This window comes from Brassica napus, chromosome C3 (genome assembly GCF_020379485.1).
Source record: "Brassica napus cultivar Da-Ae chromosome C3, Da-Ae, whole genome shotgun sequence".
Lineage (NCBI taxonomy): Eukaryota > Viridiplantae > Streptophyta > Magnoliopsida > Brassicales > Brassicaceae > Brassica > Brassica napus.
Window position 1 is genome coordinate 19,002,047 of NC_063446.1, and position 102,979 is coordinate 19,105,025.

Below are 102,979 nucleotides of genomic sequence, written 5' to 3' on the forward strand. Positions count from 1 at the left end.
TACATATTCATTTGTTTTAAATTTGTGTTTTTATCATATGCATGTTTACAATAATATTTTATTGTGAATAATTTAGTCACTTAAGAGAAAGTGTAGTTTTCAAAAGAAATAGAATACAATGCATCTTTCAAAACAAATATCTTTGCAAAGTATTTTTACAAATTGCCCTTTTTGTAATATAACAATGCAAAAAAATATATAATTAAATTAAACTTCAGTTCCCAAATCGAAATCCACAAAAGAGTTTGGTTTAGTTAGTTGTAAGACTTATTTACCAAAACTAAAATAATCTATGCTTTTAAATGAATGTTATTTGAAAATACTCAACCATCAAGAAAAGTGATTCCCTTCAAATAATATTCAAGAAAAGTTGTGGCTTCGCCTTTGTGAAACCCTGAAAATTTACACTGAAGAAACATCAAGCCACCAATTTCCTAAAAGCTTTGGAGAACAAACAAACATCAAAGCCACCAACTGACATATTTAATGGGCCAACCAAGATACTGTTGGGCTATGGATCTCGAATTGACTATTATGGGCCACAAGTAGAACGTTGCCGTTTGAGCTTTTTAACATAAACCCCTGAGAAGAGACTCTCTGCTCCATGCATCTTCTCTCTTACAAGCTACTAGTCTTCGTCTCGTTTGTGCGAAACACAAATCTCCTTACTGAAATTCTCGATTCTTGCAGGTTTTTTCCGCAAAATCTCACATCTTCGTCTCTGCATCTCCGTTCTTCTTTACCATCTCCTTCGATTGGTTACTTTATGCTTGTTGAAAATTCAGTATAATTTTTTGGGGGTTGCTTTCGAAATCTGCATGATAAATGATCGGAAGCTCGTCTTACTTACTTGTTGGGTGACATATTGACCTCTACTTTGATAAAAATTGAAACTTTGCTTAGTAAAACTTTTCTGTCTGGTCTCGGAACCAAATTGAAATTTTTGATGTTGAAGCGCTTCGGTTACTCATTTCGTCTTCTAGGACTAACAAAGCTTTCGTCTTTTCCTTTTCTTCAGGACACTCATTCAACCACATGTCTGAAAACATGGAGCAATCGCCGGAGATGCTGCTGTCTCCTCCGATTCCGTCGCTTCCAGACGACGTCACCATCGATATCGTAGCTCGTGTGCCCAGAAGCCATGTCCAAATGGACAAAATAGTTTATTGGACATTTTTTTTTTAAGCCCAAATTGTCCAAACCAAATTCTCCAAACCAAATTGGACCATTCCAAATGGGCCTTCCGCGGGGCCCAAATAAAATTGGACCATTCATACTAAATTCTTTAAAAAAACATAACTTGTGCTTAAAAAAAAATTCAGAGCATAAGCAATTCAAATGTTTTACACATTCCAAAGCATAGACAATTTCATATATTAAAGTTCATACACAGAAAAAAAATCTAAAGCATTAAGTAAACGATGGTCTCTTCTTCTTTATCTTCAGCCTCTCCTGAAACACATAAGTTGAAACTATGAATTTAATCATGTCACGTAGCCATCAATGTAATATGAATGAATGATACCACAAGCTCAGACAGAACACAACAGCAAGCAATATAACAGGTACATTGCAGAAACATGAATGATACCACAAGCTCAGACAGAACACAACTGACCAGTTCATTGTAATAAGTACACAACAGCAAGCAAAACATGTACATTGCAGAAACATGAATGATACCACAAGCTCAGATAGAACACAACTGACCAGTTCATTGTAATAACACTAATGCTAGCATCTTAAAAAAAATGAATTAGATCAGACAACCGCAAGCTTAGACAGAACATAATTAACAAGTTAGCTATCAGTTCACAATGATAACTAAGAACATCAAGTTTTAAGCGTGATATTCATCAGCAACGAACGAAAGCAATACCTTTAGTTGAGTCGAGTCCTTTTCTTTCCACTTTCTTCTGCTTCCTCATCTAAGTCTTCCTTATCTTCCTCATCCAAATCGCATCCACCTACAAAACAAGAGAAGTTACTCAATAGTTTCACATATCAAATACTCAATTATAAATTCAACACTCACCAATTACTTCATAACCACGAAGCCAGTTTCTAGCACAGATCAGAGCTTCAACATTTGATGGGAGAAGTCGGCTCCTGTACTTGCTGAGAACCCTATTTCCAACACTAAAGGATGACTCAGATGACACTGTTGTTATTGGGATGCATAGAACATCACATGCCATTTGAGACAGCTCCTTAAACCGGCTTGAGTTTTCCTTCCAGTACTTGATGACATCTAATTTTGTATTTGCTAACATATCAAGCACAGGTTCACTTAAATACACATCCAAAGCAGATTTCCCTGTTCCTGCTTGTTGAGTGAAGAACGCATAAAAGCCACCGTAACCAACTGGTAAAGCATCTGTTTCTGCTTCTTGTGAACTCTGAGCACTAGTACTCTTCTTCTTCTTGTAAACTCCATACAGCTTCACAATCTTTTTGCGTATGTAATCCATTTTTGACTTACAACTTGCTGGATCAAGACTGTGGTAGCAGTACTCCAAAACCTTAAACTTCATCCTAGGATCTAATACTGCTGCAATGGCTAGAATGTCGCTGTACTCATCCCAGTACTTATTGAATTTGACCTTCATTGAAGCCACCATTTCACAAACCACTTCATCTTCACAGAACTCATTTGATCCCAACCAGCTCTGAATTTTCCATACTTCCATAAAGTACAGATTCGCTGTAGGGTAAGAAGAGCCAGAAATAAGCTTTGTCATCTGATAAAACGGCTCTAACAAACCACAAATCAGCCCAGCTCTTAACCACTCTAACTCTGTAGGTAGGCTCTGGTAACTTGTCTCAATTTCAGCAAGATTCTTAAATGCTTCTTTGTAGTAAAGAGCCCTAGACAACATCAGATAGGTTGAGTTCCACCGCGTAGTAACATCCAAGACTAAACCCCCTTTCTTAATAATCCCAACAGTCTCCACACAGCCTTGAAACAACAGCTCTCTAGACTCAGTAACTTTGACATACTTAACGCTGTCTCTGATCTTCTCCAAGGCCTCACTTATCACCGATAATCCGTCTTGGACAATGAGGTTCAGAATGTGGGCAGCACACCTGATGTGAAAGAACTCTCCACTGCATACTAAATCCTTTCTAAGTTGCCTCTTGAGAAATCCTTGCATGTTGTCATTAGAGGAAGCATTGTCTACGGTTACTGTGAAGACCTTCTTCTGCAACCCCCATTCTTTAATCAGCTCCATTAGTTTCATGGCAATGGCCAGACCAGAATGGGGTGGAGGGAAAGCACAAAAGGAGAGGATCTTAGCTCTAAGGTTCCACTCAGGGTCGACGTAGTGGGCAGTAAGACAGAGATAGCCTTCGATTGTGATAGCTCTCCATAAATCCGTCGTTAGACAGATCCTACCCGGAACTTCACTCAACACCTGCCTGAGCTTCATTTTCTCCCTCTCAAAGATCTTAAAAACATCTGAAACTGCAGTGTTTCTACACCAGAACTTAACGGTTGGGTTGACATACAAAAACGCTTCCCTAACCCTTCTAAACTCAACGAAAGCGTAAGGGAGATCATGCTCGACAATTGCCACAGCAATCATTTCTCGAAATACCATCTGATCAATCTTCTTAGCCCCAGCTAGGGCACTACCAGGGGTCTTAGAGCAGAGTCTCGAATGGCGAAGCAAAGTATTAGTTCCACTTTTATGCAAGTTTAGGAAGTAATAGTGCTTACAGTAGTTGCAGACACATTTAAATTTACCATCAGCCATCTTATCTCCTTCTATTGTGAAGTAGTTCCAACACTTAGAATGTCTACGCTTGTGTTTACCTTTCACCATCTCGGCTGTACTCATGAGAGACTCGTCCACCACAGGATTGTTTTCGTCCATTTCCTGTTCTGAATCCTCATGCTCACTCATGTAGTCATCATCGTTGTTTAAACTCATGATATCCATCTGAAAGCAAACAAGACTCATTAGAAACAAGTCTAAGCGTGAGAATCAACAGCATGAGTACAATAAAAAAATCACGACATGATAAAACTGGATTCAAAGATCACGACATGATAAAACTAATCATAAATACAATCACTACAATCATAAATATAAAATTAAGGCATACGTACGTTCATGAACGTTTACTAATTACTACAAAAACGAACCACATTTTTACTCCAAACCCTAAACTAAGCATGACAGCTTGGTCGACAAGTTTCTCCAAATCCTTGGAATCACACTCAAGTTTCATCACATCACAAAAGGCATGCACAAACTTCACAATCAGACCCATTAACTAGACAATCAAACAAACCAAACCCAGTTGTTTTGATTTACCTGAAAGAAAGAGTCGAATGTTCTTCGATCCAGGAGAGTGAGACTCAAGCTGTACACAATCAGAGAAACCCATCAACACAAACCCATCAAGCTACATCAAGCTGAAGAAGAAGAGTGTTTCAATTTACCTGAGAGACGAGAGCTTGAGCCGGAGCCGGAGACGGTTCTTCGGATGGAGACGATTCAGACGCGAGAGTGAGAGGCGGGACGAGAGAGCTTCTTCGATCTAGGAGAGTGAGAGAGCCGAGACTCTGTGGAATCACAAACCCATCAAAATAAAAGAAATCAAATCGCAAAAGTGAGTGAGGACTGAGGAGAATGAGAACATACCTGAAGGCTGAAGCGAATCGAAGACAAGATAGAGTGAGAGACGGAGAGTCCAAGCAGAGAGAGGAGGGTCGAGACGGAGAGACACGGCTCCAGAGACGGGGAAACGAGGCGGAGAACGGAGAGGGACTCGCGACTCGCGAGAGAGAGATCGGAGAAAGTGAGAATCGATTTCAATTTTTTCCCCAAATGTTGCAACCCTAATTTTTTAAGATTATTGGAAGTCCATGTCCAAATGGATAAGCCCAATAAATTTGGGTTTAAATGGTTTTTATCCAATTGGACAACTTAAAAATTTGGGTCTAATTTGGTCAGTCCAATTGGAATTGGTCATGGATAAACCATGGTTATGAAGCCCATTTGACATCCCTATGGGTGGGTGCGTGTGTGGTTGACGATGTCTTGTACTATCACGATTGTTTCGAGATGGCGTTGAAGGCGTATGATCCAAAGCAGAGGTGTTGGAGTGTTGTCAATGGTTTGAAAGATTTTTTGGCCGTGGAGACTGCTGATTCAGTTAGGTCCCATGCGGTGAGCTATGGCGAGAAGAAGCTGGCTCTCTTCTTTCATAAAAACCATGACGGCAAAGAGGTCATTTGCTGTGCAGAGATTGCTTTGGAAAGGCGCCAAGGAGGAGAGATTTGGGGTCAGAAGGAGTCGTGTGATGTTGTGATTGAGGATGGGATGGTTGACATGGTCAAATTTGTTTCTGTTACCGTCTGATGCAGCATAATAATAATATCTCTATTTAGATCCCTTCGTATTTTAAATTATCCTAATTCCCAACGTGAGTTGGAAGTGTGCTTAGCTTACATCGTTAACGTAGTAACGTGTTTCATGTAGTCGTTTAAAACTTGTGCTATGTTTTTATCTTAGATCGATTCCTTGAGACTTGAAGTTTGCTATGTTCTATAATCGTTTCCTTGAGACTTGTTTGAAGTTTGCTTCCTCACAACCTCATCTGTAGTTTAATGTCTTAGGCTGAGAATTAAAGTCGTATGTATTTCCAGTAGTTCAGCAGCAGCAAGTTTGGAAGTGCTTCTGAAGCAAACAACAAACTGTTATCCTCGTGAGAAACTCTGATTCAAAAATTCTTGTAGCTCCTTTATAAATGTCAAGTGCTAGCTCAAGTGAGGACTCACCATGATAATAATTATCTTTTAGTATCACTAATCCAGTTGTGGCCATAACTTGCCTGAATTCACTAAGGATCATGAAACAAGAATTTCGCAGAAGACAGTCCTCAACTTAGCTGCTGTCACACAGCGAAATGGCTCCAATAGGCAACCAGAAGTAAGACATTCGCATGAAGGCTCAGGGACTAGACCCTTAGAGAAGGGTATCAAAATTTTCAATTTGATGCTTCTGATCCAGCGAATTTACTCACAGCTGATAGGCTTCCAGAGCTCTGTAAATTCTTACTATATGATGAAATAAAAATCAAAAAGCCGGTCAGAACATAGAGACAAGTCAAAATAAATGATGTTTTATATTTTAATGTAACTTTTAACTCTTTAAATTATGTAATCAATGATATTTTGTAGTCTATTTTGTAATTGACTAAATAGTTTTTAATTTAATTTATTTATTAATCTTACATATTCATTTGTTTTAAATTTGTGTTTTTATCATATGCATGTTTACAATAATATTTTATTGTGAATAATTTAGTCACTTAAGAGAAAGTGTAGTTTTCAAAAGAAATAGAATACAATGCATCTTTCAAAACAAATATCTTTGCAAAGTATTTTTACAAATTGCCCTTTTTGTAATATAACAATGCAAAAAAATATATAATTAAATTAAACTTCAGTTCCCAAATCGAAATCCACAAAAGAGTTTGGTTTAGTTAGTTGTAAGACTTATTTACCAAAACTAAAATAATCTATGCTTTTAAATGAATGTTATTTGAAAATACTCAACCATCAAGAAAAGTGATTCCCTTCAAATAATATTCAAGAAAAGTTGTGGCTTCGCCTTTGTGAAACCCTGAAAATTTACACTGAAGAAACATCAAGCCACCAATTTCCTAAAAGCTTTGGAGAACAAACAAACATCAAAGCCACCAACTGACATATTTAATGGGCCAACCAAGATACTGTTGGGCTATGGATCTCGAATTGACTATTATGGGCCACAAGTAGAACGTTGCCGTTTGAGCTTTTTAACATAAACCCCTGAGAAGAGACTCTCTGCTCCATGCATCTTCTCTCTTACAAGCTACTAGTCTTCGTCTCGTTTGTGCGAAACACAAATCTCCTTACTGAAATTCTCGATTCTTGCAGGTTTTTTCCGCAAAATCTCACATCTTCGTCTCTGCATCTCCGTTCTTCTTTACCATCTCCTTCGATTGGTTACTTTATGCTTGTTGAAAATTCAGTATAATTTTTTGGGGGTTGCTTTCGAAATCTGCATGATAAATGATCGGAAGCTCGTCTTACTTACTTGTTGGGTGACATATTGACCTCTACTTTGATAAAAATTGAAACTTTGCTTAGTAAAACTTTTCTGTCTGGTCTCGGAACCAAATTGAAATTTTTGATGTTGAAGCGCTTCGGTTACTCATTTCGTCTTCTAGGACTAACAAAGCTTTCGTCTTTTCCTTTTCTTCAGGACACTCATTCAACCACATGTCTGAAAACATGGAGCAATCGCCGGAGATGCTGCTGTCTCCTCCGATTCCGTCGCTTCCAGACGACGTCACCATCGATATCGTAGCTCGTGTGCCCAGAAGCCACTACCCGACACTCTCCCTCGTTTCCAAGAGTTTCAGGAAACTCATCGCCTCGTCTAAGCTATACAAGAGACGATCTCAGCTAGGCATCACCCAACGCCGTCTCTACGCCGTCCTCCGCAACCGCAAAACCGGTGAATTCAGTTTCTACGTCCTCCACCGTAAACTCAACGGCTACAACCGCTTGGTCGTCGTCCGGTCACTTCCTTTCATGTCTTCCCGTGGAAGCTGTGTCTCGGTTGGTTCGAAGGTGTACGTGTTCAACGACCTCTCAGTGCTCAGCTTTGACTGCACCTCTCACACGGTTCAGCGCGGCCCCAACTTTCCTCAGCGGATTTCTTATAAAGAGGCTAACGTCATCGGGAAGAAGGTTTATGTGATTGGTGATGCGTTTTGTCACTACGTACAGGGGACCGGGTGGATGAAAGTGTGGCAGAAGGCAGTGACAGTGTTTGATACAGAAACGGAGTCGTTGGAGCCTAAGTTGGTAAAGGAAGACATGGCTGTTGGTGTAGGTCCCTTTTGGTCTGATTCTGTTGTGTTGGAGGATAAGATTTACCTGAAAGGTTACATGAATGGTAATTCTTTTGTTTATGGACCAGAGGAAAGGAAATGGGAATTGATGGACGAGGTATTGAACTCTAAGGACTGGGAGGGTGCGTGTGTGGTTGACGGCGTCTTGTACTATCACGATCGTTCCGGGAAGGCGTTGATGGCGTATGATCCAAAGCAGAGCTGTTGGAGTGTTGTTAATGGTTTGGAGGAGTTTTTGGCTGTGGAGACTGCTCGTTCAAGGTGGTCCATAACGGTGAACTACGGTGCGGAGAAGCTGGCTCTCTTCTTTCCTAAGAAACAGTACGGCGAGAAGATGATTTGCTGTGCGGAGATTGGTTTGGAAAGGCGCCAAGGAGGAGAGATTTGGGGTAAGGTGCAGTGGTGTCACGTTGTCATTGGCGATGGGTCTTTCGACATGGTGAAATGTGTCTCTGTCACGGTTTGATGCCAGCATAATCGCTTCTCTATTTAGATCGCTTCGTATTTAGATTATCCTAATTCCCAACGTGTTGTTGGAAGTGTGCTTACATCGTTAACGTAGACAAAACCGTAAGTGTGTGTCGTTGTGTTTATGTTGTTGTTTAAAACTTGTGGTATGTTTTATTATTAGATCGCTTTCTTGAGACTTGAAGTAGGCTATGTTTACTTTAAGACTTGTTTGGAAGTGCTTCCGAGGCAAACAACAAATTATGATCCTTGTGAGAAACTCTGCTTTAAATGTTAGTAGTTCCTTCCTTGATACTTATGAAGTAAATTTCAAGTGCTAGCTCTCGTGAGGACTTACCATGGTAATTGTAGTGGCCATAACTTAACTGAATCCATTTGAAAGAGAAACGATTAAGAATCATAAAACACACGAATTTCGCAGATGACAGTCCGCTAATTTAAACTACTCTTGTCTTAACTAGAAATGGTTACGTCCATGTTACATGGTGAAATGGCTCCTAAGTATGATGACGGGGTGAGTGAGAATGGGTGGTGTATGAGACAATGTTGTTAGCATGATGTGCTTTTTAGCATGGTTTGATGCACACACACTCTCCTTACAAGTTGTTCAATATTTATTTTGTTCAAGCTTCACTTAATTCCTTGATCAATTTTCTTCCCATTGCCCTAAACTTCATAATAATTATTCGAATTTGAGTGCTTTGTTAAAAATCATTTTTCGAGTGTAGCTCTACACCATTTACAACTCAAGGTGTGTAGTAACAGCTTTGACTAAAATGAATCTGCGTTTGTAGCAAAACAAGTGGTGAAGATGACACTAATAAATCTCGGCACATTTGATTCCAATAACAAGAAGATGAGAGTTATATCTCTATGTTCATATCATAATTTTCTAATTCTGAAATGGTAGAGAGAGTAAAGATTAACCCAAAAGTTGTCATAAGTTGCTTAAGGTCCTTGAAGAAAATAAAGGATCATAAGAATACGAATTTCGCAACAAACGCACAAAGCTTATGAAGACTCGAAACATATTTCTTCCGACATGTTCACTTGGAAGCTTCAGTTGTTTTGTTGACCTCTATAGGGCACTGAGACACGTATGGTTTCAGCTGTAGAATACAAAAAAATGTTCAATCAGAAAACGTAAAACACACAACCTTAAAGCATAATAGGATGAAATTTGCATTGAACAAGATCATTAAGATCAGGATCACAAACCTAAGACTTGTAAAATGGATTCGCTAATGTTTGATTCTCATGTTCAAATAAGATTTAAGGTTGCTTTCTGAGCTATTTAATATAGAGGAATCAAAGAGAAAAGAAACCTTAAAGCCGGTGAGATCAGGGATTACGTAGTTTGGCAATTTATCAGGCTGCACGACGTATCCTCCTGCAAAACTTGGAGCAAAGAGTATGAAAACTAATCCTAAATACTTTATACTATGCATAAGTCATTGATGAATTTGCCCAACTATTGAGTAGATCAAATCTGGGAAGAAGTGGAAAAACCTTTTTTGGTGTGGAAACCAGTAGGTTTGCAGTTTTTGCCCTTGTAGAAGTCTCTTGGAGCTCGTTTGGGAGAGAGAATATCAAGTGAAGACGCTCTCTTTCTCCGGAATGATCTTCCAATCGCTGATAACAATCCTAGCGTCATCCCACTCGAAAATTCGAATCCAGATATCAATGTTGAGCAAACGATGCGGAAGGAGAGGAGATGAGAATAACGGCGTGGAGAGAGAGAGAGCACCGAGATTTATGGAAAAGGCCCAAACTTCAAATAATCAGCCCACTAACTGATATGCAAGCCCTTTTTTTTTAAGCAAGTTGTTGTCGAACTTTATTTCTATAAGTAGCCGGAAGAGCTTGCTCCAACAGAAAAGAGGCGTGTCTAAAACCATATTTTTGTCCACCGTCCGTTATTGTCGAGAATAGCTAGTAATGTCAAATGGGTGGGCTATAAATGGGTGGCCCGTGTCCAAATAGATATGAACCGAAATGGACAAGCCCATATTGAACCATAAATAATTTTTGTCCAAATGGGTGAACCCAACTACATCTATGGCCAAATTTGGGCTTAACCAGTTGGACAATGGGCGGCCCAATAGGATTAAATGTCTAGGGTTTGAGAATTGGGGAAAACACAATTTTTTTTTCTCACGAGTCGTGAGAGATAGAGAGAGCGCTTCTGCGATTCTTCTTCGATTCTTCTTTCTCATTTTCGATTCCTCTTCCTTGTGTTCGATTCGTCTTCCTCTTCTTCGTTCTTCTTTGGTTCTCCTTCGATTCCTTTGATTCTCCTTCGATTTCTGAGGCCAAAAACAATCATAATCCCTTCGATGACCAGAAACAAGCTTTTGTGGTTGTGGATCGAGTCAGCACTGGCATAGAAGCAAAACTAAAGGTTGAATTGATTAGTTCCCTAATTTTGGTTTGTTCTCGCACAAATCATGAAATGGTTAATTGTTCTCGATGAACTTTTCAGGTGCTGTGTGAACTTGTGTTCTTGAATTAGTTCCCTCTTTGTTATAAAACAATGTTATGAACTTGTGAACTGATGTATTTTCACTTTTCAATGCTGTGTGAACTTGTGTTTTTTTTATCACTTTTAACTTATCTTTTGAATTTATCTTGTGGTTTTTTATAACTTTGAAACATGAAGTTGAAAACACAGGTATATCATATTTATAAATCTTTTTAACTGTATGTGACAATTTTAAAATTGAAAAACTTAAAATTTTTTGCATCTTTAGAACTGAAATATATTGTTTACATTAAGTGGGCACATGGGCCGTCCATGGATAACCCAACAAATCATGGTCCTATTTGGTTATGGTCTCATTTGGACATGGTCCTGGCTTCGACCAAAAATGTCCAGCAAAAAACTGAAGCCCATTCGGACACACCCAAACCCGCCCAACCCGCCCATTTGACATCTCTAAGAATAGCCAACCTGGAGTTGTCCTGCGGCCACAACGCTGGTGTCAGAACGAGAATCGACTCTGAAACCCTAACCTCCATCTATTGCTCGAGATTCATCTGTCGCATGCTACCCTCCCTCAAACCGGCGAGGAGAAGAAGTCGGACCGGCAAAACACACCACTGTGAACCGCCATCGCAATAGTGGATCCACCGACACCAGCTCTCTCTTCGTCAATCGAGACAAGGCTACACCCCAATGTCTAACTACCAGTCTCTGTAGGCCTATGTGTCATCCTCCAACCGGAAGAGCACACCTTTAGCAAAGTCGACCAAGGGAATTCTTGTAATATGTGAAATTTATGGGCTTGAGTCGGTCTTGAATTAAGTCAGGCCGTCTACTCGTGTGGGTGTTGAGCGATACCAAGGAAGATGTCTAAATCTTGTTCTGACTTCTGATTTTTTTAACAGCAATGAATTTTCTCAACCATAAGCTCCAAAATGCTCCATAATGCCCCACATTGTTCTAAAATAAGTATGGACCTAAAAATATTCTAAAATATACTCCAACCATATGAAATAGACTTAAAATAGACTTATATTATGGTAAAAACTGATAAAATTCATAGTATATCAATTTTCCCAAACTTATCATTTGCTTGCACTCAAGAAAAACATAGAATAATCATGTGAAAGAGATTTGGAAACGGATTGACTCACACAATTTTTTTAACTACTACCTTTACCTCTAAGATTTTGGCAAAATGCAAAACTGATTTCTTTTGGACTTCACTAGAAGACTGTTAAATGCATATCTCAAATAAATTCTATTCTATATACTCAAAGATCAGGTCAAATGTGAAAATAAACTCGTATAAGTAGATTTCTTTGTAGGTCAACCATTTTATTGTTTTCAAAGGTAAATACACAGACTTCACAAGAAGTAAACAGTGCAAAAATATATATTTGGCCAATTGCAAAACTAATATGTGCGTTGACTAGCAGACTGCAAATTAAGTTTACTCTTACATATAGAGAAGTCTGCTTTCACGGCAAAAATCTGAAAATGACGAAAACCAAGTGGTAGTTAATTTTTTCAGTGTAAGCTCGTTTCCATATTTTTCATTGTCTAAACTTTGAATATCAGCAAATAAAAATGTATTTTTGAGAATAAAATTTATGAGAGTTTTTAGATGAAAATGGAGAGGAAATCAAAGGAAATGAAGTTTTGTTGATGTAGAGTGAGAAGAGAAGAGATACAAATGCAATGGCTGAGCTTTAAAAGCTCAAAATTGGTTTCTACGGTGGTTGAAAAAATTGATTATAATAATTTTTTATAAATAATTTGAAAGGTTTAGGATATTTATAGTTTTTATGAAATTTTCAAAAACAAATGCAATTTTTATAAGTATTTTAAAAAATAAATATATATTGGAAGCAAATGGCAAAATATAGTAGACAAAAGGAGTTATTTTCTTATATCATTTCAAATTTTATGTCATTTTAAAATAAAATTAATTTCATATAATGTATTTAACACATGTTTTAAAATGTATGTATATATATATTATCACAATTAAAATGTACAACTTATATTTAATAAAAATAATATAATATTTACAAATAATAATATCTAATATAATTGTAATACTTGCTTGTACATAGTTATATTTTAGTAGATTTTAAGTTTCTGTAGTTATACTGTGTAAAAACGAGATTTTGCAGTTGTACCAATAATTTTATACAATTATAGTTACTTTAATAAATTTTCACAGAATTTTTTTATCAAAAATATTATTTTGTTTGATACACCTAAATATAGCATTAAAATTTACACATTAATCATGAAAGTATATGAAGTTTTTGTAGAAGTGATATGTTTTCTCTCATCTACAAAAAATAATTAATTTTTATTTATAATTTGATATATTTATTATCTTTATTATAATTAATGTATATATATGTATATATATATATTATCACAATTAAAATGTACAACTGATATTTAATAAAAATAATATAATATTTACAAATAATAATATCTAATATAATTGTAATACTTGCTTGTACATAGTTATATTTTAGTAGATTTCAAGTTTCTTTAGTTATACTGTGTAAAAACGAGATTTTGTAGTTGTACCAATAATTTTATACAATTATAGTTACTTTAATATATTTTCACAGATTTTTTTTATCAAAAATATTATTTTGTTTGATACACGTAAATATAGCATTAACATTTACACATTAATCATGAAAGTATATGGAAGTTTTTGTAGAAGTGATATGTTTGCTCTCATCTACAATAAATAATTAATTTTTATTTATAATTTGATATATTTATTATCTTTATTATTTAAAAAAAAAAAACAGGTTTCAAATAATATTAGAACTAAGACAAAAGTCTTCGAAATCTGTAACAAAATAAATGATAACACCCTTGTTACTAATCTAAAAAAAACAATTTTATCCTTGATAGGTCCAATTAAAACCCCTTTGACTGATACAACAATCCAAAGGATCTGTTCACTTTTCACAACCGGAGTGGTTTCCACCACTAGGGTGACTGGTACTCACGGTGATTGTGGTTTTGATCTTCTGACTTACGAACCTCTTGCAGTAAAAAGATTACCCTCCACACAAAAAAAAATTCATTGGTTCCCATCATAAAGTCTGGTATCAATTGTTTCTTAAACATGATGTTCCTAAACAAGGACAACCCACCTCATGTCCTAGGCTTATGCACATTCAGTAGTTCAACACATGGTGCATCAGTTAAAGTAATTAAGGATCTGCGTTCATGTGAGAGGGAAGCCACAAGAGAAGGTCAGAAAGAGTGCACGTTTGTACCTGATTAAACGGAAAGATATTTGATATATTTATTATTAATATGAATATATTAATTAGAAAGATTAGCCAAGTGATATTTATTATCTCAATTGATATATTTATTATAAATATGATCAAAAAATATACTACATGCCTTTTATTAATAATATATCTATATTTGTAATAAACGTACCAAATATCCTTTCGTTCCATCAGGTAGAACATATGTGCTTTTTCTGACCTTCTCGAACGGGTTCCCCCTCTCTGAAACTCGGATCCTTAATTATTTTAACTGGTTTACGCACCGTATGTGGAACTAGTCAGTTTGCACAACCTTAGGATAGGAAGTGGGCTGTCATTGTTCGTAAAAATCGTGTTTAAGCAACAGCTCCTACCAGATTTCTGATGAAAAACAATGGATTTTATTTTATTTTTTGGTGGAAGAGTAACCTTTTTACTGCAAAATGTTTGTTAGTCAGAAGACCAAAACCACAGTCACCACGATGGTGGAAACCACTGCTAAGTTGAAGAGTGATCTTAGCATTTATAGAATAAGATCCGTTGGGTTGTTGTATCAATCAAAAGGGTTTTTATTGAACCTAGGGAGAATAAATTTGTTGTTTTCAGTTTAGTTAACAAGGGTGTTATCATTTGATTTTGTAACGGATGTCGGAGACGTTCTCTTAGTTCAGATATTATTTGAAAGATGTTTTTATTTTGAAAAATAATCATAATAAATATATCAGTTATAATTGAAATTTTTGTAGTTGAGAGAAAATATATCACTTCTAAAAATATTTTAATATACTTTCACAATTAATATGTGAATGTTAATGTTATAGTTTGGTGTATCAAACAAAATACAGATTTTTGAAAATTTGTTTCTATGAAAGTTTCTTATAGTAACTATATTCGTATAAAAATTGGTACAACTTTAAAATCTACTTTTTTACGCAGTATAACTAACAACACTTAAATCTGCCAAAATATAACTATGTAGAAGCAAGTATTACTATTAACTTAGATATTACTATGCGTAGATTATTTTTATTAAATGACAGATGCACGTCTTAAATCTCTATAATATTATTTGACAAGTAAGTTTCCTACGTGTCGTACTCACGTTAATTCTTACGGTGGTTTATTACGATGATACCCTTAATAAATCAAATATATATAATTATCATTATTAAATATTTATGTTATATTATTTTATTTTTACTTTATTTATTTAGGTTTCCTTTTTATTTATTTTTTCAAATAACCTATATAATAATTTTTTAATAAATTTTAAAACGAAAATATCTTTTATATATAGTGTAATTCATAATAAGGAAAGTTCACAAAATAATCATGATTTTAAAGTAAAGAGATAATCTTCCCTTTTAAAAGATAATCTTAAACAACATAATACATATTTTAAAATTATTAAGCATTTTATTTAAATCAATCTTTTTTCAATTATTAGAAAATCATTTAAATAACATAAAAAGATATATTTAATGAATAAAATTTAATTTAATCTTTCTTTTCTTATTTAAGTTCCTTTTATATTTTTCAAATAACTTATATGATAAAAATATATTTAAAAAACCTAAAATGAAAATATTTTATATATATAATGTGATGTCATAAAAAGGAAAGCTTAGAAAAATAAACTTGATATTAAAGTAAATAATTAATCTTCTCTTTTAAAATTTATCGGTTATGTTTTTATGCAACTTTGTACCTATCATCACTTTATGTTTGAAAATTAACATATACAAACTTACTAAGTAATCAAAAATATATTTATACATCTCATATGAAAAACCAAACTAATACAATGAATACAGTTAATAATTAGGTTGAATTAGATTAGAAATAGTTTTACTTGAATTTGATGGAATATATGTAACACAATACACCCACAAAATGAGTAATTAGACCAATCCAAAAACTTTATATAAACTCAAAAATTAAATAAAAAATTATATATTTTGTACATATAAATTATGGAATGACTCGGCATATTACTAAATCAATATGAAATTGTCAAATAATATTATAAATATATTAACCAACTATTAAAATTAAGTATTTTGTATATATATGCATAAGGTGTCAAAAGACCAACATTTTTATATTTATTTATATGACTTTGAATCGATCAACACTTTAGTGTACTTTTACTATTTATTTCTCAAAATAATGTATATTAAATGATACATAATCTTGCTAGAATATATTTACAAATCTAAGACAAGAATCAAACTACATGAAATAACAAAATTAATCCAAATTTTAATCTGTGTAACAAAAATATTTTAGTTGAATCGGAAAAATAAATGTTATCTAATATATCCAAATAATAACCAAACAGTCGAGATATTATATATCCCAAATTATACATCTAATTGACTTAATAAAATAACATACTTTTATTTTAAATAAGCCATGCATTTTGATTACAATATAAATAACATAATAATTAAAAATTAAAAACAAAATATTAATAAATTATTATAATATATTTATTTTATAAATATTTATACCCGTGCATAAGCATGAGAAAATCACCTTGTGTGATAATATATATACACACATATATGAAAAATCTATTTAAATAAATTATATGCAATCAATTTATTTTTTAAGTTATTTTGTCCCAATAATACCAAATAAACCCAGTAGTATAAAAAATATTTTTCACCAAACAATCATCTAGACATTATTTGAGAACTGATTTATTTATTGCCATCACCATATTCATTATCACCTAAAAAATGAATGGCTTTGAGAAATTATGACATGACATCACTTAATTGTTGGCATGTAAAATTTTCGTTATAGTTATTCATATCTTTGGTAAGATTTTTAACATGGAAATAACTAATAGCTCCTACATCAACCATTAAAAAAAATTCTTTAAAAAAAAAAAAATTTTGTCATGATTTTTGAAATATAATAAGGAGATTTTGCAAAAATGACTCAAAACAAAAAATCAAATGCAAAACTAACTCTTACTATTTTGAAACTTTCATTTGTCTCATTCATCCTATTAGTTCAGATTATTCACGAAAATGCCTTTAATTTTTTTTTTAAATGCTTGTTTTATTCAATCATCCTCAACTTCATATTTTATTTACAATATTGTCATTGTCATCAATACACCAACCACCACGAACAACCAAGTTCAAGCTCTAAATGCACCTAAAATAAACATCTACATCCTCATATTCTTATTTGTTACACACACAAATCATTTCCCTCTCACTTCCTCTTTTACTTCATCCCAAAATCCCAACTTTTTAATTTTAAAATTTATAAGCTTATTAGAGTTACTCAAGTTCATGATTCTTAGTCAAGAACGAGTGGATAACTTTCATTAAAAACTGATGTATACTTGAACACATGAACCTCATTAGATCTAAAATGATTTTTGAATTTTTTTTCTTCAGATTTGTTCGCTAGAAGATTTTTGTGCAAGTTTTCTCCAACAAGTAGACTTACACGGAAGTCTTTTGGTCAATGCAGATGTTTGTTTTACAATTGACTTTATGTGTGTCTTTTTTATAGAAAGTATTCCAATTTTTCTTTGTTAACAAAAAAAATCTTGAAAATACCATGATTTTTTTCAGATTGCCTAAAATGACTTGCAAGAACCTCACCTCAGCAATGGTGAACTTCTGGTGGAACTCAACGGAAGATAAGGGCAAAATTCATTGGCTTAGTTGGGACAAACTATGTATTCCTAAAGAGCTTGGAGGAATGGGTTTTAAGGACATTGAAACTTTCAATCAAGCTCTTCTGTCCAAACAAACATGGAGAATTCTTTCATCTCCATCTTCTCTTTTCAGTAGGTTCCTCAAAAAAGTAGATATTTCACTGAAAATTATTTTCTATCTACAACTCTAGGATCTCGACCTTTGTTTGCATGAAGAAGCATTCTACATGGTAGAGAACTGTTGATAAAAGGACTCAGACATATGGTTGGAGATGGTAGGTCACTCTAAGTTTGGCTAACCCCTTGGATAGTTGATGGAGACAGGATGCGCATACCACTCATGAAGAACATAGTAGCTGATCTAAATCTCAGAGTAAGTTATCTCTTGTTGGCTAATTCTCATCTGTGGAATCAAAGACTGCTTGATGATCTATTTTACTCACAAGACAAAGAAATCATTCTCAAGATCAATACATTTATTTCCTCACCAGACGTTTACATTTTGAACCACTCTCGTTTGGGTGACTTGATATACCATGTATTTTACCAGTTTTTAATCATGGTATATAAGTGTTTTAGAGTCTTTTTTTGTGACAAGTGTTTTAGAGTCTATTTACTATGCTTTGGAGTCTTTTTAGAGTATTTACAAGTTCAGGAGTGTTTTGGAGCAATGTGGTGATTTTGAAGAATTTTAGAAATAAAGTTAAACGAAACTCGTAGTTGCCAATCAAACCAGCCGAGAGTCGACATCAGAGTCAAACATCGATCGACAAACATCACATGTCGTCGATTGACAGCGAGGTGCGAGAAGCGGGTCGATCGACAATGAGGCGCGAGAAGCGGGCTGCATGTCATGGCCGACTTATAGCCCAAGTTCCACAACAATTACAGAACTAACCCTGGCCAACTTTAACCTAATATTTATGTGATCTGCCATTGTCTTAGGCAACACGTGTTTTTCCATACTTTCATAATTTTCACAGCAAACATTTTAGGTTTTTTAGTAGTTTGGAGAGAAGATCCAAGACTCCTTCGGAGCTTTGTATTGGAACTTCAATTTTTCTACTCTATTTTATTCTGTTTTTTATTCAGATTATTGTCATGTCTTACTTGATCATGTATGAGTATTTCACTTGTTAGATTTAGAATTTATTAGGGTTATGAAGGATTAGCCAAAATTATAGAATTGCTAAGGTGATAAATATCTTTCAAGGAATTGTTTGTAATGCTTGTGTTCTAGAGTAGCTAACTAGAACCATGATTTTTGGATTGTGGACAACTACGACGGTAGGTCCTTCACCAGAATAGATTCCCTTGAGCTAGGATTGTTAGAAACAAGTGATAGCTGATTTAGTTAAGACTAGTGAACCTATCGATCAACTCGCTAAAGATTACCTAAGGAAACATCGACAGACGCTAACTCAATAACATTGATCGACGTTCGATCCGTATCAACAAGCGACAACTGAAATACTGGACTTAGTCAATAGGATTGATTCACAGCGGAAGCTGGAAAACTTTCTCATAAGAATTTGAGTTCGAGGATTGATAACCTAAGTATTCTATATCACTATAATCCTGATTATCTGAAACCCTAGATTTAAACGCTTTCTCATAAATGTTTACAACCTCAAACCAACCAACTGAACAACTACCTTGTTCACCATGCTATTTACTGCTTTCACATATTTTCGTAGTTTAATCACGACTGATTAGGATCTATTTTGTGTCCTTGATCCTTGTGGATTCGATCTCTAAGTACTACGAGTGAACCTCTTATTTAAGAGAGTTGAAGTCACTTTTTGGAATAATTTGAGTGATAATGATATCATGAATACTCTGTGAAATCAGGATATTGGTTGGCATAAAGAGAAGCCAAGAAAGAAGCGTTTGTCAATAGAGGGATACTACCATCTTTGAATGGTATGAAAGATTGCATTTGGTCTCTGGATAAGGCTTCAAAAATTAAAATATCTCTCTGGAAGTTCGTCAGTGAAGCTATACCAGTTGTTGATAACCTCATTGACAGAAGTATGAAAACTGATATTCGTTGTCAGATTTGTGATCTGGAGGGTGAATCTTTGATGGAGCAGAAGCAACGATAAACCTCTCAACCAAGGGGTTATGGAATCACGCTAGGGACCTGTCAGCTCAGCCAAAGGATTCTAGGGAATCCTCGCTTGGGAATTGCTTCTGGATTGATGTATCTAATCAAATCAATACAAGGGATAGATAATACTATTCTCCCAAAAGCCAAAGCTCTTTATTAATCAAATCAAAACTTAATACAACTTTAGGCTTAGATGATTATTTATAACAAATCCTTAAATCTATGAAAACCTTAATCTTAATTAAAATAGGAAAACTACTAAAATATAGAAAATATAATAAGAAGTAATTATCTATGTAAACTAATGAATAATAAAGATATTTGGATAATTTCCAAATATCTTGCTGCATCAGGTCTCGCCGACCAAGAAAGATTCGTCCTCGAATCTTCAACCGATTTTTCCACGTAGGATGCTGCGCAAAATCTTCACAAGTCGAATCTGCACAAATCTTGCACGAGCCGAATTCTTCATAGAACCGTTTCTGCACGAATATTGCACGAGCCTGATTATGCTTGAAGTCTTCAGCATAAACAAGATTTCGCCCTATTTTTGCACGGACTAAATTATCAAAACCGTTTTCTTCATAAACATCATAGATTGGATCTCCTTTGTAGATCTCGTCATCTTCATAAACGTCGTAGATTGGACCACCATAGATCTCTCGATAGATCTCATGATATTCTCTCTCTCGAGAAAATGACTTTCGTCCACGAAAGGATAGAGATTGCAACTGGTAATCAACATGACATCCAGAATCGTTCTTCGATTAGGAAACCAAAGATACGCAGCTCTGATACCACCTGATGGAGCGGACAAATACGTTGAACGGTCGATCAAGGAACCTTTAGGGTTCTTAGAGACCTGTTCTTGGATCAATCAAGAGTTTCTTTCGATAGCTTCTTGAGACCAACTTACTGCTTGATGAATTTAATCAAATCGAACAAGGTATAAGAACTTCCTGCTTGATGAATTTAATCAAATCGAACAAGGTATAAATCAAAACAGCTAGTTTATTAATTATCAAAGTCTGAATACAACTTTAGGCTTAAATGCTTAATTATAACAAATGCTTAATTATAACAAATCCTTAAATCTATGAAAACCCTAATCTTAATTAAAATAGAAAAACTAATAAAATATATAAAATACAATAAAAAGTAATTATCTATGTAAAATAATGAATAATAAAGAAATTTCCAAATATCTTGCTGCATCAATCTTTAAATTCTTTTTGTTTGCACCATTGCAAAACAAACTTGGGCAGCTAGCAATTTCCCTCACCCTCCAAACGGTTTTGATCATGTTTATGTCTACTCCAACATTTTTTTATGTTTTAAATACAAGGAAGAATCAACTCACCCGGAAAAAGATCAGAAGAAATGGTTTTTGGATTCTATGGTCAATATGGAAAACAAAATTCATTTTTCTTTGAAGGAAAACTTGCTTTGGAACCATTTTTCATTAGGGCAATCTATGAAGAAGTTGACCACTGGTTTCTCATTAAGACAATGGAAAAGCAAAAAAGAAAAAAAGTCTTCGAAAGAAAAAAGAGGATTATCTTTGGTTGGAAAGCCACCACTAATCTCTTGGCTAAAGTGTGATACTGGCTTTGTTTGGGATAAAGCTAGACATCAAAGCGGAGCTTAATGGATTCTCCGTAACAGAGAAGGTAAAGTCTTATTACATGGCATGCGATCTTTCACTGGGATCTATTGCAAGCGTGATGCATCATTTTAAAAGCTGGATTTGGGCCATTGAAAATTTGAAAACTCTCCATTACAATTCTATCATTTTTGCTAGTGATGATCATCATATGATTGGTGCCATTTCTAAACCAGCTGTCCTGCACGACCTTTCGGATTGGAATGTTGCAGTTTGATTGTCATCATAATATCAAAGGAGCAAAGCGTATTGCTGAAAGTGTGATCAAGGAAGTATTAGCGTTTTAAAAAAAAAACAAACATCTATCTCACGTGACAGTCACCCCAATGACAAAAGATATTTTCCCGCAAAATGACAAACAAGAAAATCCCCAGAAGAAAAAATAAATAAAAACAAAGAAGGGAAATCTGTTTTTTAGAGCAAAAAAATGTTAACTATGTCCCTTTACACTAATTTATACTACTTTATGTCATATTAGACTAATTTTTTCTAAAATGGCAGTAATGCCCTTAAAATTGTAATTTTTTAAAAAAATATATATATTGAGTTCGACAAGGGGGATCGATCGATCCCACTTTACAAGTTATAGTGGATCGATCGATCCCGATCATTATTCAGAACAAAAAAAACGCGAAATATATACTGATCGACCTGGTCCATTTCACTCGATCGGCGAAGGTCGATTTACACAGATCGACTGATCTGTAAGAATAGATCGATCGATCCCGTGCCGAGGAAAGAATCCCAAATCGATTTTTTTGGTTTTGTATGATTATATTCGGATTGATTCCCACTTGATTTGAACCGACCAAGTATGATTTCAACTCTTTAAACTCGATTTCTCTGGGATGAAAGTGAATATTCTCAAATATTCTCAAATATTTGAATTTCTAAAAATAGGAATTTGAATTTCTAAAAATAGGACACGCCTCTTCAAGAATGTTCCATCGACAACAACCAGTAGCACTCCTTTGAATTTGAATTTCTAAAAATAGGATATTTTTCTCTGGGTTGAAAGTGAATATTCTCAAATCGATTTGTCGCTTTTTTTTGTTCCTTTTTCGTTTTAAAAAAAATAAAAAATCGATTTTAAAAAAAAATCGATTTTTAAAAAAAATATAAAAGTGAATATTCTCAAATATTTTGTTTCAATATTTTTAGGAACTGATTTCTTATCCGTAGAATACAACTAATATGTAGAAATCAGTTTCTACAGTTTTTTAGAATTATAGTAATGTTTAGAATTTGATTTCTACATGTTTTAGATTTATAGTAAATCTGTAGAAGTCGGTTTCTACATGTTTTAGAATTAGATTAATGTGTAGATTTTGATTTCTAAGAATTTTAAAATGGTAGGTTAAGCATAGAATGTGTATTCTACATATTTGTAGAATACTTCTATTTACGTAGATCACGTATTCTAAACATTGTAGATTCAATGAAAAAAGTAGATTTCGTTTTCTACTTCGTAGAATGTCATTTCTACTTTTTTTAGAACATAATCTGAAATTTATAATTTTAACTTTTTTATAACTGGAAAATATACCATTAAGTTCATATAGCTATTTTAACAAATATTACTATTTTTCTAAAAAAATTTTGTTTGTAAAACTATTTATTAATATTATTTTCATAAATATTAAAGGGTATTATAGAAAAATATGACACAAAATATAGATTAGTCTAAAAGACATAATTACTATTTTTTTTGCTCTAAAAAAACGGTTTTCGCAACAAAGAATAAAGGAATACACAAGACGCGCGCTCTTCCGTTCACGTGACAGTCACCCCAATGAACGGTTCTCCTCCATTCTCGAAACTCTTTTTTTGTTTCTCCCAAAGTCCCATCCATCACTAACATCTATCTCACTTCCAAGTATCAATCAAAAAAAACAATCTCACTCCGATCATCGAATCAAAGAGAACCGATGCTCGCCTCGCCTGCTTATTCCCGCGCTGCTTCCAGTTTCCCCCCGGCGCTCCACTCCTCTGGTAATGTCTTCACCGGCTTCATTCCCATGGGGTTAGTCAGTTACAGCTTCCCTCACTTCGAATCGAAATCGCGATCCGAAAATCACAATTCTGATTTGAATTTGAGCAGGAAAGTGACCGGAGCTCCGGTTTGTACCCGTCGCTCAACGCTTAAGGTCACTTGTCGACGCGCACGAGAACGCGTGATAGAGGAAGAATCATCTCAAATGGCGGAAACTAATAAACAATCCTTCAAAGTTTCCTCTGGCGAGAAGTCTCCTCTTGGTGTCTCCCAAGTTGACAAAGGAATCAACTTCGCTCTCTTCTCTCAGAACGCCACTTCTGTCACACTCTGCTTATCACTTCCTCAGAGGTTAAAAATCATATGTTTTGTTTCTTGCCAATGTGATGTCTCAGCTTCTTGATTTTAAAGTTTGATTGTCTTCTTTGGTTGATAGTGATGAGAAGGATGATGTGGATGTTGTGGAGTTGGTTTTGGATCCCAGCGTAAACAAGACTGGAGACACGTGGCACATTTTTGTTGAGGTAGTATTCCTTTAGACAATTCGTTTCTTGTTGTCAGTCTTCTCATGATTTTTTTGTACGTTGTGATAGGATTTGCCACTCAGAAATGTTCTTTATGGTTACCGTGTTGATGGTCCTGGAGAATGGAACCAAGGGCATCGCTTTGACAATAGCATTCTGCTTCTGGATCCTTATGCAAAGCTTGTTAAAGGCCGGAGCTTTTTTGGAGATAGTAACCAGAAGTTTGCTCAGTTCTATGGAACTTATGACTTTGAGACCTCTCCATTTGACTGGGGAGATGACTACAAGTTCCCTAACATCCCCGAGGTACGAATTTCATTTGCCCTTCTTCTGCTAGTTGTTGCACGATTCTGTTTCTGAGCTAATTTTGATGACTCTGGTCTACTGTTTTTTCAATTCTTTTACCATCGGTCACTGTATTGCAGAAGGATCTTGTTATTTATGAAATGAATGTTCGTGCTTTTACTGCGGATGAGTCCAGTGGGATTGATCCATCTACAGCAGGAAGTTACCTTGGTCTCGTTGAGAAGGTAATCAATCATATTCTACCTCCGAAGTATGATGATATGATTGCATTATCTGTTGAGCAGAAGAGCTAATAGCACGAAATACTCAATAATTTATCAATATATTGAGGATAGGTTTAATCTGGTTGTATGTTTATATGCAATGTTTATTTATATCTCACTTGTAACTTCTTTCTGTTGAAAGATACCACACCTTCTGGATCTGGGTATTAATGCAGTGGAGCTATTGCCAGTCTTTGAGTTTGATGAACTTGAGCTTCAGAGGCGTCCTAATCCTAGAGATCACATGGTAAGCACAAGTCTAATACTTGTATACAGGAGTGTGATTCTCCAATGCTTCCACAAGCTAAAAGAGTTTTTCGTTTGCTAGGTTAACACATGGGGTTACTCGACAGTTAACTTTTTTGCTCCAATGAGCCGTTATGCTAGTGGCGAGGGAGATCCTATTAAAGCTTCCAAAGAGTTTAAGGAAATGGTCAAAGCCTTACATTCTGCTGGTATAGAGGTAAGCAAGCAACGCTCTTTGTTTTGCCCCCTTTTTTCCTTGGAGCCTCTAATCTCTTTTTACTTAACTTATGTAACTGATGATTCTTCAGAAATATTCTTACCATTCTTTTTCTGCAGGTTATTTTGGACGTAGTTTATAATCATACCAATGAAGCTGATGATAAGTACCCTTATACCACTTCATTTCGTGGCATAGACAATAAGGTGAGTCATAAGAGTGGTGACTCTCATCTGAGTTTATTAATGAATATTATCTTGATATTTGGAGCTCTAAACTGTGTGAAATCTATCTGCAGATTTATTACATGCTTGATCCAAACAACCAACTGCTTAACTATTCCGGCTGTGGTAATTTTATTTTTGAAGCGTATACAGGCTTGACTTTTGAAAATTCGTGCTTCAAATTAATAATATAACCTTCAACATCTCTTTTGTTTTCTGTTTTCAGGAAATACACTGAACTGTAACCATCCTGTTGTTATGGAGCTAATACTAGATAGCTTAAAGCACTGGTACGGAAAAAATCATAATGGATCAAATAATGGACCAAATATCCTGAAAATAGATATTTCGTTGGTTACTTCACATAGTCAATCACTCTCTGTTCTGCTTTCTTCTCTTTTTCTAAACGTAGGGTCACGGAGTATCATGTGGATGGTTTCCGATTTGATCTTGCTAGTGTGTTGTGCCGGGACACAGATGGATCTCCACTCAGTGCTCCCCCACTCATAAGGGTAAGTTGATTGTGTATTATCAGATATAATGGTAGCCGTAAGCATATTCATTTTGAAATTTCTTATTGAATCAGGCAATCGCGAAAGATTGCCAAGATGTAAAATAATTGCAGAGCCTTGGGATTGTGGAGGATTATATCTTGTCGGGAAGTTTCCAAATTGGGATAGGTAACAGTTTTAGCTTAGATTTCCAAATTGTGATAGATTCAGGGATGGATTGTGGAGCCATGGTTTTTTTTTTTTCAAATTCAGGTGGGCTGAGTGGAATGGGATGTACAGGGATGATGTTAGAAGATTTATCAAGGTATACAACGATGGACTTTTGTTCATCTGGTATATAGACCAATGATGTTAGAAGAAGACTAACACTCTTATGTTACACAATTTTTAGGGTGACTGTGGTATGAAAGGAAGCTTTGCTACTCGGGTTTCAGGATCTTCTGATCTTTACCAGGTAAGATCCATTCAAGTAATTGATTTTTATTTGTAGGTTTCATGAGATCATCGCAATTACTCGCTTCTCTTATATATAGGTTAACCAGCGGAAGCCTTACCACGGTGTAAATTTCATAATTGCGCATGATGGATTCACATTGCGAGATCTTGTAACATACAATTCTAAGGTACTTTTGATATTCTCATGTAATGATGTTAATGAGTCTATGCCTTAACATATCTCTTCTGTAATTTATAGCACAATGAAGCCAATGGAGAAGGAGAAAATGATGGATGTAACGACAATTATAGCTGGAACTGTGGTTCGGAAGGTACAATTTATAACTTTATCACAATCGAAGTTTCTTGGTTTTGGTATTCAAGTTTATACTCTGTTTCGTGACAGGAGAAACTGGTGATGCTCACATCAAGTCCTTGCGTGTTCGACAAATGAAGAATTTTCATTTAGCTTTGATGATTTCTCAGGTAAAAACTATTGCCAACATACTCTGATATTGTTTTTTACAATCTTATATGAGACCGACCCTTGATCAATGATATCAGGGAACACCAATGATGCTAATGGGAGACGAATATGGACACACCCGATATGGTAATAACAATAGCTACGGACATGATACTGCTCTCAACAATTTCCAGTGGAAAGAGGCAAGTCTTAACATCTCGCGGTTGTTATGGATTCTCCCCTGTAACTGTTGTATCATGTCTTGCTTCTTTTGAAAAATCCAGCTCGACACAAAGAAGGAGAGCCATTTCAGGTTCTTTTCAGAGTTGATCAAGTTCCGACATTCACACCATGTACTCAAGCACGAAAATTTCCTCAGCAAAGTAGTTAATCGTTATCCTCTCGTTTACAATGTATTCCTTGAATCTTTGTGTCTCTACTCTTATGTGTAATGTGTCTTTTGACTGAAGGGCGAGATTACGTGGCATGAAGATAATTGGGACAATCCTGAGAGCAAGTTCCTAGCTTTCACGTAATTGACAAAGATGTCTCATTCTTTGTATTATCGCTTCTAACTATTTAATAAGTATATGATTGTTTTTTGTAGGCTCCATGATGGTGTAAGCGGCCAAGACGTCTATGCGGCTTTCAATGCCCATGACTACTTTGTCAAGGCTCTGATTCCACTGCCACCGTCGGGAAAGCAATGGTTCCGTGTGGTAAGTGTTTCTTTCTTTCTTTCATCTTCTTTGGTTCTCTGACTTTTCATGACCGACTCAGTTGTCATGTTTTGCACCAGGCTGACACAAACCTCGAGTCACCGGATGATTTTATAAAGGAAGGTGTGGCAGGCGTGGCTGAGGCATACAATGTGGCTCCATTCTCTTCCATCCTTCTCAAGTCCATGTAAAATAAAGCACATCCTTGTAAAAGATCCTCAAGTGTCTATTTGATTAATATGTAAAATTCTAAAATAGACGACATTTCCAATCAAAAGATACAATATATACATTTATATATCGAATCACTACTATATAAAATAAGCTATTTTTGGAGCTTCTAAGGGGTGCCACGTCGGATGAAAATTCATGACCAACTAAAGTGACAGGTCATCGCGGACTTGCCAATAATGAAATAACTTGGGATGAGCAGATCGCGTGCTTCAGCCCAATAATTAAGTTAATCTGCAGCCCACCTTTACCAAACACTCATGGCCCAAACAAAACACTACTGGCCCAATGAGGACACATGACATCAACATAAATAATACGGTACTTTTGTTTCTGGTGAGTTTATTATAGGGGCCCGTATTGAAATTTAAATTAACTCATTTCTAGATAAGACTTACCTTGGAAACTCCGACGTTTCATAAGCTATTTTCCCGTAAAAAAATTTCATCTGTTCATCTCTCAGGTCACACAAAATCTGGAGACGTTATGAAAACAGAATCATGTAGAATCGAAGCATCGTCTTACACGAAACCATTAACTCTCTCATTCAATTTCTCCCACTATGTTTGATTTTAATTATCCTTTCAGTCACCTTCATCGTAAATCCCTAATTTTCTTCAATTATAAATAGGGATGCAAAGTACTCAGAATCTTACTGCTTCACCAGATTCAACCATGCCTACTACTTCCTTACCTACACAACCTTCAACAATGGCTTGACGGTTGATTACTAGGGGAGCAGTTACGTCATCAACTCAGCCAAAGACTTCATCTGTGGATCATGGCGGCATAGCCTCTAACTTCTCCAGATCACCATTGTTTAACTCGCAGCCGCCAGCCGCTAGCTGCAGACACGGATGCAAGCATCCGAGATTGCAGTTTTAACGGGATCGATCGTGTACAACAGCAAAGGATACCTCTTGGTGGTGCAGCACAACATGAAAGATGTTTAAGGTGGACGAAGAGAGTGGGACGGCGAAGCTTGTGTTGCTGGATGGAGATTTTATTGCGGCGGACGGGATGGCAAGGAGAGGGAGAGAGGTACGTTGTGAGGCCAGATCGAAAGTGTAAATACGGACGTGTCAACAAAGCCAGAAAAAATGTTATTTGTGTATTAAAGTTAAGGTAAATCCGTAATTGTCATTACTTCATGGACAAAAGAAGCCTCTTTTAAAACCTTCATGAACTCAAAAAAATCAGTGTGAAAGCAAATTTGGAAATGTGCTGGCTAGAGTTAGTAGAATCATATCATGATCAAGTTATATATGGGTAAGAACACATTGCACAGAATCCATATCAGTTGACCTTTTATCATTCCAAGTTAAACTCCATCCCAAATTTTATATATATTAGAGAAAGTCACTGTATTATTAATTCTCCCCCTCTAGTATCACAAAATGAGTATAACAGTTTCATCGAAGGATTTTTCATGAAAGATTCCATGACGGCCCAGAGAAAGAAAAATGGTGATTAAGATGTTTATGAAAAGGTATAACTGCAAGGAAGACACAGAAAGTGAAAGATATTATAGCTAAAAATTGATTTTTTTTGTTCAGACCAAGATTGCACATCTGTAAATAATATAATTAGATCGATTTATCACTAAACCAAAAGAACCGATTTATATGTCAGTTTGTACTTAAGATTGGAGACGATAATTATTTCAAAGCTAACTAAAAAAAACAAAAATCGGTTGTAAATTAAATTAGTTTTTTCATAAAAACTTGAACAAACAAGATAAAAGACTATTTGATCATATCTGAAGTTTAATTAACTTTTATTCATGTAGCTTGCTTTCTTGAACATTATTTTCAAATATGAAAATTCAGAAACATGCATACAAATAATTAAAGTTCATTCATCATAGTAAAACAATAGCAAATTTTTATTTACCTATCATTGTATATTTGTGTAACCGGTTCATTGTATATTTAAGATATATTTATATATAATGAAATCAAAAAAATTAAAATTTAATTTCAAATTACAGAAAAGCCCGGGCGTACCATCCCTCTAGTAATGGTAGGTGTAGGTTTGTTTAAGGTTTTTATTTCATCTCAAACTCCATTTCTTTAACTCATCTCTATTAAATACTTGCATCATAGTTGAACATGGGAACCAAACATAAATGTCTAGTAAAATTTAACCTGTGAAGAGGAGGGAAACTTCGTTTCTAAGGTAATTAATTATTCAAGAATAAAACATAGCAAATTTAACAGACCATAGCCCAAAGTTTTAAACGACAACATAAAACAACACACACTCGAGGTTTTGTCTTAACATAAACGATGTTAGCAAACTTACGACCACACGAGATGACATTTAGGATAATTTAAAATACGAAGGGATCTAAATAGAGATATTATTATTATGCTGCATCAGACGGTAACAGAAACAAATTTGACCATGTCAAACATCCCATCCTCAATCACGACATCACACGACTCCTTCTGACCCCAAATCTCTCCTCCTTGGCGCCTTTCCAAAGCAATCTCTGCACAGAAAATGACCTCTTTGCCGTCATGGTTTTTATGAAAGAAGAGAGCCAGCTTCTTCTCGCCATAGCTCACCGCATGGGACCAAACTGAGTGGGCAGTCTCCACGGCCAAAAAATCTTTCAAACCGTTGACAACACTCCAACACCTCTGCTTTGGATCATACGCCTTCAACTCCATCCCGGAACAATCGTGATAGTACAAGACATCGTCAACCACACACGCACCCACCCATTCCTCAGAATTCAACACCTCGTCCATCAATTCCCATTTCCTTTCCTCTGGTTCATAAACAAAAAAGTTTCTGTTGCTGTAATCTTTCAGGTAAATTTTACCCTCCATCACCATAGAATCAGACCAAAAGGGACCAAGACCTACATGCATGTCTTCCTTTACCAACTTACACTCCCATGATTGTGTTTCTGTGTCAAACACCGCGACTGCATTCTTCCACGCTTCCCGCGACCCACTTTCATCCGGCAAAAAGGAACCACCAATCAGGTAAACCTTCCTGTCGATGACATTAGCAACTTTATTAGTCATGAGCTGAGGAATGTTAGAGATGGACTGAGACGTGTGAGAGGTGCAGTCAATGCTGAGCGCATCGCGATCGTTAAACCCGTACACCTTCGAACCAACCGAGACATAGCTTCCACGGGAAGACATGTGATGAAGTGTACGTGATCCGACGATGACCAAGCGGTTACTGCATTTGAGTTTCCTGTGGAGAATGTAGAAACTGAAATTATCACGAGTTTGGGGGTTGCGGAGGACGGCATAGATGCGGTGTTGGGTGATGCCTAGGAAGGATCGCCTCTTGTAGAGCGTAGGAGAGGCAATGAGTTTCCTGAAACTCTTGGAAACGAGGGAGAGAGTCGGGTAATGGCTTCTGGGCACACGAGCTACGATGTCAATGATGACGTCATCTGGAAGCGACGGAGTCAGAGACTGCTCCATGTTTTCAGACATGTGAAAGCTGTGGTTGAGTGAATCAGGAAATCAACCTGAACAAAAAAAAAAAGGAAATATGTTATTGGCTAGCCTAAACACACAAAAGAGAGCTAGCTGATTCTAAGTTCAGACATCATTTCAAGTTCAGATATTTCAAACTCAGACAATTCAAGCAAGTTCAGACATTCCACCTTCAGACATATCATATCAAGCAAGAATCACAAAGAGAAGAGGAAAGAGTAAATAGCTAAGAAGCTGACTTGAAGACCACAAACCATGCAAGTAATGGGTGAATAGGGTTTACAGCATACAGACAAAAGTTTCAATTTTTATGTAATTATTGGTCATGAAATGTATGCAGGAGGAAAAACCATAACCACCCAAAAAGTTACACTCAGATTTCAACAACAAGATAAAAGAAACCAATCGAACTAAACAGAAAAGGAGGATGGAGAGTGAGAGAAAGAAAAATTTCAGATTTTGAGTACAAGCCTGCAAGTAACTTAGGGTTTACGTAAGACACTCTCAAGACCCAAAGAGACGACGAGTTGCATGAGAGAGGAAGCAGAGAATGGAAAACTCTTTATAGGGATTGAAAAGTCGCTTTATTTGTGAATTATAATAAAATAAATTTTATTATGGGATTAGGGTCCATAATAACCCAAAAAGGAAAAAATAATGGACAGGTAACTAAAATTCCTTTAATGGGAAACATTTTAATCTCACTACTCCTTAATAATCTTACTATTTATACCATTTGTTTCTTCTCATGACCTATTCTTTTCTTTGTAATATAATTGACATCTCACCTATTATCTATATTAAACTAAAAAATTAAACTTCAAATTAAATATTCATACAACAATTCAACAAGGATTCCACTATCTTAACATTCTCCCCCCTTCGCCATAATTCTCCTCACCCACCATTCTACATTTGGCAATTTTGAATCTCCATTTAAAGGTAATTTTTTGTCATTTTCATGAAATTTTCTTATTAATAGATTATATATTTGATATGGGTAATGTAAAAAATCAAAATTCTGTTATGAAACCGGAGTTTTTGAAAGCAAATATAAAATAATATTTAAGGATGATTTGGTTTATTTTATACAATTTTGAAACATACAAAAAACATTACACTGGTGTTAGAAAATATGTTAGTTGTTTAACACGTTCATTGTCGTGTAAAAAGATTAAATCGAAGCTATATTTAAAAATTTTAGGTACTGTTAAAACAATTATAGTACGACTAAAGCAAAAATATGTATTATTAAAATTACTGGTACAACAACAATAAGTTTTTTTTTTGTAACTTACAACAACAATAAGTTCTATAGTAGGGCAACTAAAGAATACTAAGACGATTTGTATTATTGTGGTTGAAATACACAAATAGCAGAACCCAATTGACCTTTATATGGCTAAGGAATCCCTTGGAATCGTTAAGTAGTGTTCATGCTGAATCAATAACCCTCCACGAATTGAACGAGAGGAGTAGGGAGGGAGATAATTCCTTAAACACGTTCAAATGGAAAAATGAAAATCAACAACGGATGTTCTCTATATTTTTTTGAGATTATTTTTGTACAACTTACTTTTTTTCTTTAATATAACAAGCGATCAATTGATTGGTAATTTAAGATATACTAGGTAGTTGGCCTTCACAACTACACGAGTATGAAATTTTAATAAAGAGATTTGTTATTTTAAAAGAGATTAAGAGACTTTGTTATTTTAAAATATGAATAATATTTTATGAAGAAAAATATTCAACTAAGAGGGGTGATGTAATACCATATTTTGTATTCTAATTTTAATTTTAATTTTCTTTTGAATCTTGTAATAATTTCTATAAGTTAATTCTTTGACTTAATAGACTGGCTAATTTTAAATCTAGAAGTTGTTCATAAAAATGTCTACTAAAAAAACTTATTTTATTATGATATATATTTCAAATGCATTTAGATAATTTGTAATCATTTAAGTGGCTCCATTCTCTTCGATCCTTCTCAAGTCCATGTAAAGCAAAGCACATCCTTGATTTTCTTTGGTAAAAGATCCGTAAGTGTCTCGTCATATTTGATTAGTATGTGAAATTCTAAAAAAGACGAACATTTTCAATCAACAGAAACAATATATAAACATATATGTTTCGAGCAATGGTGTGTCTCAAGCCAATGTTGAAAAAAAAAAAGGTGTTTGTGTGTGTGTGTTTTTAAGGTTTTCATTTCATCCGAAACTCCTATGTTCCCTTTTCTTTGATTCATCTCCCTTAAAGGCTTGCATCATAGTTTTAACATGGGTACCAACCAAACATTAGCGAATCTTACATTTAGTTTGCATCATAAGTTAGAGCATGAACCAAACATATATGTCTCGTCAAATCTGATAACATGTAAAATTCTAAAACTGACTACATTTCGAAATATACATTAAACCAGTGATGAGGCCGTGACGATGCAAACTTCGTGTCTAAGGAAACGATTCAAGATTAAAACATAGCAAATTTAACTGAACACAGCACAAGTCTTACAACCACACGAGATGGCATTTAGGATAAGTAAAATACGAAGGGACCTAAACAGAGTTTTATGCTGCATCAAACGGTAACAGCTACACATTTCACCACGTCAAACAGCCCACCATCCTCGATGACAACATCACACGACTCCATCTTACCCCAAACCTCTCCACCTTGGCGCCTTTCCAAAGCAATCTCCGCGCAACAAATGACCTGCTTGCCGTCATGTTTTTCAGGAAAGAAGAGAGCCAGCTTCTTCTCGCCGCACTTCACCGCATTGGACCACTTTGACTGGGCACACTCGGACGCCAAAAACTCTTCCAAACCGCTGACAACACTCCAGCGGCTCTGCTTCGGATCATACGCCCTTAACGCCTTCTCTGAACAATCGTGATAGTAGAGGAGATCATCAACCACACACGCACTCACCCAGTCCTTAGAGTTCAACACCTCGTCCATCAGTTCCCATTTCTTCTCCTTTGGTTCGTAAACAAAAGAATTGGCATTCCTGTGACCTTTCATGCAAATCTTATCCTCCATCACCACCGCATCAGACCAAAGAGCACCAACCCACATGTCTTCTTTTATCATCGCCGGCTCCCACACTTGCGTTTCTGCATCAAGCACCATCACTGTTTTACTCCACGACATCCCACCATCAAAAGTGAAACGGGAATCACCGATCAGGTAAACCTTCCCGTCGATGACATTAGCAACTTTACTAGGCATGGGAGTCGCCGAGAAGCGCTGAGGCATGTCAGGGATGGGCTGCACCGTGTGGGAGGCACAGTGAATGCAGAGGGCATCAACATCGTTGAACACGTACACCTTCGAACCCACCGAGACAAAGCTTCCACGGGAAGACACGGGAGGGAGCGATCGGACGATGACCAAGCGGTTTCTAGAGTTGAGTTTCCGGTGTAGGATGTAGAAACGGCAGTCACCCGTGTTGCGGTTGCGGAGAAGAGCGTAGAGACGGTGTTGGGTGATGCCTAGCTGAGATCGCCTCTTGTAGAGCTTAGGCGAGTCAATGAGTTTCCTGAACTTCTTGGAGATGAGGGAGAGTGTCGGGTAGTGGCTTCTGGGCACACGAGCTACGATGTCAAGGGTGACGTCGTCTGGAAGTGACGGAATCAGAGGAGACACTGACAGCTCCAAGAATTGCTCCATGTTTTCAGACATCTGAAACAGCTGTGGTTGAGTGAATCAGAGGAAAACGACCTAAACAAAAAGGAAACATGTTAGAGAAAAGAGAAAAGAGTGCTCACTTGTTCCAAGTTCAGATAATTCCACTTTCAGACATTCTAAGTTCAGACATATCATCTCAAGCAAGAATCGCAAAAGAGTAAAATTGCTGAGAATACGGCAGGGGGAATCGCTAGGACGCTGATTCCAAGTCAAGACAGAACTATTATTAAGCAGACCGAAACAGTAAATAGCTAAGAAGCTGATTCCAAGACCACAAACCCCCCGCAAGTAATGGGTAAAAATTAGGGTTTATAGCATACAGTACAAAAGTTTCAATTTTTATGTAAGTATTGGTCATGAAATGTATTCAGGACTTACTTCGGACCATTTTTCATTCAAATTTCAACCATAACCACTCAAAAAGTTACACTCAGATTTCAACAACGAAGAGGAGAAACCAAATCGAACAAGATAGAAAAGGAAGATGGAGAAAGAGAAAGTTGATTTGATATTTTGAAACAAACCTGCGAGTTGCTAGAAGCAACTTAGGGAGGGTTTCGCACAGACACTCTCGAGAGCGAAAAGGACGAAGAGTTGTAAGAGAAGCATGGAGGAGGATAGACTTGTCTTTAGAGGTTTATGTGGAAAAGCTAAAACGTCGACGTTTATTTGTGGCCCATAATAAACTATGTATTAATACAAGCTCCATAGCCCAATACCATCATAGTTAGCCCGTTAAATATATGGGTTTCACAAATACCAAGTCACAATTTTTCTTGAATGTTTGAAGGGAATCATTCACCAAGTCAAGAAACCAGCATAAAAGCTAATCTTCTTCATTTATCGGGGGAACATATTATTAGTGTACAGTTACTTTTAATATACGCGAAGAATGATGCCTAATGGATGCAAATATTGTTGCAAGTTTGGTTAGATGAGGTTAAATACACGAAGAGCATAATCCCAATCGACCTATGTGACTAAGGAATCACTTGGACTCGTTGAGTAATGTTGCAACATTATTTTCTCAGTACATCAAGCGATCAATCGGTTGGATATATAAGATAGAGCATGAAATATTTTTAAAACAATTTTAGTATATTATTAATTGGATAAAATTAAAATATTAAAATCATGAGTTAGATGCTTCTTGCTCTCTTTTTTAACTAATCTCTTGGTACGCTTTATTTTTTTTTGTAGCGGCCCATGTTTCGTTTTTAAGGTACTACTAGATCAAGATCTGCGCGATAAACATTATATATAAAAATTCGCGATAAACATTATATATAAAAATTATTTTATGTATTATATGTTCTTACATATTATGAAATAATAAATATATATTGAATAATTAAAAGTCAGTAACTATTACATATATAATTAAATTGGTGCGAACGTATAAATCAATTTTATTAATCCAAACAATTTTTTTTTAAAAAATTTGATAGGATATGTAATTAAATTTAAATGATATTAACATACATAGTATATTTTTAATATTAATGTCTATTAAATGATGCTTTCTACTCATATGTTTTTTTGATCATGTGTATTTTTAATAGCAAAAACTTTAAATTACTAATAACATTGTGGGATTAATAATTTTAGTAATTGATAATTTAAAAAAATAATAAATGACATTAATAATGAATTTATGGTTAGTTTAATAAAAAACTTATTATATAATTAGATGGACCAGTCTCTAATAATTCTAAGAATCATCCTAATGATGACACGTGGCTACAAAAATAAGTTGTAATGTTTCATAAATAATATATAGGAGATCTTCTATTTTAGGGCTTTTTATTTTTAGAACTAAGTAAAGAATATGTTTGATATCGCACGCAAAATTGTTTTATAAAAATAAATATATCATATTTTGTAAAATAATCTTTTATAAACTGTTTAGAATTTCTTTTGAGCTGATATATATGTTACAAATTATTTTGCATGCAACTATATTCTATTATTGATAATACTAAAAACTATATTTCTTTATTGATAATACTAAAAAATATATTATGTCAATGCCAAATAAGACAAATTTCTTATTATCCATTAGCTAAGTTAATAATAAATATGCTACAATTTATAGTTCTATATAAGAATGTCTATTTTTTGTTTTGAGAAATTTCTCACGTCACAAACTTAAATTGTATGCCTTAATATTTCCTCATATAATACTTAAAACAATAAGAATGTATGTTTGTTTAACACTTTTTAATTATAATTAAAATAGAAATATGTTACTATCAATTAGGATAGTTTAACTAAGTTATTCTGAAATGTCTAATATAATTTAATATAGTTTAAAATAATTAAAACATGCAAACACATTTAAATTTGGGCAATTCTCCTAAATACACAATACCAAAATGTTTTATTTAATAGGTAAAATGACACTAATACTCTAGATATATATATAAAAAATAAATAATTTTTTTTATAGTTTTAGATTATATGTTTTCAAATTGAAATTTTTTTATAAATTTTTCTTTTTTCGAATTTTTTTTGAATTTTTTTTTGAAATTTTTTATTTATTTTTTTTCTTCAAATTTTCTTTTTGTAATTCGAAATTTTTTTGAAACTATTTTTATAATTTTTATTTTCAAATTTTTAATATTTATTTTTTATTTTATAAAATTTTAAACTTCAATCACAAATCTCCAACCCTTAACTCTAAACCTTAGGAGTTGGATTAGTTAACCCTAAAGGTATAAATGTATATTTACCTCTTTAATGAAACATTTTGGTAATTTTGATCATTATAGTATATATTTGTGACAAAACTTTTTTAGTGTTATCCTAGGGTATTTCTTTTTAAATTTTATCATTTACTAAATTTATAAATAATTCATAAAGTTAAGAGATCGTATTTGATAACATATTCATGATTTGTTTGAAACCATGTAAAAAACGTAGTTATAGTTAGGAGTGAATCTTACAAATAAAAATGATAAGTTATATTCTGAAACGTAGATTTGTGTTAGTTTGGTAGTATAAATCATATTTTTATGAAAATTAATTTGGGAAAAGTCGGTTGGTTTAAAGCATTTTCAACTCCACTGCAAAAAAAACTACAAAATGGAGTAAAAAATGCAGTCATGAGAGTAATGTCTTTTTTATTTGTTTATGACTGCATTTTGTATTTTATTTTGCAGTTTTTTTTTGCACCGGGGTTGGAGATGCTCTAAATTGTGGAAGTTATTTTAGATTTCTTAAAAATGTTGTACGTAGAAATAAACAAATAAAAAAAATACATTCACATATCATTTTCAGAAAAAGAGGAAAGGATACAAAAATACGTGGCTCCATTCTCTTCGATCCTTCTCAAGTCCATGTAAAGCAAAACACATCCTTGGTTTTCTTTAGTAAAAGATCATAAGTGTCTCCTTATATTTGTTTAATATGTAAAATTCTAAAAGAGAGACATCTTCCATCAAAAACAGCATCGGCCCTGAGAATTTAGGGGCCCTAAACCATTTAGTAAAAATTTAAAAAATTTGGGGGTCTAAATTATTTTTTTTTAAATTTGGGGACCTATTTACATATAAAATTTTTCGAAAAGTTTGGAGATCTAAAGCGAATGTTTCGTTAGGCTTTGCCCAGGACCGGCGCTGATCAAAAGATACGATATATTTGTATATTTCGTCATAATTGTTTAAGGTTTTCATGTTCATCGCAAACTCCTAGCTATGTTTCCTTTTATTTGATTCATCTCTATCGAAGGCTTGCATCACAGTCAGAACATGACTACATTTCGCATTATACGTTTAAACCGGTGATGAGGCAGTGATTATGCAAACTTCAAGTCTAAGGAAACAATTCAAGAATAAAACATAGCAAATTTAACAGAACATGCATAACAGAAGTTTTTAGTCGACACTAACGATGTTAACAAACTTACAACCACACGAAATGGCATTTAGGATAAATGAAAATACGAAAGACCTAAATAGAGTTCATGCTGCATCAAACCGTAACAGCTACGCATTTCACGGGAAGACACGGGAGGGAGCGATGGGACGATGACCAAGCGGTTTCTAGAGTTGAGTTTCCGGTGGAGGATGTAGAAACGGCAGTCACCCGTGTCGCGGTTGCGGAGAAGAGCGTAGACACGGTGTTGGGTGATGCCTAGCTGAGATCGCCTCTTGTAGAGCTTAGGCGAGGCGATGAGTTTCCTGAACTTCTTGGAGACGAGGGAGAGTGTCGGGTAGTGGCTTCTAGGCACACGAGCCACGATATCAACGGTGACGTCGTCTGGAAGTGACGGAATCAGGGGAGACACTGACAGCTCCAAGAACTGCTCCATGTTTTCAGACATCTAGAACAGCTGTGATTGAGTGAATCAGGAAATCAACCTGAACAAAAAAAGAAACATGTTATTGGTTAGCCTAAAAGAGAAAAGAGTGTTCGCTGCTACCAAATTCGGACATTCCAAGTTCAGAGACATTCAAGCTCAGAGATTTCAAGTTCAGACATTTTTCATGTTAAGTTCTTTTAAGTTCAGACATTTCAAGTTCATTCATCTTCAAGCTCAGAATTTCAAACGTAGACATCTTCAAACTCAGACATTCCAAGTTCACACATTGCAAGTTCTTTCAAGCTCAGACATTTCAAGTTCAGACATCCTAAGTTCAGATATATCATCTCAAGCAAGAAGACGAAAGAGTAAATCACCAAGAAGACGAAAGAGTAAATCGCTAGGAAGCTGATACCAAGACCACACACGACAAAACAAGTAATGGGCAAGATTAGGGTTTTACTCATAAACTAAGCAGACAGACAAAAGTTTCAATTTTTATCTAATTATTTGTCATGAAATGTACGCATGACTTACTTCGGACCAATTTATCTCACAAATTTCAACAATAACCACCCAAAAAAATTACACTCAGATTTCAACAACAAGAAGGAGAAACCAATCGAACAAGATATAATAAGAGAAGAACAGAGAAAGGTATAAGAGGGTTTGAGATTTTGCGGAAAACCTGCAAGCAACGAGAACGAACTTCGGGAGGGTGTCCTTCTCGCACAGAGAGCAAAAGGGACGAAGGGTTGAAGGAGAAGATGCATGGACGAGAGACTCGAGTGGGAGTGGTTTATGTTAAAAAGCGTTTACTTGTGGCCCATAATAAATTGCATATTAATACGAGGCCCATAGCCCAATAGCATCTTAGTCGCAGCTTTTCTTGAATATTAATTGAAGGGAGTCTCGTCACCAAGAACTAAGAATCAATTTCTAATGTAATAAAAAAAAAAAAAAAGACCAAATGGGCGTCGAATTATAATAAGATACTTCCTCCGTTTCATATTATAAGTAGTTTTAGAAAAATGTTTTTGTTTCAAAATGTAAATAGTTTTCGTATTTCTAGGTAATTTTTACATTTATTGAATACAATGTGACCAATCAAATTAAATATATTTTTTTTTATTAGTTAAATTATATCTAATCTATTTATTATAAAATATTTTTTAAAAACATAATAATTTTTTTAATTTTCGTGTTTTTAACCAAAACTAATTATATTATTAAACGGATGGAGTAACACTTTTGGACTTAGGTTTACAAATTACACGCGTTTTCGTGTAATTTCGAGGAAACAACACATGTCTCTCTATCTCTCTCACGTAACTCTCCAGTTTCCACTATATAAAGCCTCTTCGTCTCCTCCCTTCTGGAAACAGCCTTTTTCTCTCTCCTTCTTGTCTTAAATCTCAAAGTACGAAACTATGGCCTCAAAGTCCATCGTCGTTTTCCTCCTCCTCGCTCTCATAGTTTCCTCCGCCATAGCTCAGGCTCCGGGACCATCTCCGACAAGGTCTCCTCTTCCAGCCACTCCTCCAATTTCTCAGCCTCCGAGAACCGCCGCACCAACTCCCTCACGCGCCACCACTCCTCCGCCTTCCGTCACTCCCACGGCAGCTCCTACTTCTCCTCCGGCTGGCTCACCGACACCGACCTCAACCGTCGCTTCACCGCCGGCTCCTCCGACCTCGCTTACACCCGATGGAGCTCCTGACGCAAATTCCCCTACTGGCCCGAGTGGATCTACTCCTAACGACGCCGCTGCACTCTCCGCCGGATCTTTCTTAGGATTCCTATTCGTGGCCGCTTTGTTGGTTTAATTTGGTGTTTAGATTATGTATTAATAATTCGAGAGTTTAGCGATGGACGGTAGATATTCGATCTGTGGTGGTTTTTAATAGTTTGTTTAGAGATTTATTTGTGGTTTTATGATGATCTCTAATACCTTTAAACACCTTATGTTATATCGTTTGTTATTATTACTCATGGTTTAGTTAACACATTTATCTGCTTTTGATTATTGCATCCTGATTTGAATGTGTGATATACTGAATTCCAAAGTGGTGGGTTTTTTTTTGAACTTAATCAAAAAGTGATTAGTGGTTTACTCATTGTTGAAAAAGGTGATTAGTAGTGATGACTATGAGGTCAGCAACGTGTGCGTGTTTAGACACGTGTCGTACTGTCTGAAAACGGTGAATTCGTCGTTTATCGGTAGTGGCAATAACAGCTGGTCTGTTTTTGTTCGGTTCTCTCTTATTTCTAACACTTTATATTTTAAAATCAAACTAGAAACTGAAAGTCGGTTATAGCTAACGATGTTTAATTGCGTATTGAAAGTTGGAAACTGTAAAAGTGGATTAGAAAAGTCTTGGGTTTGGTCAGAAAGATAAGAGTAGGTGTCACATGGAGACAGCTGTAAGAATACTTGTAACCTTTTACTTTTACTAGGATTCTATTGGCTCATACATGTGGGCTTCTACGTATTATATATTTATATTGAACCAATTTAGGTAAAGCGTGTCATAACAAAACGATTTTTTGTAAGTTAAAACGAAAATGTGTTACTATAGAATGTAGACGAAGATACCATCATTTAGTAACAGAAATCAAAAAAAGAAAAAAAATAATCCATTCTCTTTTGTTTCGTCCTACGTTGCACAAAAGCTTCATCGAACGTCCGCTTCGAAACCGGAATCGGAATCGGAACCTTGTGGAAGCTTACGGAATCTCGCTTCCAAAACACTTCTAAAATATTCTCTTTAAAAACATGTTGGAAGCTTACGATTCCGTTTTGGAATCATGTTTTCATTCTTAAAAAAAACACAATGTCTTATATCAATAAAAATATAAAATTATAGTTTTTAATTTATATAAAATCCAAACGTTAATAGTATTAAATATAGAGAATAGAAATATACAAATATTAAAATTAATACAATAAATTATCTTTATGCATTGAAGTTTTTATTAAATATAAATCATATATTCAAATTTATTATGTCAATTAATTATAAAGTATTAAAAATAATTAATATAATAATTTATTTTAAATTTAATTTATGTGTATTTCACAGTTTTAATATGAAATCATTTCAAAATTATTATAAATATAAATGCTTTAATTTAAATTTAAATCATATAATTTTTATTTCAAATTTTTTAAAATTTTTTTTATGTATGTATATATATATATGGATTCGCTTCCAACACATATCCGCTTCCTTTTTTTTTTTTTAATCTCGCTTTTGCGCTTCCGTACGCTTATGCTTCCACGTATCCGTTTTCGTTTTCATGTAACATAAGTTTCGTCACATTCTATTTTTTTTTGGCCCGAAATGAACAAAAAAAAGATTAAGAGAAAAAGACAAAAAGAGAGTAGCCAAAACTGTTCCTTTTAAAAGAAAAATGCTGGATCCAGTAGATGTGAAACAAATATAGCGTTGTTGCGTCCAATAGATGTGAATCCGATTCGCATTTGATGATTCCCTTCCCAGTTTTACAACTCAGCCAAAAATGAAGACTAATACTCAAATGAGTATAAATAATATAGCAGAGTTTAACCTAACAATTATATCTGAAACAACACATACAAGGAAATTAATTTCAAAAAGAAAAGAAAAAACACTTGCACGGAAATATGTTAACTAACAATTTACCGTTTCTTTGTACAACGTTTCTAAACAAAAATTGTTACAAGAACTGATGTGATGTAAGTTCGATATTATTTTATTTTGTATTCTTTTCACGAAACAACATATGTTATATATATTTGTTAATCTAAATACGGTGGATGTGTACACGAATTCGATGTATGTTATTTGAAAGACACTTGTCGATGATTAAAAATACGGCTATAAGAAGTTTTAATTATAGTGTTTTCGCCAAGATTAAGGTAAACAGAAGAAATCCTACGTGGAAAGTGAGTGTTTGTGAATGCTTCATCTCGGTCATCGTCATCTCCTTTTCTATATACAAACCCTCTTTCTCTTTTCCTTCGAGTCCGCCCAGACTTAGACCGTTTCCAACAATAGATATGGTTTTAAAATTCTAAAACAATTTTTAATTAAAAATAATTAAATTAAAAATTTTAGATACTTGTTTAGTTTTAACTCTTCCAATGATAGAAACAATTAAATGTTCTTAGCTTCAAAATACTAATCAATCAGTAACGAGAGAGAAAAAAAAGTTGAGTGTAATCTTTTTTCTTTCTTAAAAATAGTAATCATTTAGAAAGTGACATTTATTAACTTAGAGTTGGTTCCAAAAGTTCCATTTTTAGAACTATATCTATCTATTTTCTTCTTTTTAATTTAATTTTGAGCATATAATTAGATAAAACCATGAGATAGAATCTTCCTAGATACTCTATTGGAGAAGGTCTTAATTAAGCCGAACTGAGCCGAGTTTGTTATTGAAGTAAACAAAAATTTTACACTTAGCAATCGGAATATTTTGAAGAGTTTTAACTAAAAACTTATGAAAAGATGGTGTTTACGGCAAGAACAAGATAAACACAATCAGAATATTTGACATTTTTATTAGATAAACTTGTTAATTTCGTTTCAGCTATTTCGTTCATGATATATTTCTTAACTACCACATAAATTTCACAACATGTATTGTTGTTCCTCCACAGTTTGAATTATGCTACAAAACTTATTTTATAACACATGAACCATTTCATATTAGGAAAACTAGTTATATTTGACACCAAATCTAACATGATATCTCACATTTAATGCAACAAATCTGGTTATATAACTCATTTTTAACTACTCCCTCCGTTTTTAATATGTCATTTTAGAATTGTCTACATAGATTAAGAAAATCATTAATTTTTTATATTTTCTAAACAAAAACATCATTAATTACTTACATAACCACAAATCAACCAATAATAAAATAGAAGGTATATTATCATTAGTCATATAACACTAAGTGTTAATAAATTTTGCATAGAAAACCAAAAACGTTATATAATTTGGAACACAAAAATTTCTCTAAAACGACTTATATTAAAAAACGGAGGGAGTATAATTTATACTTAAACATAAACATCAACAAATCTGGTTATATTTAAATAAAACCAATTATATTAGACATATATAGAAATACATAACATTATCCAGTTGTTAAATTATATCTAACCATCAGAAACTAAAAAACAACATGCCGGATACATACTGATTTTAATGCACATTACACCATACTAACAATATTTATGTCAAGGAATATTTTAAATACCCACAAACATTTCCAACTACTTCATAAGACGATTCATCCACCTAGATGGTTTTGCATCTTTCATGATCACCTTCGTTAGATCAAGTGAAGGACATTCATATTGGAAATTTGAGTGTTCGGTAGTCACCGATAGCAATAAATACTTGTTTGTCACTGATCGAATTTGGCTGCATCTACCTGGAAAGAAACATTATTCATTAACAATTTTTATCGGACTAATAATAAAATAATTGGAATAATCAGTTAGTAACAAAAAAAAACAATGGTAAACCATTCTCCGAAGAGAATGTGAAAGCTTCGGTGACTACACGCGTGGAAATCTGGAATGGTACGGATTTAAATTCGGGTCTTTTTAGAAATCTACGGAACGCCTTGACCACCCGACCACAGACGCGTGGTTGAATAACCAGTTAGTATTTTTAGAATTTGATGTTTTAGTTATAATTTGGTAATTTAAACGTATATCATTTATTTATGGTCATGTTAACCACTTATTTTATAAACGTTCTATTATTATGTATAATATCCGGTTACATTTTCATTACCATGAACTACCGGTTACATTTTCATTACCATGAACTACCCAATGTGAAGTTAAACCCAAATGAATGGCATTTTTAGACGGACTTTATATCATACAATACTTGCTTCTGTTTTTGTTGTAACAATAATTAAATTTCCTGAAGCTTTTACATGTTGATCCACCTCCTCATCATTAAAACTAGTTGATCTTAAATCAAAAATCAAATCTTTTTCTTGATCAAAATCCAAAAAAAAAAAAACCAACTCCCAAATAATTATAAATCTAAATTAATTATTGATTATTCATATTCATCTCATAAAAACCATCTTAAAAAAAGAACATGAGATATTAATATTATTAGACTAACTCATCTCAAATCCAAAATCAAAACCCTTACTTTATCAAAATCAAAGAGAAATCAATCTCTAAAAAATTATAATCTTAAGATTAATCAGTAAGATCCAATAAAAAAAATTTGAAAGAGAAAATATAATCACCAACTATAGTCGGAAAAGAAGAGCTTTGTTGTTCTTCTATCTTCAGTCACATAGTAAAAATATTTTCTTTCTATCTTTTGCTTCATCTCTGTATATATTATTGTTTACACTCCAAAGTGAAAGAAATAAGAATAAAAATAAATACAAGAAAAGAAATTAGAGTTTGAAGCTCTGTTTTTAATTTCTTGGCGAGAACTTGTGTTTTGGTTGACAATTTTTATAAGTAATGCATTTTCAGTGAAAAAAAAAAGAAATTAGAGAAAATATCTCTAATTTACATATTAAATGCAACACTGATAACTCTATAATAGGTGTCATTATTTGATTTTGTTGACAACAATATCTTTAATATCCATTTTCTATTTTATTATTACGTTAGTTTTATTGCAGTTTGTATGTCGATGAAGGAGGACACTTTCGTTTTCTTCTTGAAGCCGGTTACTCCATCCATCTAGTTTCCAATAACGGCGTCCAAGTAGTAAATTATAAGACCCTTAGCAGTAAACACATGTGTAAAGTGGCACACAATACAATTAGAATTAGAGCATGTGCAATGCAGACTCTTAATACAAGCTCTTAGTGTAATAAATTAAATGGAAAATGGGGGTTTAGTTAAGAGGCGAGTCTTAAATAAGGTTTGGAAAATCCGACTCTTGTGGGACGCGTGTCGAAAGGAGAGAAGAGAGATGAACGGTGGTTCGAGAAAATAGGAAAGTCGATTGTGTTTCTCGTTCTTTCTCTCTTCGACGAAGGAAGGAAAGAGGAGATCGCATGGTGGATGAATCTCGGAGGTGGTTCTCGTCGTCGATTCATCTCATCGGTGGCTCTCGTCGTCGATTATTCTCACCGGTGGCTCCCCTTCGTTGATTATTCTCATCGCTGGCTCCCCTCGACGAATCTCGGTGGCTCTCCTCGAAGAACGACGGTTGCTATCGTTGACGGATAAATCAGTGGCTCTCTCCGACGACGAAAAGCGGCGGTTGCTGCTGATTGCAATCGAAAGGTGAAATTAAATTTTTTTCTTAGTTTCTCATATTTGCATGTCTTTGATTTTGGTCCTTCGTTTTGATACATTTGAGACTTTTGTTTGCGATTTCTAATTTGTTAAGCTCGATTGTAAAGGTGAACTCAATGTTTTTTTTTAAATTTCTCAATGATGAAAAATCCCAAACTTCTTGAAACTTTTTCATCATTCGGTTGAGACTTTTGAAACTTTTGTTTGCGATTCCTAATTTCTTAAGTTGGAGACTGATGTTTAGACTTTTGTTTCAGATAGTGAGAAACACGTTCGTTGTTAGCGAAGGGATGAAGAAAGAACCGAAGGACCTCAGAGAGATTCTTTCTTTTTTCACAAGGAAGAACTTCAATGGTACCGATCGTGGAGAAACAATCACGTAAGGCATTTAGTTACTGACATTGTTGCTGGATTTTTGTTGTTGCTTAAAACTTCAATGTTTTCAATTTTTCAAATGGGTTTTGCGTTTAGTTACTGACAATGTTTTCAATTTTTCAAATGGGTTTTGAAGGAACAATGGTTCTGAGGAGAGGAGAAGGTGCTTTGCTCACGATCTGTTCATGTACAAGCTCGTCTGCTCACGTTCTGAGGTAAATCCAAATTCCTCTTTGATCTGTTAGATTAATTTAAGTTGAGGAAGTCTAATTTGAATTGAAGTCGATGGTGTAATAAATGTTTAGGTTTGTGATGGTTGTGTTAGTAATAAATAGAACTTACGGTTGGAGTTTAGATGGTTGTTAGATATATGTCAAGTCTTTCTTCTCTTACTGTGATGAATTGTCTCAGCTGTGATGAATGTGTTTAGATATATGTCAAATCCTCTTCCCTCTATTAAACGCATTGCATCTTCTCTCCGATAAGCACCTTCTCTTTGATCTTCTCTTCCATCTAAACACCCTCATTCCTCTTGTTCTTCTCTTTCTCTCTTCTTTCACACATTCTGATATGGATTATCCATATACGAGTGGGTCAAACTTTGTTGATCTTCTTCAAAGTCAACAAAATGTTTTTGGTTCTAGCAACCTCGGTGTAAAGAGTCCTGTATTTGGAACTCAACAGAGCCTGGATAGAAACCTCGGTGTAGAGAGTCTTGTGGAGCGCCGAGAACGCAGGAAATGGACGCCCTCAGATGACATTTTGCTCATCAGCTCATGGCTCAACACGAGTAAAGATCCAGTAGTGGGTAATGAGCAAAGATCAGGGGCTTTCTGGTCACGCGTTGCCGCCTACTTTGCCGCAAGCCAGAAGGGTGGAGGCTGCGAAAGGAGAGACCCGATGCACTGTAAGCAGCGGTGGCAGAAGATCAACGACAGCGTGTGTAAGTTTTGTGGCTCGTACGAGGCTGCAACCAGGGAGAAAACCAGCGGACAAAATGAGACAGATGTTGGCTGATTAGGTTTCTGTTTCTGTGGTCTGTTTAAGTTTATGTTTGTGTCCTCTGCTTGTTTGTTGGTTGTTGTCTACGAGTTTATGTTTCTGATGCTAGTTCTTGTTATGGTTAAATTATCTAACCAGATCTTGTTGGCTTACAATGTTCTTGGTCTTGTTCTTCTAATGCTAACCAGATCTGAAGACGAAGCTGATTAATGACTTGTTGGCTTACAATGTTCTTGTTCTTGTTCTTCTAATGCTAACCAGATCTTGTTCTTGTTAATGCAGGTGAGAGAGTCGCCTACTTAAAGCTGTTGAGAGCAAATATCAGAACATGAGTGGATAGGTGATGACTTGTTTCTTGTCACAAGAGTGGATAGGTGATGACTTGTTTCTTGTCTTCTAGTGGGCACGGGGTTGTCTTTGATTTTGGTAATATTTGCCTCTTGTAATCTAGTGTGATCACGGACACAAAAGAATCTTTGGGTCTTGTATATGATGACTTGTTTCTTGTCTTTTACTTGTCACGGGTTTCATTTGATTCTTGTATCACGAGTGCTTATTATACTCTTTTGCATCACACCCTTTTGCATCACAACTCTTCTTTCTATCTTTAACAACTCGTTCATCTTCTCACAATTCACCAACTCATTCTCTTCATCTCTTTCATACAAAACAATTCATTCTCTTTATCTCTTTGATTCAAAACAACGATGACATCTTCTTCTCCTTTCAATATTGATCAACAATTTGATGAAGCTTTCGATCAATTTTTTGAACAACAATTTGATGAAGCTTACGATACTCTGATCAATGATCAAGGTAATCAAGAAGATGAAAGGAATACAAGAAAAAAACGAGTTTTTATCGAGAGAAATCGTGAAGAAGGCAATCTCCGGTTATGGAATGATTATTTCAGTGACACTCCAACTTATCCTGAAAATCTATTCCGAAGACGATTTAGAATGAACAAGTCATTGTTCATGTGTATTGTTGATCGGCTCTCCAATGAAGTTCAATTCTTTCGTCAAAAGAAAGACGGTCTCGGAAGGCTTGGTCTCTCTACACTTCAAAAATGTACAGCAGCTATTCGTGTGTTGGCATATGGTTTTGCGCTTGATACGGTCGATGAATACCTCCGGCTCGGTGCAAGTACTACTCGGTTATGTGTCGAAAATTTTGTGGAAGCAATAATAAATCTGTTCGGCGATGAGTACCTAAGAAGACCAATACCGGATGATCTTCAACGTCTACTTTATATTGGAGAGCTTCGTGGATTTCCCGGGATGATAGGGAGCATCGATTGTATGCATTGGGAGTGAGAATTGTCCCACCGCTTGGAAAGGGCAATATTCTCGTGGTTCTGGAAAACCCACTATTGTCTTAGAGGCGGTTGCTTCATATGATCTCTGGATATGACATGCATTTTTTGGACCTCCAGGTACTTTAAATGATATCAATGTTCTTGATCGCTCACCTGTTTTTGATGACATAATAAATGGTCAAGCTCCGAAAGTGAATTTCTCGGTCAACGGAAGAGAGTATGATTTGGCTTACTATCTCACTGATGGTATTTATCCGAAATGTGCTACTTTTATCCAATCTATTTCGATTCCACAAGGGCCGAAAGCAGCTTTATTTGCTCAACGTCAAGAAGCTGTCCGAAAAGATGTCGAGCGTGCTTTCGGAGTCTTGCAAGCTCGATTTGGCATTATTAAAAATCCGGCACGTATTTGGGATAAAGTCAAGATCGGAAAGATTATGAGAGCATGTATCATACTCCATAATATGATAGTAGAAGACGAACGAGATCAAAACACTCAGTTTGATGTTTCAGAATTCCAACAAGGAGAAGGTAACGGAAGTTCACATGTCAATCTCACCTATTCTACAGACATCCCTTCAAATATGGGCAATATGATGAATGTTCGAACTACAATTCGTGATACACGAATTCATGAACGACTGAAAGCTGATTTGGTTGAACATATGTGATCTAAATATGGACGTGATCAAGACAACAACTGAGCTTCAATGCCTCTTTTGAATTATTATCGCTTATTTTAGTAATCTTTGTTTTTATGTTTTTATTTTAAATTATATGTTTAAAATGTAATGTTTTATTTTGTTTTATTTAATAAATAAATTTTAGTTTCAAAAACTTTTTTTTTAATAATTTTTTATTTAAGAACCCTTAACTTAAAAAATCTCTATTAGAGGACTAAAAATTAAGAGTTTCTTAACATTAACTCTTAACCTAAATTAATTACTAAGAGTCCATTAAGTGGTTATAGCAATGCACATGCTCTTAGGCGTTAACACGCACGTAGTGTTTACAGAAAAGGAAAATCAATTTGTAATTTCCTGTTTTCGTTACTCTACTCCAAAGCTCCAATCTCTCCCTCTGCTATCTATACAAACGAGATCAAACTCATTATTAACGATTAATTTACTCGTTGTTGACTCCGATGAAATTAGGTTTATTGTTGATCCTATTTCAAAGGCTTTCTGTTGATTCAGACACTTAGGTTAGTGTCGCCGTCGCTCTTTTCCTCTTCTCCTCCTCGATCAGGCGAGAGACAACAATTAAGCCACAGACGCTATGTCGTTTATAAAGCAATGCTTTAGTTTATTCGACAAAACCAAACGAAGAAACAAACCCTCCCGTCTGAACGAAGAGAAAAAGAAGAAGAAGAAGAAGAAGAAACTCCACCTAGTGCTTGACTTGGATCACACTCTTCTCCATTCTATCCATGTGTCAAAGCTTTCTCAGAAAGAAAAATATCTAATCGAAGAAGTTGGTTCAAGGGTTGATCTATGGAAGTTCGACAAAGGCAATCCCAACGAGCATCTCATAAAGTTACGACCTTTCCTTGACGAGTTTCTGCGAGAAGCCAACAAGCTTTTCTACATGTACGTTTACACGATGGGCACTTACAGGTACGCGCAGAATGTACTGAGTTTGATTGATCCGGACAAATTATATTTCGGAGATAGAGTGATAACCAGAGAAAAAAGCCCTCATAAGAAGACACTTGATCTTCTCTCTGCTGATAAACGAAGAGTGGTCATTGTTGATGACACGAGTAGTGTTTGGCCGCAACACAAGAGAAACTTGTTGGAGATCGCAAAGTACATTTATTTCAGAGACGGGATGAAGTGGGAATCTTATGCAGAGAAGAAGAGAGACGAAAGTCGAAGCAAAGGAGCATTGTCTAATGTTCTGAAACTCCTTCAACAAGCTCATAGAAGATTCCAAGATTTTGATTCTAACGACTTGAGGCTCTTGATACGTGATCCTTGTACACTCTGTTGCTTTTGACTCCACTTTTCACTGTCGATAAGTCTATGTGTAATGTTTCTTTTTTCTTTTTCTTTTGTTTGCAATTTCTCACATAATAACAAATACAAAACTTTCAATCTAAGACCAAATGACAAACAAAAAGAGCATTGTGTTAGAAACAAGCCATTAATTCTTTTTTTTTCTACAATGTTAGGGGAATCTCTGCCCACATAGAGAAAGAAACCACATTCTCTACATTTTGTCACAGTGATGGTAAGTAGCTTCAGAGAAGCGACAATGTAATCCGAATCAGTTTTGTTTTTTCCCTCTTCCAACAAGACACACACATTGATAATACAGAGACGTGTTTATCATCACTTCTTGTTCATCCTAGAATCTGCTGAGTTATCCCACACAGGTGATAGAGGCTTCCTGCCAATTTCTGGACTGCCGCTAAACTCAAGCATCTTCTCGATTGGGCTGCTCATCATCTTTGGACACTTTCTCTTGTTTGACTGTAACGTAAAACCATCTCCAAATTAGAAAATTCCATAGCTGCTTTTCATTTTTTGTGGGTTTTTTTTTTACCTTAGCAGATGCGCTTTTGTGGCTTGTCTCAGAAGAACCAAGAGGGCTTAACTGCTGCCTTAACAACTTGCGATTTTCTTTATCCAGCTTTCGGTTTTGTATGCTCACAAGTTCTGCCTGTTTATAAGTTAAATGGAACGATTTCAGAACAAAGAAGAATAAAGAGTGTTATGGTTTTATTATATTACCTCTTGTTCGGCTTTAGCGAGATTCTGGATGATGCATTCCCTTTCTTTTTCAAATTTCTTTGCCACCGAAACTAAAGACAGAACCTTTTGCGTTGAAGGCTTTAACCGATCCCATTTGCTCAACAAGGCTTGGCAGGATTGGTCTTGAACGTTTGCCTCTAAGAAGAGACGCCCGATGGTATTTTCATCTTTGCTTATGAGTGATCCCAAAACTGAATCAAGTAAATCTTCTTCTTGTGGTGAGCAGTTGTTATCAACCTTTTGAGGGGAAAAAAATGAAAACACATTAAGGTAAGTTGATGAAGAGCACAAAGACGTTATATTTTGAGCTGAAAAGATATGAAGTAAAAGCTATGAACACTAATCAAGAATTGAACAAACAATCACTGAAGAATCAAAGACAAAGCCAACACCTTACAAGTTCTATCATCTACGTCCAGCTTAGAAAAACTGCTAGGAATAGTGCATAAGTACAATCCAATATCAAAATCAGATAATATTCAAAGATCTATTTACCTTTCAGCAACTAAATCAGTATGGGTTGACAAAGAATATTAAGCTAGAAACTTAATCTCTTTCTAGTGCATCAATCACATCATACCTACAAGTTTAAGTCTTTATGCGAACCAACACAATAAGGATGGACTTATGAATCAACGAAGAAGACAAGTTATGAGAAATAGCAATGTCAACTTAACACAGAAAACATAACCACTTGAGAAACTATTTGATCAAGAATAGTCTGACCAAATGACGGATTGTTTGTAAGAACAGTCTTTCCAAGTCCTAAAATCATTCAGTACAAAAAAAAAAGGTCTCAAAACAAAAGATAATTTGCTTAACAGCAATTCATTTCTCAAGCAAACAACCCACTGAGTAACTAAATTTTTCTTCAGATACAAGACAAAACGGATAAGAAGACAAGTTTCAAACACACTATGAGAAATCTCAATGCAAGACAATAACCACTTGAGAAGCCAAAATCAAAGCGCTACAATCAAGATATAACTATACTCAACAGAAACACACTTCTAAAGCAACTAAGAAACTAAAGTGTCAATCAGATCCTTATACCCTACAATTACAAGACTTTCTACACAAAAATGGATATGAAGACAAGTTTCATATACAACACTATGATAAGTTTCAACAATGCAAAGATCAGTAAGTGCCAAAAAAGCTAACAAATTTACTTAATATGAATAAAAATTCTTACTTGCTCAATCCCAATTTGTCGTTGCTTACAAAGCTGCAATTCCTCAGACATTCTAGCAACTTCCTCTTCCAATTCACGAACCCTAGCTTCTGCATCTCTCGCCCTCTCATCCGATTCGTTCCCGAACTCCATCAAGGCGTCACGGTCTTGATGATAAAGCAAGCACTCTCTTTCCCATTTCTTACACTGCCTCAACAAGTTTCCGCATTCCTCCGCCAGTTTCTGGTTCTCCTCCACGAACTTCTTCAACGCCTGTGCATTCATACTCGCTTCCGACTAAATTGATCAGAGGAGAAAAAGATCAGATCTTTAGTCAGTTACAACCTACTACGAACCAAATAAAGAAAACCCAGAACGAGTTACTAACCCTAACTCGTTCTAGCACTTGGTCTTTCTCCTTTGATCTGGAGAGGAGAGCCAGATACTGATCTCGGAGACGGCGCTGCGCTTCTTCAGCCGCGAGAAGCTTCGTTTGGAGAGATTCGATTGAGATGGGAAGCCCTAAGGAGTGATCGATGGTGTCTTTGATGTAATCGTCGACTTCTGGCGAGAGATTCATCCTCGCTCTCGTTTCTGTTTCGCCTGAATCGATTCTCTCGCTTCTCATGGCTACTTTTCAAGAACAAGAAACGAATTAAGAATGAGAGTTGAGGATTTGGCAAGAAAGCACACAGACAGAGAGGATTTTGCAGAGAGAGAGACACGCGAGGGGGAATTCAAAAATGAAGTAGCCGTTACAACTTTTTAATAATTGAAATCTTTATGACACGTGGCAAGTTATTATTGCTGAGGAATTTGGCTCCTGACGCAACCTTTTTTATATTTTTTTTTTGACTGAGGAAATTTTTTTTAAATAAAAAGTTCAACTCTTCTTTCATTGATTTTCTGGGTTGCAACAATTCAGATCATTTTGGTTATTAGCTAAAATATTGTTTACTTGGCTATTAAATCAATCAAAAATAGCCAGAATAAATATCATACTATATGACTCTTACTCGGATAATGAAAATTATAGTAAAGTGAAAGTTGATGTGTTTGTAAAATATCCAAAACTTTTATACATATTTGGTTAAAATTTTGTAACTCTTTTAATAATTATTGTTTCATGTGGTTTGGTTTGGGATCCATATAATCTGAAATCACATACCAAATATAAATATAAAAACGAATAAACAAATATAGGTTACAATAAAATTCTATAAATTAATAATGTTAGAATTTTGATATTTTACTAATTTATAAATTTTATTTTCCAGTTTATTATTATCTAAAATATTTTTTATTTGGTCAAAAATTATTTACTTTCAATTTTAAATAATTAGCTTTTGATATCTTTTTATGCTTTACTAAGACATTGAAATTTTGATTAAATTGCATGAACATGTATTATATTTCTATAACAAGTATTTTCATACTACAATAAGTATAAGTAATTTTAGTTGCAATTTTTCAAGACAGCAACTCAACCAATAAAATTAAGAGATAAAAATTTCATATAAAATAAATAAATAATATTACAATGATTTTTTGAAAATTATGGTATTCATATTTATGTAAGTATTAGTTTATAGCATTAATAAGGTTGTATATATTTGTATAAGAAACTCTAAAGTATACTATTATTTTATATTTTAAATTAGTCTTATTCGAAATCATAAATTTTTTATCATTTATCATTTTTTTACTAGGTGATTCAACTTTAAAAAGAAATGACCAACATTTTATCAAATTAACACGTATACCATAATAAAAAAAAGTCCGTAAAATGTTGTTGGTGGTTGCATTTGAGTTACTCAGAGCATCTCCGATGGTACTATATTTTTCACTTTAACATCATTTTTACTATAATAACATTTCAAATTTTCTTCAAATTTGTAATGTTCAGTTTTTCAATTTCAAAGACAATTTTTTTAATTATAAATGAGTTCTTATCTTTAACTTATTGTTATTTTCAATTAGAAAAATTATAAGTGTTGAAATTATCCAATTAGTTTTAAATCGATATTAATAATTTATCTAATTAGATGTTAATAGCAAAAAACATGAAAATATTCATTCCCGATAATTTCATGTTCTAGTTAGAAGAGTTTAGAATAAAATAAGATCATTTCTTGTTTCAGAATACTTTGATTAAACACTTAATAGAAATATATATTTGGTGTTTCTTTATAAAATCTAATGTTCTTTGTTTATTTATTCATGTTATGTATAATAATTGTATCATATGATAATGTCTACCTTATAATAAATAGTAATTATATCGGCTTACTGTTAAAACAAAATAGTTAGGTAAAGTTAGTAAATTTTAAAAGTATAATAATTAAGTATAAAATGGTGACATAATATAATTAGAATATTCTTTTTACAAAGAAAATGAATTAAACCATTGCAGAACATGTTGTTTCGTATTTTGAAAAAGTCAAATTTTGAAGAAAAAAATTGAAATTAACTTTGATCATTGAGACAAAACCTTTGCTTCCCATTTTTCTCATCAATCTTTTTACACTTTTTTTTTTGTTTATACTTTTAAATGCTTGGATGATATTAGATGTTGAAAGAAGCTTAAATCTTAAAGGATTAGAAAGTATGATATTATTTAATATATCGAAGAGTTACTGATGTGTATAAATATTTTTCAAAATATAGCTCCATGTAGGTTGGAAAAAAAAATTCTTACACTAGGCTGAAATAAATAAGTAAGCAAGGGCGTTATTGTTACAGAGATATAATTATGTAAAAGTTGGTATTGTATTTTATTTTTTTTTGCTAAAAGGTATTGTATTTTGACCCATTTAATTATTTTCAGTTTGGTTTCTTTGTGGTTACATTTTTTTCATAATCGAAAATTTAAAATTAATGTTCTCAATCATTGAATTAAAGCTATTCCAGCAACTCAGAGAAATGAAAAGAGTTGATCACCAAAAACTGAAACAATGGATTTCAAGCTCCTGAACGATCTGTCGGCCACCCTTCTACACAAATTTGAACCGCCACCGAGTAACCCTAAAATTATTTTTGCTGCGCCTTACTCTGTTTAAGGCTACAACATGGTAGAGTTCTGGGGAAGCTATTTATTACATATTGTTGTCTTAACTATCTATTCATTTGAGTTTTCCTCCGTACTACACTTTGTTTCAAATAATGTAGGTGGGGATACCATTGAATACATGGATGATTTGTATGAAAAGATCTAAATATAATGTAAACACTTACTTAAACTGAATTTCTTTGATAATTTGTCTTTTGAAATCAGCAAATTGTTAAAAACGAATCAAAGAGGGATGAAAAAGATAGGTGCGATTACCATATTGTATTAAAATTTGGATTTTTCTGGAAGAGAGCTCCAAAGTTTTTATTAAATTAAGCGATTTAGAAATTTCACTATATTGAACTATCTAATACGGTAAAAAGACATATATGGCTTGGAAAATGATAAATGACTGATCTAAAGTGCAGATTTTCACTTGTGTGTAGGTGGATTGGGAACGATGCGAGCGCAAATTTCCTTGAGGTAAGGTGGGAAGAATGGGTTCAGTGGAAACATTTGAGGCCAACAATTTGCATCTAAGGATGAGAACACCTTGCAACACGGGGCTTCAAGATTTTCAAACTTGCCAGAAAGAATTGAATTGGATATTTGGAGCACACATCCCTCGACGTTAAAAAGAGACGACCAACATTTTACCAAATCAATAGGTAAACCCAGAGGAAAAAGTGCAGGTATTGTTGCTGGGGGTTGCACTTGAGCTACTCTTTCAGTGGCAAAAGTTACAGCCCAAAGAGATGCAACTAAGATCATTGAGAAAGAAACTTTGCTTCCCATTTTTCTTATCAATATTTTTACAAATTTTTTTGTTTAATTTTTTTAGAGTTTTAGATACTTGGATAGATGTTGAAAGAATCTTAATATTTATATGATTAGAAAGGAAAAAAATTATTAAATATATCAAAGAGTTACCTATGAGTATTACTCCCTCGTTTCGATTTAATTGTCGTTGTCGGAAAAAAAATTTCGTTTCAAATAAGTGTTGTTTTAGAGTTTCAATGCAAAATTTATTAATAAAATTTTTCACTATTTTTTTTATTGATTGAAAAATGGTTAGATGTATAGGTAATTGTGTTTTTGTTTTGGAAATATACAAAATCATATGTTGTGTGCATAAAAACAATTAAAATGAAACGGAGGGAGTGGTAATTATTCGAATCGTAACTCCATGCAGGTTTATGAAACATTTTTTCTTACATTATGCTGAAATAAATGACTAACGCATGGGAGTTATCATTACGGAGATAAAATTATGCGAAAGTTGGTATTGTGTTTTGGGACCCATTTAATTTTCAGTTTTTTTTTGTTTACATTTTTTCTTTCATAATCAAAATTTATAAATTAAGATTCCCAATCAGCGAATCAAAAATATTCATACAACTCAGAGGGATCGATCTCCAAAATTGAAACAAGGAATTTCAAGACCCTAGATGATTTGTCGGCAATACTTCTTCACAATTTTTTACCGCCACCAACAAACCTTAACATTTCGTGTGCCAACCGCTATAAGCCATTGCATTTTTACGGAACAACTTTATAACTCGGGATTATCCTACAGATATTGGTAATATATTTTAGTTACAATAAATGCAAATCAAAGGATCACAAGTCAACCGAAAAACCCTAAATCCTTAATGCCAATTCATCAAATATATAAGTTACAAAAAAAAAAAAATTCATCAAATATGCCAAATTGAAGCTATTGCCGATTTCTTTTCAATCCTTAATCAGAAATTATTTTTAGTTTTTCTTATTGTCTCTCGATGTAAAAAAGCTATCAATTCGAATTCGCAATTCAGACGGCTTATTTAGGAAGTCTAAATCTGGCTTTTTTTTATTTGTATCCCATCCAATTAGGTGTTACGTTTTAACCCAATAGGTTGGTGAAAAAAAAAATTATGATTTTTATGGATAGTTTTTAAAATCGGGTAGTTACACCATATATACAACAAAAATACATAAATACACTAACTAACTAAAACTTTCCTCTCTTTATTTTCTCTTTCTGTCTCTCTCTACTCTCTCTCCCAAAATCAAATTTTCCATTTTTAAAATTTGCAGATAATTTTTGGTTGGGGTATATAATAGTATTATTAAATTTAGGTTACACAACTGTTATTAAACCATTTTATATTTAAAATAAATGATAAATAAATTTTGTTTGGAATGGAGAATATTTAAAACGCATCTTCATTTCGAGGTGTGCATTGTTCTTTGTGCAACATAGCTGAGAATTCTTATACTCCCTTCGTTTCACAAAGAGTGTCACTTAGACACTTTTCACACATATTAATGAACTCATTAAAATGTATTTATGTTTTCATTAATATCACATATCTAACCAATAGTATTTTAGATAAATCGATTTATTTATCAAATCAATGTATTTTGCAATTAATTTTGAACTGAAAGATTTTATAAATTGCATTGGTATTGTAGAATGACATTCTTTGTAAAACAAGAAAAATGAGCTAAAATGATACTTAATATGAAACATAGGGATTAATTCCTATGATTTTTGTTGAGGTATTGCTCCTCTCATTTCCAGCTATTGGTGATTGGGTTAAGTGCGCTTCAAATGAAAGGCAACTCGTTGCGATACCAATTTATTTCCTCCATCGAACGATTCAACTATTTTGTAAACCTTTGGTAATCCTAACGGGAATTGGTAAGGGTTGTATTAATTTACTTTATTTTATTTCATTTTTGCTATAAACTGCTGTATGTATAAAAAAAATTAGATCCTTTTTAAAAAGAAAAATGTTGAAGTAGGATTAGGATTAGGCCAAAAACTCTCCGAAAAGGTCTTTATGCGTAGTCAACAAGTTAATAGATGGAACGAGTGAACTCGTACTTGTTTGACGTCTACGGCGAACCCATGGAATCCTTCAAAGTCAGCGACCAAAACAAATCTAATTCAATATTTGTTGTCGTGAGGGGCAGATCTTATTGATCCACGAATCATAATCGTCTAGTAGTATAACGACTTCTTTATCTCGCTCTACACGGAAACATGGAGCTCAAGTGATCCAACGTTATGACTATCTTCACGAGAGATCTCAGCCATAGGTTCGTTTTATGTGTTTTATTACCGCTTTTCATTTTCCAATTCCTGCCTAACGCAACCTGCCAGCAAGAGTCAGAATCCAAGGTCACGGCGGAATCAGTAATTGGAATCGTTTTGCTTTCCATGTTCCTATTATGTATAGTCGGTTGCTGCTTCTTCTATGCATGCCAGAGTGCAGAGATTGAGGCGGGAAGCCGTCAAGTGCTGCACACTAGAGCAAGGCATGGGCTCGACAAGGACATCATCGAGTCCTTCCCGTTTTTCCTTTACTCAGAGATTAAAGGGCTCAAGATAGGCAAAGGCGGAATGGAATGTGCAATTTGTTTAAACGAGTTCGAGGATGAAGAAACACTACGTTGGATGCCTCCTTGTAGTCACACTTTCCATGCTAGCTGCATCGATGTCTGGCTCTCTTCTTGGTCCACATGTCCGGTTTGCCGTGCAAATCTGTCTTTGAAACCTGGTGAGAGCTTTCCATATCCGAGCATGGATCTTGAAACGGGAAATGAACAAGGAGGTGTTCAAGACGACATAAACTTGACAGGTAACAACAATGCAAATTATACAACACCTCGATCGAGATCTACAGGGTTATTGTCTAGCTGGCGTATGGCTGAGATATTCGTCCCTAGATCTCATTCGACGGGACGTTCAGTGGTTCAACTTGGCGAGAATCTAGAACGATTCACACTGCAGTTACCGGATGAGGTGCAAAGACAACTGGCTAGCTTGAATCCGACAAGGAAAAGCCTCATGGCCTTACCTGAAGCCAGGAGTTCGAGACAGGGCTACAGGAGCGGCAGTGTTGGAAGCAAGAGAAGCAGTTTCTCTCAAGGACGACAAACATTTCAGCGGGCCCTATCTATGTCTCTCTCTTTCTCTTTTCAAGATACTTCCCAAACTAGGGACAAAGATTCTGGTGAACGGTCGTTTGAACGCCTCATGCCAGAGAAGGTCTAACAACTAATCTATCTACTCTATCTATTTTTTCTTTCAATGGACGAAATTAAGTCACAAAAAAGGTCGAGTTTGATGATTATGGTTGCGATTATCCACGCGTGCCACAACTTGGTTTAACAATAAACTGGTTCTAGTATTTTTATTTTACTAAGGGTATGTAAACATAGTAAGAGTCAATGAGATTTCGATTAGCACCGTTCAAATATCTTGTACAGCTTTTCAAGGGATGCTACCTGCAAAAAGAGTAAAAAGAATGTGATTATTGTCTTTGTGAGATTTGATTTGGACTTTTTGTAACATGTGAAACTTCTATTGGTAATTAACAAAATGGTAACCTTAACAAAAGTTCCGTTTGAAGCCATGGAGGCTGGTGGCTTTAAGAACAATCTCATAGACGGAAACAGCACATGTTGGATTGACCATTCACGTTGCGCCCATGCGGTTTCAGCATCTGAGAGAAGGTCTTGGTCAAGAACTGACTCCATCTCGACGTTACCCCCTGCAACAGTTTAATGTAAAAATTAGATTCTCACTTCCTTCTCATATGCAGAAAACCAAAAGCAAAAAGGTAAAATACCTAAAGCTGGATTCTCCTGAGAGCTCTTCTCATTTGTCTTAGTATAAAACCGAACACCGTCACCAGATGGATTTGGCAAAAGAGGAGGATGCATGGCGTAAAAATTCCCAATAGCTGCAGAAACTCCTTGAAAGCAAGCCTTCTCATCTTCCCATTCAACCTAAATAGCACGTTAGGGAGACATTAGAACCCACTGTTCCTCTGATCAGTAACATTACTGTAGAAGCACTTTGATTCAGAAGTACTCACATCATTTCCCAAGCATAGTAAAAACTCAGGAACACGATCCATGTCAGGTGTATACTGGTCGAGTATGACAGGAAGCCGTGACAAATTCCCATCGGAATCAATGAACACGCTGAAATACTCCTCTAACATCTCTACCTTTTCCATAAGGAGTTCTGTATTCATCTATACATTAAAACGAAACAAGTTAACCAAATCCATAGGCAAACATTACAGCATCATGAACTTGTTACAAGTTGAGTAGAAGGCGATGCAGAGGGAAGAACTTACTTCGGCGATTCTTTCTTTCAGATGATCTTTTTCGTTATTTTCAGGATCTAGATCCTCCTCTTGCAGAGCCAACAATATCAACTCAGACAGAGGGGCTGGATCGCTAAGCTGTATTGCATTAAAATGAGCAAAACGACGAAGAGTTTGCTGATACATGAGCTCTTTGCTGCAAATTCCAATAGGATGGTATACGGTATGAGCTTTAAAAGACTTCGTGTAGACTCTCTATATTGACAAAGTAGAATATCATCCATTAAACATTTAGACTTGAGAATAATACCTGAGGTTCACGACATTTGCTAGATATAGATGTGTTTGATACTGAACTAAAGCGAAAACATCATCTGCCATTCCAACATATGTGCAATTCCTTACTGTCTCCAGCAAACCTAACAGAGAATAAATTAAAGAGAAGCGGTTACAAGGATTGGTTTAACGAAGATTATGTTCAGAGGAGTAACAATGCCGAGCAAAGCAACCTGGATGGTAGCAGCTGTCAATCCCAGAAAGAAGTTCCTGGACACTAGAAAGATCAGCAGTTTCCTTTGGGTTTCTTCTTTGTCTTATAGAAGACCTGCAAGACAAATAATAGTATCACACACAACCAATAAAACAAGCTCAAATTTTGTTAATATGAAACTATATACTGTATGTTGTATATCAGGTAAGGTCGTACCTTACTGCACTCAAGCTAGAAACCGTGTCAGGTAGATTATGGGGCTTAGGTTGCAAAAACGCATGTAACCTTCCAGCTGGATCAGATGAATCCGTTCTCACCATTTTATGCACAGGAACTTTCGGTGTTTTTTGTCCTAGTTAAATAGAAGAGCACAAGTTATTCTATGAAGTGAAAAAGTGACAAAAGAGTATGCAACGGGAAAGGTTTTACGCAATAAAGGTAAACAACGCAGCCAAATGAATCAGTACCAGAAGGCAGCGGAGAAACTGGAGTATCACTTTTCGAGGATTTCAGCGTAGATTGAATGTATTCCACTTTCTGTAGCACGAAGGAACACTTATAATTGTTCTTAATCTCCAACAAAAAATATTGCTTGAAGTTGTTTTGCACGCGCATACCTGCTCTTGAAACGTCCTAGTATCATTTGTGTTCCTCAGTTTCAGTTCAACCTCTGACTGTATCATATCGATCATGATTTCCTGGTTTAAAAGGCTTACCTGCGCTTGACCAAAACCATTTATCATTTGATGCATAAATAAGGAATTCGTGTTAAAAGTAAGTTAAGTAGTAAATACACAATCTTATCATAGAAATAGTTGGACACATGAATCTTAAGCAGCTGTCTCAAAGCAATTACTTCTTTTTTTGTTGGGTGAATATTGATATCAACATGCTCCCGTGGCAAATTGATCGACATATAGACAAAAGGTTTGGATGCTTTTGGTAATGTTGCAGCATAAACAATCTCAACGGCTCTTTTTAAAGCTGAACATTCCACCAATCTATCTGTTGTAACCGATAAACCAATTATCAGTACAGTGGATCATCTAGTGATAAATTTCATACAACTTTTAATTTCTATTTGAGGAAAGAAAGTCCTCACCATTAATAAAAAGCACCAAAATGGTCTTCTTAGCAACATAGTTCGAATTGGACACAAAACCTTCCATATCAAAAGCACAACCGGAGGATTCACCAGAGGAGACTTCTACTTTAATCAAGCTTTTCGCAACTGACACACCGTAAACTGATCTGATAGAATCAAGCCTTGAAGACGACACGACAGAGTGAACATCAGCCTTGACAGCTCCATGCTGGCGAGAAAGCAGCAATCATTAAAAAAAAAGCCAAGTAGACTAGTCTAGTTACTAGCAAGTATTACAAACCTTTCGACAAGAGAAGCTAACGTTATTGTGATGAATGGCCATCCGGCTCAGCAAATCTACTATTTTTCCATAATCATCAGCAGAGTTCTGAAGTGTCTTCCTTCTAGCAATCATATTATAAAACAAATTCTCCACCTAAAACATAACAAAACTCCAGAATCAAAGTTACTCTTTTGTTCAACCAGTTTGATAACTTTACCATTATTTGAGTTCCTTTGACAGCCGCACACGCCTTTGGCTCATGCTCCATCACACCATCTCTGTAAGACACTCTGAAACAGAAATTGCAAATATATAATTAATAAGAAAAATGAGCAGAGCAAAACATATCTTTAACAAATCAACGTTCCAGACCTGTGACCATGAATCTGGCCTTTGGTGATAGTGGTGACAGTAACATGAGCAACGTAAGTCATACTAGCAAGTGCCTCTCCTCTAAAACCCATCGAACTAAGAGAGAACAAATCTTCATACTTGCTCAGCTTCGACGTCGTATGTCTCTCGCATAGAATCGGCAAGTCTTCACGCTACAATACGAAACAACAATTGAATCATTTTGCTCCACATCGAGAACGTTGATTTTCAGTGTGTAGAATCTTTACTCTAATGCCGTGGCCATCGTCGGAGACTTGAATTAGCTTCAAGCCACCGTCCTTAACAGTGACGCTTATGGAAGTTGAGTCGGCGTCCAGGCTATTCTCGACGAGCTCCTTAACCGCCGAAACTGGACGCTGGATTACTTCACCCGCTGCGATACGGTTTACCACTGACTCTTCTAGCCGTTGTATCTTCGGCGGGTCTCTCGGTGCAATCGACGGAGACGGAGACTCTTCCACCTCCATCGCCATGGCCGTAGACTCTTCCTCTTCCATCGCCACCGCAAGAGGCGAACCGTCCGTCATCTCTCCTCCGCCCAAAACCTCGCGCCAGATACAAATTAGTGTCGCTTAATGTCTGCACATCGGGTCAAAAACGTCGTTTAGAGCCCATTTGGCCATGTTTGGGCCTTTAGCCCAGTTAAACGCCATCAAGGCAACGACATCGTTTTACTTGTCCCCTAGTTAAGCCTTGGTGTTTGCAAGTGAACCGGATATGATATCTGAACCGAACCCCAAACAAATTTTGAATCCAAAAACTCAATTCTAATCTGTAAAAGTGCTTGAACGGTTTTGTAGCACGCTAGCTTGGATATTAGTTATTATCCGGATCCTACCCGAACGGGAATGGTTACCCCAAAAACACCTGAGAACCTTTATAAATCCAAAAATCCCCAACACCTGAATTCAGATAATTATCGAAAAATCTAAATTAGTACCAGAAATGAATATTCAAAACTCAAATGCTAAAGCTGTAGATTTATTTGCGACAGCTGCATTTACCCTCATTGTATACTTCATTTCATATCCATCTATCTCCAAAACATTCAGACTTGATATGTATGTTGAATCATTAATCGTTTGGTCTTCTTAAGAGAGGTATGTATTCGTTTACCCTCACATGACAATCGATAGATACCTATAGAGTTAGTAGTAACATGGAAAAGTTTTCACGAAAAATTAACAAATTTGTTTAGTTTTTTTTTTTTACGTCGAACGGCCAACAAATTTGTTTAGTTAAGGTCTGTCATTTCGAAGTTTTTATTTGTAACATATTTTACCTTTCTTCTTAGTTGAAGTATTAAAATGTTGTTCGCTACGATAAGGCACATTTTCGGATTAACTTAGGAATGACAGTTATTAATTAACTTATCCGATAACTTGATCATGTTAACTTATTAGTTAACCATCTATCACCCTTTCACATTTTGACCAAGAGATAACATCAAATTTAGTTGTTAATCGATATCGTTTTCATTCACGATAAAGAATTTTATGTGTTTGGTTTAGGTATTTGAATAAGGAATTATATTACATTTTTACTTCGGGAAGTATTCAAATGCTGTTCGATATGCATTACATTTTACCAACGCTGGGATTAACTGAAGACCGGCAGATATGTAATATCTTATGTGAATATATTAAGAAAAAAAAACCTACATAAAACTTTGCAACAAATGCCATACGCCTAGCTTAAAAATATCCAAATGGGCTTACATCGGCCATCCAAAAATCTGAATAGCCGAATAATTCTGATGTGTACTTGAACGACCCACAGCTCCAGACGTGGCTTCAAAGAGTTAATATTTTCTGTGAAAGTGGCAGAATAATGGTTCTTATTATCAAAATCTTGTATCATCTTCGAGTATGTTCATTTGTCCATCTGGATGAACCATTTTGATGGAAATGATAACTAAAATCATTTTAATGAACATCATCCAAATGGTTCATCTATATGAGTTTTAAAAATTTAGGCTAAAATAAAACTCATCAGAATGAATCTAATTGGCGCATCTCAAAGGATATAATTATCTCCTAGTTGACAAATAATCAAACAAAATAATGTATTAATAAGGGTAAAAGAGAAAACTTATACTTTTCTTAACATGTGTGACACACTCTTAAACTACACTTAATATGAACAGTGTAAGTATTTATATATACTAGTTTTCCCAGGTTTACTTAGTTATAAAATGGTTCTATCAACCGAGTCTGATTTCAATTTGAATCCCGGTTGATTAATTTTGGAGCTAAAATGAATTTCAACACGTTATAATTGGTCCCGATGACAATACGAACAAAGTGCCATTGGGGAAATGTCCCTACCGACGATATCTGACGCGAGGCTAAAGGAAAAGCAGTTTTTTGTTTAGTGCGCGGTAATATATTTGATTATATGAAATTAAAAGTGAAAGAAACCTAAACAAAAGACGAGTTCAGCTTTGTAACAAAAACAAAAGAGTTTTATTCTGATTTATTAGAGTTACTAGATTTTGACCCGCCCTTAAAAGAGCGGATATATTTTTTGTTTTACATTTTTTGAGAAATTTTATTTTTATATTTATGTTTTTTAATCGTATTTGTGTGTTTTTTGTATAATATTTCTCTTAAATGATTAATAAGAGTTTTAATAATTGTATTAAAATAGTTGGATCACACCTATATGTCATGGTGATGTTTTAATAGTTCTAATTATAGTTTAAAATTCTAAAAAAAAAAAGTTTAAGAGTTCTAATTCTAGTTTGTTGTGTTCGTACCCGTTAACAATTATATTTTTTTTTCTGTATCTTAAAATTTGAGAGAAAACAAATAAAAACCGAAAATGAAATAAATAATAATAATAATAAAAATAAAAATATAAAACAACAACTATAAATTGACACTTTCTCTTATACATCAAACCTTAATAACACAAGTCACCTTTTTCAGACACCTAACTAGATACCAAACTAATTTTCCATATGCCTAACTAAACAAAATAAAACAAACACACTCCTCTGTTTCTTGTCATTGGGCAAAGGACTTTTAGGTCAAAAAACATCAAGAAAACCATGAAAGCGTGGTTCCAACACCCTGTGTCTTAGAGTGTTAAAAAATACAGAAATGTGTTCTAAAGAAAAATCAACACTCATATACTATTTTATTTATAGACATAGTATAGTATATTACAACTTTCTTCCTCCCCCTATTCTCTCACTTCTCTTCACTCCTCGCTCCTTTTCTCTCGTCCTCGTTCTCCTCCCCCTCCTCTCTGCTCCCTTTTCGCTCCTCCTTAGTCGTAGGCGAGGACCATCATCATTTAATTCTTTACAAAAACGCTTAACATTGTATTTTTGATATGAATTCAATGTTTTATACTATTTATTTAATAAATATAGTATAGTGTAGTACATGCATATTAGTTTATTCTTCATTTTGTCTAAATATTACAAAATGTATGAAAACATATTTTACAATGGAGGAACTTCTAAGAATATAAGTAGTTTTCTTTCATTTTACAATCTGACATATTTCAAAAAGAAACAATATAATGACAGTCAAAACTTGTATGAAATGTTCAAAATTTTTGTTTTTTATTGTTTACTATGTTGGTCATTTAGTTATTTTTTGTCGGAAAACTTTCATTGATTGATGCCCATAGGTATCAGACTTTACAATTTTAAGAGGCCCAATATAATTTTTTTAAAAGTTTACAGCCTAAATTTAAAGAGAAGGGAATCAACGTTCGCTAGGTTTCTAGAGACACGTCTTGGACACACATCACTTATGTCGTTAATAACAATTTCGGCCGCCACTGCAGACCTTCAACATCGCTAAATCTCTATATCGCTTCTCCGACTTCTTAGCACATCTCCAAGAAACAGAGCATAAGAAGCTCTAGACATTGATACCAATCGAGTTGTCCCTTCTCTTTCACTTTCCTTGCTCATTCACGACCTTCATCATCTTTCTACTGGAGCGCATCAGCCATCTCAGATAACCATGACTCGGAAACCTTTAAAGCTGACCACTAAGGACTGCGGCATGAAGCAGGCACGATGTTACCCAATCAAGAAAGATGGGTCTGATTGCTTAGAGATCGGCCGGGATAAAACTTAGAAATCTCGAAGAATCACTCTGAAAGTTGATAGAAAATGGAAAAAATATTATTCAACCCCAAATCAAAAAGACAAGAAAGAGACCATGAAGAATAGCTATGATTGAGGTTGAAATCACAACAATAATTGCCAAAGCGAAGTGAGAATCTGATTAAACGAAAGAGAAAATCGATCTCTCGATCGAAACTATTATACAAACGAACAAAAAAAAACATAACTATTTCCTTCTAAAAGATATTTGATGTGGTAAGAAGGAAAGAGAGAAAACATTCTCTCTCTAAAGAAGAGAGAGATGCTCCTCTGAACCAGGGACGGGCCTGAATACAAGCCCATCAATCATTTGATTGACGGCCGAGGGCCGATCAGTATAAAAAATATTATGGGGCCAATTTTTATAACGATTAGATAGCAGAGATGGTGCAAGAAGCTATTATATGGGTCTCTTCCTTAGGCTCCCTGGGTTCGAGTGCTGAGTAGTGCGGATCTGGGCCAAAAAAAGTTTCTCTCGCTTCTAGTCTGCCAAATGTAAGGATCTGAACTTCAAAGACTTGGTCATATAGCATTAGCTTGGATTCCTAAATTTCTAACTAGTTTAGTTTAGATTAGTTTCTGTTGGTAAAAAAAATGTCTTAAATTTTCAAGGTATTTATTATAATTGGTGTGTAAATAAACATTATTTCGTTTGTGATGGGTAATCATGGAACATAACTTCTGTCTAGTAAATATATTTCCAGAAATGAAATTATTAAATTAGTATCTTAATATTTTGAAAGAAAGAAATGGCTTAACTGTTTTTTTTTTGGTTCAAGTATTTGTGTTTTTGGTTAATTTGGTTTGGCTACAATCCCACCAAAATGAACTAAAAATAAAATCAGTTCGGTTTGATTTTCGGTAATTTTGGTTATGTATTTTTTTTCTCAAAAAAACAATTTTGGCATTTAAGTTAGATTTTGGTTATATTTTTTAAAAAACTTGGATAGTTTTTGTTAATTTAGTTATTTTCGGTTACTATGATTATTTTTGGTTAGTTCAGTATTTTTCAATTAGTTTGGTCAATTCGATTTGGTTATTACGGTTAATTTTGGTTATTTATTATTATTTTTAAAATCACAAAACGAACCAAACCAAAAACCAAATTATTTTTCAAAATCATACCAAATTAAACCAAACTTAAAACCATAACCGAACAGAAAACTGAAAATTTTGGCTATGTTCAATTCGGGTGGTCCGGTTTGGACAAAATCAGTAGGCCTAGAAAAAACAGTAGAAACCGGTTACTAGTCTACTTGACCATTAATTTAACAAAAAAGAAAAATATTTTAGTTTATTGGTGTAAAAATTAATACTACCATTTATTTTGGTAGTTACAAAAAGTTTAATAATTTAGATGTACTAGTGGTTACATTATTAATTTCTTTTAAAAAGAGGGTAAAGACATCTTTTACTTTATTGGAACAGCTTTTTGAGTTGTAATTTTGAGACGCATTGGATTCCTTGTTTGACCATTGTCTACCTGAAAAACCCGCTAACATTGAATATATACATCTCTGTCTTCTCTGTCCCTTTCTTCTTCTTTTCTCAATAAAATTAAAAAAATGTCCCAAGATTCTGCGACTACTACTACTGCTTCTCCGCCGCGACCTTCAACTGCCGTCGAGACAATGCCGAAGGATTCCCATACCAATCCTTCCTCTTCTCTAATGAAACAAGACTTTAAGGATGAAGAAGAAAAGCCAAAGCAACTACCTTTGGAGCCGGAGATGATTCAGCCGCCGCCGGTGACTCCCGAACCAAATCCGCAGCTGAGCTCTGACCAAGATTCGTCGTTGCCTTTAGTTCCGGAGCCGGAGGAGACCAACAACGCGGCGGAGGTGACAGAGCAGTCTCACCAAGTCACGCCGGAGACAGCGACTTTGGAGCAAGAAGGTCCCGAACACGCGGCGGAGAATTCAGAACCGCCGGTGACTACAGAGCCAAATCCACAGCGGAGTTCCGAGCAAGATTCTTCGTTGCCTTTAGTTTCGGAGCCGGAGGAGACCAACCACGCGATAGAGGTTTCAGAGCAGCCTCACCAAGTGACGCCGGAGACAGTGACTTTGGAGCAAGAAGGTTCCAACCATGCGGCCGAAGATTCAGAACCACTTGCAGTAACGGCAGAGAAAATGTCTTCGGAGCCAGAAGGCCTCAAACACGCGGCTGAGGATTCAGAGCAGCCACATCAAGTGAGGCCGGAGACAGAGCCAGAGGAGCCTAACCATACGGTCGAGAGTGATTCAGAGAAACCACATCAAGTGACGCCGGAGACAGAGCCAACGCAGAAACTGATGTTAGAAAAGCGGAAAAAGTACACGGAGGTTGCAGACTGGACAGAGCCGGAACCACCAGACGCGGCGGTGTTAGAAGCTGCAGCGTCGGCGCCTCAGCCAAAGCAAACAGAGCCTCAAAACCCTGTAGTGGCAGCTCAACCACCAGCTTCTTCCGTGAAAACAAGATCCTTGGCGGAGATGATGAACAGGGAAGAAGCTGAAGAGAAACCAAAGATTCAGATTCCTCATAGCCTCGGCTCCTTCAAGGAAGAAACAAACAGAATCTCCGATCTCTCAGTCCACGAGTTAAACGCTCTTCACGAGCTCCGTCACCTCTTGCAAGAATCAACCACCATTGACTCCAGCAAAAGCTTCATATGGGGTGTGCCACTTCTCAAAGACGACAGAAGCGACGTCGTTTTGCTGAAATACTTGAGAGCGAGAGATTTCAAACCGCAAGAAGCTTACTCAATGCTCACCAAGACACTCCAGTGGAGAATGGAGTTCAACATCGAGGAGCTTCTCGACGAAAACCTCGGAGACGATTTAGACAAGGTTGTGTTCATGCAAGGGCAAGACAGGGAGAATCATCCTGTCTGTTACAACGTCTACGGTGAGTTTCAGGACAAGGATCTTTATCGGAAGACGTTCTCGGACGAGGAGAAGAGAGACCGGTTCTTGAGGTGGAGGATTCAGTTTCTTGAGCAGAGTATAAGGAAGCTAGATTTTGTGGCTGGTGGGGTTTCCACGATCTGTCAAGTAAACGATCTGAAGAACTCTCCAGGACCTGGTAAAACCGAGCTCAGGGTAGCCACTAAGCAAGCTCTTCATCTTCTTCAAGACAATTACCCTGAGTTTATCTCTAAACAGGTATACAAATCTTCTGTATTGACAATAATATTTATATGTGAATGCTCAGATCTGATATTGTAGAATTTTGTGATCAGATATTCATCAACGTTCCATGGTGGTACCTTGCTTTCTATAGAATTATCAGCCCTTTCATGACCCAAAGGTCAAAGAGCAAACTCGTTTTCTCAGGTCCTTCAAGATCTGCAGAAACCCTTTTCAAGTAATTAACAAAATATTTGAGCTTTTTCTTGACTTTGTTTCTATAACTATTGTTAACGTAAGTCTTTTTGGTTTATTAGGTACATATCACCGGAACATGTCCCGGTTCAGTACGGTGGACTAAGTGTGGATAACTGCGACTGCAACTCGGATTTCACACATGAGGATACCGCCACTGAGATTACCGTTAAACCAACTACCAAACAAACCGTCGAGATTATTATTTACGAGGTGTGCCACTTTTTCTATGGACAGTTTATACTTTATACAAATCTTACACTTATGCATGTGATTTGTTACAATTGTGCTTCGGATTATTTTGTCTGCAGAGATGTACAATCGTGTGGGAGATAAGAGTAGTGGGATGGGAGGTTATGTATGGAGCAGAGTTTGTGCCGGAGAACAAAGAAGGATACACAGTGATAATTCAGAAGCCGAGGAAGATGGCTTCAGGAGATGAACCGGTTGTGTCTCAAAGCTTCAAAGTTGGAGAAGTTGGCAAGATTTTACTAACAGTGGATAACCCAACGTCCAACAAGAAAATTCTTATTTACAGGTTCAAGGTTAAGCCTTTGCCGTGTGAGTAACAAAAGTTGCATCTATCTTCAAGTGTTTCTTAGCTAGAACTTGATCATATGATTGTTGGTTGTGTTTCTTTTTCTTCTTCTTCTATGTGGCCGACATATGCGTGTGTTTCCTGTTTGTTAAATGCGTTTATTTTAGATTTGTATTTTGCTTTAGTATCTCTTTAATTTGCTTCCAAGGAGGATGATGTTTTGAGTAGTAAATGGCTTTTAAAGGATACAGGTTTTTTTTTGTTGTTCAGGAATTAAGTGTCCAGTGCAGATTGTTAAGAAAAGAGTATGACAATGATTGCTGTAATTGCATCTTGCTAAATCCTTATAATTGCTTCTTGCTCGATCCTTATAATTGCTCCTCTGAATATCGCTTAGCATATATCAGCGGAATCTTAAACACAATCTCATCAGGGACTTCAAGCCAAGTGTAGCAAGCAGTTCCTCTTGTGGTTATTTAGAACAAAATTTGGATGCCACTGATGAAGACAAATAACAGAAAAATCAAAAAGGGAAGATATCAAGGAGAGTGTTGAAAAAACTTAAAAGGGTAGTAAACAAACCGCGTGTCTGATCATTAAAAAAAAACTCGAGCTACGAGTTTGATTCACATGTAAGTAATTAATATGATCAAATCCACACATACCAGATTACCAGTTACCAATATCAAGTCATCAAATTCAACAAGAGTAAAGAGTAAAAAAAGTATTTTAACTCGTGACGACCGATCCTCTTAAATAAATATAGTGTTACACGTAACTTTAAACTATTAAAAACAACTCTAATTATAGAAACAAAACAAGATGAATGATTTTGTTCAAAAAAAAAAAAAAAAACAAGATGAATGATAGAAGAGAATTAATTTCTCCAGTCGTTGAACAAAGCAATCAAAATGGAGTGATATCATTGATAATGATGGATATGCTATTGATAAATAGATGCAATCACCGATTAAGATTGATCTAATTGATATCCATTCCTTTTATCTACATTTGCATGGAAACAAACAAAAATCTAAGACAAAAGAGGAACCCTAATTGGATCGCTATCGCCGTCATATTCATCTCCACAATCGTAAATAGATCTAGCCTGATCCTCTAAGTATCTATCAAGCAAACTACCTTCGATCTCATCTTCTTCCAGTTCGAGTTCCCCGCATCCTTCCTCGCATCGCCGCAAATCATCTTCTTCGGCGGCGAGAACTTCCGTTACGACGGAGGAAGGTGCCGATTTCACGATTCGGCTGCGGAGGCCACTGAAGACCTCGACGGCGCAGAGGAGAGGGAAGGAAAGGCAGAGAAGAGGTAGAAGGATAGGCGAACAGAGTAGGAAGAAGACGAAGCGACTCAACCGTGTAGGGAGGAAGGATCCGGCGGTTAGCATGACGTCAGCGGAAAGAAACGGCGGCGTTCATCGGTTTCGTGTTTTTGGGGGTCCTACCGGGAAGCTTTGGCACATGACTTACTTTCTTAATCCAAAGACTTTTTTTTTTCTTCTTTATACACTCATTCAGTCTCTTGCCGACTTCCATGTTCCCTTAAGTAATTTTTAATATTCTTTTTTGGGTTGTCTCTCACAAGTAAATTTCTGATGAGCAAGCATGTGCCCTTAAGTAATGTTTTTATATTTTTTTATATTTACATAGTTTGGGAAAATTAGTTGACAAAAGAACAAGATAATGAATACTTAAGGATAATAATCTGAAATGCCCGAAAACTTTATAAAACTTTTTTGAGGTGCCTCTGTTATAAAAAGATGAACTAGACTATGAACCGCGTTTAAAAATACGAGAATTTTTTTAACAAAATCTAGTTTACAATATCATTAGATTTTAACATTTTCATTTTACTGTATTTTAAAACTATATAATTATATTATTTTATATTTATATTAAATAGGTAAATTATATAAAGCATTACTTAATTTTTTTAATTATTTCAACCGTTTAATCACAAAATTTTAATAAAATATCTGTAATTTTTTGCTTAAATTTTTGATATATACTTATTTGTTAAACTTTTCATTATTATTTTTTAATTATAAAACTTATTTGATGTTAATTTGTTGACTCTAACCTTTTATTTGTATAATATATCTTACATATATAGTTATATGTTCTTAAGAATAAAACCAATTTAAGAATAAGACTCTAATATTTATTAAGTTTAAAGAAATGCAATTTTTTTATTTATGAAAATAAAAACAAAATAATGTATTAATTTAATTAATTTTATATTAAATGATTTTTTTGTAGTATCTAAACCAGCAAAAATAGTTGTACTTATTTTTAACTTTTTATAAAATATTTTAGTGATTTTAAATAAAATAATTTAAAAGAATATAAATAAAAAGTTACTAAAAATGTAGGACCTAATGTTTTATATTGTTTGGACACAAAATTAGTTATTGTGTTGTTTAAAAACACATTTAGTAGTATAATGTTATTTTTCATAATTAGATAAATGAATTTAACTATATAGTAGAAGGTTGTATTTAATTTTAAAAATTACAAAAAAGTTGGATCCATGAGAATGATTTTGTTCTAATAAGAGAGATTTCTTCTTCATTTAAATTTAAATATGGTTAAAATCTAAAATATCCTAAATGAAACTGACTAACTATTAATCCGACCTAACTTACTCCACCCGACCCGACAATCCTCCCGGATCTAAACCTAATCTGCATGTTTTCTCTGTTTTCTTAGTTTCTTTATCTCTCTCATTCCTCTCAAATTCTCCTAAAACCCTAGATTCTGACTAAGGCGATGAAATCGACGGAATCAATTGTGCCTCCTCTCGTCCACTGTTTTCTTCTCATTCTCTTCTTCCATCGTCGAAATCAACAAAACCCTAGACTTTGTTTTCCGTCTCTTCTCTTATGTGTCCTATCTTCCTTCTCCTCTCTTTCGCGCTTCACCCGTGTATTAAACACCTTACTTACTACATTTGTTGTTGATTTTGTTGTGGGTTTGAAAGTATTTTGATTTGTGCTCGTTTGGATGTTTGGTTGTTAATCAGTTTGGTTATGGTCAAAGAAAAATTCTGGGTTTTATTTTTGATAAAAAGTTGTGTAATCTTTGTGTCAAAATTATTAACCGAAGAGAAAACCTTTAATTGAAAATGTTGAAAACAATAAATGTGTTTTCTTTTGAGATTATGGAGCGTGAATTTTTGCTTTTGAGACTCTGAAGATTGAATTTTTGGTTTTGAGATTAGTCTAGTGATGATTCTTGAGCTTGACCATGATTTAGAGTCAATGTTTTTCGTAATATGGTTTGTTATATTGATTTGGTTATGTTGATTGAAAGCGATTTTGGTTAGATTTTGTATAAAAAGTTGAAAATGTTCGTGTGAAACTTGTATATTTAGGAGAGTAGTCTAAAATCGAATTGAATGTTGGACATGTGAAAGCGAATTGGTGATTGAGGTGAATGAATGTTTGAAAGTTTAAATGTTTGAGCATATGTAGATTGAAAGCCAAACTAGATTGAATGAATGAATATTTGAATTTGAGCATGTGGATGTGCAAAAGAAAATTAGAGACTAAATAATTAAAAGTTTGGAGATTTAATGGTTGAATGAATAGTTTTGAGATTTGGCAAACCAATGATTTTTGAATTGGAGAATGATTTGGGAGAACTTTTTTTTTTTGGATATTGAATGTTTTTGTTAGTTTCAGTTGTGATTGAATGTTTGTTGTTTTCGGATATTCAGAGGATCGAGAAAATGACAGGCCGTAAACAATGTGTAGGGAAAAAACACCATAAGCGAAGAGGTTGTCCAAAGAAACATTTCTCCAGTAGTAGAAGAGCATGTAGAAGAGCTTTCAGACGAGAACAGTGGCGGAACTAGACATTCATTTTATAGGGGTCATAATTAATTTTTCATTGCTAAGGGGGTCATATATGAGTTTTGAACTCAAGACATGGCGGTTAAAAAACTATTTCTGACCAATTTACCACATAAAAAACATTGGATGTAAGCCCAAAAGTTTAATTTTGTAAATTTTATAGGGGTCAGTTGACCCCCTACTTACAAAGTGGCTCCGCCACTGGACGGAAACAATAGTGATGATCTATTTGTACATCTCAAGTATGCATTCCATAAATTATTTCACTGGTTAGAGTAGAAGAAATTGGTACTGATGGGTGACTTAGTTCTACTATAACATATTAGCATTACTGGTGTGACTAGTATTACTAGGACAGACTAGTTCTACTAAGTTCTAATATAATTTACAAGAATGCCAACTAGTGCAACCTATTGTGATATACTTCCAGAACACCTAGTTCACCAAGATTTGTAAGATGCATTGTAGGTGCTATGTGAACCTGTGATCATCAAAAAGCTTGAATCCGAGTTGCCCTAGTTCACAATCCAACCTTTGCTTTATAGATTACACACAATTCGAGTAAACTGGTTCTTCTTAAAAAACCAACTAACTTTTTCAGTTAGCGATCGTTTGTCTTAAAAAACCAACTAACTTTTTCAGTTAGCGATCGTTTGTCTTAAAAAACCAACTAATTTTTTCAGTTAGCGATCGTTTGTAATGATCATTGGTTAACATCTTGATGTACTGATAAACTCGATTGGTAGCTAACTCAACTCCAAATTGGCAATACTTTCTTCGCTACTAAAATCCTGCAAAACCATTCTCTGTAACTCTTATTCGGTGGAGCTTGGTTCCAAAGCGAGTATCCCCCCCCCCCCCCCCCCCCCCCCCCCCCCCCCTTTCTCTTCATTAACAGAGAATCCCCATCAGGTAATTGCACCCAATTCTCATACACCCATGACGAATAGACATGAATCATAGAAGAAGAAGACTTTTGAAAATGATTCTAACTTGCGCTAGAATAAAGAACAAGTGATTTTTCAATTTTTTTTGTTTTTGTTAAGAAAATTGATATAGTCAAATATCAAAATAGAAAAAGGATTTGCATATATTTTCGAAATATATGGTAAATGTACTTCCAATATTTTCAGAAATTTGGTCATAATTATTCGTAGATTACAAGTTCTATTCGGTGTAGAAATAAGATAAGATGTTCGAAAACAAATTCTACTAATCTTAGAACATTGAGTTGTTTGTAGAAAGCATTTTACTACAATTTTAGAGTATGTTAAGAATATAATATGCATTCAGAAAAAAATTGAAAATTTTGAAAATCGTAAATTACTTATCCTAATAAAAGTAGAATGCCAAACAAAACATGGAATTCAATTTTCAATATGCACCTTTTCCTAGAATATAAATCTGCTACATGTGTAACAAAATCTGAATTTTTATTTAATAAGGTTTAGAATCGTAAAATACTATTACATTGGTATAGATATTTTTTCAATAGTTCTTATTTTTCATAAATTTTATAGGTTTTTAAAATTATTTATTTCATTAATTTGATAAATAGAAAGTGCAATAAAAATAAAAATAGAAAAAATGTATTTCCCTATAAGGAAAAACATACTGAATTTTTGGTTTATATTTCTAATATTCGTTTTGATCAAATATGAAGTACAAATATGCATACAACTTTATTAATAAAATACTATTTAAAATGTTATTCTTTTCTAACAACCCAATTTAAAATTTCCTTATACACAAAATTTATAATAATTAATTATATAACCAAATAAAATGAAAAAAATGGAAATTGATTTATTTTTACTACCAAATAAAATTAGAATGAAACAAGTATTCTTTTTTTTCCCCACAAATTCAATTTTGCCCGGTACATTGTATAATGAATTTTTTACATCTAGATGCACTTTCTCACATTCAAATTACACTACAAAACACTTATCACTTGAAACACATTTTCTTTTGTTAAAAAGATTCTTATGACCCTAAACTAAAGAGAATCTCCCTCCTCTTCTTATTTCATTTTATTATTTTTCTTATTCTACTTTTTGTATTTATTTACTTTTATCTCAAGTTCTAAAATATATTAAACAAAAATAATTGTCATAATAAACTATATAAAAAATTCTCTATCTTTTAAGATCCATGTTCATATATATATTATATATATTAATGTGTAAACAAAATGTGGACGTGGACACGAAAACGTGGATAACAGAATTATAAATTAGTTGTGGACATGAACATCTTAACAGAATTATAAACTAGTTGTGGATATGGACAATATTCATTCGATTCCATTCATCATCTCGGGATCTAAATTCAATTCTAATCAAAATTACATCCATCCACATCATGACAAAGCGCAAATTCCTTAGATCAGAAATCCCTGACATGCAAGATCTATTACTCTCCGACAAAAAGTAAACGCTTCTTCGATTTTTCTCTCCGCTCATACTCATAATATCATACTTGATTGAAGTTTAACTGCATATGATTTATCAATTGAGCTGAAGAAGCCAAGTGTTTGTATTGGAGATAACAGAGTCTGTGTCTACGTTTTATGGTATAATTTTAGTAACATGAGTCAATGTCCACGTATTGTTGTATAGTTTTATGGAATCAAAACAGAGAGTTTGTCCACTTATCTACTATAAACACCTTTAACATCACATATTCACACATTACATCACTCATCCACACATCACCCGTCCACAAATCACCCAACCACACATCACCCATCCACAAATCACCCATCCACAACTGTCTTTTCCATTAAAAGCAAAATTGTCCGCAATCTGTTGCTGGTCCACAACAAAGTGTGCCACATGTAAGAAGTGTCTCTAAGCGTAATAGAAAGTTAAAAAGTGTCTATCAGTGTAATCTAACTCTTGTATAATTCTCTTCTATTATTTTCTGCTTTTTTCAACAGTTTCTCTCTCTCTTTAGAAAGAAAAGGTCAAAGTTGTCTGCTTCATTCATTTCACCGTAAAAAAAGCTGATACTTGCTGGAGGTAAACCAAACATCTTTTCACCATGGAATCAATGAAGACGCAGTATCTCAAATCTTGGTCTGGTAGAAAGAAGGAAAAGGAGAGGAAGAAGAGGTGGTTCCTGGAAAACGGAAGCCTCTTACTAGAAGAACTAATCTCTGACTCTAATGGTAAATCTATTCCTATACGCAGCTTTCCTTCCGACCAGATCCTTAAAGCCACTAATAACTTTGATTCAAGTTGTTTTGTCTCGGAAGATGCGTACTATAAGTGGTTCAGAGGTGATATAGAAGACAGATCTTATATGATCAAGAAGTTCTCCGAGGATAAAGTTACAGGACACAGAGTTGAAGAGGTTTACAATGATATTGTCTTGTCTGCTCGGATGAGCAATCACAACAACTTTCTAAAACTATTAGGATGCTCCCTCGGGTTTCCTTTTCCTGTTCTTGTGTTTGAATTCGCTAGTAATGGAGTTTTGAATGGGAGAGGATGTATTAGTGTTAACGGGGAAGATTCTTTGTTGCCTTGGGGTTTACGGTTAAAGATTGGGAAAGAGATTGCAAATGCTGTGACATATCTTCACATGGCGTTCCCTAAGATCATCATACATAGAGACGTTAAGCCAATGCATGTTTTCTTGGACAGTAAATGGACCGTGAAGTTGTCTGATTTATCCTTCTCGATATCTCTTCCTGAAGGAAAAACAAGAATAGAAGCTGAAAGAATTATCGGAACATTTGGGTACCTTGATCCGCTATACCATGCCACGAGTTTTGTGACTGAGTATACTGATGTGTACAGCTTTGGGATCTGTTTGTTGGTTCTTGTCACTGGAAAACCGGTTGTCATTGCTGGATCTGATGGAGATCCTCAAGGTATTCTTAGCTATGTGGTAGGATTGTGGGAGAATGGGAAAGTCAATGAAGTACTTGATCCAATGATTGCTAAAGATATGACAAGTGGGCAAAAATCGCAGGTGGAAATGTGTGTTGGGCTGGCTTTGAGATGCTGCGAGGCGAGAGATGAATACAGACCAAAGATGATCCAAGTAGCTAAAGAACTCAAACTGATTGAGGCATTACTGAGAGATACTAGCTAGATGCATGAACTTTCTAATGTTTGTTGCATGCCCCTTTTATCCGTTAGGTTTTCTGTAAAAACATGTTTCAGCTTCATATTTTCGTTGGTTACGTTATCAAAACGAGATACTTAAAAAAGTCTGAAAACAGAGAGATTATTCAATAAACTAAGCTCTTAGACGATGCTTTGACAATTCCTACTGATTTGACTTCTTAGGCCATATCCATCATTGTAAGCAAGTCTTTTTTAATAGGCCAGAGTCTGGAAAATGTTTCACTTGTAAAGATGCAGAGTTTTGACGTATAGTTTGTACCAGCTGGAATTAATGCAGCAGGAACTGCTACTACGTGTAGTGCTAACCGATCAGTTTCCTTCTTGGCAGTGAAAGCAATATCTTTGAAATTACAAGATTGATTAGCATGTGACTCCATCTCCTCGGCTTTGAAATTTTAAGATTGATGGCTGGTCGGTCGACCCTCAGTGTGTATCCCAGCCTTAAGCAAGGCTTTATATGATGCAAATTTCTTAGGAATGCCTCATATCATCTTTTAATTTGACCAATTCCTTTTGTCCTTATAGTTTTACATAGGACAATAGCGTCATTCTTTATTGAACTCAACTTTGAGTTGAAACTTGTGGTGGATACATATCTTCAGTCATCCTCAGATTTTTTAGTTGAGAAGCCAAGTAACCTATGCAAGAATAGGGAACTTGGAACAATGAACCAAAAGTCTCAAAGGAACCGACTGTTTGTTCCAGAAGATGCGGATATGGCTAGGTTATAAGCAACTGCTGAAGGCAGAATCATTCTGTTTGAGACTTTTGGTCGTTTAATTCCTTGAATTTTTTTTTTTTTTTTTTTTTTTTTTTTTTCTGCTATTCTGACGAAGGAAAATATTTGATACCGTAACAATATGACAGCCTTTTTATAAACTTGGTCGTTTGGTTTCTTTTAAAAATAAGTTTTTTCCTTTTTACCCTAAAAAATCATCAAAGTTAATCAAGACGCGTATAAAAAAAGCTGATAGCAGACGGAAGAACAAACTAGCCTTTTGCCAAAAACGTATGGAGCAAAAGAAAATCCATGGATCATCATCAACACATGATGATAGTAATGATAGATCTCTATCCATAGAGGATATTCCCCTCGAGCTAATGGCCGAGATACTCTCAAGACTGCCAGGGAAATTGATTGGTAGGTCTCGCTCCGTCTCTAAGCTATATATGGTCTTCCATCACCACCACTCCATGTTTCATCAACTTATTCGCTGCTAGATCATCACAGCCTTGTGCTCTGCTAATCCTCAGTAAACGCGACAAGCTGTTTGTTTTCTCCTCTCCTCAAGCAGAGAGTTATCAATTTAAAATCCCCCGTGATGGTTTCCTTCAGCGCTATGATTCCGTCCATGGCTTGGTTTACTTGGAAACTTCTACGCAGCTCATGATTTGGAATCCAACCATGAAACGCTTCTTCACTTTACCTGAACCTGAAGGCAGCGAGGGCAAATACATCACAGGATCTTTGGGATATGATCCCATTGACTGTAAATACAAAGCACTGTGCCATCTTACAGGAGACAAGATTGGGATTCTAACATTAGGATCGCAAGAATTATGGAGAATACTATCCCAAGGTTTCCCAAGTCATTCTCGACGCATGTCAGATTGTGTGATATGCATTAATGGAGTCATATACTATCAATGTTGTTTTGGTCTTTCTCTGACTCATGCCATTATGAGCTTTGACGTCAGGTCTGAAAAGTTCCATTTGATAAAATATCCGTCCAGGGATGGTTGTTTTTTCGTATCTTATGAGGGAAGACTAGCTTTGATGGTAAGCTCCAATGGCCACTCTGGTATTGAATTGTGGATCTTGGTGAATGCAGAGAATCACCAATGGGTATACAAACACTTTCCTACACCTCATCTTCCTTACACATTTTGGGCTTTAAGGGATATGAAGTTGAAGGGTGTTACTGACGCGGGTGAATTTATCTACTTTTATTCACCATTCTCTATTTATAAACGTCGTACGGACCTTATTCACCTAAGTTCTGAAGGATGGAGTGGGTTCAGAGTTATATATTTTGATCCGAAGAAAAACTCTTCAAGAGATGTTATTTTTCCAGGAATTGCAATTGACGATTTGAAGCGACTTCGTGTACCTGGATCCGATTTTATGGAAGGCTTAAGTGTTGTACCAAATCACATTGAGAGTCTCATGTCATTGTAATCATTGGTTTACGTTTTATCTTAGACTGACACTTATATAATATTTTTTAAAGATTTTTCCCATCAAAGACAGCAACAACCTCAACTTAATATGTACATAGTTCCTGCCAGTGCAATTGCTAATGATCACGATATGGATAACTATGAATCAACATTTTACTTTCATAAAATAAGTCCATATATATTTTCACTGGGGAAGTCCACTTGAGTTCCTCTAAGTCCTCACACCCTTTCACCAGGTGTCACCAAACAATGGGTTAAGCATGAAGGCCTCAACCATGATGAAAGTTTAGCGAGAGGACCAGACATGGACACAACAAATAATAATACATAATCGATTTTTTTCCTCAAATTTTTGTGAGCAATATATATATATATATATCCCTTATATATGAAAAGAGAAGAATTAGTTTTAATCCATTCACACTACCTTCACCACGTGGCGTTCTCACATTAATTAAAAAAAAACTTACGCTGACATGTCGCTTTAATAGAGTTTCTCAGAATTTTGCTTCCTATTTTGCTTAGAAGTTAGAACAAACGAGAGACGTAAAGATACTCAACATCGAAAAGTTTTAGTTTACGCATAGCCACAAAGTCTACCGTTCTTACGTTTTAGAATCTTTAGCTTGAGCTTTTGCAAGCAAGACTTCTCTAGGAACCCGTCCATGAAAGTCCGTCTCTGTCCACGAATTTCCCGACGAGAGAAGTCAGATAGCTTCTCTGAGGATGATTGTACAACGTCTACGAATCGGAATAGTTAAGTATCAGAATATTATCCAGTGTTGCGAGCTCTAACTACATCCATGTCTTCCTCTCCAACTTCTTCACGGAGCTCCCATCAACTCCCAATAAGAAAGCAAGACGAAGAAGACATAGCATGAACTTGCAGAACGATCTTCCTCTCTTTTTAGGGAGAAGACTCACAATGGTTTCAAACAAGTCAGTCTGATCAACATGAGACATAGAGGAAGAAGCTCGCATAATGATCTTTTTGCTGCTCTGCCGCCGTCCCAAACCAGGAAAGTACTTTCTCGCATATACATCATAGCACGATTAAACTCTCCGCACATATACCCTTCGTTTCCATCGTCTTGATGAGCCTTCTAAACAAATCCACACGGTTTTGTTTAGTACTACTCTCTAACGAAATTCCTTACTATTTGTAAGCTTACTGCTGACATGTACCATCTTCCAAAACTTTATAGTTTCTGAATGATTTTAACAAATCTTTGGTTTTATTGAGCAGTACATGTATTCTATCAACAAACAGAGCTAACCAAGTTGGATAGAAGAATCATTCGATCCACCAATACCTGTGATTCTAATTAGAACATGTAATATATCTACAAAGAGAGCTAATAACCCGTGAGAGATGAACCATTCTTAGGTTCGAAATATTAATGCATCCTCGATTACTTACAACAATATTGCTTATAATTTTTGGCTTCAATGATACTACTACTTATTATCGTATGTGCATGATTGTATCAGGTAAGATATCAAGTTTAAGACAGGGCACAGTTTTTGTTTCTTTCATCAATGTTCCGACGTGGAAGATTAAACCGAAACCCATATTATTATGGTTAACACTTTTAAACCGAAATTCAAAATCAGTTTTTGTAATTACTGAAGGAAATGTTGCGTCTGTTTTTGAAAACGATTTTGCTACCTTGAGTGATTGGCAAGGTTGATTAATGATAAGGGATTTGCTTAAATTTCAAAACTTTGGTTTATGGCAATATATACATCGTATTGTGCTGAGCAAGGCACAAATATATGACATTTAATTCTTTTCTTCTGGAGATACATGTTACTTGCATTAGGTTTTTTAGACCTATATAAGGCACATGTCTCTCATCTTTCTTACTCATAACCTAAACACAAAACCTAAGCATTCTTCACTCATTCTTCTATAATGGCTGCGATAACTGTTGTGTCAGATTTGAAACCGTTCAAGTCTATGTGGAAGATTAGGGTGAAGATCATACATTTGTGGAAGAAGTATTCAGCGGCTGGTGGCTTAACGATTGAGATGGTTCTAATCGACTCTAACGTAGGCATCCTTTACTCTTCATGTTACTAATCTTAAGTATGCTTAATGTGTCATTATCTAATTTCCGACTATTTTTATTGGTCTTTTTAGGGTGTTAAGATTAACGCTTCTGTGAAAAATGATCTGGTTAATCAGTTTGATTCATTCCTTTCACAAGGAAGTTCAAAGATTCTCATCAACTTTTCACTCAACCCCTCTTTCGGTTCATACCGAACAACCATACAACCATACATCCATACAGAATTGGATTTCTCTTGACAACACGCATGAGGAGTTGTGATGATTTTTCCGATGCCCTAACTGGTTTTGAACCAGTCAACTACAAGGACATTCGAGATGGTACACTCAATACGGACTATTCGGTGGTAAGTTCTATAATTATGCTACTTTCTTCTAATACGGAGTGTATATTTCAAGGATATAACTCATATATTTGTGTTTCAGATGTAATAGGTCAGACTGTGTAGGTGGCCTAAATTGAAGTTGTATTAGCTAATGGGAAAGAAACTCATAAACTGACAGTGGAGCTTCGAAATGAAAAGTATGGCTGGCTGTCTTTACTCAAATGTCTCTCGCATCCAATGTATTGTATTGGTATGTTAAGTCTAAGTTTGTTTCTATTATGATAAGTTATTTAAACATGTTGTGTAAGATGGTTCACTTTACATTTTTCATTTAATTTCCATTCTTTGTTTAGACCTTTGTGGAGCTATGGTTGTTGTAGGGGAGTTGCAACAACTTGAAAAACTTGGACCTGGCGAGATTTATTCTTATCAGAATCCCATGATGGAGTTCACTTTGGTTAACACAGAGTTTGAACCTCTGACTTTTACTCAGCATTTACTTTAAAAACAGATGTTAGAGTTTAATATACATCTAAATGCTAACTCTACAATGAATTACAGCTTAACACACATTAAATGCCCATCCCTCTTGCAATGCTCACACTTCAGGCCTCTCCTATCCCCCTTCTTGTAAGGCACCTTGTTGGGCTGAGAGCTCCTTTCAGCTTGAGATGCAAAGGAGAGTGTTTCCTTTGCCTCAAACAAACTGATTGAACCCTCCTCCTTTTGGACTTGGGAACACACTTCTTCAAGTGTTGGGAGCTTCTCAGACCTCAAGATATGTTTAATCAAGGCGTTGTAGGCAAGACTGAGAGTTAACAGCAGGCCAAACACCTTATCTTGCTCCCTTCTTTCAATCAACACCTCCGGATCAACATATTGAGGTCTAAGCATCTCTAGCTCAGACCAAAGGGCTCTGAACTTGCCTAGATGCGCAGTGAACTCCTCATCTTCTTGGGATAGGATGTTGATAGACCTCTTGATCTCAAATACTCGGCTGATGTTGGAGATGTTCCCATATATCTTGTTAAGTGTACTCCAAAGGGCTTTAGCACTCTCACAATATGAGTATGCTTCAAGAATGGATGGAGACAGTGAGCTGTGGAGAATGGACAAGACCTTGAAGTCTTCTTGTTCCCACTTCTCCTTAGATACATATTTGGAACCGGATTCACCATCTGCTGAGCTTTCACTTGAACCGGCAGCCTTGGAGAGCTTTGGAGCATCCGTGAGGCAATGGCTCCATAAGCCTCTCCCTCCTAGAGCTGTCTTCACCAGGCGTGACCAGAGGAGGTAGTTGGGACTATTGAAAGTAACAGCAATGACAATGGCTCTTTTGGACTCCATGTTGAAGCCGGATGAACAAGACTGTTAAAGAACTCTTCAAGGTAGAAGCTTGGGACAAGGTGAGCTGAATCTTCAAGGGCGTGAGCTTGGGAGCTTGTGCATGTAGCGGAAGTCTTCACCAGGAGTCTGAGCAACCTGGCTCTGGTTACTCAGTCTCCTAATCTTGTTACTAAGTCTCTTAGTCTCTTTAATCTCTCATACTCTCCATTAATCTCTTAGACTTTCACCCATACTCTCTTTAATTCTCTTAATCTCTTTTCTATTCTTCATACTTCATCATACACAAATCTCTCATCTGTTCTTACATCACCCAAGTACTGGTACTCTGAAAACCTCATATGGTATCAGAGCCAGGTTGCTCAGACTCCTGGTGAAGACTTCCGCTACATACACAAGCTCCCAAGCTCACACCCTTGAAGATTCAGCTCATCATATCCCTTTGGTATATTCTCCTTGCATCCAACACTCCAACGGTGACATAAGGAAAGGATTGGATCAGAGTAAACCGCCCACACATTGCACATCTTGATTTGGACTTAACCGGATGACTTAGGCGAGAGGAGTGGGCTGTACGGTCGATGGTACGGACCTCCTGTCCGTACCACTTGCCCTATCTTTGTACATTGCCCTATCTTCCCTCTTGGTTGCACCATACATCTTCATGGTTTGCCCTAGGCCGTACATGGCCGTACTAAACGCCCTAGCTTTGCACCATACTGCCATCTTCTCCCAAACTCCTCCAAAGCCTTCACATGATCAGTCTAAGTCTTTCCTATACTTAACTTCACAAGATAACTACTTCAGAACACTTCTGAAGCTTGATTGAATTCTTCTGGACATCTTCTAGAGCTTGCCCTATTATTGTACAAGCTCTATCTTCTCTTCAGTTCAACATTTCTTACTCATAACCTAAACACAAAACCTAAGCATTCTTCACTAATTCTTCTATAATTGCTGCGATAATGTTGTGTTGGATTTGAAACCGTTCAAGTCTATGTGGAAGATTAGGGTGAAGATCATACATTTGTGGAAGAAGTATTCTGCGGCTGGTGGATTAACGATTGAGATGGTTCTAATCGACTCTAACATAGGCATCCTTTACTCTTCATGTTACTAATTTAAGTATGCTTAATGTGTCATTATCTAATTTCCGACTATTTTTATTGGTCTTTGTAGGGTGTTAAGATTAACGCTTCTGTGAAAAAGGATCTGGTTAATCAGTTTGATTCATTCCTTTCACAAGGAGGTTCAAAGATTCTCATCAACTTTTCACTCAACCCCTCTTTCGGTTCATACCGAACAACCATACAACCCTACATCCATACAGAATTGGATTTCTCTTGACAACACGCATGAGGAGTTGTGTTGATTTTTCCGATGCCCTAAATGGTTTTGAACCAGTCAACTACAAGGACATTCGAGATGGTACACTCAATACGGACTATTCGGTTGGTAAGTTCTATAATTATGCTACTTTCTTCTAATACGGAGTGTATATTTGAAGGATATAACTCATATATTTGTGTTCAAGATGTAATAGGTCAGACTGTGTAGGTGGCTCCAATTGAAGTTGTATCATCTAATGGGAAAGAAACTCATAAACTGACAGTGGAGCTTCGAAATGAAAAGTATGGCTGTCTTTACTCAAAGGTCTCTCGCATCCAATGTATTGTATTGGTATGTTAAGTCTAAGTTTGTTTCTATTATGATAAGTTATTTAAACATGTTGTGTAAGATGGTTCACTTTACATTTTTCATTTAGTTTCCATTCTTTGTTTAGACCTTTGTGGAGCTATGGTTGTTGTAGGGGAGTTGCAACAACTTGAAGAACTTGGACCTGGCGAGATTTATTCGTATCAGAATCCCATGATGGAGTTCACTTTGGTTAACACAGAGTTTGAAACTCTGACTTTTACTCAGCATTTACTTTAGAAACAGATGTTAGAGTTTTATATACATCTAAATGCTAACTCTAAAATGAATTACAGCTTAACACACATTAAATGTGTTGCCAATCCTATTTTTATTTTATTTCAGTCTAGCTAAAACTGAATAGACACACTATGATGATGACTCATATAATTTGTTGGGCAATTTTTTCGAATAGCATTTTTTAAGTTTTTGTCAAAAAATAGTCGTTAAAAAAGAAAATGACCAAAATAGCCTTTTTTATTTTTAAAATTTTTAATATTTATTTTTTTATTTTTAAAAATATGAAACTCTATCCCCAAAACTCCGTCCCTTAAATCTAAACTCTAAGTCTAAATTAATTAACCTTAAGATAAAAATACATTTTTATTCTTTAATAAAACTTATTTCGATCATTTTTTCATTAAGGAATATTTTTGTGATAGAAAGTTAAAAATGATTATGCTAGGGAATTTTTCTAATTTTTTTTTTCTGAATAGAAAATTGATGTAAAAAAAAGATCTGGTTATTGTTTTTCTTTTTTTCCTATATGAATTAACAGATTATCAATGGCGGCATTTTAATGATGAAAGAATAAAAAAAACACATAACTTATGGAAGAAAAAGAAAACATAAATGATTATATGTAGGAAATAGTACGAGAGATGGACATATAAATTGAGATTCGGGGCCGTCTCGGTTTATTAATTGTTCGGTTTATTTCCCTTCCAAATTTAATTTCGAAGGAACAATTCTCCTGGGGACTTTCCCTCTGTTTCCAAGGTAACATTTTCTCGGGAAAATTTAGATTATTTTCTAGGGAAAGAACTCCCCGCGCTCTTTCTTTTCTTGAAACTAGGTCAAATCGTACTTTAGAAATTCATCTGGATAGAAATTGACTGACTAAAGATAGTCTGGATTGGATCTCATTGTAGTCAAATATTTTTCCGGGAAAACTCTTATTGCCGCACTATCTATTCTTAGAAATCTCTGTTTCTGATCGATACTCTTGATTTCGTTTCCGTTCGTTCATGTGTGGTATCTAGGCGAGAGACTTTCTCGGGAAGACATCGTAACACACGTTTTCTTCACTGATTCGTTTGCTTCGTAGTATATCGATGCAATTTTGGATTTTTTTTTTTGTTTTTGTGTCCAGGAAACGATGATGAAGATGGCAATTGATACGGAAGATTGGGAGGAGGAGATGAATACCGCACAAATTGTTAAGCCGTATATGGATAGGATTGTTTTGGATTATCTTGTGACTGAAGGAAAGTTGGAAGCGGCCCATATATTCATGGAAGAATCTCTAATCAGGGTAATGATTCAACATTTTTTTCTAAGTTTCTTGAGTGTTTCTATTCTCACTTTGTTGTGTTATCAGCTCAAATACAGCTTGTGGATGAGCGAATTACCCAACGAGTTGCTATTGTGGAAGCCATCAAAGCTGGAGATCTCAATTTTGCTAAAGAGGAGCTGAGTGCTTTCAAGCCTGAGGTACACTGTGATTTGATCTGTGTTCTCTCATCAATATTGTGGTTATAATCAAAACCTGAAACTTGTGCAGATACTGAGAAACTTCCATCTCCTTAAGCAACAGTTCATACAACTTATCCGTGAGGAAAGACACAATGATGCATTTGATTTTGCTCAGCTTCATCTGAAACCATTTCACGAGGATGTGTGTTTCTCATCTCCGTGTATTGTTTTTGATTATAGAGATCATAGTACTGACTGTTTTTATTCAGATGGCATTTTTAAAACAAGTGGAGGAAGTTATGTCTCTTCTCGTCTTTGAGAACATTTCAACATGTCCCGTGAAAGATTTTCTTGGCGAATCCCAATGGCTTAAGACAGCTAGTGAAGTAAATGCAGCAATTCTTAGCAGCTTCGGGAAAGGTAACTTTCTTTTTTTCATTTCACTGTTTGAAGTGTGTTCTCTTAGCACCTGTACCATGTTAACAAGTATGTTATGTTTGTGAATTAATAGGTCCCAAACTTCAACGCTTGCTGAAAAAGCTGACACTGAATCAGAAACAGTTGGATGAGAGAGCATATGAGTACCCACGTATGAGTGATATGTCCACTGGTGAGCTCATATACCCAGAAGAATGAAGAAACCAATCTGCCAGAGAAAACCACACCAATTTACACATTGCTACTGCTATTTTTGGTTTGTTTGTATTAACCGGGTTACTTTGTTTTTTCTTCTCTGGTTATTTTCGGTATAGCTTTTATCACATACAAACATCATTTGTACAAAGATCATTTTGAATCAACGAAACAAACAAAGAGATATTCTCTCTAACGACTCCGTATCTAGTGTTTGATTCAATGAACTTCTCCCACTTCATTCACAAATTTCGCCCACTCTTCAAATCGAGAAGAGGTGGCCAACGAGGAAGAAGAATCTTATCAGGAGTTCTTTTTCACGTAAGTAATCAATGTTTGAAGTGGAGATCAAGATCCAATTCATTTCATGTTACACTTCTGACATATCTTATCTGCTGACATGTTTGGTTGTTGTGTAAATGGAACTCTGGTAGGGACTGTCTCCAAGTATATCAAGGGTCCTCTGTTTCCTACCGTCGCTTAACATGGCCAGAACGAGAAGTATGCTCCTCTTATTCTTTCCTTTCTTTTTGTTGAATTATCCTCCCAGCTCCTTGCATGTGAGGTTCATTGTTATGCTCTGGGGTTTTGTTCTGAATGTTGGCAGGGTTACTGTCAACTTTGGGCAGGAGAAGTTTGCTTTTGATCTTAAGGTAAGATACGATTGGCTACTATTTCTTAGCTTTTGAGTAATTCGAGCAAATTATTTACACTTGCCACATTTCAAAGGAAGTCAAGTGTATGAAACTGATATTTCAACTTCACTACCATTGATAAATCCATAAATAATACAAGATGCAAGCTCTTGCAGAAGGTCAACCATAATAATAAGCTTAGCCACTCCATAATCTTTCTTTAAGAGCAACTGCAACTGGTTTGTTTATCATCATAGGTAACCTGCTCATACTTTCCTCATTTAATATCAGATAAGGAACTCCACTCAATTCAACACTAACAGCTGTAGAGGTGATTTGAGGTTCATTAGGTGAGAATTCAGATTACCAAGGGGCGACGAACATTGGGAGATAGGTCAGCTCAGAAGGGAGAAGATATCCAGAATGTGTTGCCCAGAGCTTCCACTGCATGGCGTCTAGAACATGCATCTTTTTTTTTAGATATTTGAATAAAAAAGATTTTGAGTATAGAATAAGTGAGTCTAAGAGCATTTGTATCTATAATTTGTTTTTTTTTCTTTTCATATTGTGTCTAATTTATAAAATAAAATAAAAACTAGGAGAGAAAATGGCGAATTATTGCCTCCGATACAAGCTTTCTCTCTTGGAAAATGGCAAACACATGATACAACATATATATTTTAATATTTATTATTTGAAAAATAATAATTATATGTGGTAAACTCTACCTTCCTCGAAGAAGAAGACGATGACATTTTCGAAAGATAAAGTCTTAAAAATATTAAAAATAAATGATCGTGAGAAGGTTTTCCAGCTTGTTTAAAGAAATTTATAATGTTTTTGCTTTTAACTTCATCATGATCACCTGATATTTATAGATCTTTATGTTTTACGATAATATTTGTTGAAATCATATCTTGTTAGGCTAAAAATAGAATTTACATGAGAAGCAGATGAAGCTATTTGACAATAGTTAAATTATAAACTGAAAATAATTTTGACTATTTTACTAACAAAAAGCCAAATGATTCATTTTCTTTATACTGCGTCATAGTCAGATGATAATTATATATTTTTAAACTTATCTATTACGATAATATTTGTTTAAATCATTTCTTGTTAGGCTAAAATATAAATTAAATGAGAAGCGGATGAAGCTATTTGACTATAGTTAAATTATAAACTATAAACAACTTTGACCATTTTACCAACACAAAGCCAAATAATTTTTTTCTTTATACTTAGTCATAGTCAAATGATATTTATAGCTTTTAATTTTATCTTTTATGATAGTATTTGATTAAATTATTTTTGGTAGGCTAAAACTAAAATTCAAATAAGAAGCTTATGAAGTTTAAATTTGTCATGGTCACGTCTTTTTTATAGCTTTTAGTTTATTTCTTACAATAAGATTCAAGTGAGAAACGAATGAGTTTATTTGAATGAATTTTATTGTTAGTCTAAAAATAAGAGTCACATGAGAAGCCAATATTTTATTTCCAACTGCCCATCCATCTTCAGTTCCAGCAAATCTAAATTTTGAAGTGGCTTGTTTCTTATATGACTAGCCTCGGAAATTTCCTTTAATTGAAATTATTTCAACATTAATAATGATAAACTCTTATAACAAAAATAGTATACGAGTTAAAACTTATTGAATGTGGCTTACATTGCACCGATCATCCCACCATTCCGAATCCATCTCGATTTCATTGGTAGTCTGATTAACATGTACTCCAGTTTTTTTTTTGCTTAACCTTTTGTATGCAGTGTACCATATTTTCAGACTATCATAATGATTCTTAAAGTTTTTCCATACCAGTTTATATCCCGTTGCTTTTTAAAATTTATCGAATAATCGTTCTTTTACTTCTTTTAAAAGGAGAGCCTCTTTCTAGTTCTCTTCTTCTTGTTCGGATACAAACACTTCAAGGAATGCATGAGTCTTGTTATCATTCCATGTGATCTTGTTTTATTAAAATATTAAACCAAAATACATTATATTCATATAACATAATATCCATAAAAGTTGTACTAAAATCATTTAACATATAAATACATTACCTTTCGAGAGGAAGACGATGACATTTCTGTAGAAATAAAAGATTTAAATTAATTTAATGTAACACTTAGAAAACTATATATATATATATATATATATATATATATATATATTGATTGTTGATAAGAAAAGCAAAATAATTCTTTACTTGTTGGTTTTGTGTGTTTGATGAAATGAGGTTTTCTTCATGTTTTATGTTGAAAAAAATATTCTTAAAATAATATTTAATTTATTTTTTTTTATTTTGAATCTTTCGTAAATATTTTCAGTTACCTTTATAATAGTTTCTATATTTTAATAAACTAATGTCTAATAATAGTAGGTTATGACTTTTTATTCATGTTAAAAACCTAACTAATTAATGATAATTATTTTATTAATTACTATACTTATTGTTTTCTTTATTTTGGTCAAAAATGAACAAAATACAAAAATGAAAAAAAAACAGTTTTTTTTTTTTAAAATGGACTTTCAAGGCTTTACAAATTTCTAAAGACTAAAAGAGTTGATTGGCAATTTTTTTGCTTTGAAGGCTTTACACAACCACAAAGCCTCAACAGCCCAAACAACAATCGGACCCTTTGTTGCCTCCGATACAAGCTTTCTCTCTTGGATATATTCTTATTTTCCCGGCGAAAATGGCGAATTATTTCTCGGAGGTTTCTGGAAAAAGAGGAAGAGGAAGCAAGATATCCGAGGGCGATGGATAAGAGCAACTTCGAAGATCCTTTCACCGATCTCTCAGATGACAATCTCACTGTCAAGTACACATACGGTGGCAGTTCTTCTAGCATGGAGGGCATGGTTCAGCCCCGAATTCAGGCGCCGATCAAGTGCATCGCTTACTACTTGGAGATTCTTGTGACTAACGCTGGGTCTGAGGGGCGAATCGCTACTGGTTTCTCCACGGCGAGTTGGATTGACAGTCTAGGGTAATGCGCTCTATCTTCGCCCCCTTTCTCCTGATTAAGGTGAAACTAGGTCTAGATGAAGTGATTCGCTAAAGAAGAGATTTAAGCAACTTTGATGTGCGGCGTTTAGATTCAGTGAAACTGAGCAAATTGTGCGTTTGGATGTTGATTTTGTTTCTGTCACAGTACATTGTTTGCAACGATTCAGTGAACTTGAGCAAATTTGTTTCTTGGACGAGGTCATCATGTACTTTTCTCTCCTCAAAGAGAGCAAAAACTGTTTTCTTCGTTGCTGTTTTGGTATATCACAAATGTTTGGCTTTGTTTTTGTGAAATTGGACTTCTTCATTTATACTTGTGATTGTAGATCATCGGACTTCAAGAAATGCTATTATCATGGTGACACTGGCCTCATTCACTGTCTCCAAGGAAAGGGTTTGACTATAACTGCTGCCAACAAAACTACTGCAAGCACGTATACGGGTTGCGGTATAGACTATGTTTCACAGGAATTTTTTTTCACGTGAGTAACCAACTAGAGATCCTATCCATTTCAAGTTTTCTTATTTGCTGACATCTTCCATTTCTTATTTGATGATAGCAAAAATGGATCTTTGGTAGGGACAAGCCCCAAGGTCTTCAATGGTGTTCTGTACCCAACAGTGGCTCTACACAGCAAAAACGAGGAGTATGTCTCTTCTTTTCTCTTTTGTGCATTGACTGATGATTGCCTTTTCTCTGTTTTACTAATCTTCTCTATGCTTTTTTTTTTTCTTTTTGTTCTCAATGAAATCTCGGCAGAGTCACTGTGAATTTCCAACCCCAAACGTTTCGTTTTGATCTTGTGGTAAGATCCTCAATTTCCATATATGTGTCCGCATATGTTTCTCTGATAACAGTTTTGACCACTTATTATGAATGACACTTGTTTTAGGGACACAAAACATTTATCAAGCGTGGAGATTGAGAAGATATCTATCTCTCCAAGCGTAACTCTAGACCTGGTGAAGAGCTACTTGGCTCGGTATGGGTATCAGAATACCCTCCATGCCCTGGGCGGTCCAGACAACACTGACTCTTCGGATTCAGATCCAGATAACAACTCTTCGGATTCAGAGAACCACTCTTCGGATTCAGATCCAGACAACCACCCTCCACATCCGCCTTCTGGTCTTGAGGTAGTTCTCAGACAGCTTAGGGCTTCCTCTTACTTCTGCCGTCGATGAATCTATTCTGCCTTCACCAGTTGCTTATAGCCTAACCATATCGGCATCTTTTTGAACAAACACTCAAAAACGTTCCACGGTTCCTTTCAGACTTTTTCGTCGTTTAATTTCTTTTAGAAAAATTCTCTTCTTTTTCTTTTTGGCTATTGTGGATAAAAGAAAATATTTGATTTCGTAACAATAGGGGGAAAACTTCAAATGTCTTTTTCAATCTCGCAAACAATATTGATACATCTATTCTTCTCTATCAAAAGAAGTGGAGTACACAACATATTTCATGTGTGTTTTTGTAAGTTGGCCATCTTATAGAAATCTAAAATTGGTTGCATAATTTGTTATAATAAATCTATAAAATACACGTTAACATTATTATCCTTAATTAAACATATTAAATAGAGGAATCACGACCCTCTCAGACTTTGGTTTAGTTTCAATTTCTATATATTTGTTATTTTTCATATACATAACACAAACATATGGTTTGAATCATTTATGAACGACAACAAAAAATCTTCTCATCCCACCACCAATATCATTATATTTTAGTGAACTGTTTGATAAATTTTTTTGAAGTTCATGATGATAAAGAATATTGAAGTTCCCTTCTCCCCGTCGTGAAAAAGAATCTTGCAGTTCAAGCAGATATTGATCTCACTATTATTGTCAACCACCTGTAAACGTTGAAACTTCAAAAAATGTGAAATCAAAATATTATATTAGGAAATATACATTTTTAAAACAATAACTATAAATTGTTAATATAATACGTGCTTATTTGCCAAATGACCAAAAGAATCAGAAATCAGATTTGTAGAGAGGAGAAAGAGATAGGAAGAGAAAGTAGAAGATAGTTGGTGTTTTTGGATAGTTAGTGAATTTGTTTTTTTTTCTGTTATTAGGCCTAATTTCCCATATGGTATTCCAAAAATCAGTCAACTGGCATTTGAGTAAATTTGTGAAAACAAATACACGAAAACATGAATAACAAGATATTTTAAATATTTAACAATTTTCTTTTCATAACTAATTTTACAGAAGATCCTAATCTAAATTTATCCGATTCAAATATTTCTATTATACTTCAAAACTGATAAATATAATATCTTTTTGATCTTTTAAAAATAAACTAGATTTTGACCCGAGCTTAGAAAACACAGATTTATTTTCGAAATTACATTATTATTAATGAATTTATATATAAGACAGTGTAGGTTTCGAGGACACATTTATTCGGAACTACAAACCGAACCACACCAAACTGTAAAAATCAAAATTGAAAGAAATTTCATAAATAACCGAACATATCATATATTTGTGGAACCGAAATATTGAAACCGAACTGAGAGACTAATGGGTATTTGAATTTAAAAATATAAATTACATAATTAAAAATATTAAACATATTTAATTTCTAAATAACCGAATATCCTAAAAAAGCTATTTAAAAACCTAAGTACCCAAAAACATTTACCGAATATATTTTTATTCAAAATATTAAAAAATATTTGAATTATCTGATTTTTTTATCATCTGATATTTTATCGATACAATCTGAATTATCCGATATTTAAACTGAAAGACCTAAATTATCTGATATTTTTATCTATAAATTCGTAATTACCGGAAAAACCAGAACCAAACCAAAACTAAATTTGATCAGTATTTTTTTTTGCATATTTGCTAGTTCTCAACTTTGCTATTGAACCAAACCAAAATAACCCAACTGAAACCAACCCAAATTTTGTAAATAATTGAACAGTTGCTAAACAGTTTCTAAATTTGTAGAACCAAAACACTAAAACTAAAATACCGAACCAAAACCAAACAAAAACCAAAATACCAAACTGAAACGGAATGATGAGAAATAATAGTGTATATACATTTAAATGTTGTCAAAAAGGCATTCAATTTTTACAAATTATTAAACTCCTTTTAGTAGAGGTACATATATGGTTTTATAAATGAGATAAGATATTAGGAATGTTTTTATATTCGATCTAGACTCGCGGTCGAACAGCAAAACCCAGTTGCTGTATATAATTAGGACGGACTTGTGTTCTTCATGTAGTATTCTATCAGAGATTCTACCAACTAATATATTTCCATAAAATTCTGATTTATTGAAAACCTATTGATTACAAATCCAATAAGACCCAAAACACCCGTTATTAACCTGTGAACCAACACCGGCTCATACGGAGAAAACCCAGAAAATCTTATAATACTTTAAAAAAAATGAATTAAACTTCTCATATACTTTACAATATTACATAAAAGAATAAAATATTTATTTTGTTATATAAACTAAACACATTGTATTTATGTTATGCATTTCAGATTATAAGTTTTGTAATAATCAATACTATAACAATTTTAATGTAGATAAATTATTTCTTTTGTTTAGAAACATACAATGAGTTAGACCTATTGATATGAGAGATAATATCTTATGTTAAATAAATACACGTTATTGTATACTCGCATGACTTTCTTCAACTTTGAATAGTAATAAGGTCAACATATGTATTTTATCTTCTTTTAGTTCATAGGTGTATCTAAGGAGAGATGTAATTTAACTATTATGCGTTTTGCTTGAGTTAAGAAGAATGATCGATTAGGAAATTAAACATATTAGTAGCGATCGAGTTAATTTATGTGTGGGTCCCATAAATTGTGTTGCTATAATAAAGTTCAGTTATAATGTTTGGTTAGTTATAATAGGTTAGTTTAAGAATGAAAGGTTGCAACAATATCTACTATGCTATTGTGTTTGTATTCTATTTTGATACTACTTCATATTATGTATTATATTATGTATTATGCGTATATTTTGATGTTTGAGTTAGGGTTTATATTTCCTTTTAGTGTTTAGTGATTAGTGTTATGAGTTTAGTTTGTGGAAGTTTTAGGTTAATGTTGGGGTACGAATTACTTCATTCTTTGCAATCATAGAAAATTCAAAATTTAAACAATATGTACTATGTTATTTCTTTTGTTACTATTATATTATGACATTACTTCGTATTATGTACTATGTGCATATTTTTATATTTGGGTTAGAGTTTATATTTCCTTTTAAAGTTTAGTGATTAGTGTTTTGGTTTAGCTTACATGAGGTTTTGAGTTGATTTTGAGATAAGTATTACCTCATTCTATGCAATTATAGACATTTTAAAATATGAACAATATGTATTATACTATTTAATATGTTCCATTCTATTTATAATGTCTCTTTCTTCAATCCACACTAATTATACTGGTGATCACCACGAACACCACCACAACTACAGTAATCTCTGTCATGAAAGATTACTTTTTTTATGTACTGACGACTGCTTCATTCTCCATAACCATTACTACCATAGTTTTCACCACCGTTGTTGTAACCATCACCACCGCATCTTCCCTTCATGTCCGTTGCGGTAACCACCTCTATTCATCCTCCATCACTGAGCATCATTGATTTTTTTTATCAATACAATTTTGTTTTTTTAGGTTCACATGTTTTTCACCGTAAACATCATCAATTTCTTTCACCTGCAACTTATTATAAAAATAGGTAAAACCAGATGAAATTTGAATTTTTTTGTTATTGACTTAATAATGTCAAAATCAAAGTTATATTCTTCATTTTGCCTCCAAAATTGGTTATTTAGCAAATTCACCCTAAAATTAAATGCAATTATACATGTAGCTTGTAGTTTTTATTTAATAACATATTTATTTTTGGTGATATAGTAATCGTTTAATAAAGTTTGTATAATAATATTTTATTTTACTCTGAAAAAATAAATCCAAAACCACCATTCATGTTTTTGAAAAAGCCAAAATCTATTGCACAATAAAAAATTAAAACCAAATTATAAAACATAAAAAATAAAACCAAAAAGTAAAAATTAAATAAACAATCATCACTTTAGTTAAGATTAGATTATGTAAGTTTGGTTAAAATTGGTTTGTTTATAATATGATTTAAAGGTTATTAAAGCACTCATGTTAAAAAAAAAAATTTATATTGACTTTATATTTGAAAACAAATAAACTTGAAATTGAGTTTTCATAAAAAAATATATGTTTTTAAATAGTAGTAAAAGTTCCTATATAATAAAATATTTTAAAATTTATAAATTCTGAACTAATATAGCCAGATCGGGCCTTAGAATATAAGCCCAAACTATTTTTGGACCGAACCAAACTGGGCTCAAATATTTCAGGATTTTACGACGCGCCAGATTAGCCCGATTGATATCTTTAATACTCAATAAGTTGATAAACCAAAGTCTCAAATTTAACTGGTTCAAAATATGATGTAAATCGATAAAATAATAAAATAATTTTTTTAAGAAAACTTATGTAAATATATAGTCCCCCTAAAATCATAAATTAACAGTCTACACGTATATAAATTTTATATAAATAAGAACAAACCAGCGTATTATTTTTTTATGTTCATAATGAAATTATATTTATATTTCAATATTTAAATATATTTTGATGACATTTTGTACGTAAAATTATATCTAAAACCATAATTAAATTCTATGAAATATATTTATATTCACCGAAAAATATAATAAAAGTCATATAAAATTTATATTTTAAAATTTTAATTAATGTTTTATTTTATTTTATATAAATTATATTTTGAAATAAAAAATATAAAAATGTTTTTTTTGTAAATTAATAACTTTATAGATATTTTACAGAGTTTTTTTCTGTATATTTATAAATTTTGAGTGGATAATCATTATCCATGACAATTTTTGATGACATTTAGTACAAAAAATTATATCTAAAACCACATTTAAATTCTATGAAGCATATTTATATTTTTACCAAAAAATACAATAAATGTCATATAAATTCGTATTTCAAAATTTTAATTAATGTATATACAATAAAATAAAATATTTTATTTTCTGTTATAAAAATTATATTTTAGAATAAATAAAATCTGAAAAATTGTAAATTAGTAACTCTGTAAATTAATAAAATATTATAGTCTCAACATGATTAATTTATAGAGTTTTTACTGTGTATTCATAAATTTTGAGTGGATAATCATTATTCACCAGAAATTTTTTTCTGTTAGGATGAAGGAAAATATTTGATAATCCTAACAATATGACAGTTACATTTGTAAAATTGGTCCTTTAATTTATTTTTAACATATTTTCCCCTTTTCTTTCTCCCAAAAATTAGAAACCCGTTTTAATTCGTGTATTAAAAGCTTTAGCAGACGGAAGAAAAGACTAGGGTTTTACCAAAAAAGGTATGGACCAAAATAAAATCGATGGATCAACACATGATGATGATAATGATAGATCTCTGTCAATAGAGCATGTTCCCCTCGACCTAATGGGCGAGATTCTCTCAAGACAGCCAGCTAAATCGATTGGGAGTTCTCGCTCTGTCTCTAAGTTATGGTCTTCCATCACCACAACTCAAGGTTTCATCAAGTCATTCGCTGCTAGGTCATCGGAATCATCACAGCCTTGTGATCTGCTAATCTTCAGCAAACGCGACAAGCTGTTTGTTTTCTCCTTTCCTCAAACAGAGAGTTATCAATTTAAAATCCCCCGTGATGGTTTCCTTCAGCGCTACGATTCCGTCCACGGCTTGGTTTACTTGGAAACTTCTACGCAGCTCATGATTTGGAATCCAACCATGAAACGGTTCTTCACTTTACCTGAACCTGAAGGCAGCGAGGGCAAATACATCACAGGATCTTTGGGATATGATCCTATTGACTGTAAATACAAAGCATTGTGCCATCTTACAGGAGACAAGATTGGGATTCTTACATTGGGATCGCAGGAGTCATGGAGAATACTATCCCAAGGCTTCCCAAGTCATTCTCGACGCATGTCAGATTGTGTGATATGCATTAATGGAGTCATATACTATCAATGTTTTTCTGGTCTTTCTCTGGCTCATGCCATTATGAGCTTTCATGTCAGGTCTGAAAAGTTCCATTTGATAAATTATCCGTCCAGGGATGGTTGCTTTTTCGTATCTTATGAGGGAAGACTAGCTTTGATGGTAAGCTCCAATGGCCACTCTGGTATTGAATTGTGGATCTTGGTGAACGCAGAGAATCACGAATGGGTATACAAACACTTTCCTACACCTTATCTTCGTCAGACATTTTGGGTTTTGAGGGATATGAAGTTGAAAGGTGTTACTGACGCAGGTGAGTTTATCTATGTTTATACACCATTCTCCATTTATACACGTCGTGGGGACCTTATTCACCTAAGTTCTGATGATTGGAGTGGGTTCATAGTTATATATTTTGATCCGAAGGAAAACAGTTCAAGAGAAGTTAAGTTTCTAGGAATTTCAATTGACGATTTAAAGCGACTCCGTGTACTTGGATCCGAACTTATAGAAGGTTTAAGTGTTGTACCAAATCACATTGAGAGTCTCATGTCATTGTAATAATTGGTTTTTCGTTTTGTCTTAGACTGACACTTGTGTAATTTTTTTTTACTATTTTTCCCAACAATGACAGCAACAACCTGATGAGATTGTATTTGAGAAAGAAGTGAACGTGGCCATTAGTTTCCATATTACTTTTTATGTAGTGGGATTATGTTTCCTTAAGTTTAGGATGTTTTGCTTTTTACCCACGTTTCATGTTTCACGTAGTTAGTTTATTTATTTAGTTTTGTATTTAAGTATCACTTGGGAAGAGAATGAGAGGAGAATTGAAGAGAAAATTGTGGTAACTTCGGTAGAGTTTGGCTGAAAGTTTAAACTGTCCAACGAAAAACTATGATTGGTAAAAATTAGAACAAAGTAAGTAAGTTTTTATTTTAATTGTTGTTGTAATTAGAGAGTTTAGAGAATGAATATTTTTATGTTATTAATGATCAATGGGTTCCTTTATATAAGGATTACAAGATGAAGATAAATGAAAAGTATCCAAAACCTAAACTCACTAGGATTAGGAAAGAGTTTCCTTTTTTCCAAGCTTTGTGGCTGCCTCTCTCTCTCCTGAAGTCGGTTCTCTCTCTCCTCTCTCTAGGGCTTCGGCCATCTCCCCATCTTCTAGGTATTTGGCCGGTCTTGGACCGGGCCTGGTTAATGACAATCCACTTCATGATTTATAACACTCCCCCTGGGATGCCATAACCATATAGGATTTGTAGTACGCTTCATGTTGCCTCATTAAAACCTTATCAGGACAACCCAGTGGGACAAAACCATGATGAAGGAAAAAGAGTACAACACGCACTATTCCCCCTGATGTGAACCTCAGTGTAGGTTTCTACATTCTACGCATCTGGTGCGTGATCTTTCATGTATATGTAGGAAGGGAGTAATCGGCCAAGTTCATTACTAAGCCGTATCTAGACCACTTCGACCTCTTAGGTCGTTTCTCATGTCTCTTGACATCGAGTGTCCCGGTAAAGCATGTGTGCTAAACAATATGAACCATATTGTCCTCGGAGATCACTATTTGGTCTTTGCAAATCGTGTTTGCATGTGTCCATGGTCTAGACGTGTTTGTCTATTGTCAAACTCTTTACTTTGGCCATTATAATTACCATCGACCATGTATCAATCTGGTCGATCTATGTTCGGGTCATAGACCTCGTTCATACGTGTCCACTACTTGTCTCATGAGTGTTCAAGATCAATGATCATTACTGTGAGTTTATAATCTCTTATTATGGCTCTGCGGCCGAACACTCTCATGGATGTGGACATCGGTTTCTTTGCATTAGGTAATGCCATATTCATTATTCTTTGCATTCCTATCTTAATGATGATGATGTTGTCTCATGACCTCAGTTGATGTGGATCATATCACACGCTAAGTATACATTATTAGGTCATGGACTTCGGCTTTCACGAGCTTATGGACTACAATACTCTATATCCGACAGGTAAGGATAGATTAAACATCTCCTCTTATCCTTACGACAAAACTTTGTGGAGTTTATACACCAGCAGACCGTTCTGCTATGCCAGATCCTTAAGGGATCTGATTGTCGGATTGCAACCTGATGGTTGATCTTTTCTACTAGCCCGTGATCAAAGGATAAGAGCCAGACTCCTTTTAGCAGAAGGGGCCAGACGCCTTTATCTGAAAGCCGGATGCCTTTTAGCTTAAGGGCTGGACGTCTTTAGTCGAAGGACCGGACGCCTACAGATACGTTATGTATCAGTCTACTAACCTCTTTTAGGTTTAGTACAAACACAAGGGATTTCAAATGTATATGGACTATTATTGGATTGTCTTTTATACAACTCCAAGATCATGCGTGATCACTTTCTTTTACATACTATATGCAGCTGCTTTTCAGTACATGAATCAGCTTAGGAACAAAGCTGTTCTTTCAATTTTATCCAGTGATCCATATGCTACTACATCATTGTATCTAATTTCTTTCTTATGACCAGACCATTGTCAATTTTGAAATCTGTAGCAGCAACCACCACATAAGAGTTTATGTCCTTATAATCTGTTCTTTTGATCTCTGTGAGTACCTTGTGTAACAAGCTATAATCTAATGCTGTTAGTAGGAAAACATGAACACTCTAGACCTCGGGATCATGTGACTTTTCTCACGGTTTCTTTATCTCACAAGATCCATCTATTTCACTGGTTTATCATATGGCGTTTC

The 102,979-nt window shown here is 34.7% G+C and overlaps 14 protein-coding genes and 4 long non-coding RNA genes across 23 annotated transcripts; 11 read left to right on the forward strand and 7 right to left on the reverse strand.

Annotated features, from left to right (window-relative positions):
* Positions 1 to 3,455: 3,455 nt before the first annotated feature.
* LOC125583637 lies at positions 3,456 to 5,636 on the reverse strand. Its single transcript, XR_007320679.1, has 3 exons — positions 4,653 to 5,636; positions 4,451 to 4,573; positions 3,456 to 4,371 (listed from the first exon to the last, which is right to left on the reverse strand). It is a non-coding gene; the product is annotated as an uncharacterized LOC125583637 (long non-coding RNA).
* A 1,074-nt stretch (positions 5,637 to 6,710) lies between these two features.
* On the forward strand, positions 6,711 to 8,563 carry LOC106435653 (F-box/kelch-repeat protein At4g38940-like). 2 transcript variants are annotated; one of them, XM_013876562.3, is made up of 2 exons: positions 6,711 to 6,934; positions 7,263 to 8,563. In XM_013876562.3, exon 2 carries the CDS (start codon positions 7,280 to 7,282, stop codon positions 8,381 to 8,383), a length of 1,104 nt encoding a protein of 367 aa, XP_013732016.1. In that variant the 5' UTR covers positions 6,711 to 6,934; positions 7,263 to 7,279; the 3' UTR covers positions 8,384 to 8,563. The 2 variants fall into 2 exon arrangements, with proteins under 2 accessions (XP_013732016.1, XP_022554975.1); XM_022699254.2 differs by having other exon boundaries at positions 6,851 to 7,101.
* Positions 8,564 to 9,197: 634 nt separating this feature from the next.
* LOC106435665 (39S ribosomal protein L41-A, mitochondrial) lies at positions 9,198 to 10,154 on the reverse strand. The gene is made up of 3 exons (XM_013876573.3): positions 9,895 to 10,154; positions 9,711 to 9,775; positions 9,198 to 9,494 (listed from the first exon to the last, which is right to left on the reverse strand). The coding sequence occupies exons 1-3, from the start codon at positions 10,037 to 10,039 to the stop codon at positions 9,432 to 9,434; spliced, it is 273 nt and encodes a 90-aa protein (XP_013732027.1). The 5' UTR covers positions 10,040 to 10,154; the 3' UTR covers positions 9,198 to 9,431.
* A 13,219-nt stretch (positions 10,155 to 23,373) lies between these two features.
* LOC106435675 (isoamylase 3, chloroplastic) lies at positions 23,374 to 27,819 on the forward strand. Its single transcript, XM_048750934.1, has 22 exons — positions 23,374 to 23,632; positions 23,711 to 23,953; positions 24,039 to 24,126; positions 24,196 to 24,432; positions 24,552 to 24,656; positions 24,838 to 24,942; positions 25,024 to 25,158; positions 25,278 to 25,364; positions 25,457 to 25,508; positions 25,609 to 25,672; positions 25,795 to 25,898; positions 25,969 to 26,062; positions 26,147 to 26,198; positions 26,286 to 26,348; positions 26,428 to 26,517; positions 26,589 to 26,661; positions 26,736 to 26,815; positions 26,894 to 26,998; positions 27,080 to 27,178; positions 27,266 to 27,327; positions 27,403 to 27,514; positions 27,595 to 27,819. The coding sequence occupies exons 1-22, from the start codon at positions 23,538 to 23,540 to the stop codon at positions 27,703 to 27,705; spliced, it is 2,256 nt and encodes a 751-aa protein (XP_048606891.1). The 5' UTR covers positions 23,374 to 23,537; the 3' UTR covers positions 27,706 to 27,819.
* Positions 27,820 to 29,911: 2,092 nt separating this feature from the next.
* LOC106435666 (F-box/kelch-repeat protein At4g38940-like) lies at positions 29,912 to 31,808 on the reverse strand. Of its 4 annotated transcripts, none has more exons than XM_013876574.3 (2): positions 31,684 to 31,808; positions 29,912 to 31,244 (listed from the first exon to the last, which is right to left on the reverse strand). In XM_013876574.3, the coding sequence occupies exon 2, from the start codon at positions 31,207 to 31,209 to the stop codon at positions 30,124 to 30,126; it is 1,086 nt and encodes a 361-aa protein (XP_013732028.2). In that variant the 5' UTR covers positions 31,210 to 31,244; positions 31,684 to 31,808; the 3' UTR covers positions 29,912 to 30,123. The 4 variants fall into 4 exon arrangements, with proteins under 4 accessions (XP_013732028.2, XP_022554983.2, XP_048606889.1 ...); XM_022699262.2 differs by having other exon boundaries at positions 31,706 to 31,752; XM_048750932.1 differs by having other exon boundaries at positions 31,680 to 31,752.
* A 1,854-nt stretch (positions 31,809 to 33,662) lies between these two features.
* LOC106435658 (F-box/kelch-repeat protein At4g38940) lies at positions 33,663 to 35,578 on the reverse strand. The gene is made up of 2 exons (XM_013876567.3): positions 35,427 to 35,578; positions 33,663 to 34,935 (listed from the first exon to the last, which is right to left on the reverse strand). Exon 2 carries the CDS (start codon positions 34,894 to 34,896, stop codon positions 33,793 to 33,795), a length of 1,104 nt encoding a protein of 367 aa, XP_013732021.2. The 5' UTR covers positions 34,897 to 34,935; positions 35,427 to 35,578; the 3' UTR covers positions 33,663 to 33,792.
* A 3,135-nt stretch (positions 35,579 to 38,713) lies between these two features.
* On the reverse strand, positions 38,714 to 40,024 carry LOC106435670 (F-box/kelch-repeat protein At4g38940). 2 transcript variants are annotated; one of them, XM_013876576.3, is made up of 2 exons: positions 39,894 to 40,024; positions 38,714 to 39,263 (listed from the first exon to the last, which is right to left on the reverse strand). In XM_013876576.3, the coding sequence occupies exon 2, from the start codon at positions 39,224 to 39,226 to the stop codon at positions 38,828 to 38,830; it is 399 nt and encodes a 132-aa protein (XP_013732030.1). In that variant the 5' UTR covers positions 39,227 to 39,263; positions 39,894 to 40,024; the 3' UTR covers positions 38,714 to 38,827. The 2 variants fall into 2 exon arrangements, with proteins under 2 accessions (XP_013732030.1, XP_048606892.1); XM_048750935.1 differs by having other exon boundaries at positions 39,898 to 39,981.
* Positions 40,025 to 40,504: 480 nt separating this feature from the next.
* On the forward strand, positions 40,505 to 41,231 carry LOC106435657 (classical arabinogalactan protein 10-like). Its single transcript, XM_013876566.3, has one exon. The coding sequence runs from the start codon at positions 40,636 to 40,638 to the stop codon at positions 41,029 to 41,031; it is 396 nt and encodes a 131-aa protein (XP_013732020.1). The 5' UTR covers positions 40,505 to 40,635; the 3' UTR covers positions 41,032 to 41,231.
* Positions 41,232 to 50,199: 8,968 nt separating this feature from the next.
* LOC106435660 (RNA polymerase II C-terminal domain phosphatase-like 5) lies at positions 50,200 to 51,191 on the forward strand. Its single transcript, XM_013876569.3, has one exon. The coding sequence runs from the start codon at positions 50,467 to 50,469 to the stop codon at positions 51,184 to 51,186; it is 720 nt and encodes a 239-aa protein (XP_013732023.1). The 5' UTR covers positions 50,200 to 50,466; the 3' UTR covers positions 51,187 to 51,191.
* A 123-nt stretch (positions 51,192 to 51,314) lies between these two features.
* On the reverse strand, positions 51,315 to 53,873 carry LOC106435664. Its single transcript, XM_013876572.3, has 5 exons — positions 53,507 to 53,873; positions 53,140 to 53,415; positions 51,924 to 52,181; positions 51,736 to 51,852; positions 51,315 to 51,662 (listed from the first exon to the last, which is right to left on the reverse strand). Exons 1-5 carry the CDS (start codon positions 53,744 to 53,746, stop codon positions 51,522 to 51,524), a joined length of 1,032 nt encoding a protein of 343 aa, XP_013732026.1. The 5' UTR covers positions 53,747 to 53,873; the 3' UTR covers positions 51,315 to 51,521.
* Positions 53,874 to 57,313: 3,440 nt separating this feature from the next.
* LOC106435651 (putative RING-H2 finger protein ATL37) lies at positions 57,314 to 60,415 on the forward strand. The gene has a single exon (XM_013876560.3). The coding sequence runs from the start codon at positions 59,223 to 59,225 to the stop codon at positions 60,210 to 60,212; it is 990 nt and encodes a 329-aa protein (XP_013732014.1). The 5' UTR covers positions 57,314 to 59,222; the 3' UTR covers positions 60,213 to 60,415.
* Positions 60,259 to 64,096, reverse strand: LOC106435650 (DNA mismatch repair protein MLH1). The gene is made up of 16 exons (XM_013876559.3): positions 63,753 to 64,096; positions 63,505 to 63,677; positions 63,350 to 63,422; positions 63,151 to 63,285; positions 62,868 to 63,078; positions 62,622 to 62,770; positions 62,383 to 62,481; positions 62,233 to 62,302; positions 61,982 to 62,117; positions 61,785 to 61,879; positions 61,586 to 61,694; positions 61,306 to 61,471; positions 61,039 to 61,200; positions 60,790 to 60,949; positions 60,548 to 60,711; positions 60,259 to 60,445 (listed from the first exon to the last, which is right to left on the reverse strand). Exons 1-16 carry the CDS (start codon positions 64,050 to 64,052, stop codon positions 60,401 to 60,403), a joined length of 2,247 nt encoding a protein of 748 aa, XP_013732013.1. The 5' UTR covers positions 64,053 to 64,096; the 3' UTR covers positions 60,259 to 60,400.
* Positions 64,097 to 69,118: 5,022 nt separating this feature from the next.
* Positions 69,119 to 71,803, forward strand: LOC106435676 (patellin-5). Its single transcript, XM_013876587.3, has 4 exons — positions 69,119 to 70,800; positions 70,878 to 71,002; positions 71,082 to 71,232; positions 71,331 to 71,803. The coding sequence occupies exons 1-4, from the start codon at positions 69,220 to 69,222 to the stop codon at positions 71,586 to 71,588; spliced, it is 2,115 nt and encodes a 704-aa protein (XP_013732041.1). The 5' UTR covers positions 69,119 to 69,219; the 3' UTR covers positions 71,589 to 71,803.
* A 6,546-nt stretch (positions 71,804 to 78,349) lies between these two features.
* On the forward strand, positions 78,350 to 79,694 carry LOC106435677 (serine/threonine-protein kinase ZRK1). Its single transcript, XM_013876588.3, has one exon. The coding sequence runs from the start codon at positions 78,471 to 78,473 to the stop codon at positions 79,527 to 79,529; it is 1,059 nt and encodes a 352-aa protein (XP_013732042.1). The 5' UTR covers positions 78,350 to 78,470; the 3' UTR covers positions 79,530 to 79,694.
* Positions 79,695 to 87,174: 7,480 nt separating this feature from the next.
* LOC125583638 lies at positions 87,175 to 89,705 on the forward strand. The gene is made up of 5 exons (XR_007320680.1): positions 87,175 to 88,715; positions 88,782 to 88,894; positions 88,965 to 89,078; positions 89,146 to 89,296; positions 89,388 to 89,705. It is a non-coding gene; the product is annotated as an uncharacterized LOC125583638 (long non-coding RNA).
* Positions 89,706 to 89,953: 248 nt separating this feature from the next.
* LOC111203958 lies at positions 89,954 to 92,257 on the forward strand. The gene is made up of 3 exons (XR_002656370.2): positions 89,954 to 90,010; positions 90,117 to 90,162; positions 90,436 to 92,257. It is a non-coding gene; the product is annotated as an uncharacterized LOC111203958 (long non-coding RNA).
* Positions 92,258 to 92,399: 142 nt separating this feature from the next.
* LOC125583639 lies at positions 92,400 to 94,576 on the forward strand. The gene is made up of 2 exons (XR_007320681.1): positions 92,400 to 93,964; positions 94,052 to 94,576. It is a non-coding gene; the product is annotated as an uncharacterized LOC125583639 (long non-coding RNA).
* A 5,041-nt stretch (positions 94,577 to 99,617) lies between these two features.
* On the forward strand, positions 99,618 to 100,814 carry LOC106438483 (putative F-box protein At4g09190). Its single transcript, XM_022697562.2, has 2 exons — positions 99,618 to 100,536; positions 100,810 to 100,814. The coding sequence occupies exons 1-2, from the start codon at positions 99,618 to 99,620 to the stop codon at positions 100,812 to 100,814; spliced, it is 924 nt and encodes a 307-aa protein (XP_022553283.1).
* The last annotated feature ends 2,165 nt before the right edge of the window (positions 100,815 to 102,979 follow it).

Bases quoted from the DNA above. Each gene is read 5' to 3' on its own strand.
- LOC106438483 (XM_022697562.2), top strand. From the start codon at position 99,618: ATGGACCAAAATAAAATCGATGGATCAACACATGATGATGATAATGAT.
- LOC106435675 (XM_048750934.1), top strand. From the start codon at position 23,538: ATGCTCGCCTCGCCTGCTTATTCCCGCGCTGCTTCCAGTTTCCCCCCG. The intron at 24,433-24,551 runs GTACGAATTTCA...ACTGTATTGCAG, and splicing joins AGTTCCCTAACATCCCCGAG to AAGGATCTTGTTATTTATGA. The intron at 25,899-25,968 runs GTTGATTGTGTA...TTATTGAATCAG, and splicing joins TCCCCCACTCATAAGGGTAA to GCAATCGCGAAAGATTGCCA.
- LOC106435677 (XM_013876588.3), top strand. From the start codon at position 78,471: ATGGAATCAATGAAGACGCAGTATCTCAAATCTTGGTCTGGTAGAAAG.
- LOC106435665 (XM_013876573.3), bottom strand. From the start codon at position 10,039: ATGACGCTAGGATTGTTATCAGCGATTGGAAGATCATTCCGGAGAAAG. The intron at 9,776-9,894 runs GTTTTTCCACTT...CAAGTTTTGCAG, and splicing joins TGGTTTCCACACCAAAAAAG to GAGGATACGTCGTGCAGCCT. The intron at 9,495-9,710 runs GTTTCTTTTCTC...TGTATTCTACAG, and splicing joins CTGATCTCACCGGCTTTAAG to CTGAAACCATACGTGTCTCA.
- LOC106435651 (XM_013876560.3), top strand. From the start codon at position 59,223: ATGACTATCTTCACGAGAGATCTCAGCCATAGGTTCGTTTTATGTGTT.
- LOC106435650 (XM_013876559.3), bottom strand. From the start codon at position 64,052: ATGACGGACGGTTCGCCTCTTGCGGTGGCGATGGAAGAGGAAGAGTCT. The intron at 61,880-61,981 runs GTACGACCTTAC...TTTGTCTTGCAG, and splicing joins TCTAGCTTGAGTGCAGTAAG to GTCTTCTATAAGACAAAGAA. The intron at 61,695-61,784 runs GTTGCTTTGCTC...ATTCTCTGTTAG, and splicing joins TGACAGCTGCTACCATCCAG to GTTTGCTGGAGACAGTAAGG.
- LOC106435653 (XM_013876562.3), top strand. From the start codon at position 7,280: ATGTCTGAAAACATGGAGCAATCGCCGGAGATGCTGCTGTCTCCTCCG.
- LOC106435657 (XM_013876566.3), top strand. From the start codon at position 40,636: ATGGCCTCAAAGTCCATCGTCGTTTTCCTCCTCCTCGCTCTCATAGTT.
- LOC106435676 (XM_013876587.3), top strand. From the start codon at position 69,220: ATGTCCCAAGATTCTGCGACTACTACTACTGCTTCTCCGCCGCGACCT. The intron at 70,801-70,877 runs GTATACAAATCT...TTTTGTGATCAG, and splicing joins CTGAGTTTATCTCTAAACAG to ATATTCATCAACGTTCCATG. The intron at 71,233-71,330 runs GTGTGCCACTTT...TTTTGTCTGCAG, and splicing joins TCGAGATTATTATTTACGAG to AGATGTACAATCGTGTGGGA.
- LOC106435658 (XM_013876567.3), bottom strand. From the start codon at position 34,896: ATGTCTGAAAACATGGAGCAATTCTTGGAGCTGTCAGTGTCTCCTCTG.
- LOC106435670 (XM_013876576.3), bottom strand. From the start codon at position 39,226: ATGTCTGAAAACATGGAGCAGTTCTTGGAGCTGTCAGTGTCTCCCCTG.
- LOC106435664 (XM_013876572.3), bottom strand. From the start codon at position 53,746: ATGAGAAGCGAGAGAATCGATTCAGGCGAAACAGAAACGAGAGCGAGG. The intron at 52,182-53,139 runs GTAAGAATTTTT...TCCCCTCAAAAG, and splicing joins GACAAATTGGGATTGAGCAA to GTTGATAACAACTGCTCACC. The intron at 51,853-51,923 runs GTAATATAATAA...ACTTATAAACAG, and splicing joins TCGCTAAAGCCGAACAAGAG to GCAGAACTTGTGAGCATACA.
- LOC106435666 (XM_013876574.3), bottom strand. From the start codon at position 31,209: ATGTCTGAAAACATGGAGCAGTCTCTGACTCCGTCGCTTCCAGATGAC.
- LOC106435660 (XM_013876569.3), top strand. From the start codon at position 50,467: ATGTCGTTTATAAAGCAATGCTTTAGTTTATTCGACAAAACCAAACGA.